Raw genomic sequence first — 129,240 nt, 5'->3', positions numbered from 1 at the left:
TTTGGAACTTTTTTTTTCTGTTTCTTTAGAAAATAGCGATTTTGTAGTGGTTTGTCCACCAATATATAGAGTATTATGAAGTTTTACTAAATTAATTTACAAAAAATTAAAATGATGCCCACATACAATGAAAGAGAGTTTAATATACAATAATATAAATGTATAATGTGTTTAGAAATTTTTAAAAAAACACTAAATATCATTGGCTTCAGTATATAGAGCATTTACCTAAAAAACTCAAAAATTTGTAGGGGTTAGTTAACACATAGATTTTGAGAAAAATTCAAAATTATGAAAATTTTGTTTTCATGCAAAGTTGCAACTTTCAATAACATATGATGAAGGTCAAAGATGTTTGAAATTTTTGTTTTCTCCGTTTTTCTAGAAAATAGCGTTTTTGTAGTAGTTTGTCCACCAATATATGGAGTATTATGAAGTTTTACTAAATTAATTAACAAAAAATTAAAACGATGCTCATATACAATGAAAGAGAATTTAATATACATTAATACAAATGTAGAATGTGTTTAGAAATTTTAAAACAACACTAAAGATCACAGGCTTCAGTATATAAAATATTTACCAAAAAACTCAATATTTTCGTTGGGGGTTGGTTAATACATAGATTTTGAGAAGAATTCAAAAATCTGAAAATTATGTTTTAATGCATAATTGCATCATTCACTAACATATGATGAAGGTCAAAGAGGTTTGGAACCTTCGTTGTCTCCGTTTTTCTACAGAATAGCGATTTTATAGTGGTTAGTCCACTAATTTAGGGAGTATTATGAAGATTTATTAAATAAATTAACAAAAAATTAAAATGATGCCTATGTACCATAAAGTAGAGTTTAATATACATTAATACAAATGTAGAATGTGTTTAGAAATTTTATAACAACACTAAAGATCATAAGGTTCATTATATAGAATATTTACCAAAAAAACTCAATATTTCGTAGGGACGTGGGGGTTAACACATAGATTTTGAGAAAAAATTCAAAACATGAAAATACTGTTTTAATGCATATTTGCATCCTTCACTAAAATATGATGAAGGTCAAAGAGGTTTGGAACCTTTGTTGTCTCCGTTTTTCTAGAGAATAGCGATTTTATAGTGGTTAGTCCACCAATTTAGGGAGTATTATGAAGTTTTACTAAATAAATTAAAAAAAATTAAAACGATGCTCATATACAGTGAAAGAGAGTTTAACATACATTAATACAAATATAGAATGTGTTTAGAAATTTTAAAATAACAATAAAGATCATAAGCTTCAGTATATAGAGCAATTAATGAAAAACTCAATATTTTCGTAGGGGTTAGTTAGCACATAGATTTTGAGAAAAATTCAAAATTATGAAAATTCTATTTTAATGCAAAGTTGCATCATTCACTAACATATGATGAAGATCAAAGAGGTTTGGAACTTTTTTTTTTCCGTTTCTCTAGAAAATAGCGATTTTGTAGTGGTTTGTCCACCAATATATGGAGTATTATGAAGTTTTACTAAATTAATTTACAAAAAATTAAAACGATGCCCATATACAATGAAAGAGAGTTTAATATACATTAATACAAATGTATAATGTGTTTAGAAATTTAAAAAAACACTAAATATTATAGGCTTCAGTATATATAGAGCATTTACCGAAAAAACTCAAAAATTCGTAGGGGATAGTTAACACATAGATTTTGAGAAAAATTCAAATTTATGAAAATTTTGTTTTCATGCAAAGTTGCATCCTTCAGTACCATATGATGAAGGTTAAAGAGGTTTGAAATTTTTGTTTTCTCCGTTTTTCTAGAAAATAGCGTTTTTGTAGTGGTTTGTCCACCAATATATGGAGTATTATGAAGTTTTACTAAATTAATTAACAAAAAATTAAAACGATGCTCATATACAATGAAAGAGAGTTTAATATACATTAATACAAATGTAGAATGTGTTTAGAAATTTTAAAACAACACTAAAGATCATAAGCTTCGGTATATAAAATATTTACCAAAAAACTCAATATTTTCGTTGGGGTTGGTTAACACATAGATTTTGAGAAAAAATCAAAAATCTGAAAATTATGTTTTAATGCATAATTGCATCATTCACTAACAAATGAAGGCCAAAGAGGTTTGGAAGGTTTGGAACCTTCATTGTCTCTGTTTTTCTAGAGAATAGCAATTTTATAGTGGTTAATCCACTAATTTAGGGAGTATTATGATGTTTTACTAAATAAATTAACAAAAAATTAAAACGATGCCCATGTACCATAAAATAGAGTTTAATATACATTAATACAAATTTAGAATGTGTTTAGAAATTTTATAACAACACTAAAGATCATAGGCTTCAGTATATAGAACATTTACCAAAAAAAACTCAATATTGCGTAGGGAGGGGGGGGGGACACATAGATTTTGAGAAAAATTCAAAAACATGAAAATACTGTTTTAATGTATATTTTCATCTTTCACTAAAATATGATGAAGGTCAAAGAGGTTTGAAATTTTTGTTGTCTCCGTTTTTCTAGAGAATAGCGATTTTATAGTTGTTAGTCCACCAATTTAGAGAGTATTATGAAGTTTTACTAAATAAATTAAAAAAAATTAAAACGATGCTCATATACAGTGAAAGAGAGTTTAACATACATTAATACAAATGTAGAATGTGTTTAGAAATTTTAAAATAACACTAAAGATCATAAGCTTCAGTATATAGAGCATTTAATGAAAAATTCAATATTTTCGTAGGGGTTAGTTAACACATAGATTTTGAGAAAAATTCAAAATTATGAAAATTCTATTTTAATGCAAAGTTGCATCATTCACTAACATATGATGAATGTCAAAGATGTTTGGAACTTTTTTTTTTTCCGTTTCTCTAGAAAATAGCGATTTTGTAGTGGTTTGTCCACCAATATATGGAGTATTATGAAGTTTTACTAAATTAATTTACAAAAAATTAAAACGATGCCCATATACAATGAAAGAGAGTTTAATATACATTAATACAAAAGGAGAAGGTTTTTATAAATTTTAAAACAACACTAAAAATCATAGGCTTCAATATGTAGAGCATTTACCGAAAAATTCAATATTTTTCGTAGGGATTAGTTAACACATAGATTTTGAGAAAAATTCAAAATTATGAAAATTCTGTTTTAATGCATAGTTGCATCATTCACTAACATATGATGAAGGTCAAAGAGGTTTGGAATTTTTGTTTTCTCCGTTTCTCTATAAAATAGCGATTTTGTAGTGGTTTGTCCACCAATATATGGAGTAGTATTATGAAGTTTTACTAAATTAATTAACAAAAAATTAAAATGATGTCCATATAAAATGAAAGAGAGTTTTTTATACATTAATACAAAGGGAGAAGGTGTTTAGAAATTTTAAAACAACACTAAAGATCATAGGCTTCAGTATATAGAGCATTTAATGAAAAACTCAATATTTTCGTAGGGAGTTAACACATAGATTTTGAGAAAAATTCAAAATTATGAAAATTATGAAAATTATGAAAATTCTGTTTTAATGCATAATTGCATCATTCACTAACATTTGATGAAGTTCAAAGAAGTTTAGAACTTTTGTTTGCTTTGTTTCTCTAGAAAATAGGGATTTGTAGTGGTTTGTCCACCAATATATGGAGTATTATGAAGTTTTACAAAATTAATTTACAAATAAAACGATGCCCATATAGAATGAAAGAGAGTTTAATATACATTAATACAAATTTAGAATGTGTTTAGAAATTTTTAGACAACACTAAAGATCATAAGCTTCAGTATATAGAGCATTTACTGAAAAATTCAATATGTTCGTAAAGGTTAACACATAGATTTTGAGAAAAATTAAAAAATATGAAAATTATGTTTTAATGCATAGTTGCATCATTCACTAACATATGATGAAGGTCAAAGAGATTTGGAACCTTTGTTGCCTCCGTTTTTCTAGAGAATAACGATTTTATAGTGGTTAGTTCACCAATTTAGAGAGTATTATGAAGTTTTGCTAAATTAATTGATAAAAAGATTAAAACGATGTCCATGTACTATGAAAGATAGTTTAATATACATTAATATAAATGTAGAATTTGTTCAGAATTTTTAAAACAATACTAAAGATCATATGCTTCAGTATATAGAACATTTACCAAAAAATCAGTATTTTCATTAGGGGGTTAACACATAGATTTTGAGAATATTTCAAAAATTTGAAAATTCTGTTTTAATGCATAATTGCATCCTTTACTAACGTATTATGAAGGTCAAAGAGGTTAGGAACCTTTGTTTTTTTCCTTTTTCTAGAAAATATCGATTTTATAGTGGTTAGTCCACCAATTTAGGGAGTGTTACGAAGTTTTACTAAATTAATTGACAAAAAATTAAAACTATGTCCATGTACCATGAAAGCGAGTTTAATATACATTAATACAAATGTAGAATGTGTTTAAAATTTTAAAACAACACTAAAGATCATAAGCTTCAGTATATAGAGCATTTACCGAAAAATTCAATATTTTCGTAGCGGTTAATACATAGATTTTGAGAAAAATTCAAAAACATGAAAATTTTGTTTTATTGCATAGTTGCATCCTTCACTAACATATGATGAAGGTCAAAGATGTTTGAAATCTTTGTTGTCTCCGTTTCTCTAGAAAATAGCGATTTTATAGTGGTTAGTCCACCAATTTAGTGAGTATTATTAAGTTTTACTAAATTAATTGACAAAAAATTAAAACAATGTCCATGTATCATGAAAGAGAGTTTAAGGAGTTAGTATATACACATCACATACTAAACAAACTCTCAGTATTTATCAGAAGTCAAAACTCTTCATTTCAAATGATAGCAGGATAATACTTGTGAAACCATATGCAATCCATATTCTGTATTGATCACTAAACATATGGTAAGATACCTCTTTCTTGTTTCCAATTTCCAAAGATGGCTGATTAAAAACCCAAGAAGCTGCTCCAGAATTCACATTTACATTGCTTGTAAGAAAATGGATCCATTTGTCTTCTTTTGCGGATCGTTCTCAAGGTTTTATAGATAAGAAATGTTGAAAACCAAACCTGACCCCTAGCCGTTAGATTTCTGTAACCACACAACAATTAAAGCTTGTTCTATAATGCAAGAACTATGTTTATTAAACTGAAGCATGTACCTTATTTGTTAAATCATTTTCTGGCTCTCTTGTTTCAGCAACATAAGACTCCCATTCACTACTACCCCAATGGTCATCATTTCCATCTTCTCGTTGACCAGTATCAAATTTGGACAAGTTCCAGTTATTTATAAATTCCACATGTGAATCTAAAACTGTTGTACTCTGAACCACAATAGATCAATTTATAGCACTTTTGTTCCTCATGTTCAGGTATCAATAACATAATTAGAACTTCTTATTCACCATAGCGAACGTAAAGTTAGATCCACGTTCGTATAAGTAGGATGTGTGTCGTGTTGCTTATAATGAGAATAAATTACATTATTTGTAATCTTCAAGTAACTTTTGATTCTTTAAACATGTTTATAGAGTGAGGGATTTTTCCCAAACATAAAATAAACATTTGGTATTTTACAGTGTATATAACTATTAAAGTATAGTCTTAGATTTAAATTGTGTCATTTGCAACTTATGTGTTTGCTTTTACATGTGAATAAAGTTCAGAGAAGTTAACACTATTGAAATATTTAATTCTTTAAGATTTCTAAAAATATTTTACAAAACTGAATGAAAACACCCGAACACAAACAAATTAAACTTCAATATTTGGTGTGTACATGCACAATTGATAAATGAATTTTACTCCAGACACTTATGATTGTTGATTGATTTAGAAAAAGGTAAGTAACCATAAATCCGAATGTAATGAGAAGTGCAGAATAAGCCATCAGTTTCCCTTGGAAAATGATGAAAGAAGCATGTATATAAAGGGTAAAAAATGATAAGTTACCTAGAAGAGAAGTCATGTACATAATGTCAATGACGCAATGAACTACAGTGTCTGCATTTAATGCCCCGCTGTCGATTCTTCCTGTAAGCACATGATAAGTAGGTGCTCTGGCGTAATCATCTGCTAATACAAAGTTTCTCTAATATATCAGCAGTTTAGTAGTTAGACGAAACCTCAAAAATAAAAATAAAAATTTCTAAAGAGGGAGGTTATAAATAAGGCATAAACTAATGTATGGACAAAACTACAATGTATCAATTTAATTGTTAGAACGTATCAAGTATCATACTCAGCTCTTTCATCCACCATCCTCGGTTCATTGTGATATATACAGACTCAACTTTAGTTAATAATAGGAAAATTGCATTGTACATCTATATCAAAAACAAGTCCATTTGAGAGACATAGAAGCAACAAAGTTAAACATAATTCACACTCCAGTAGTCGGAATGAAAGGAAACAACTGAAATATACTCACAAGTCACAAGCATGCATACTCACACAGGGTTCTATATCCATAAGCCTTTGTTCTGGCTGATGTATCCTTGAGATTAGCGTGGATTCAACAACCTTTTAGAAAGCCACCATATTGAAAAGTCAACACCAAGATGATCGAAAGTATAATCTAATAACGATAGGGTCATGAGATTATATTTCACTACAGTTATATATGTTTCTTCTTCTCACAAACGCAGAAAAGAACATCAATATTCTCGCAAAAAATTGAAGATGCATCAAGAAAAGACTCACTTCGTGATATTTTTGTTGTCGATCCTCAACCTGCTTTTTCTGATAAAAATAATTTGAGGATTGGGGAAAAACTAACCTTGTATTCTAATTTGAGGATAATATTTACGAGACCAAGAGCCTAAAATAGACGTTGCTAGTTACTTCCTAGAGTGAATTTAGAACCTTATAACGACTCACCATCCCGCAAAAGCTCAAGGAAAGGCATTATCTTTGTTGTTTCGTTTTTTTTTCAGGATATCTAAGATTCTTTGTTGTGACTTGCCATAGCTTTAGCTTCTTCAGCTGAGTTTTCGAATTTGGTGGGATTTATGTTTGAACTAAACGATTTATATAAGAGGAGAATTAACCATCAAAGGAGTAAAGACCTCACTGAATGGTTGTGTTAACATCAATTACTCATGAGAACCGAAAACGTGAAGACGAAGTGGAACAGTCGGAGTTAGCATGCTCGAGGTTTGTTGTTACGTTTTTAATATCTTGCATATTTACTTAGTATTTATTTATTTTTATTTGTATATTTACTTATTTTATTATTTTATATTAAATGGTAATGTTATGATAGATGTTAAATGTAATATTTTTATTTCTTATATTGTATATTTACTTATTATATATTTTTCTTATATTGTATATAGACTTTTTTTATATTGTAATGCCACGTCTCATCTTTTATAAGAAAAAAGTTTTTTTCGCTGATGTAAACGCTCTACAACGGAGACGCTCTTCACTGGGGTATGGGACCGTACTTATGGTAGCCTCCTTGAGTATCATCGGCGAAGAACTATTCCTATCTTGATTCGTTTTTTTAAGCAAAGAAGGGGAAGTATATACAAACCCGTCCAAGGAATCAAAGAGAGCTCTTACAGCAACTGAAGCAAAAGCATAGATATATAATGGATCTCTTAAAGGTGTAAATGATGTGTTGTGTCTTTTGTTTCCTTTGCCGGCGGCTTGTGTATTGTGTCCTTATGTCTGGTCTTCTGAAGGTTCAAGATATGTTCAGTAAGTAGTGTCGGTTAGTTGTTTCACTTTTGAAATCGATGAAGTGTCTCACAAGCTTTTTCTTGCCAAATATGACATGTTGGCATAAAAACATTCATTGCATTATTAATTGATTATCAAAACAAGCTTTTTATATGTTGGGAGAACAAGTTGAAACTCTTGAAAACTAACAACAAAAATGAGATTCAAGAAACATCATGTCTCTATGTTACATAAATGAAATGATACTCCGTTCTGTTTTAATATAATCCATGTTTTAGAATATTTTTTTTTAAATACTTATTTCATATTTTCAATACATATTATAATGATACATTGTAAGTTTCAAAAACATTAATTTTGTTTACTGAATTTTGATTGGTTAAAAATTATGGAAAATAACTAATCACAAAAAATAATATATTTACTAACATATTTTCTTAATATGTGTGAAAACTCTAAAACATATATTATTTTGAAACGGATAGATTATTATCTACTCCATCCCAAAAAGATTTTTTATGTTTTGAAAAAATTTGCACATATTAAACACAGTTATAAATGCATTATTTTGTGTTTAACTATATTTCCTATAATATTTATCTAATCAGTCCAGTAAACATGATTATTTTTTTTCAAAATTTACAATTTAACGTTATCTAATAAAAATGTATTGAAAATATAAAACTAGTCTTAAAAACAAATAATTTTCTTTTTAAAAATAAATTATTTTGAAACCGAAAAAGTAATTAAGTTAATACAAATTTCTGCAACAACAGAGAATATATCCAAGTTGAAAACATGGAAACAGAAGAATGACCTTAGTAAGCAGTTAGTAACCTCTTTTACTAACCCTAAAACCATAAACATGGCATGTTCTGAAACTGATCAAAAGAAATAAATATCCATCATAAAAGAAAAAGAACTTGTCCAGAGAAAGAAAGAAGAAAGAGAAATGTAATAAAGAAAGAGAAAACAACAACACAACGGGAGAAAGAAAAGACTACTGAGCCATGGTGGCTGCTGCAGAAGCAGAAGCTCCAGACTCATGGGCAGACTTGTACTCCAGCATCTCAGTCCTGTACCTCTCCACATCCTTAACTCCTTTGTCTTGGTAAACCTATAAGAAGTTGATAATCAAACTGTAAGCAAAATGTGGATTTGACTTGATGATGAGTACTAAGTCAGTTTTACCTGTTTCTCAGACTCGGAGAGATCACCCCACATGCGTCCAATCATCTTGGTGATGATCCTTTCTTTGCCATGGTACTCAGGTTTGAGCCTAGCGTACTGCTCAGCGAAGAAGAAGTTGTAGCCACTCCTGTGGCATTTGGGCTTCTGGGAATCAACAACAGTAGTCAATCTTGCTTTCTTCTTAGCTCGGCGCTGCGATGCTGGTGGCATGCCTGAAGGTGGAGTTCCCATGGCTTGTTGGGGCCTTTTAACATGATGGTAAAGCACTCCTTTTAGTAATTGAGAACCAAATTTCATCGTCACCAGGTATCCACTTTCGAACTTCCCATCAAGCACTCCGTCTCCCACAGCCCCAATTTGCGGTTCATCAGTGCCTGCAAGTTCCATAAGGTGGAAATTCAATTAGTCACGAAGTGATACAAAGCCACAGAGTTAGAGAAACCATTTTTAAATACCTTCCTCGAGGTTTGGGGAGAGGCTCTCCATTACTTCCTCTAAAAATCATAAGAGTTAGTGTCTCAGCATGTTACAAAGTAAAACGAAAGAAACAAAAAAAAAAAACAACAACATGAGGGTGTTGGAATAAAGACCTGCTGATTTCATGGAAGAAGCTGATTGCTCGAGGTAATACACTTGCTCCATCTGAAAAAGGAACTTGAAGTAGTACCTCCTCAGCACAAACGACGCACTTGTGATTGTGTTCGGAAACTTGAACACACCAATCACTTCCCTCCATCTCTTATCCTTAATCACCTTTTAATAACAAAAACAAAAAAAAAAATTACAGATTTTCAATACTCAAATGGAACAAATAACATAACAAATGACAGTTCTGATTAATGACAGTACCTTTGCAATCCCACCACGAGAGGTAACCTCCACGAAAAGGCGGTGCAGGTCCAGAGTGCTCCCTCCCACCGTAGGAACCCTTCTCAGAAACACACAACAATGTTTCAATCCAAATAAGACGGAACAACACATAAAGCCCTAAACTTGTTTATCAGATCTTAACCACAACATTTCAGATTAGTAAAACACCAAATCCAATTTGATTTCAGTTTCCTTATCAACAAGATAGTTTCCAAACCACACATATAATCAGATAAACAACAAGATAAAAACCCAATTGAACAGTGACATAAAACGCAAAATCCTGCATATATTAAGGAATCAATCATCATAAAGGATGTGTCTTTAAACTGCACCAATACAGATTCCATTTAACCCTAATTAGATTATCCACTAAGCACAAAAAAAACGTAACGGTTCTACTTCAATCTCACCACACAACATATCAACAACCCTAACCAATCTCAAACCCCAATACGAACAAAAAAAAACTTGCATGCCCACAAACACCGAACACAAGATCAAACCCATTCAATTACATCGGCAGGAGAAATCAACAATACCCACAAACCAAAGTTTAGATTTTTCTTTCTTTTACAATCTCAAACACAAGAAAACAATCTCACAAACCTTCAAAAACCAAATACGAGGAAAGGAAAATGAACAAAAGAAAAACTCACTTGAGTTCGTTCCCGAGCAATCCGAGGAGAGCTCTGAGATGCTCCAGGAAGATGTCGGAGTTGCGGACAAGATCCTCGTACTTGACCCCAGAGGAGTCGCCAGTGTTGTTGTGGTTGTCCGGAACCACCTGAACTAGTTGCGAGCAGGGTGAAACTGTCGACATCTTTTCTTTTTTGCTGTCTTGGTGAATGGTAAAGAGTTTGTGAGGACCGTATTATCTTTTAAATACAGATTTTGTTATCTTTAAAATTAATCACTTTCTTAACAGTTAAGAAGAAAACATAGAGTCTGAATGGCAAGATGCGGAAATAACAGCGGTGCGTTTTTTAATAGTAACAAAAACATATAAATACATAAATATATAAAAAATTTTTTGCAACTATCAATTATAGCGAGGTTTGGAAACATTCAAAGCCTTAATAATATTAAAAAAAATAAGTATAATTAATTAATTAGATAAGTAATGATGATGTTTTAAGAATTGTTTTAGTCTTAACAAGACCAAGTCATAGTCTTACAAAAAGACAAGAATTAAGATTATTTTCCTTTTTTTTGTTAAATACATATCTATATACATTGACTAGATTAATGAGATAACGTTGACCAAGAGAAAAAATAATTAGAAAATTAATATTCGCAAAAGCCTATTGCTGGGTTAGTGGGCTTATCTAATCACGCGGCCCACTAAAATAATATAATTATTTAAAAAACATGTTTTGAGAAAATATTTATTATCTATGTTATTTGAAAAGAAACTAGAGGTAAAAACTCATAATTTATAAATGAAAGGATGAGAGCATATATATTGATATGAAGATTTAATAATTCTTTATATGAAAAACCAATATTATGAGTGAAATGAAGTTTTCATCAAATTGAAAAAGAGACACATATTCCTTTTATAATAATAATTACTTCATGAATTCAAAAACTACACACAATTAAGTAATTTTTAAATTATATATGTACTTTAAATCATCATATTTCATTCATTTATAAATTATTATTCATCTGTGTATCGTATTTTAAAATAAATACCAAAAGTTAGATTGAAAACATCTAACTGGCAATATTAAAGTTATTATATTAGACATTTTTACCGTGTATTTGTATATAAAATTTTAATCCAACAATCATAAAATTACTTAATTATACATACATGTTATTTAGAATATATAATAAGACAACTTGATAATAATTTAAATTGTTTTCCTTAAAACAGTTTATGTCCACGCCAGTTCAACTAGTTATTACAACAATAATTGTTTTTTCTTAACTCAATAAAATTGAAACCAGTATAAACCCTTAGAACTATATTTAAATTATTTCTTATAAAAAAAACACTCGACCTACTATTTCAAATCTATCTCCTCAACCATTCAAATATTAGTGATATGTAAAATAGGTAAAGATTTTATTATATGCATAATATTTTCTTTATTAGTTAACTCACACAAAAGAACTCAAAGGTTTCATTTAGAAGAAAAAAAGAAATCAAGTTTTCTCAACAAAAAAAAAATCAAGGGCTTTCATATCTTGCGTTAGAAAAAAAGAAGAGTATACATCTTTATATATTTGATGTTAGATTGTTAGTAATTTGCTTTGTTTAGCTAATATAAAAAAGGGAAATCTAGAGCAAAAAAATGGTAACTATGTCCATTTAGACTAATTTATACTACTTTATATCCTATTAGACTAATTTTTTCCAAAATGGCAGTAATGCCCTTAAAATTGTAATTTTTTTAAAAAGATATATATTGAGTTCGACAAGGGGGATCGATCGATCCCACTTTACAAGTTATAGTGGATCGATCGATCCCGATCATTATTCAGAACAAAAAAAACGCGAAATATATACTGATCGACCTGGTCCATTTCACTCGATCGGCGAAGGTCGATTTACACAGATCGACCGATCTGTAAGAATAGATCAATCGATCCCGTGCCGAGGAAAGAATCCCAAATCGATTTTTTTGGTTTTGTATGATTATATCCGGATTGATTTCCACTTGATTTGAACCGACCAAGCATGATTTCAACTCTTTAAACTCGATTTCTCTGGGATGAAACCCATAATTTCCCATTCACGAATAAAGGGAGACAAAATCAAATTCTCACCCAAGTTCATTAACCCTAACTCACTCAATTTCACTCTGATTTGGACGATTATTTGGCCTAACCCATACGATTTCGTGAGCTTTTTACGAATCTATCACTCTTTAGTTCGTTCTGCAAAGGTATGAAATTCTATCTCCACTTCTTTTTAGAGTTTGAAAATAGAAAGGTAAAAGGTAAAAATTTTGAGTTAGTTAGGATATTTAGGCTTCAATCATGTGTTAAGGTGATGATTAGAGAAGATTTTGTACACAATCATGGCTTAAATCATATTTTTGGGATAGATTTAGGAATTTTAGGTTTTTAAAAAAAAAAAAAATTAAAACACCATAAAATTGAAATTAATACAGTGAGAATGCTAATTCTTTGACATTGGTTATTGATAAAGTATTAAGAGACATTATTTAACTGAGCTATGATATTTGTTATTAATAGATATATGTTGTATTGTTTTCAATTTTCAGGTATGGAGTTGGAGTTGCCTAATCGTTTATACGGTGAGAGATTGGAACCTCAGGTTAAGAAAATTAATAACAGCTGCCGACTAAAACTTCTCGAGTTGCTGAAAGAAAAAATGGAGCCAGAATTAGATGAAGTTATGAAAGATCCCATTTTTTCACAGATTATGGTTATCCAGAAGAATGATCTGAAGTTTTCGGCGAGGTTGGTACACTCTTTCTTGTGTAAGGAGTTGATGACAAGCAAGAGACATGAGAAGTGGTTCACTTTCGCTAGGAGACCTCTGCGTTTTGGATTGCAAGAGTATCATGCTGTCACTGGTCTGAAAGTGAAGCGAGAGAATAACAGTGGGTTAGTGACATGGAAAGATGATGATGGTTTTTGGAGCAAGTAGATAAAAACAAATGGAAAAATAAATTTGCAGATCATTAAAAAGAAGCATTTGGAAGAGAGCAATACCTGGACTTGGGTTGATAGGGTGAGACTGATATATCTTTGTGTTATTATGGGTGTGGTGATGGGGAAGGATGAGAAGGTGAATATCCCGCATCTGTACATGAAGTTGGCAATGGATTTGGAGAAGCTTCGGAATTACCCATGGGGTCTGTATTCGTTTGATTTCCTTCTGAAGCAAATTGATAAAACAAGGCATAAATTAGAGCAAAAAGAGGGGTATCTGATGGAAGGATTCTTGTTTGGTTTCCAAATTTGGATAATGGAAGCTGTTCCTGCTTTAGGAGAGATTTGTGGCACAAAAGTCAGTAAAAATTTTACAGGTCCACTGTGTGGTAATTGGAGAGGATGTGCAAAATGTTCTTATGAAGATATCATTGGCGTTGAGAACTTATTCCCAGAAAATGTATGCATATATTTTTCAAATTAAAATATTTATTGTCTTGTTCACTTTACTAATGATTTGATTGTTTGTAGGGGATTTTGCATTCATTCATGGAATCCCACATAGATGGAGTGGTCCTTTTGGCAACTGATTTTGTACAGAAGGATGAGAAGAAAGATGAAAGAGTAGATCGCATTTTGGATATGATCAATAGTAAACATGATTGGAACAATCATGTTTGGAGAGTAAAAGAAGCTACGAACTCTGAATTTGAGGAATCTGGCGAAGAGAAAGGAGAGGATCAAATAGCTGATACTGAGAGAGGTGAAAATAGTCATGTTGCAGGGAATGTTGATGGCACAGCTGATGTTTCGGGAAGAAACAAGAGAAAGCATGCAGACCGAGGAGCAGAGTCAAGGAAGAAGAATGTTTTGTGCCACCTAGCTGCTTCATCAAAAGGGAATATTGACACAGATATGAAAAATTTCTTGGAGGATCTGGTATAAGCTTATTTTACTACTTTTGGGGAGAAATTCTGTCAGCAGTTCTCGGACAGGTTGGGTAAGATTGAGACTGAGGTTACACAACTCAGGACAGCTTCGGAGAAAACTGAGCAATTTGAGACAGTTGTAACCGACAGATTGGGGAAAATTGAGGCTGAGGTTACACAGCTCAGGACAACTTTAGTGGTGACTGAATTGGTGGGAAAGAGTGATCAAGCAAGCGGTCCTAGCATGACCAAAATCAACAGTGGTCCTAGCACCAGCAAAAAAGGTACTGCTCCATCAAAGAAAAAGGTAACTACTAAGAGAAAGAGTTAAAAGTTGTTGAAAGCTTGGAACTAGGCGATGGAATGTAGGTCTTTGAAGCTAGGTTGTTGGAACTTGGAATGAGGCGGTAATATGTATTTGAAACTTGTCGTTTATTTAATGACTATATTTAATGTAATATGTATTTGGAAGTTTGTATGTTTATTATGGATTTCGAACTTGTCGTTTATGTCTATTCTCTATTTTGAATTTGAAATTTGTATGTGTAATTTGTAATTGTACGTGTTTATCAACAGGCTGTAAAAAACCAAGAGTTAAAGACTGCTGATTCGTGTGTCAATTTACCTCGTGCAAAAGTTACTCAATCATCAGCTAGTGATCTTCGTATGGGTACACAAGAGTTTTTGGAAAGTTGCATGAAGAACCTTCCATTAGACACATTTGTGAAAGGTTTGAATCCTTCTCAAGCTAAAGTCGAAGATTCATTGGATTGGTTGGAACTTCCAAAATCATTAAAGAAGCCAACAGATACATTGGAACTTCTAAAATCATTGAAGAAGCCAGCGGTCTGATTAGATGACCGAGATATAGAGCTAGACGGCGAAGATTTCCCTGATCGCTGCTTGGTGTTTGTGCATCCTACAGATTTTAAGAAGATGCAGGACTGGCAAGATACACGAACATATGTTATTCCTTTGTATATATCATTCCGTTGATTTTCTTAATAATTGACATCTCTACCATTGTATTTTGTTTACAAAGCTATACAGATTGGTCCATCTATGTTAGACGGTGATCTAGCCGGACGTATTATGTCTGCCAGCAGTTGGCTTAAAAACTACGTAAGCATTCAACCGGTTATTTCTATAAAATGTTACCTATTATATAAATGTATACATTACAGATTTGTCTTTGTTTTTGTAGGAAATTGATGCTATAATGTATGTTTTTCGGGAAAGAACAACATTGAAACTATGGAACGTAGACCGTGTTGCTTTCATGACATGCGTCTTCAGCGACCTCATTGCTAAGGATTACCAGAATTTCTGTAAGGGTATTAAGAAATACACTATGGATCCATTATTACTGCAATACGGTAAAGGTGAACTGCCTTCCCATGGAAGAACACGGATGTTGTGGAATGTCGATGTGGATCGGATGTACGTTCCTGTCTGGGTCAATTGCAACCATTGGATTGCTTTATGCATCAGTTTTGTGACTAGGAATATCCAGGTGTTTGATTGCGGGGGTAAAAAAAAATCAAGGAAGTGGAAGCTTTCGCGCAGCTTATTCCTCGGATTGTCAAGGCCGTGCAGTCATTGACAATACATAAGCATCTCCACATCACTCCGTACAATGTTTCCTATGTACCTATGAGTGGTCTTAACCGACTTCAATGTCATTGTGGTGTGTACACTATAAAACACATCGAATGCCACGTGCTTGGGTTGGACATATCTATGGTGAGTGATGAGAACATCTGGGGAGCTCGGATAAAGATTATGTGGGATCTATGGGAAGCAGCTAATGATCTAGAGCTGATTGAGAGAATGTCAAAGTATGAACCTATTAAGTGTAGTACGCCTGCCGAGTATGTTGAGATTGATGATTTATGATTTATTGTTCGTTATGCTTTTTTAAACTTATTTTGTAATGATTTTAGGAGTTTCTGTTATAATGGTATTTTTTCTATATACAGTACTTGAGTTTACAAAATGAAAGATAACATTATTAATTGAGAAACCATAAAGTTCACTAAACTCAAAAAACAATTGCAAATCCGGTCAGCCTAAATAGATCGATCGATCGACACAAGCTGCTCGATCCGGAAAGCTTGATCTATATAGATCGATCGTTCTGTGTAGGACCAGTTCGATCCAAGCAGTCGATCCTGAGCATTATGCAGAACAAACAAAAAATGCGCAGCATATTTTGATCGACCTGTTCCAGTACGCTCGTTCGGCAAAGCTCGATCGCCTCCAGATCGATCGATCTATCTTTCGGATCGATCGATCCCGCACCCAGATAAGTTTCTCAAATCGATTTTATGGTTTTCATCGGTTAAATCCGGTTTAATACCCACTTAATTTGAACCGGAATAACACGATTTTATGAGTAAAATCGTGAGACTTAGATCAAACCCTCACTTTTATCTCCTTCCCCAATTTTTCTTGAGAGAATGGGATCAAACCCACCTTCATAAACCCTTTCTCTCTCGATTTTACTCCGATTTGGACGATTCTTGAGCCTAACCCAGACGATTTCGTGAGCTAATTCCGAATCTACCACTCTTTTGGTCGATCTGTAAAGGTATGAAACTCTATCTCCACTTTTATAGTTCAAAATTTTAATAGCAAAAAGTGAAATTCTAGTGTTTTTAAGTCGTTTTGGCTTTAATCGTGTGTTAGGGTGATGATTAGTGACGATTTTCCATATAGCTCTTGTCTTAATTCGTAGTTTTAAGTTTGATTTAAGAAATTAGGGTTACTTCTTAAAAAAAAAATATCGAAAATTTGGAATTAAATCTGTAATGTTAGTTGTTGAGTTGCATAGGTGTTGAATCATTGTCCATGTCAATTTACTCAGTTTTACCTTTGAGAACTCATTTGTTAAGGGTTGTGTGCAGAAAATGGTGAAAAAAGGAGGACCGAAAAAGACCAAGGAAACAGCACCGGCGGCAACACAGACACGTGACACAACAGCTGCTTCGACCTCAGCGCAGCCCGAAAGTGATGAGCCTCGGGAAGCAGCCCCTTGGCCTCGTGACCCATTGACTCCATTCTCTAAACTCCCTACAATTCATAACCGACATATCTCAAGTAAGAAGGAGCTGAGACAACTTGCATCCTACACACACCGCGATTACTATGCTGGTTGGAGTGATTACCACTGCATTCTCTACAATGGTTTGCAGCGGATGAGATTGAAACCAACAAAGTTCATCTGCGATTACACTACAAAGGAGTTGGGAATTGTGCGGGATGTCAAAAAGATGTGGAAAAACATGGGACTTGGGACTCTTGGCTACAATCCACAACCCCTATATCCAGACTTGGTTATACAGTTTCTCTCTTTAGTTGAGTTGCACTACAAGTCCGAGGTAAACAAAGTTGCTAGCAAAGGTAAACTTACATTCCTATGTAGAGGACTGCTTTATGAGATGTCTATACACGAGCTGTGTATACTATTCGGATTTCAGACCCGACATGAGGCATGCTCTTTGCCCAAGTTTCCATGTGCTTACTTGTTGTGGAGCAAGATTGCAGACAGTTCTTATGTATCTCGGGAAGCTAAACTTGCAATGCTCAGAAACCCGGTCTTGCGAGTGGTAGCAAAATATCTGGGTCATCTTCTACTAGGAAAATCAGAAGCAGGATCACTTACTGAAGATGAAGCGCAGCTTATTCACTACGGGCTGCCATTAGCTCTCAGGCCGACGTATGACGTTGCAGATGAACCTCCAGCAGAGCTTTCTTTAAACATGGGAGCATTGTTTGCTCAGATGTTGTTTGAAAGGAAGTTTAGGGGTCTTCGTCCTCTTGACAGGAAGCCTTTGGATAAGTCTATTGGCAGTCTACTTACTCGGATCTTCATGCACCATGATATTGATCTTTCAGATACTCCTTGTGTGGATACGATTGACAGATTTGATGCCCAGTTCTTCCTAAACACCAAGATCCTTCATTCTGGTAAAATATACCGTTTTACCAAGCCTGATGGGACAATCCTTCATTGCAAGCTTCCACAACCCACTATCACATCTCTGACGTCTGTGGAGAACATGGAGTTCATGCCTCCTGCTGAAGTTCTTTACACGCCTCCTCCACCAGCTTCAAAATGTCATCGTGGTTCTTCTTCTTCTGGTCCTGCGCAGACACAATGTGAGGATGACACCATCCCGGATATCTCAGTCAATCATACTCCAAACCCTTATATGGAGTATTTTTTACCACCATATACTGGTCAGTTTGATTCTGGAGCACCACCATTAGATGGTACACAGCAGCAGCAGTTCGCATGGACTGCCGATACATTAGTCAAGCTCTCGACGATGATGCAGACTGTGTGGGGTGCACTTGCAAAGATTAGATGTCCACCTACTCCTTCCTGCTGCCGCGCTCCAAAGACTTCAGAGGCAGCTGGTATGACTAGAGACGACGCAGGAAATGAACCATCTGATGAAGCAACCGATGAAGAGCGAGGTTCACTCCATAGGAGCAGACGAGCACCAGGACAGAGTAGGAGCTGCAGTCCTGACGACCACCAATGATCAGTATCAGTTATATCTTTCCATTGTATTCCACCGGTTTTTTTTATTTTCTGCGCATTTCGAATTCGAATCTGGATTGTTTGCATGTTTTATTAGTCCAGTTTGGATTATAACTTTTATAAATTATATAACCTATAGTAAGTTATCATTCTATTAAGTATAGTTATGTAGGAGAAGATAAATGGAGGTTTTTATCATATTCTCTCTATTTTGCTGAGTTAAATTCGGTTCAAATAAGATGTATCAGAGTATGGGATCGATCGTTCCAAACTGTCAATCGATCGATCCAAATTTCCGATCGATCGATCCATATTTTCGATCGATCGGTCCGTACGAGATCGAGCTTTGCCGATCGAGAGAACTGTACCAGGTCGATCAAAAGATTGTCCGTGTTTTTGTTTGTTTTGCATATTGATCAGGATCGACCGATGGATCGACCGTTCAATATACAGATCGATCGATCCATACGTAGTGGACATCACAGTTTGTTTAAGGGATTGATTGACTCAGATCTTCTAACCAAGTTAATACGGCATGAAAATTAAACAAAGTTGTCCCAAACTGAAACAAAGTTACTAAAATTCAAGAAAATATAATCAGAAAAACTGAAACAAAGTTGTCACAAACAGAAACAAAGTTACTAGAAATCAAGCAAATGAAGTTTGGAAAAGTTTCACTAAATTGTGAAGAACACAGCAAACAAATCCACTATATTGGCATCTTGCAAGTTGCTCTATTATGACCACCAAGACCACATCTACTGCACTTACGAGACTGACCCCCCTGTGATCCTTGTGATGATCGGATTTTGTCTTCAACAGTTTCATATCTGCGTTTTCTATTTCTTCCAAGAGATCTTCTTGTCTCAGGCGGTAGCATTTCAGAATTTTCCACAACTTGTGGGACAGACCAACCATCTTCAGGAACTGAAATGGGATTTATGCTTTCTTGATAAGCTTCTCTCCAAGCTCCCGTGGTATACAAAAAATCAGTCAATGTATATGGTTCTCTACCAACAAAGAAACCAGCTTTTATTGCGTGTCTACAAGGGATTTTCAAGAGGTCGTACTTCCCACAAGAACAAGTCCGTTTGTCCAAATCAACAAAGCAGTCAATTGTATCGCCTTTAACAAGCAGCTGGCTATCGGTTACAGGGTAAACTCTGAAAGTTTCCCCCTTTCCAATTCTCCTATCAATCTTTTCCTCCACATTTATGGTCAAACGGTGGGTGTGCTTTGAAATCGATTGCTTACGCTTAAAAAACTAGCGTGTCAGCATTTCTCTAATACTGTCCAACAAAGGAATTACGGGAAACTCTCTCGGCGAACGCAACGCAGAATTTATCGACTCTGCAGGATTGTTTGTCCTAATGTCATACCTGTATCCATGAAATTGACATCTAGCCCACTTTTTGACATCTGCTTTCATAAGATAATTTCCAATTGCTGGACTGATATTGCAAACATGAGCAAACGTCTTCTTGAAATCAACCACTCTATAAGCCTTTGAAGCCTTAGAAATCAACCCAGCTAATCCTTTCCCCTTGAAATACGATATCACATTATTCAACAAATGATGAATACAAATACCATGTCTCGCTAGCGGATACACTTTCTCCAGTGCCTTCGCTATTGACACTTGTCTATCCGAAATAAAAGCCAAACCATTATCATCAGCAACAGCAACTTTTAATTGTCTCATAAACCATTCCCAAGACTGTTCATTCTCAGAGTCTACTATCCAAAATGCAATAGGATATAAATTTGAATTTCCATCTATAGCAGTTGCAACCAGTAGCACCCCTTTGAATTTACTCTTCAAGAATGTTCCATCGACAACAATGACACGCCTCATGACTGTGTTAAAGCCTCTGATCGATTGACCAAACGCTATAAACAGATATCGAAATCTACCATCGACGTCAGTCTTGTAAGAGGAATGTGTACCCGGATTGGCCTCTCGCAGCATGTGCAAGTATTTTGGTATTTTCCCATAACTTTCCTCTGGAATACCTCTAACAGCGTTGACTGCATATTCACGGGAATCCCATGCTAAAGAATCAGAGATCTCACATCCATAATCATTACGCATAATCTGAACAATATCTTTCGCTTTAGGCCCTTCCTTGATACCTTCATATTTATGCATTAGCAGACTGCCTATCGTTTTCGCTGAAGCTGTCTTTCCGGCACTGGTTTTGTTTGAAGGTGCGCAGGAATGTACACCGACATACTTCTTAATAATAAAATATGTGGAGCCCTTCAAACACTCAGCTCGAGCACCCCAAAAGCACACCTTATCAGCGCATCTAATACACCAAACTGATTTATTGGAGTTGGTAACTGTGTAGTGAAAGTTATGCTTCATTGCACATAACTCAAACCTCGCTTTCAAAACTGTTTTGTCGAGGAAAAGATCTCCCGTCTTAACCAATTCCACCACCTGACTCTTTGCCAATTTTTCTCTGTTTTCTTTTTTAGAATTGATCTTGTCAGCATCATAATCATCTCCTTCAACCTCGTCTTGCTTCATCTTTCCTTTCTTCTTCTCGTTATGCTTGTCAGCATCATAATCATCTCCATCAACTTCACTTTGCTTCATCTTCCCTTTCCTCTTCTCGTTATGCTTAGCCCCCTTAACAATATTTGAAGCGGTCCCAATGTCACAAGGATTTCGCTCGTTCTCTTCACTAGTACTTGCATTAGTTGTCATCTTATTAAGATCAATGTCGATCTTATTTGGATTTTCTTGCTTTGCTTTATAGCTGACACACAATTGAGTTGATTGATGCTTCTTACAAAACCCTAGAAAATTTTGAACTTGCCTTGAGTTTCCAATGATCACTGGTGGACATTTTGATGAATTGATCAATCCAATAGGAAGGTAACTCAACTCCAAATCAGCATCTGTTTCTTCAAAACCAAAATCCTCTATAACGTTTTTCTTTAACTCTTACAGAGAAGACTTCAATTCCAAAGCAAGTAACCTTCCTCCTTTCTTTTTATCAACATTAAAACTCCAACCTGAAGATACAACCAATTCCAAAACACCACATGAAGCATAGACATGAATCATGGTAGAAATAATGTGAAAATTTTGTGAACAATCAATGGAATATAGAAGACGGCGAAGAAGGTTGCCAAGGTTTTTTTGTCGCTTTTTTGTTCCTTTTTCGTTTTTTTTTTTTTTAAATCGATTTTTTTAAAAAAATATAAAAGTGAATATTCTCAAATATTTTGTTTCCATATTTTTAGGAACTGATTTCTTATCCGTAGAATACAACTAATATGTAGAAATCAGTTTCTATAGTTTTTTAGAATTATAGTAATGTTTTGAATTTGATTTCTACATGTTTTAGATTTATAGTAAATCTGTAGAAATCAGTTTCTACATGTTTTAGAATTAGATTAATGTGTAGATTTTGATTTCTAAGAATTTTAGAATGGTAGGTTAAGCGCGGAATGTGTATTCTACATATTTGTAGAATACTCCTATTTACATAGATCACGTATTCTAAACATTGTAGATTCAATGAAAAAAGTAGATTTCGTTTTTTACTTCGTAGAATGTCATTTCTACTTTTTTAGAACATAATCTGAAATTTATAATTTTAACTTTTTTATAACTGAAAAATATACCATAAAGTTCATATAGGTATTTTAACGAATGTTACTATTTTTCCAAATTTTTTTTGTTTCTAAAACTATTTATTAAAATTATTTTCATAAATTTTAAAGGGCATTATAGGAAAATATGACACAAAATATAGATTAGTATAAAGTGACATAGTTACTATTTTTTTGCTATAAAAAACAGTTTTCCCTATAAAAATGTACTTGATTTAGCTGAAAAAAAAAACATAAAAGGAAGAAATTATGGGAATAAAGAATATCCGAAGAAGTCTCAGACTTTTACGCATATTCAATATTTGGATGTGGCATTCAAAATATACTGTTATGAACTAGTGAACATGATGATGTTACCGATAGAGTAACCGGCTATCAACAGGCCTCACGTTATGAATATTAGCGATGTAAAATGTTCGGGAACGGAAAAAAAAAGGCGATGTAAAATGTTCTTTGCTATATTCCCCAATATGATTCATCCTCATCGGCCTCTCATCTTTCTCTCCGTTGTTTAAACATTTGCAACAGAAAACTGCACCATTCGAAAACACAAAATCACTACTTCGCAAATCAGAATCAATGCTAGAACAAGGCTTTTCCTTCTCTATTTTCACTCGTTCTTCTCTTGTATTCTTGATTGTATCCTTCCAGATCTTCCCCTGGCTACCTCAAACAATCTTCGCTGCTGCATTCGTTGCAGCTATGGAGTTACCGCTATGCTCTTCACTCTTCTCAAAGATCGAGACTAAACCCGTTTGATACACCTGGAAGAAGATGATGATGAGGGACCATGTTCAAAGATCCAACAGAGCCTTCACTACTCTGCCTTGCTTCAACTGAAGACAAGTCTACATGCTTACAAGGAGAGTGAACCCACGCTTCAGCAATTTACTACCATCATCAACGCTGCGACAAGCGGCAGCGGCTCTAAATTATCTCAACGGTTAGGGCGAGCACATCACAGTCAAGACAAAGTCGGAGTTACTTATTCAACGCCGCGGCAAATAAAACCGGTAAAGTGAACGCTGAGAAAATCAGCGACTGCGGCAACTCCGATTTCCTGCCTCCGATTATCAAGCTTGGGACTAGCTGCGTCTTTAAAACTATGAATTTTCTTCTTTCGTAAAGTAATTGTTGGTTGCTGCTACTGGCGGCGTCTTTAAAACGAACAGAGCTAACGGGTGCATCCTCGTACTTCTCTAGAGAAGGATCAAAAGAGATGGTCCAGTGTCTGAATGAACTAGTAAAGAACTACTATGAATAAAGGGTTAGTCTATTTTACATATCACTAATATTTGAATAGTTGAGGGGATGGACTTGAAAGAATACATCGAGTTTTTTTATAGGAAATCATTTAAATCTGATTTGAAGGGTTGAAACTAGTTTCAATTTGATTGAGTTTCAAATAAAAAAAAAACAACTACTAATTCAAATCGGATCCATTTTAATAATCTAAATTTTCCTTTTGGTTCAAATTAAGTTTTGATGTTTTTGCATTTTATGTATAACTATAAGCTATACACAATAACTTTCATTTAACATTGTTAAATATATCATTTTATGTATAACTATAAACTATGTTCATTACATAAGGAACATAAGCCAACTTTCACACTCTTATTAGTTATATTTATTATTGCCTCATTCACATTGCATCCAACATGTAAAGATTCAAAAGAATGTTTTTTCAATGAGTTATTCTTGGGTTCACCCCCTAGGGTGAACCTCTAGGTTCACCAACCAATAGGATTTCATTATTTCAAATTCGATATCTTTTAAAAAAGGAAACAAAATATTATCAAGTTATATTATATTTTTAAAATAAAAAAGTAAAAAAAAAATAGTAGTTACAAAAAAAAAAAAAAATTCCTAAAATATTGTTAGCGTTGTCAGCAAAACACTAAACCCTAAATCCTAATCCCTAAACCCTAAATCTGAAACCCTAAACCCTTGGGTAAACCCTAAACCCTTGGGTAAACCCTAAACCATTGGATAAATCATAAACTCTAAATCAAAAACACTAAACACTAAAATCCTAAACCCTTGAGTGTTTTAGTGTTTAGTGTTTTTTATTTAGAGTTTATGATTTATCCAAGGGTTTAGAGTTTAACCAAGGGTTTAGGGTTTCGGATTTAGGGTTTAGGGTTTAGGGATTAGGATTTAAGGTTTAGTTTTTTCTTGACGACGTTAAACTTTTTTTTTTTGTAATTACTACTATTTTTATTTTTTATTTTTTTATCTTTTTACTTTGAAAATATAATATAACTTGACAATATTTTGTTTCCTTTTATAAAAGATATCAAATTTGAAATAACATAATCATATTGGTTGGTGAACCTCTAGGTTCACCTAGGGGGTGAACCCAAGAATAAGTCTTTTTCAATGGTGTGGTGGTGTAACTGGTGTTGGCGGTGTTTCGTGTCCCCTTCCACTCACATCGGGTCCAGTTGCATAACTTCCATAGATTTTACTAGCCGGTGTATAACCATTTTAACCATTTTCTTTTATAGAAACTTCTTTAATTTTCATTGTTGTTGTGAGCGGATTAGCTTTTTCGATGCTATGTGAATTCAAATTTCTTGCATGGATGCAAGGTTCAAAACACATAAAACAAACCATAAAAAATATGACAAATGTTGTCGGGATCAAATGAGACATTTTAAGGATATTGTGAAGTAACAAAGGTTGAAAATGTCTTTGTTACAAATGATCAGGGAAATGTCTTTAGTGTTGGTGTTGATATTTATATATATATATTGGTGTTGATATTTAGTTAATTTTTTAATAAAGTTGTATTCTTAGATAACAAATTTGTTTCCTCAAATATAAGGTGACAATTAACCTTTTTAGTATATAATTAAATATTATTTTTAAAGTGATTAATCATGTGTCATATATACCAGGGGTGGGCATATCGGTTTAGTTTCGGGTTCGGTTCGGTTTGGTTTGGTTTGGTTAATTTGGGTTTTATAAAACTCAACCCAATTAAAACCAAAGTAACTTTAGTCTGGGTTCGGTTTGGGTTTAGTTTGGTTCGGTTTAGTTTAGATTTAGTTTGGTTTTCTTTAAAATCTATGAAACAAAAAAAATTTAAAGCTCGATGAAAAAACTCTTAACCACGTCAAAGGAAGAAATACATAATAAGCAAAGAGCAGACTATTTGTAATCTAATTAGCGTAACAAAAACTTGTAAGCATTCCAAAACCTATTAACTAAAAGACTATTTGCATCTACCTTTTTGTTTTTATTGATCCTATAATAACTTTGTCATATAATTTAGAGAATGAAAATTGGAAAAGATGAACGAAACGAGATGGCTACGATTTAGATGCTTATAGTTTTTAGGTTTTGTTTTCAGTACAATCTTTAGGTATTAGGATTATTTGAATCATATTTGGATTTTTTTTTAAATATATGGAAGTTAACAAAAAATGGAAAACGAAACTTTAACTAAAATTTACAATATGTTAACACATATATATATATATATATATATATATATATATATATATATATTTATAGATAAAAATATATTGGATTATTGGTTTGGTTCGGTTTGGTTCGGTTTGAACCCAAACCAAACCAAACCATTCGGGTTGAGTAAAACATGAACCAATTGGGTCATGTAAAGAGTACGATTTGGTTTGGATCGGTTTAACTTCGGTTGGTTTGGTTTGGATCGCTTCAGTTTAGGTTTTTTGCCCACCCCTAATATATCTACAACCATTATCACAAAAAGACATGACTTAAGAAAAAATGGCATATCTTTAAAAAAGATGATATGTCATATTGTTTTATGAATTTTCTCTTTATATTTAAAATATTTCCTACAAAATTTCAAGACACATATGATCTCCATAATTAATTTAAACTAACTAGTAAACTAACATTTAGGAATATTAATTATTTTAATAAAATATCAGTTAATTATTTTATTCCTCATGTCAGAAATAGGATTTCTTTTATTTCCCTAATTAAATAAAACTGATATTATAGCATATTAATTAATTTATTTATTTATAGTTAAATAGCTTTAAGTAATTAGTTTTAGTTAATTATTTTCTGAATGTGGTTTTAATGCTTTAATTATTTAAAACTAATAAAAATAATATTTTAAAAATATTAATTTATTTAATTAATTCCAATTATTTTAGTTAGTTTTAGTTAATCATTTTAGGAGTATGATTTCGTTTATTTCTTCAAATAATTAAAATAATTAATTAAAGAGATCATGTGTGTAGTTGAAATTTTAAGAATTAGTTTAAACAGAAAGATGAAAATTCGTAAATCAATATGACTTATCATCTTTTGTTAAAAACATGTCATATTTTTCTTAAACCATGTTAAATTTGTTTTGTGATAATGATTGTAAACATGTCACATAGGTAATCAATTTTGTAAAAAATATTTGTAAATATTTAAATTATTCAATATATACAAGAGCACATATATAGATAATCAAATCAATTATTTCAATTATTTTGCTATAATATCACTCGTAACGCTCCGATCATCCACGGTTAATGGACCTTTCAAAGGTTTGAAAAGTCTTGTTTACTGATCCTAAAATTAGTATATTTTTCTATGCTTTAGCCTTTTTCCACCACTACAATTCAATGCATTTAACTTTAGAATTCTTTCTGAACGTTGGACCGAAAAAGTAAATGTACTTTGATATAAATAGTCAAATTATTTTTTTTTAAATTTTTTCATATACCACAGACAGAGACTGCACGTAACATTTACCATACCAACTAAGAATACTACTCATCAACTAATGGCATATTTTCTTGTTAGAGAAACAAAAGAAACCCTCAACCTTTGTTACTTCGTAACGTTTTTGAAAATGTCTCATTTGCTTTTAACACTACTTGTCATATTTTTCGTTGGTTATGTGTTTTGAAATTCGCTGGAGAATAAATCATTGAGAAAAAATGTTTCCAAGAGTGGGATTCGTTATACACCGGTTAGTACAAATGTATGGAAGTCATGCAAACACATCCGATGAGAATGGAAAAGGACACCAACGAATCGTGTTGGTTAGTATAAACTATGGACGCTTTGCAAGAGGAGCCGAAGGAAGTGGAAGAGGGTTCGGTTCACCGTCGGTTAGTACAATTTATGGAAATTGTGTAATTGAATCCGATGAGAATGAAAGAAAGCTGACTCACTCTAGCTTTATCACACTAAAAAGGCATTTTTGAATCCGGTGGTACGCCTTCTTCTCCGGTGTTGCCACTGTGATAGAACCAAAATAAGGATCACTTTTTCGGTAAGATTGATATGAACTCAGATCCGAGGAGATTGAGAACTGATGGATCGAGGGGTGACACTAAGGGTTGCGGAATAGCCCAAAGATACTACCAGAGATTCGAAGGTTGTCGGATGTGACGCACCGGTCCAACACAACAAAGTGGTTCGCTTGGAGATGACCTCACCAAGAGAAGTATGAATGTTCTAAGCAAAGAACAATGAGAGAAGACTCAAAATAAGCAAAGGGAAAATCGATGTAGATTTTATTAAGGGGATCATCACATACTTATAAGGTTTGTGAGTCAAAGAAACATAAAGACATTTGTGGGAAAAGACAACATAGAAAATAGAAATGAATGAAAACAAGACATAGAAACTAGAAATGAAGACTTTGACTAAAGACTGATCAAGGTGCGGATTCTTGTGTTGACTGGTCCAGATTCATAAAGATGTCCAGGTTCATTCTGTGGTGATCAGGTCGTTCGCGGTAAGGAGCAGGACGGACGTAAGGCTGCCCGCATGGTTGATCGTCGATGATCCATGAACGGATGAAGAGATAGCTCGACCCAAATCTTCAGAGAGCTTAAGTATCCTTCCTTTGGAGTAGTTGGACGCATCAATCATCATGAAATCATCAAAGTGGTTGGAAAGGTCGTGATCAGCCTGATCCGGGCGTGCGGTACGTCCCAAACGGGCCAGGAAAGACAGGCTAAGTCTGGAATCTGATTATTCTTGATGATCATGGGTTCTGGCTTGACTGTTGGCTCTAGAATGGCGAATGGGTCGGGGAAGAACGCCTGTGGTTTGGCTGATTCGGTCATCAGGTCGTGGATCCATCCTTAGATCACGTCCGGGTGCGCGGGTCGATCCGGTACACGGCTCTGTCCGTTGATCTGGTACGGCTGAATGGCTGAACCTCAGTTGGACTGATCTGATCGTCCTGAGTCTGCTCCATGTCCTGGTCCAGGTCCTGGGTTCTATCATTCCCTCCCTCTTCAAAAGGATTTGACCACAAATCCGGATCATCTGCGCAAAAAAGAGATAAATCAGAAACATTAAAACTTAAAGAGATATCATACTTACCCTGAAGATCAAGCTGGTAAGCATTGTCATGGAGTTTCCTGAGAATCTGGAATGGACCATCGACCCGGGGCATGAGTTTGGACTTCCTTTGTTCCGGGAATCGTTCCTTCCTCAAGTGGACCCAAACAAGATCACCTTCCTGGAAGATCACTTCTTTTCTTTTCTTGTCTGCAAGTCGTTTGTAGCCCTCGGTCTTGGCTTCAATGTTGGCCCGGACCTGTTCATGTAACTTCTTGATCGTGTCCACTTTCCTCTTGCCATCTGTACTAACTCGTTCACTCAAAGGCAAAGGTAAAAGATCAAGTGGAGTCAAGGGATTAAATCCATAAACAACCTCAAAAGGAGAAAACTTAGTAGCTGAATGCAAAGCATGGTTATAAGAAAATTCAACATGAGGCAAACATTCTTCCCAAGTCCTAAGATTCTTTTTAACCAAAGATCTAAGCAAAGCAGACAAAGTTTGGTTAACTACTTCAGTTTGTCCATCAGTTTGTGGATGACAAGTTGTAGAGAACATCAATCTAGTACTTAGCTTAGACCACAAGGTCTTCCAAAAATAGCTAAGGAACTTAGCATCACGATTAGAGACAATGGTCTTAGGCATTCCATGCAATCTAACAACTTCCTTAAAGAATAAATCTGCAACTTGCACAGCATCATCAGTTTTGTGACAAGGAATGAAATGAGCTATTTTCGAGAACCTATCAACAACCACAAAGATAGAATCTCGTCCAGCTTTAGACCTAGGCAAACCAAGCACAAAATCCATAGAAATGTCTACCCAAGGATGAGAGGGAATGGGTAGGGCTGAGTACAAACCGTGGTGTGATGCTTTAGGCTTAGACTTCTTACACACCACACATCGGCTACAGATCCTCACAACATCTTTCATCAGACTCGGCCAGTAGAAATGGTCATGAACCGCCTTGTAAGTCTTCTTGACACCAAAGTGTCCCATAAGCCCACCTCCATGAGCTTCCCTGAGAAACAACTCCCTCAAAGAACATTGGGGCACACACAAACGGTTATCAAAGAATAAGAAACCAGAATTTTGAAAGTATTTGCCATAAGCAACCTTTGAGCATTTTCGAAAAATCTCTTTAAAATCCTGATCAGAAGTATAAAGATCCTTGATAAATTCAAAGCCAAGCAATTTAGTTTCAAGGGCTGAGAGAATAGTATACCTTCGAGACAATGCATCGGCCACAACATTCTCCTTGCCTTGTTTGTACTTGATCACATAAGAGAATGTCTCAATGAACTCCATCCAACGAGCATGCCTCTTGTTGAGCTTCTTCTGACCCTTAAGGTGTCTTAGAGACTGATGATCAGTGTGGATGATGAACTCCTTAGGCCAAAGATAGTGCTGCCACGTTTGAAGGACCCTCAGCAAAGCATAGAGTTCTTGGTCGTATGTGGGGTAGTTGAGCATGGCTCCTCCAAGCTTCTCACTAAAATAAGCCACTGGTTTTCCATCCTGCATCAACACAGCACCAATACCAACACTAGAAGCATCACATTCGATTTCAAAAGCTTTAGAAAAATCTGGAAGTACAAGTAAAGGGGCGTGAGTCAACTTCCCTTTAAGGATTTTGAATGCTTCTTCCTGAGCTGGTCCCCATTTGAACCCCACGTTCCTCTTGATTACTTCAGTAAGAGGAGCAGCCAAGGTACTGAAGTTTTGAACAAATCGCCTATAGAAACCGACAAGGCCATGGAAGCTTCTTACTTCACCAATGGTGGTCGGAATTGGCCTGTCCCGGATTGCTTGGACCTTCTGCTCGTCCACTCTCAAGCCATCTGCACCTACAACAAAACCTAGAAAGACCACATGATCTGTGCCAAAAGAACACTTTTCAAGGTTAGCAAACAAATGTTCCTTTCTAAGGACTTCAAGAACAGATTTCAAGTGCTGTTTGTGCTCATCAAGGCTTTTACTGTAAATAAGAATGTCATCAAAGTAAACCACAACAAAATGACCAATAAAAAACCTCAAGACATGATTCATTAGGCGCATGAAAGTACTAGGTGCATTAGTGAGACCAGAGGGCATGACAAGCCACTCATACAACCTAGTTTTGTTTTAAAAGCCGTTTTCCATTCATCACCTTCTTTCATCCTAATCTGATGATAGCCACTTCTCAAATCTATCTTAGAAAAGTACTTAAAACCATGGAGTTCATCAAGCATATCATCAAGACGAGGGATAGGATGTCGATACTTTACCGTGATGTTGTTTATGGCCCGGCAGTCCACACACATCCTCCAGGAGCCATCCTTCTTTGGTACAAGTAGAACAGGCACGGCACAGGGAATGAGACTCTCTCTGATGTATCCCTTCTCAAGCAAGTCGTTGATCTGTTTCTCCAGCTCCTTGGTCTCGACCGGATTGGTGCGGTACACTGGTCGGTTCGGTAGAGAGGCGCCTGGGACGAGATCGATCTGATGCTCAATGCCTCTCACCGGTGGCAATCCTTTGGGATTTTCTTCTGGAAACACATCAGAATAATCCTGCAAGATACCTAAAAACTCACTCGGAATATCCAGTGCAAGGTCAGAATAAGATGAGGCCAATGTGGGAACCGAAATTCGCACTGTCGATTTCCGTTTAAATAAGGAAACTAGGAAAACCCTAATTTCCCAGAGGACCCAGATATCTGTTAATTACCAAACGTCAATCAATCAGAACACGAGAATAACAACGATAAAAATAAGGAATCGAAAAAAGAGAGCAAAGAAGATCTTATTTCCGAATTTGCGTATGAGCGTTTACAACAAGGTATAAGCCTGGGCTCGAGAGCTGTCGGCGAGATTCATAGTTCTAGCACCCCTAAGACGGCTAAACCTAATTGAGTCGCAGCTCGAAATAACAAAAACGGAAAATTGCCTAAATTGCTCTAGGTGCTAAGTTTTCTCTGAAAAAAAGTTTCTCTCATGCTCCTCGCCTAGGACTCTTTATATACTAGCTCCAAGGTCGGTTTACGCTTTTACTCTTCTGCCCTTAAGCCGTCATAGCATAAAAATGGAGATATTCCGTTTTTCCCGATCTTCACAATTATCTTCAAAACTTTCGTATTTATCCGCGGAAACTTGACATTTATCTTTCCTTGTGGACCAAGTGTAAACCGTGCTGTGGTTTACGGGCCTTTGGTTTAAGAAATCGTAGGATGGGCCTCGAGTCGTGTCTTAGGTCCCTATGGGCCGTCTTCCGACTCGACACGTTTATTACGATTTCTTTCGATAAAGAACGAACTTTCCGCTGTTTTTAATCCGCAAAGTTTGATTGATGATTTAGAATAGCGGAAAACATAGATTGAGCTCGCTACGGTCTTCGGGAGATAACATTTGAAGGTTTTGACGAGAATGCATGGACTGGTGTCGTATTGATATTTGGAAGAGCCCGGTCGCTTCACAACGACCGAACTTTGGCTCGAGACCGAGCGGGACGAGCACTCGGCTGCTACGTAGTGACCGGACAGCGTGTATGTGCGGTAGTTACGTAATGACCGAGTTTGGTGTTGTCCATTCTGAGCTTTCAAGGATACTTCTTCGTAAAAACTTCGTATTGGTTATTCTTTACGAAAATCGTATTTTTCTTTTACTATTTTCTCGGAAATACGATTTCCGAGGATTTTTGGGTGTTAATTTGGTTGTGACCGTTTTTGACCCCAACAGCCAAGAAAGACTCTTTATAAATCAGTAAGAGAAATGGCTTTTGAGAGCAAAGAGACTTCCTTACCTGACTTTCTTTGACAAAGAAGTTGGAGTTTCTAGTACTGGTCTCAGGTTTATCAGCTCTAGAGTCTTGGTCTCGGTTCTTCTTAAGTTGGACCTGGTCTTGATGGACTTCCGAAGGCGACAAAGGTACCAAGGTGATCTTCTTTCCCTTATGATCAAATGAGTGCCGGTTTGTGAAACCATCATGCACTGCCTTCTTGTCAAATTGCCAAGGCCGGCCCAAGAGAACATGGCAAGCATCCATGGGAAGCACATTGCACACAACCTCATCCTCATATCGGCCAATGGAGAGTGAAACCGTGACTTGCTCCTTCACATACTGTTCTCCGGCCTCATTGAGCCACTCCAACCTGAAAGGACGAGAAAGAGGCCGAGTAACAAGCCCAAGTTTCTTTACAAGGGTGTCATTAGCCACATTAGTCCAACAATTAAAGAACAAACTTTATCAGAAATGAGACATCTAGAGTGAAAGAGATTCTCCCTTTGTTATTTGTCATTGGATTTGGTTGGACACTCAAGGCACGCCTAGTAACCATTAGTGAACCATGGCTCGGCTCATCAAGAGCATCCTCATCATAGATCGGATCAGAACTCTCCACAAAGGTCGAGCAAAACTCATCGATCACTCCATCGACCTCCTCATCAAAGATGGGATCAGTGGTGTCATCCAAGACCTTCCTAGTAACAAGAAGGGGACCATGAACCGGGAAGTCAAGTGCTTTTTCCTCATCATCATCATCATACACTGGTCCGAGATCCTCCTTGTCTTCTTCAGATTCGACTTCTCCATTCTCCAAGAGCACCATCACCTTGTGGTTTGGACATCGGTTGGCATAGTGGCCAAGGCCATGACACCTAAAGCATTGGATGTCTCTGGTTCGTTTGGTAGCCTCTTCTCTATCAACACGAGCAGGGACATTAGTCTTAAAAGCTGGATTTGTTGTGGAAGAAGACTTACCTTTGTCTTGATAGTTTGGCTTGGAAGCAAAGGTCGGTTTAGAAGCAAATGTCGGTTTAGTGAGACCCTTTCTCTTGACTTGTTGCTCGATCAGTACGGCCTTGTGTAGCATCTGCTCCATGCCTCCATGTTGTCATAGTCTTCCAGCTCCATGCGGTCTTGTATGTCCCGGTTGAGCCCGGTAAGAAATCTGGCCATGGTGGCGTCTAAGGGCTCTTCTACATCAGCTTTGATCATCAAGGTCTCCATCTCCTGGTGATAGTCCTCAACTGACTTAGAACTTTGAAGCAAACGCCTGAGTTTATGGTGTAGATCTCGGTGGTAATGGTCGGGAACAAAGCGTCTCCGCATCAGCATGGAAAGCTCATCCCATGTATCAACTGGCGCCTCACCTGCTCTCCTCCTGCTAGTCACAACTCGATCATACCAGTTAATAGCATAGCCAGTAAACTCAGTAGCAGCAAGTCTAACATTTTTAATATCAGAAAAATTTTGACAATCAAACACAAGTTCAATTTTTCTTTCCCATTCAAGAAAAGCATCCAGATCATTTTTGCCATCAAAACTTAGAATTTTCAATTTCAAACCACCCAAGCCGTCATTGGTTCTTTCATTTCTACCAAAAGGATTGACATCACCTTGGTTTTGATGCCTAGGAACTCTCCTTGGACGGTTGATGGATCGATCATCATCATAAGACTCTTCTCGGATTTCTAGGTCGGACCGGCTGTTCCTCCTTGGATGGCCACGTCTGGTTCTGGTTCGTGACTGAGTTGGACGGCCCTGAAGTTCGTCAAGCCTCTGATGGATTGCCTCCAAACCTGTATTCAACAAGTTAGACATAGAATCATTGAGAGCACGCATTTGCAAGTTAGATAATCCGGCATGTGAATTTCCGGGTCGGTTTCTTTCTTCTTCACTATCCATGGTTACCTGAAAACTTAATCAAGGTAAAGTTAGATTAAAAACCTCACGCACTCAGGTGTTTATCCTCACCCACACACGTGTTTCACTCAAAAAAATTTTTTGTTAGTAATCACACAAGAGAGTTCCTCCCAAAGTTCTAAGAGAGCAAACTAGATCACCCAATGAGCAAATCCAAGTGAACCACAAAAGATCAAGAGAGAAAGATAAGAGATTTAGAGGGGAACCCGCCTTAACCACCTCAAAAGCCGGATTTCTCTTCGGCCAGCAGGCTTTCTCTTCCACTACCACACCACAAACAAATTAAACTTTGGAATATCTTTTTTTTTTTTTATACTTTTCTTTTTTTTCTTTTTTTATATAGATCTTTCTTCTTTTTTTTATGGGGGTAATGAGGGGCCCGGGTTCAAGATAGATAGATAAGAAATTTAGATGAAGAAAATGAAGATGAGATGAAATGGATTGAAAAAGAGTTACCGAGAGAGTGGCTCTGATACCACTTGATAGAACCAAAATAAGGATCACTCTTTCGGTAAGGTTGATATGACCTCAGATCCGAGGGGATTGAGAACTGATGGATCGAGGGGTGACACTAAGGGTTGCGGAATAGCCCAAAGATACTACCAGAGATTCGAAGGTTGCCGGATATGACGCACCGGTCCAACACAACGAAGTGGTTCGCTTGGAGATGACCTCACCAAGAAAAGTATGAATGTTCTAAGCAAAGAACAATGAGAGAAGACTCAAAATAAGCAAAGGAAAAATCGATGTAGATTTTATTAAGGGGATCATCACATACTTATAAGGTTTGTGAGTCAAAGAAACATAAAGACATTTGTGGGAAAAGACAACATAGAAAATAGAAATGAATGAAAACAAGACATAGAAACTAGAAATGAAGACTTTGACTAAAGACTGATCAAGGTGTGGATTCTTGTGTTGACTGGTCCAGATTCATAAAGATGTCCAGGTTCATTCTGTGGTGATCAGGTCGTTCGCGGTAAGGAGGAGGACGGACGTAAGGCTGCCCGCATGGTTGATCGTCGATGATCCATGAACGGATGAAGAGATAGCTCGACCCAAATCTTCAGAGAGCTTAAGTATCCTTCCTTTGGAGTAGTTGGAAGCATCGATCATCATGAAATCATCAAAGTGGTTGGAAAGGTCGTGATCAGCCTGATCCGGGCGTGCGGTACGTCCCAAACGGGCCAGGAAAGACAGGCTAAGTCCGGAATCTGATTCTTCTCAATGATCATGGGTTCTGGCTTGACTGTTGGCTCTAGAATGGCGAATGGGTCGGGGATGAACGCCTGTGGTTTGGCTGATTCGGTCAACAGGTCGTGGATCCATCCTTAGATCACGTCCGGGTGCGCGCGGGTCGATCCGGTACACGGCTCTGTCCGTTGATCTGGTACGGCTGAATGGCTGAACCTCGGTTGGACTGATCTGATCGTCCTGGTCACCATGCTGAGTCTGCTCCATGTCCTGGTCCAGGTCCTGGGTTCTATCACACTGCCACTTAGCTCGGTGAATCACTTTTTCTCTGGGTGATTCTCTGGCTTTTGGCTCCAGCGATGTTGGCGTCGGTTCCCCTTCCAGTGACGTCATTTGGGTTCTCTCCGGGTTTTCTCGGTTGTTGTCTGAACTTTGCTTCTTTGAGATTTTAAAGGGATAATGATAATGTTATATTTCCTATATTGTAGGATTGATGTTAATCACGTATTTCCAATTCCTAGGTAGCGTATGACATTCTCTTTGTATATAAATCCTTTGTGGGATAATGAATAAACCACACATTCTATTCATATTTTATGGTATCAGAGCTAAGATCTCTAAGACCTCATTTTTTAAACCTAATTTTTCTACCATTCATCTTCTTCTACCCATACTACCTTAACCATCCATACGATGGCTGATACATATTCTACTTCATCACCATCTAATATTACTACTCCTACGACACAAGCTAACGTCATGGACGCATCTCCTTACTACCTTGCTCCGTCTGATAATCCTGGAGCATTGATAACATCGGTTCTGATCACTCATGAAAACTACAGCGAATGGTCTACGGAACTCTGGAATTCACTACAAGCAAAGAGAAAGACAGGGTTCATAGACGGGACGATTGTTAAACCAAAAACAGAACCTGATATATCTAGATGGCTTGCATCAAACTCCATGATTGTTGGATGGATTCGTACATCGATTGACTCGAAAGTACGATCAACGGTTACTCATGTCCCTGAGGCGAAAAAGCTTTGAGAGACTTTACGCTTCAGCTTCTCCGTCAAGAATGGTACTCGCTTGCATCAACTACAAGATGAGATTACGCACTGTAAGCAAGACGGTAAATCAGTTCTTGAGTATTATGGGCGCCTCACAAAGCTGTGGGAAGAGTTGCAAAACATGAAAACAGCTCGCTCCTGCACATGTGATGCCGCCGAAGATATCGAAAAAGAAAGAGATGATGCAAAGGTTCATAAATTTCTTTTCGGTATCGATGACTCGCGCTTTGCTTCGATCCGATCGCGCATTACAGATGAGGAACCATTACCGGACCTCAATATTGTTTACTCTAGAGTTGTCCGTGAGGAGCAAAACATGGTATCTTCACGCTCCAAGGAACAACGAACAGATGCACTCGGGTTCTCAGTCAAAACAGAACCTCTCAAAGAAACTACTACGGTTGAAGTTATGCCTCCACGCTCTCGGGATCCGGCACGTACGTGCACTCACTGTGGAAGGACAGAACATGATATCACAGAATGTTTCCTTGTCCATGGATATCCAGAATGGTTTCTGGAGCAGCAACGACAACACAACCCATCGTCAGGGTATCGAGGAGGACGTGGGGGCCGCTCTAGCAACAATCGCGGCCGCGCACGAGGCCGAGCCAATGCTACTCAAAGCTCGCAAACAATCAACTCCGACCAGATAGCTTCGCTGATCTCACTTCTCCAAAATCAACAAAGCAACCTCTCATCAGAACGTTTGTTGGGTAAAACTACACTTACTGATGTTATTATTGACACATGAGCGTCACATCATATGACGGGCGATATTGCATTACTACATGACGTCTATGACATTGCTTCTTCATCAGTAACCTTCCCTGATGGGTGTGATTCTCATGCAACAAAATGAGGGTCATTGCGTATCAGCAAGGATTACGTTCTCCATGAAGTTCTATTTGTTCCAGACTTCAATTGCACGCTTATCTCAGTTTCAAAATTATTGAAACAAACTGGATGCATTGCAATCTTTACTGATACACTTTGTGTTTTACAGGACCGTTTTTCGAGGACTCTGATTGGAGAAGGTGAAGAACGTGAGGGGGTCTACTACTTTACGGGTGTTAAAGTCGCGAGAGCTTATGGGGTTTCAAAGTCGAAGAAGTCTACTTCTACTCTATGACATTGAAGACTTGGACACCCATCCTATAAAGCTTTATCTACTCTACCTATTTTTAAAGATTTTAAGATAGATTTTTCAGATTCTAGTCAATGCGATATTTATTTTAGAGCGAAACAGACACGCAAGGTGTTTCCAGACAGTCTTAATAAAGCTATTATGCCTTTTGGTTTGATTCATTGTGACGTTTGGGAACCTTATCGCACACCAGCTTCTTGTGGGGCAGTGTATTTTTTTACTATTGTTGATGATTACTCAAGAGCGGTTTGGACATATCTAATGCTTGAAAAGTCCGAAGTTGCTTTTCTCCTACGAAATTTTGTGCAATGGCTGATAGACAGTTTGGGAAGAAGGTCCAAACGATTCGGACAGACAATGGCACTGAGTTTATGACTCTGGCGCCTTACTTCCATGACAATGGTATACTTCACCAGACCTCATGCACTTATACGCCCCAACAAAACGGCAGAGTCGAACGAAAACACCGCCATATTTTTAATGTGGCTCGTGCCTGCTTATTCCAGTCTAGATTTCCTGTTGAATTCTGGGGGGAAAGCATACTTGCCGCGACACATATGATCAATCGAACTTCGACGCAAGTTCTTGATGGAAAAACTCCATATGAAGTTCTTCATGGAACTCCTCCCATATACGATCAACTACGCGTGTTTGGTTGCATGTGTTATGCACACACTCGACCAAGAGACAGAGACAAGTTCAGTCCCCGAAGCCGCAAATGTCTCTTTGTGGGTTACCCCTTCGGCAAGAAAGCATGGCGCCTATATGATCTCGTGTCTAATGAATTTTTCACAAGCCAGGATGTGGCTTTCTTGGAGGACCAGTTTCCGGGGATTGAGAATTCAATCTATGTTAAACCACCGGTAATACAGACTGATCTTCCAGCTGATGATTGGCTTCTTACGCCGGAACCACCAACGATCCAACCTGCCAGCACTACTGAATCTAGTGAGAAAATAAATATTGTGCCCCCGTCTGTAATATTACCAGCGGATACTCCTAGTGGAACACCTGACAGTGTGGAACAAGTTGCCCATGCGTCTCCTTCTACACCATCGCCTACAGGTTCAGTGTCTCCTACATCATCGCCATCTCAGTCACGTGACCAAACTGAAACAATACCATCGCCTGGACTTCTGGAAGTCCTTCGTAGAGGACAACGAAAAAAGAAACCGTCTGTTCTTCTGAAGAACTATCTCATTAACTCAGCTACTACTTTGACACCCCCTCACGGTTCTCATACTACACATGCGCACGATTAGAGTTCTCCAACTACGGGTCCGGGTAAGACACTCTATCTCATCTCTGATTATTCTTCTACAACTGCTTTTACTGCGAAACATCAGGCATTCTTGGCAAAAAATCACAACATACTATGTCCCCAAAACTTACAAAGAAGCAGTCAAAGACCCAAGGTTTAATGGCGCAATGAAATCTGAGATCGCTGCTTTGGAGGATAATTATACATGGGATGTAACTCACTTACCACAAGGAAAAAGAGCTATAAGTTGTCGATGGCTTTACTCGAATAAATACCGAGCTGATGGTACACTCGAGAGACCTAAAGCACGTCTAGTGGCCTGTGGAAATCGACAAAAGAAGGTCTCGATTACAAAGATACTATTGCACCGGTGGCTAAGATGAACACTGTTCGGTTTATTCTAAAAGTGGCAGCAGCCAAGGGATGGGAAGTTCATCAGATGGACATACATAATGCATTTTTGCATGGGGATCTTGAGGAAGAAATATATATGCAATTGCCTCCTGGTTTTCAAACAGATGACGCGACAAAGGTTTGCAGACTTCGAAAATCCTTGTATGGCCTCAAACAATCTCCTCGCTGTTGGTTTGCAAAGCTCATCAAGGCTCTTCTCTCGTTTGGGTTCAAGCAGAGCTATGAAGATTACTCTCTCTTCTCGTTTGTGAAAGACAATATATGTCTTCACATCTTGGTATATGTAGATAACTTTATAATCGTTGGGAACGATGTCTCTACAATCTAGCGCTTCAAGAACTACCTCAACACCTGTTTTAAGATGAAAGACTTAGGTAAACTAAAATATTTCCTTGGTTTAGAGATTGCAAGGGGACCGGACGGTATCTTCGTATCTCAAAGGAAATATGCGCTAGATATAATCGCTGAATGCGGTCTGTTGGGAGCTAAGCCGGCCCCAGTGCCTACATAACTTAATCATAAGCTGGCTCTTGTTAAGGGCCGCCCTCTCCTGGATCCTAGCAAGTACTAGCGGCTTATGGGTCGACTCATTTATCTAACCTTTACTCGCCCTGAACTAAGCTACATTGTCCACATACTGTCCCAATTTATGCAGAAACCACAAGAGGATCATTGGATAGCAGCTTTGCGCGTGGTCCGCTATTTAAAAGGATGTCCGGATCAGGGAATTATGCTCACGTCCAACAGTGATCTGAGGTTGACGGCGTACTATGATTCTGATTGGTCAGCTTGCCCGATTACCAGGCATTCCTTAAGTGCTTATGTGGTTATGCTTGGTGATTCAGTTGTCTCATGGAAGACCAAGAAGCAACGTACGGTTTCCAGGTCTTCAGCGGAGGCCGAATATAGATCAATGGCGGACACAACTTGTGAATTAAAATGGCTCAAACGCCTCCTCCTCTAGCTTGGGTTCTCTCATTCTCAACCAATACGCATGTTTTGTGATAGTCAAGCTGCGATACATATAGCTAAGAACCCGGTGTTTCATGAATGTACGAAACATGTGGAGAATGATTGTCATACGATACGAGATGCAGTTCAAGCTAAACTTCTCACCACTGAACATATCACTACGAAAACCCAGCCTGCAGATTTGCTTACTAAGGCGTTACCTACCCCGGCATTTCAGTTCTTATTGTCCAGGTTGGGAATTCGCGATATGTCATTACCAACTTGCCGGGGGCGGGGAGTTTACACCAAACAAAAAATTCCAATGTGTACTCCATTTAATGATGTGATTTTGAGTTTACTGACGTTGAGATTACGATGGTCCGCACTCATATGAATGGCATCCAATGATTCTATCTGACAACAAATAGATAGTGTATGACTCTCTAATCAGACTGACTAATCGACATTAAGTACTGTCAGGAAGCCAAATGGCGATCAATCATGCGACCGACGGCTCTAACCTTTTTCATGCATTTTCTACTTATATAGCCTGTTACTTCAGCTTTTTCACTAAATTTAAGTAACTCACAGAAAGAATGGTGTTTTATACAAAAAGTAGATAATTGCGGATCTAATTTCAAACCATTTGAATGCTATTTATAGGCGAATCTAAAAGAAATACTCGGATGATTCAACTCATGTATGTTTAGCTACAGTTATATTTTCTATATTGTAGGATTGATGTTAATCACATATTTCCAAGGGGTAAAGGGATAATGATAATATTATATTTTCTATATTGTAGGATTGATGTTAATCACATATTTCTAATTTCTAGTTAGCCCATGACATTCTCTTTGTATATAAACCCTTTGTGGGATAATGAATAAACCACACGTTCTATTCATATTTTAGATTTATATGTTTCTTTTAGTTTCTGGTTTTGATGGGTTTGAACGACTGAACCTTCATAATTGAAGCGGAGTTCGTTTGACTTTAGTCATGTGGTTATTCCATTGGCTCTCAGTCCAGGATCTTCTCGATTTTGTTCTTTGTCAATCGAAGTTTCAGTGTTAATGGCCAAAGCGGTGTGGCGGTGGTTCTTTATCTTCCAGATCTTATCACCACGCAGCTCTTTGAACAGCTTCTTCTTTTCTATTTGGTTCCGGTGGACTTCGTTTAGAACATCGACGAACGTGCATGCCGGTGAAGTTCGGTGGCTGGTTATCGTTTGAGCATGTGTCTCTCTTCGCCAAAAGTTAACGCGTGGAGGTTCTTTGACCTAGAACTGTGAATTTGAATCATTATCTATCTGTGGGTTCTTCTTCAGCCCCGTTTGACATTGAAAAAAAAAATTGATTCGCAGGTCCAGTGTTTTTTTATGTAGAGTCGTGCAAGTCAACCAAAATTCAATGTGCCAATCTGCAAAGATAAAATTTTTTTAAAAAAATTAGAAATATTTTTAATAAAAATTTAGAAATATTTATTTAATTTTAATTATAAATCGATTTTTATTATTATTTTAATAAAAATAGTTAAAATAATAATTTTTAATATGATTAATATTATCCACGGGTCTAGCAGATCACTTCGAGGTTTAAGTGGAAGCACGTGTGAATTTTGTATTTTCTTTTTGTGGATGAAGCGGATCAAATTTTTTGAATCAAAAAGTCACACAACCTGCCAATCTGCGGGGGCGGATATTACCAGCAACCAGTGTTTTTAAAATCGGACCGACCCGATGGTTGGACCGGGTTCGACCATGAACCGGTTATATAGCCGGATTGGTCTAGTAATTGGTTCGACCATGAACCGGCCATATAGCCGAATTATATTTCAAAGTTATTAAACCAATAAAAATCACTAAAACTATCGAAAATCTATAAACCATCTATATAAACAAGAAACTAATTTATATTTATAATATTTTATGTTCAAAATTGATTTATATTTTAACTATGCATCATGTTTACTAATATTACTTTTATATTTACATACTAAAAAAATATTAAATCATATTATTGAACCAGGTTTGACCCGGTCGAACCATATTGAACCGTGACCCAAAATATTTCCGGTTCAGCTTCCGGTCCGATTTTAAAAACACTGCCAGCAACCCAGCACTACTTCGACCTAGTCACCATCTTCCTTTGAGTTTAATTTTGGCTGGGCCTATCTTCTTGCCTCGTTGTTTTTGTAAAGTTTGCCTCTTTGGGCTTTGCTTGTATATTGGGCTTTTTTTATAATAGAAACATGTTATAAAGAAAGAGAAAGATGGACGGAGAGATCCAAGCGGGAGAGTGCCTGCTACGTCAACATTGTCAATAATGTCACTTTCTCTTATTTTATTCATTTTTATTCATCGTAGTGACTCATTAATGTTCAATTTGTTTATATCTTTTGGATGATGCGTGTGTTTATATATTTATCCTCATTTTCCTATAAATTCAACCGTAGATGTACAGCGAGGATCAAGATTTCAACCTAAAATCTACCCAAAAATCGACTTTGCTCAGAAGTTGATTCCTCGACGAAAACAACCGTACTTTCCAGAAGAAAAATCATGTAATCAGCGTATACAAGTTATATACTTATTAAAGATTACATTTAATATCATATTATCATGTATATGATATATCAAAACACAATTAGTTATTTTGTTTTTATAATAAAACACTTGTTTAAAGAATACAATAATTAATGTTCTGCTTTAATAAATTACACTAGATCCTGACCCGCGCACCAGGTATGAATTTTCAGGTTTTGATTACTTATTTAACAAAATGATGTATTTGTAATATTTGATGTATTATATTCATTAAGTAAATAATTTTTTTTGACGTCTTAAACCATTTATTTATAAAGAATATTCGATATCATATAATCAAATTGAACATATACACGTAAGTAGAAAATTGTATACGATATATAAAAACAATGGTTATAAATGTAAAATATGAAGAAATATTATATTATGACATAGTATTGCATAAAAGATTGTAAATTAGTTATTAATCTTTAAAGAAAATACAATGATTTTTAACCTTATATGAAAAATTTAACATATAAAAACGGCCGATGAATTGGTCATAAAATTTTAAATAATTTTAGATGTTTTATTAATAATAAATTATTTATAATCTTTATTTTGAATCAAAATAATTATTAAATGTTCATAACACTGATATGTTAAAAGACCTTATTAGAAAATCTCATTTTATAACCATTTTTTTGGGGAGTATAACAACAAAAATTTGTCTTTATCTCTTTATTTTGTTTAAGTTCTGTCGGGAAAATATAAAAGAATCTCTTTATCTTCTTTGATGTTCAATCTGAGGCTTGTTATGTGAAAATCATTAAAATCTGTTCAAGACAATTTTCTGCGGTCAAAATAGCTAAGATTATCATACGAGTTCTTTTATATTATGCGGTCATAATAGCTATTGGAAGGTTAATATCTTTAGCCCTAACTCAAGTTTTCTATTTTCATGGTGTTTGATTTTTTCTGTTTTAGCTCCGCGCGGGTACTTTCATCAAGTCTTAAAGTCTATGTATAAACTGTAATTACAGATCGAATAAACTGATCTTTTTAGGGTTTTATATTGGCTATAACATTTCTTCTTCTACAAGAAAATCAATAGAGAAGTAATAGATCAATTGATTGGAATCAAATCTATTTTTTTAATTAAAATAATTATGGTTATATTTTCTATATTTAATAGGTACATTAAAAATATGACATGAAAGATATTTTGTTTTGATTAATATAAGATATTTGATTTTAAGTTTGTATTTATTGTGATGTCCTCGTACGTTTTTGGTTGATTTTGGTTAAATAACATTAAGTTGCAAACTTGTACTTAACATTTAAGTAATCACTTTTTGAAAGTTGATTTAATGACATTAAATTTAAATTTTATTAAATAAAATTTATTAATATAACTAGAAAAGACAAGCATTAAATAGATAGTTTAATTTAATTTTTAGTTACATGAATGTGTAAATAAGTTAGAAAATTTAAAGTTATTTTCTAATGTATACTTTTCTTTTAATAATACAGATATGTTCGCGTGTGATCAAATTTCTTATTGATTGGGTCTGATTTTCTTTCCTTCGTCGTTTGGTTCACGTAATCACAAGAGAACTCAGGTTCCATAGCGTTGATTGTTGAATCAATGCGCTGAAATTTCAAGCACCTACTTAGCATAAACGGACTAGGGCCCCATTTGTGAATAAATTATAAAGCAATTTCAATATCATATGTGGATTTTGTCTTTTCAGTATGCTAGACACCGACGACTGAGAGACCTTGTGACTTATATTTTCTTGGATTTATCTTTAGATATTTTTTGGTTTTATCTTTCCTGTGTATAATCACGAAATTGATGGGTTTTTTGAATATTTTATTTATAGAATAGCAACTATAATAAGTAATATGTACATTATACTGTTTCCCTAAAGTAGTTGAAGGATTCATAGATGTATTCCATTAATTATTACTCAATTCAAAACTACGTACATATATGCAGACAAAATTTCGTGCATCTGTATAATTTTATATACAGCTAAACAACACGAGTACTACTAAATTTAAAATTTAGACGAAAATGAACAAGAATAAATTTACGTGAAAAGGGGATGGTTGGACTAGAAATCAGGCAGATTTGAATGCGATGATTCCGCTATTTTATGAAAAGCTTACTATTAGGAAAAGTTATCATATTCATTATCAATGCATGAAAACGACGTGTAAGATTTTCAAATCGTATCAGCTATTCGTCTTTTCTTTCAGACCTCGACCTTTTTATATTTATATATATCTACCAAAATTTTCTCTAGTTTAATTTATTTTTTGTATTCTTTAAAATACAAAATCATTATTCTAGAAAACTACCATCTTCAAAGGGGAGCACATAGGGTGTGCTTGGGCTTAATATATTTGGATTTAATTCAAAAGTGGGCTAAGAGCAGTTTGGGAGGACTTGTCAAAGAGCTGTGCTTAAGGGAAGTCCTTGTCGACGTGGCAAGTGTGTATCTCCTTAAAATAAATTTTTTTGGAATCAATTTTAAAATAAGTTTTTTTGTTACATTATTTAATTAATTTTATTTGGTTAAACACACCCTTAACTAAGTGATCTCTTTTTGAGAATGTCCCATGTTTCTAGCCTAAATACAATATTATACTACTATTTTCATTCTAAGCACACACCTAACTGCTCCCACCCGCCCCTGCCAGTGTATGTATTCTTGTTATTTATTGGTTTTTAACAAGTGCTATCGACGTCTATTGGTCCTAAATTAACAACCAACTATTAGAGAGATAAATGTTAAATAAAAAAAATCTAATAAGCGGGCACAAGGAAATCTTTGGAAGTCACAACTCACAGGATGTGCGCTCGTGCGGCCGGATAAACTGACAAAATGCAACCCTGTGGCCCCGCCCAAGAGCCCACTTCTTTTTAGTAAACCCCCTCGCTTTTTATACTTCTTATTATTAACCCATTGATTAAACAATCTATCTTCTCGGGCCATCATCGACTCACCATATTTTATACTACATTTTTTTTTTTTTTTGATAATCCAGGTATCCGGACCTCTCACTTAGTCCGACTATCCCACCGCATCCAACCGAAACTGGCGAAGAAGGTCCTGGAGGCCAAACGGAAACCATGTCAAATCCGCTGTGGCCGAGGTTCGAACTCGTGATGACGGACACCTCAGCCGAGGTTCCTTTACCACCAGACCACGAGGTCCGGTTTTATACTACATTTTTTTTGGAAAAATCTACCAAATCTACAAAAGACTTCCTATACACCAACGAATTAAAATATTCAAATACTCATTTTCTATTTTTATGTATAAACTATGGAAGACGTGAAAGGAGGATTTCTAGAGCAATTTTTTTCCTCGTAATTTATTCTTAGTCACTGTTGTGAATGAAGAGGGGAACTTGTGTATATTATTAGGTCGACCAACTGGTGTTTATATACATATGGTAATGACGGTCTAAGTACTGGATCGACATGAGATCGTACTTATCCTTAACTAGATAATGACTAGCAATAAGTAAGATAAACACCAACTATAATGTAGATAAACACAAGAGTAGAGGCGCCAGTATGATCCTGCGGATGGGCTTGGTCCGTCTTGCTAAACAGGCTGATAAATGGATCGATCACTAAATGATTTATAATAGTCACGGATTTTTAGATGTTATTTTTTTCTTTTCTTTTGTGGACTGTTATTTTTGTCTTTTAGAGTTATAAATATTAACATATGTAATTATAAATAATCAATCAAATACCGACTAAATTCAATTAACAATATAGCGTACGAGTTTCGCAACCTTTTCATATTCATCTTTGTTGCTCTTATTTTCTCATCACTACGTTTAGCTATACTAATTAACTAACATATATGTGTGTTTAGGTAGAAGTTAGATAGGAACGGCATGACCTAGATAAGTTTGACTGGGTTTATGATCTAAATTTAAGTTCATTAAATGCACGTGCACGACTGCAATTGTATAAACACATTAGCGACATCCCATTTTTATTTTTATTTTAGTCCTTAAATTAGAGGACATTAATACATTAATCTTTCAGCTTAAATAAAGGATTTACACGCACGAATAGTAGGTACGTAATTATTAAAACCCGAATTTGTTGAGGTATTAAAATTTGAAGGGATAATTTTAAGTAACAACAGGTCCGGTCATTGATTATTCTAACTTAATCTCGTTCCTACCAGAAAGAAGTTCCTGTCACGTGTGTTTGCAATCATAATTGCTCAACATTTTATGAAACAACGATGATAATCGTTGGAATCACTCACTTAAGATTTCATGCATTTATTCAATATATTAAATTTATCGAGAGTCAGAGAGATATAAAGCAAAACTGGGTTAAAAAAATTCCTACGTGGTAGATTTTAAATTCGTCGTTTATTTGCAAACCAATCACCTTCAAGTAGTTTTCAAGAAAGAAATTTTTTTGAAAGTTGTGTTAAATGTTACGGATAAATCCATAAATCGCAATATAAAATCCACAAATACAGACTATATTAATTGGGTCACAGACAAGAACTATATTTGTTTTCATTTCACGAAGCTAGTGCTTCGTGCGCGTAGTAGTGTTAGAAAGTTACATACACGCGAAGAAAAATACGAGAACGGTGGTGGGGAATTAGTTTGCAAATACGAGAACGGTGGTGGGAATTATTGTTTCTTTTTTTTGTTTAACAACTAGAATTATTGTTTCTAACAATATTAATACGTGCGTATGTTTGTCTCTGGAAACCGGAAGGCCGTCGTGAGGAGTAATTCATCTATGATCTAACCTGAAGATGATTAGGTTTTATTTGGTACGTCAAACATGAAACGAGTCGAATCTAAAGGGTGAGATGAATAGAAAGGCTTGAAAAGAGATGTATACGCGTTGTAACTTATGCATAAACAAGTAGAGAAGATTTAAGACTCATAAAACATCATCATTAGGCAACATAATTTATATAAGTTTAAAACACTAAAAATCATATAGTAACTTGAAAATAAATAAAAAAAATTATATTCTAGACGGCTATATACATGATTGGATTGGATCTAACAAATTAATAGTGAAAGTTTGGTGGTAAGAAATTTGTTTTTATTATTCATTAAAATTTTATTTTTGCTGAAACTAGTTTATCATCTGCTTGGCCATGCAATAACATGTTACACAAATTTCAATGAGTTTGGGGATATCATTGACATTAACAAAATTAAGAACGACTAAAACTAAAAGCAACAAATCTAGTCACCACAATACATAGTTTTTTTGTTAGATTTTATAAATATTCTTCCTAACCTGTAAAATCTGTTTCTCTAAAATCAAATTACGAAACATCGATCTGGTGTTGGGTTTGATAATCTATTGTAAGATATTTTCAAGATTAGGTTGGATAAATAATTAATAAGAATTAGTCTTTAATATAGTGATATGATTATGAATCCTCTTTTCATGTAGTTTTGTCTTCTCTACCTTTTCTCCCCATTTTTCCTCTCTTTTGCAGTTTTCCAGCAAAGAGGAGGAAAAAGTGACAACACTTAAATCTCCTCTTCATCTTCCTCTTAGATGCGACGAAGAAACAAGAAAATCTCGTAAGCTTCTCACTTTGTCAAACAAATTAAAAAGCACTCTCCTTTATCTTTCTTGTTTTTATTTCCTGTAAAATTCGTTTTTTCTTTTATTTTCTTCTGTGTAGTGGTCGTACTAAACACGCTGCCTTTTGTAGGTAAAAGCTGTAGAATCTTAAACCAGCTTTATCTTTTTATTTTGGGTTGAATTCAACTCTCTCTCTCTCTCTTTTTTCCGGGTCCGACCATCTCTGCAACATCGTACTTGTTGGAGAGACAAAACTGTCGAAGACCATCTCCCTTGTCTTCTTCACTACAAGAACTCTCTCTCTCTGTCTCCTCTGTACTTCCACTCTCTCTTTTTCCGTATCTGTCAGCCTTTGATTCCGCTTTTTCGTTTCTTCACACATATACCATGTATGTATCTTCTTCTTCCTCGAAGTGGTTTTATTTTTCTTTACTTTTTTCGGAGAATTAATCTTAATTTCACTTTTCGATTTCAGTGTTGCAAGCTCTGTTATGGAGGATAGGGTCTTCTCGCCATGTCCAATAACAATTCCTAAGTAGATGAAAAGAAGATCCTTGAGCTTGATTCTTGTGGGAATTCAATCGAACACTCGGTGAGCTGATAACAACATGAAGCAACAATGGCTGTTCCTGTTCGTGATCCTCTGTATGCTCGTCTTGTTTCTAACGGTGGACGCTCGTCACAGACGTCTACTAACCGACGACCAGAGCGAAGCTGCTCTATTAACGGCGTTTAAGCAATCCTCCGTCAAGTCGGATCCTCACAACTTTCTGGATAACTGGAAACACGGGCCCGGTGGGCCGGGCCGTGACCCATGTTCGTGGCGAGGCGTCTCCTGCTCCAACGAAGGCCGAGTCATCGGCCTAGATCTACGAAACGCCGGGCTCACCGGAACCCTAAATCTCAGTAACCTCACGGCGTTACCGAATCTCCGGAGCCTCTACCTCTCGAATAACTCCTTTTCCGAGGAGATCCCGGAGATCGATTTCCCGGCGGCTCTGCAACACCTCGATCTATCTCAGAACAACTTCTCCGGCGACTTCTCCCGTCTCAGCTTCGGCCTCTGTAGTAACCTCACCTTCTTCAGTCTATCGCACAACAACATCTCCGGGGAGAACTTTCCGGTGACTCTCTCGAACTGTAAGCTCCTCGAGACGCTGAACCTCTCTCGGAACAGCCTCGCCGGGAAAATCCCCGGCGAATGGGGGAGTTTCCAGAGCCTGAAACAGCTCTCTCTATCGCACAACCGATTCTCCGGCGAGATTCCGCCGGAGCTTTCTGTTCTCTGTCCAACTCTAGAGGTTCTTGATCTCTCCGGTAACGGTCTCACCGGCCAGCTCCCGGAGTCTTTCGTCTCGTGTGGCGTATTGCAAAGCCTGAACCTTGGAAACAACAAGCTCTCCGGCGAGTTTTTAACCACCGTAGTGAGTAAACTCCCTAGGATCATTTCTCTTTACTTGCCTTACAACAACATTTCAGGCCTCGTTCCGCTTTCGCTAGCCAACTGTAGTGATCTGCGAGTTCTTGATCTTAGCTCAAACGAGTTCACTGGAGAAGTACCGTATGGCTTGTGCACTCCGGTTCTTGAGAAGTTACTTATCGCCAACAACTACTTATCAGGGACTGTTCCTGTAGAGCTAAGTAGCTGCAAGAGCTTGAAGACGATAGATCTCAGTTTCAATGCTCTCGGGGGGCCGATTCCAAAGGAGATATGGACAATGCCGAAGCTATCAGATTTAGTTATGTGGGCGAACAATCTCACCGGTGAGATCCCTGACGACATTTGTGTTGACGGAGGAAACTTGGAGACTCTGATCTTGAACAACAATCTCTTAACCGGTTCTATACCGGAATCAATCTCTAAATGCACCAATATGATCTGGATCTCTCTTTCTGGCAACCGCCTTACCGGGAAGATCCCGGTAGGGATGGGAAAGCTTGAGAAGCTGGCGATTCTCCAGCTTGGGGGCAATTCTTTAACCGGTAACGTCCCTTCCGAGCTTGGGAACTGCAAGAGTCTTATCTGGCTTGATATGAACAGCAACAATCTAACCGGAAACCTCCCAGCTGAACTCGCGAGCCAAGCCGGGAAGGTGATGCCCGGAAGCGTCTCTGGTAAACAGTTTGCGTTTGTTAGGAACGAAGGCGGTACGGACTGCAGAGGCGCAGGTGGTTTGGTCGAGTTTGAAGGCATTCGACCAGAGCGGTTAGAGCATTTCCCAATGGTTCATTCTTGTCCAGAGACACGGATATACACAGGCTTGGCTATGTACACATTCGACGGAAACGGGAGCATGATCTACCTGGACCTTTCGTATAACGCGATTTCAGGTTCTATTCCTGTGAGTTACGGTAACATGGTTTACCTTCAGGTTTTGAATGTGGGACATAACCTGTTATTCGGAGCCATACCGGATAGCTTCGGTGGATTAAAAGCAATTGGTGTTCTTGATCTGTCTCACAACAACCTCCAAGGCTTCTTACCTGGATCACTCGGAGGTCTCTCTTTCCTCAGCGACTTAGACGTCTCTAACAACAATCTAACCGGACCAATCCCATTCGGAGGGCAGCTCACAACTTTCCCTCTCAAAAGATACGCAAACAACTCAGGCCTCTGCGGTCTTCCCCTCCCGCCTTGCAGCTCTGGTTCCCGCCACCGCCCCACGAGCTCCATCGCTCACCATAAGAAGCAGAGCGTCGCCACTGGGATGATCACCGGTCTTGTGTTTTCCTTCATGTGTATGTTAATGCTTACTATAGCGCTTTACAGAGTCAGGAAAGTTCAGAAGAAAGAAAAGAAGAGAGAGAAGTACATCGAGAGTCTCCCTACCTCCGGTAGCAGCAGCTGGAAGCTCTCTAGCGTCCATGAGCCGTTGAGCATCAACGTCGCGACGTTCGAGAAGCCGCTGCGGAAACTCACTTTCGCGCACCTTTTGGAAGCAACCAACGGGTTTAGTGCTGATAGTATGATCGGATCAGGCGGGTTTGGAGATGTTTACAAGGCGAAACTCGGTGACGGGGCTGTAGTAGCGATAAAGAAGCTGATCCAAGTCACGGGACAAGGGGATAGAGAGTTCACGGCTGAGATGGAGACCATTGGGAAAATCAAACATAGAAACCTTGTTCCTCTGTTAGGTTACTGCAAGATAGGGGAAGAGAGGCTTCTTGTCTATGAGTACATGAAACACGGAAGCTTAGAGACCGTTCTTCACGAGAAGACCAAGAGAGGTGGAGTCTTCCTCGATTGGACCACTAGGAAGAAGATTGCAACGGGAGCTGCACGTGGGCTAGCGTTCCTGCACCACAGCTGCATCCCTCACATTATCCACAGAGACATGAAGTCGAGCAACGTTCTACTAGACCAAGATTTCACGGCACGTGTTTCGGACTTCGGTATGGCAAGGCTGGTGAGCGCTCTGGACACGCATTTGAGCGTGAGCACGCTCGCGGGAACTCCCGGTTACGTTCCGCCAGAGTATTACCAGAGTTTCAGGTGCACGACCAAAGGAGATGTGTATAGCTACGGGGTTATACTTCTGGAGCTTCTCTCGGGCAAGAAACCGATCGATCCTGAGGAGTTTGGTGAGGACAACAATCTCGTGGGATGGGCTAAGCAGCTTTATAAGGAGAATAGAGGAGATGAGATTCTTGATTCGGACCTGATAACTGAGAAATCTGGCGACGTTGAGCTGTTTCATTACTTGAAAATTGCGTCTCAGTGTCTGGACGATCGACCGTTCAAAAGACCAACTATGATTCAAGTAATGGCGATGTTCAAAGAGTTTGTTCAGGTCGATACAGAGAATGATGATAGTCTCGATGACTTCTCTCTCAAGGAAACTCCTTTGGTGGAAGAACCACGGGATAAAGAGCCTTAGAAAAAGGCTCAGACTAAGAAGGGGTTACACGGTTCTAGGCTATAGAGAAATACTTTTATTGTAAATGTTTTTTTTTGGGAGAAATAAGATCTCTTTTGCTTATTTCATCGAAGATTATGGATACATAATACATTACATAATTGTTACAAAAAAGTGAAGAACAAAAAACAAATTAGTCTTGAAAGAAAGAAAAATTACTTAAGGTACATACATTTCAATTCCATGTATATACGAGTAAACCATATAATTTTAGGAATTAATTTTCAGATCAACAGAAGAATCAAAACTCTTTAGTTGTATCTAAAAGTTAACTTAGGCACCAGCGTAAGGGTTAACAGGTTTAGGTGTGTTTTTGACGAGACCACATTGGAGGCTTGTCTCAGGCATGTTGTATTCATCTCTAAGTGATTTCTCTGGAGACAAGACACTAGCGTAAAGCTGCTGTCCTAAGTAACGTCTCTCTGTGTTCTCTGAACGAACGTTCCACATTCCGCAGTTATCAAACGTGAGCAAGATTGCTGCCCAACACTTTGGGTAGACTTGAACTGTGTGTCTGCTCACTGCATCCAAGAGGTTGTAGTTCTTCCTCTTCTCTGGGGTCCAAGTCCCCGGCTCAACACTTTAAAAGATAGTAAAAGTCAAAATTAGGTTTAAATGAAGAGTTACTTGTGCTGCAAGAAACAAAGTGTGTGTTTGTTTTACTTACGCAACGGAGAAGAAAGAATAACCGTCCAAGTGCCAAGACTGAACACTCTTCTCGTGGTTCTCAAACACCACCTCGATGAAGTTGCGGTGAGTGATGTTAAGAACGTTTGGCTCGATCTTGATGTTCTTGATCTGTTCCGGGGTTGGGTCATCGGTGATGGTATCATACTTAAACACCTTGTCGGAAATACCAAAGTACTCGGCAAGCTTCAAAGGAGTTTCAGGGTCTGTGTGGGAGACTCCATTCAATGCGAACCTAAGCTTACCATCGACCTTGCCCTGAGTGTTCACGAGCTTGATTGTGCGTGTGATGTTGATCTTTCCATAATGGTAAGATCCCTGAGGGTTAGGCCTAGCTGCACTAGCGGTCAAGTTCCACCTGAAGGATCGGAACTGGTTCAACGACCAGGCCCATCCGACCGGACCAGCCGGGAGCTGTGAAGAGGCCGGTCCTTTGCCTCCTTCGTAGCGGAGAAGTCCGGTCGTCGTAATAACCGTCTTCAAGAACCTAGAGGATGCTACCATGTAGTAATCTTTAGGTTCTTGATTCGCGGTAACTATGGTGCCAAAGCACTGGCCAACGTGAACGTCAAGAGAGTCGTAATCGTTTTGAAGAACGTGCGATCCTTCCATTTCAACGAGCTTCATCTTGTGATTCTGAATCCTAAAGTTGATAGATGTCTTGAGACCCACGTTACAGATCCTAACCCTGTAAGTCTTTCCAGGCTTCAAGGTGAAGAGCGGTGCGTCTGATCCATCACCTTTTCCGGACTTTCCGTTGATGACAATACCGTCTGGACGACCAATAGTACGACCACCGTCAAGGAACTTCTTCAACTGGGTGTGGCTCTTAGTGTACCAGTCACCTATGAGGACGGTGTAGTCATCTTCGGGATCAGCGTAAGGGACCGGGATGAGGAGACGGCTGTTCACTCGGAGTCCACCATATCCACCAGCGGCACGGTGCATCCCTGTGGTGGGATAGTAGAAGTAGCTTCCTATCTGATCTTTAGGTTGGAAATGGTAAGTGTAGTTGGTGCCGGGCATGATCGGACACATAGTCCCTGGAGTCCCATCTTGCCAACAGTTCTTCCTGTGCTGGATTCCATTCCTAAAATGCAAAAATATATTATAAAAGTACACTTATTAATAATGTAAATGATCAAAGTCTTTGCTCCGGTTCTTGGTATAGCCGGATGAAACAATTCTAAATTATCGAAATTTTTTAATTAACCTAAAAATATTTATGTTTTCTAAATTTTAGATTCGACCCTGGCTAAAGTGTTTTTTTTTTTTCTAGAGAAAATATATGTTTGTAGATGAATGAATGGTTATTAGTATTACCAAGTGAGGAGGAAGGGTTCATCCAGGTTGTTGAAGACGTTGATGATGACATTGTTGTTGGAGGTTGAGTTGATGTTGGGACCAGGGAATTGGCCGTTGATTAGAATGACTTGTTGTGGAACGCCTAGAGGAGAAGCGGTTCCATAGGTCACGTTCCATACGTGGTGGAAGTAAGGGTCTTCGGCATGGACCACCACCGTTGCGGCTGCAGCCAGGTAGAGGCACGCGGCCAATAGTTTAACCCCTCGCATATGTGTTTTTGTGGGGTATTAATGTTTTATTTTTATTTGGTTATGTTTTGGGGTTTGAATTTCGAGTTGTGAAAATGCTTGAGGACGTTTTTATAGGGTTTTTTTAAGACTGCTTTTTCTGATTTTCTTTGGCATCTCCTCTCATTTCGCTATTCATTTCCATATTTGGGAATATTGAAGTTTAACCTCTCCCTATTATTAGCGTTTTTAGTTTCTCTTAACATTTTTCTTCCTTTTCTAATTTTTGGCTTTGGTTTCCATGTCTTTGAGAATTTGGCTATTTTGGATTTTAAAAGAATACTCTGAGAGAGAAAAATCTATTAGTCATGTGAATAAGTTATAGACATAAACTTGAATGTATTTCATGAAATTCACATGCAAAATGATAAATTTACAGAATTATTATTATTATTATTATTATTATCATCATCATCATCATCATCATCATTAGTTTTTTTGGTTAAACACTCATCACAAACAATATTCAAGAAAATAGTATAAACGGCCGTTTAGGCGGCGCTTAAGTTAGGTTTTATAAGACCGTAGCAATTACCTTCTAAATCATAGACAATTACAGTACTGTAATCATAAATAATATATAGTTTATTATTAATAAATTATAATAATTAATATATTATAATATATAATCTTGTGAAAATAAAATAATATAAATTTTATATTAATAAATAATGATATTTAATATAAAATATTATATATATTTAGTATATTGTATTAATTTTTAAATGTCTAAGCCGCCTATCTAATAATCTAGGAGTCCGCTTAGTCGTTCTACGCCATCTCGAGTCATCCCTTGCTCAGCGCCTAAGTTTTCTTTTGAACACTGATTATGACCATTTTTTCTCACAATGGGTAAAGGCTTCAAAGCCTGGAAGTGACTCATTGTGACCATATAATCTAGTAAACTATTATTATGTCATGCCATAGAATTCCTTAAACTTAGAGTATGTTACATTGTTATAAGAGACACTTGTTATAAACATTAAGAGTCAGTGAATTTTTTTCTACACTAACTTAAAGACTAAAACTAACTCTCGCTGATCTGAATCTTCATCCCCATACAGTATGTTGTATTTACTTTTAGTCGCCAGTCACCATCGTTTGGGTTTCACGATTTTGTCTCGTATGTATGTGACGGTCCATCTTCTCTCTTCTCTTGTCGGCTAAAAGAAGTCCAGACTTGGATAATATATCATTCTCAAGATCTCTCCCGTCTATATTTTTGTGGTGTCAGCTCTCTTGTTTGTGTTGTTTCTGGTTTTCAATTGGTCGGAGTGGTTTCCATTCTCCAAGGACCGGGGCAGGGTGTCGGCTTCCTGATCCGCTTGTTGTTGAGTGGAAACCTTTGCGGTTGTCTCCTTCAATTGTTTGTTAGACTCATCTCTTTTTGCAGGTCTTCCGGCAATGTTGTACTAAAAGTCTTTTGAAGTCCTATCGCCGCCATTAGTAACAACTTCTCATTTAGCATTTTCTTTAGTTCTTTAGAGCTTAGGAGGATCTAACTCTGTGCCATTGAGACTTTTTAACTTTTTGGGATTCTTTCGTACCAGGTTTGCTTTAGCATTGTTGTGATTCAAGTTTCTTGTATCAGTCTCCACATTACAAGTTAATGAAATTCACGTACTTATAAAAAAAAGAGAATAATTCTCAAGAGAGGGTATATAACCTAACATAAACTAGCATATATAGTACTTAGCGAAAATTTTGCATATATGAGCTGGATGCATATTGTCTACCAACATATCATATCTTACACAATATCCTATACACCAAAAGAACATTACAAGTTAATGAAATTCACATACTTATAAAAAAAGAGAATAATTCTCAAGAGAGGGTATATAACCTAACATAAACTAGCATATACAGTACTTAGCGAAAATTTTGCATATATGAGCTGGATGCATATTGTCTACCAACATATCATATCTTACACAATATCCTATAAACCAAAAGACAACAAAATTTGAAATATATCAACAATGAAAATGCGAGTTCTTAATGTTAAATTATACAAAGTGTAGCAACTTCACGTAGTTTTCAAAAGACCACAATATTTTATCCTGTGTGTAATAAACCGTAGCTGAAACATGTTATATACACAAAATCACTTGATGACACTTTGTGAGTTGTTAATTTGACACCGTTTGAGAATATTTCCATTATTAGAATATGATATGATCCGAGCTGTGTGTTCGTTCAAAACGTTGAAACCCTAAGAACCAAAGAGAGGAATTCAAAAATAGAACTTACACATGGAAGGTAAAAAAAATTAGAGATGAAGCGTGAGATTAGGCGACGAATCCGTGCAAACCAAGGTATCCACACCAGCATAAATAGTTAATCACGACATCACCAAAAGACTCGTCAAAAGTCAAGAGAACATAGTTTCTTCTTGCTTTTGAGAAGAAATAAATCTTCTATAGGAAAGGGTTAGTTTATTAATTAAAAATAAATATAAAAGTAGAAAAGAGATGATGCAGGGTGGTAAGCTTTTGACGGTGTTTGTGTGCCTCGTCTCGACGGTGGCGCTGGTGAATGCCGGTGATCCTTACTTCTACTACACGTGGAATGTGACCTACGGAACCGTTGCGCCTCTCGGAATCCCTCAACAGGTGATTCTCATCAACGGACAGTTCCCTGGTCCTAACCTAAACTCCACCTCCAACAACAATGTTGTCATCAATGTCTTCAACAACCTTGACGAGCCTTTCCTCTTGACATGGTTCGTAACCATCCCTTCTTGTTTCTTCTTATACCTTATTTGATTTTTCTCTTTAGATTTATCAAACGTCAAAGGCGTTTTCACATAAGAATGCTGTCTTTAAAAGAAAATCATATTTTCTGAACTTTTTTTCATTCAAATAAATTTATCTTGGTTTCATGTTAAAAAGGTCTTGATTATTATGTTATTTTTGTTTCGTTTTTAGGATTAACAAATTTGATAACCAAATTGAAAAAAAAAAAATTATTGTTCAATATAATTGGTTTGAGAAAAAATATGGTTTAGTTTCAGTTCGATTTTTTTTTGAAAAAAAAATGTTATATTATTTTACATAGGTACACATACGTATAATGTGTGTACAAAATTTCATGTTTGAGTTTATTTTATTGAACTTATTTAACTAGCTAATTAAACAAAATAAATTGAAAAAATAAACGTTGTGGTTCAGTTTTGATTTAAGATATGCTTTGTATTAGGTTTGGTTATATGACCACAACTATTTATTTATGATTAGTTTTTATTATAACTTTGGATATTTATGTTCGGTGACATGGCAGGAGTGGTCTCCAGCACAGAAAGAACTCATGGCAAGATGGTGTGACTGGGACCTCATGCCCAATCCCTGCAGGCACCAACTACACTTACCATTTCCAGCCAAAGGACCAGATCGGTAGCTACTTCTACTACCCATCAACCGCTCTCCACCGTTTCTCCGGTGGTTTCGGTGGCCTCCGTGTCAACAGCCGTCTCCTCATCCCCGTCCCTTACGCTGACCCCGAAGATGACTACACCGTCCTCATCAACGACTGGTACACCAAGAGCCACACCGCTCTCAAGACCTTCCTCGACAGTGGTCGCACCCTTGGATCCCCCGACGGTGTTCTCATCAACGGAAAATCCGGTAAAGTCGGAGGACCAAACGTGCCACTCTTCACCATGAAGCCAGGAAAGACTTACAAGTACAGGATCTGCAACGTTGGATTCAAATCCACACTTAACTTCAGGATCCAAGGACACAAGATGAAGCTTGTTGAGATGGAAGGCTCTCACGTTCTCCAGAACGACTACGACTCACTTGACGTCCACGTCGGACAGTGCTTCGCTGTTCTTGTGACAGCTGACCAAACTGCCAAGAACTACTACATGGTTGCATCCACTAGGTTCCTCAAGAAGGAAGTGAGCACCGTTGGAGTGATGAGCTACGAAGGAAGCAATGTTCAGGCATCAAGTGAGCTTCCCAAGGCTCCAGTGGGCTGGGCTTGGTCTCTTAACCAGTTCAGATCCTTCAGGTGGAACTTAACCGCCAGCGCGGCTAGACCTAACCCACAAGGATCTTACCATTACGGAAAGATCAACATCACACGTACCATCAAGCTCGCCAACACCAAGAACTTGGTGAACGGTAAGGTCAGGTTTGGACTCAACGGTGTATCACACGTTGACACCGAGACTCCCTTGAAGCTTGCTGAGTACTTCGAGATGTCCGAGAAGGTCTTCAAATACAACGTCATCAAGGACGAGCCAGCAGCCAAGATCACAACACTAACGGTCGAGCCTAATGTTTTGAACATCACTTTCCGTACCTTTGTCGAAATCGTCTTCGAGAACCATGAGAAGAGCATGCAATCCTTCCATTTGGATGGCTACTCATTCTTCTCAGTCGCGTAAGCACACATGACTTTTAATTAAACATTTTTAGATTAATTTTAATTAATTTTTTTTATCAATTTGAAAAATATTAAATCAAATATAATGTTTCATTCGGATGTGCCCAGAACCAGCTGTGGTTCACTCCTGGCATTAAGATTCATAACAAATTCTTAAACGTTGTTTTCAACAGTTCTGAGCCAGGAACATGGACACCAGAGAAGAGAAACAACTACAACTTGCTCGATGCAGTCAGCAGACACACCGTGCAAGTGTTCCCCAAGTCCTGGTCCGCGATCCTCTTGACATTCGACAACGCCGGTATGTGGAACATCAGATCAGAGAACTGGGAGAGAAGATACTTGGGACAGCAAATGTACGTCAGTGTTCTTTCCCCTGAGAAATCACTAAGAGACGAATACAACATCCCACTCAACACCAACCTCTGCGGTATCGTCAAGGGCTTGCCATTACCTACACCCTACACTATTTAAACTCATCACCTTCACTAAGTGTTTTTTTTTTGTATTTCTAATTGATATGTAAAATTGTACTTTCCACTAGTGAGTGTACTACGTGACTAAAATAACCCTTTCCTAATTTCACTAAACATTACTACTATATTACAAATCCAATCGTTGTTCAAATCACTAATAGTAAACAATATTAGCTCAGTTAATATAATCCCCATTCTAACACAAGAGACTGCTGTTTAGTTGCATAGTCTTAAAATTTTTAGTTTAGGCACAAAGATAATATGCTAAAAGTTGTTATTATTACTCTTCATTTGCTCGTTATTCGTCTGTATTAATTTTTCGAGTCTCATTGATCAAAACGATGAGTAAATCTGAAAGGAAATATTAATTTATGTCCATGTTTAGAATTTCGGAATCAAGCCCAACAGATTTCACAGCTTGATTTGGTTGGAAAACAGAGTAATCAAAGTTTTTAATTTTACTTACACCTATCAAACACGAACCGGATAACTCAGAAAGGCCAAACCTTAGATCGAGTACAAAACCCTAGATCACCTGAAAAGGTTTAATTCTATCGCAAGCAAGCTTGACACAGTAACTCTCATCGTCACTGGAGAGCAGAACCGGTGCGTCAACGTCAGACCAAGTAGACTGAGAAATTTTGCATGTTTTTCAAACTTGTTTTTTCTTTTCTATAACTAAATTTTAATACTATGCCCCGCCGGTTATCGGAACGACGAGAGCCGGGACGGGCCTGCATTCTACTTTAAGATAATTAATTGAAACCCCCCCACCCCCCCCCCCTCCAAAAAAAAAGTTGTAAAATTGTTTATATCCCTAATTCTAGGCTAAGGTTTTCAAAAAATATTTTACTATTAATATTAAAAATATGGAGGTATTTCAAAATTTGAGATACTATTTCAATAATTTTCAAATGAAAATTATTAAGAGAATATTGGAGGTGATTTGTTGAGCTGTAGGAAATGACTTTACTTTTAATTTTCATCTACAGCTTTAAATACTACCCAATCATGTTTTATCTTGGTTTTTAAAGGTACAACCAAAAAACTAAAGCTACAGCAAAAACACACAAAAAATGGTTGTAAAAATCTTATTTTCTAAAGCCCCATCTTTTTAGCTGTAGGAAATTTTAAAACTACATCTCTTAAATCTAAATCAAAAAATTATACAGAATAAATTCTAAAGCAAATTTTCTACAGTTACAATCCAACCAATCACTGCCACTGTATCCAAACATTTTTATACTAGTATATTTATTTAATTTTTTTTTGTTCAGAAATTAGATATCAGTAATGAGGGTCCAACAAAAAAAGATTTATATATATATAACAGATATGTTTTCTAAAACAAAAACATCAAAATATCAGTTTTTTTACATATCTACCCCTCCATCTATAAAAATGCAAGATATACCGACCAAAATAAACGTTCATATATAGTAGTGGATTTAATAGATTCTAAAATAAATTTTCTTGGCATCTACTATATACAGTAGAATCTCTATAAATTAATACTCGATAAATTAATAATTTCTATAAATTAATAAATTTCGTCGGTCACAACTTGGATCGGTGTAAAATATGACACAAATCGATAAAATAATAAGATAATAATATTTTTAAAATTCTTATATAAATATATAGTCCCATTAAAATCAAAAATTAATAATCTATCTATATACATATCTTATATAAGCACAAACTAAACATTATATTGTTAGTTTTATATTCACAATGAAATACCTCTGTTTTTTTAACATTTCAATAGATTTTAATAATATTTAGTAAAATTATATTGAAAACCACATAATAATTTTATGAAACATAAAAATATACACCAAATAAGATAATAAAACAATATGAAAGTCAAATTTCTAAAATTTAAATAATGTATATACGGTAAAATCAAATATTTTCTTATTTTATAAATAAAAATAGAAAAAAATTCTAAAAAAAAAAATTTGTAAATTAATATCTCCATAAATTAATAAAATTTCAAAGTCTCAACATTATTAATTTATAGAGGTTTTACTGTATCATGATACATTTACTAAATCGATTAATAATTATAATGCTCTAGTGTGGGTAAAATTTGTTAATTCCTGCATATGACACATGTTTAACTAAGCATAGTTTCAAGAGAAATTTGTCATAACATAATAGCCTGGGAAATACGTGTCGAACAGATAAATACGCAGGCATATCTGTAAAGTGTATAATAATATCCTTTAACCATCCTTCATCTATTTCACAAGAATGCAAAACCGTGGTCGCCGCCAATGAGTCAGAAATAATAGAACTGAGCTGTTCACCTTCGGTTTTGGTTAGAAATATATGGTTCTTCCACGTATAACAAAGATCACTTTAGACTTCACCATATGGGTTTTGTTCTGGACCTGGTATAAATCTATAATATACAAGAACGAACCATTTACTACCCTCTTCTACAATATTTTAATTTTGTAATAATTCACAACTATATATATTTCAAGGAGAAAATAGCTGTGAACCGTACTTACCTCTCGTTATTCGGCTTAATATGTTCCTCAGCTAGCTTGCGTTCTTGTGATCTTACCACACTCATCTATGCGCGACACAAAGAAACGTATAGCCAAGGACGACTTGCCGATCATGATTTTTTTTCTTTAAAATACGAAATAAAATACTTATCAGATATTTTAAATCGGCAAGTCATCCTTGGCTGCACACTACTTTGGTCACATACGCCTTCCTCTATATACACACACACATGTATATATGAAAACCACATAAGCTAAAAACATGTATATGTATATTTCTGATACTATTCTTCTCGATTGTAACTATATATAGAGATGGAAGAGGCGGTATGTATATTGTGTTTTGTTTGGGTCGATTATGAATACTAGAAGACTCACCCGCTCTCGATTTATATAGAAGATGGTGAAGAGAGATGAGAGCTAATAAAATAACTAAATTGAAAAGAGAGAAGATTTGAGATCTATCATTCTTTTCATTTATGCCCCCGAGAAGGTAGATATGCAAAACCCTAAAAATTAAAACGAAATAAATAAAACTTGAATAAGATAGAATGGAGAAATAAAGAGATTCGATAAAAACAATAGTTAAAGAGATAAGGCTCCTCCATGCTGCTCCATCCTCATGATAATAATTTTCTTAAGCTGCAAAAGCATTACAGCTTTAACAGATGCCGCTAAGAGATATGGGTCCACATAGTCATATCAATATATATGTATACATAATGATACTACATACATACACATACACACAACAAAAATTATATTGCCAGTGTAGTAGCAATATTTTTGTTCCTTTTGGATAAAATGGCTTTGTTCTTTTGAAGTGTTTAATTTCCTTTCGGTTGACAAGATTAAGGAGGTCCCATTCCATTTTGTAATTTTTAAAATCTTGATATTTTTAAAATATTTTGATACTTTGAATATTTATTAAACTATCATAGAATCTATAATACTCTTTTTTCGTTTTGAAATACATGTTTAATAGAATTTTTGATGTTTTAATATGTAAGATGTTTTCATATTTTAAATAGTTTTAAATTTTATTAAAAGAATAATGTAACCAATAATATTTTATAGCATATTTTGTAATTGATTAAATAAGTTTAATTTATATTTTAATGATACTTTTTAGCTAAACATTAATTTTCTTAATATTGTACATTAGTCTAAAACATCATATTTGGAATAGAGGGAGTATATTTTAGAGTAAAAAGTTGTGGTTGTCTAGGTAAATAAACTATCTTTGAACAAATACAATTATACATGGTTTGAGGAAGAAAGACCCACTTGCACAAAATCGACCTGGATTTAGTAAGTTGATGGGAGCCAAAGTTTCTAATTTTAGTACTTACTAAGAAAATAACTCACGAGAAAAATGTATAAGAAAGACAAATTCTCGTAAACAATTCTTAAAAGAAGCAAGGAATCTTAACATTTACGTGAACCCCTAATTATCCCGACAGGTACTCGAAAGGGCACGAATAAATAAGCAAGATATGTATCTATGTGTGTGCATTTACATAGACAGACACAAATCAGAACGTGGAATCTCAAAGTTATCGAAAAGATGAAAAGGCCTTCTAGAGTAGATCACCTGCGTGGCCATACATTTTTTTTTAACATTTTCATTGTTTTCAGAGTATTGTTTAATTATTATGATTTCAACATGTCATATATTAATTTGTTAACCCCCAAAATATAGTTGATGAATAGAAAAAGAAGAATATGAATGAAAAATGAAAAGGCACTAGCTGAATTACGCACGAAATATAGAATAAATAAGAGATGAAACAGATTTGTTTTTTTTTTGTTTTGTAACTTAATGAAACAGATTATTGCCAAGTTCTATCATTTTTGTTGTTATTGCAGGTAATAAATATTTTTTGGGGTGCATATACAAGAAAATGGATATGTTCGCTCAGAAAAGAAAAAACAAGAAAATGGATACTTGTTAGGAAAAAAGGAAGAAGAAAATGGGTGACAATGTGATGTCAGTTGGTGGAGTGGCAGAGCAGTGGGATTTTCACAGCTCTTTAGGCTCAAACCCCTATGATTCATGTTCTTCCCTCTTCCCTCTATATTATTTTTATGCTATAAAACTAATTTTTGTCGAAAATATTTTTAGAGAAATATCCTACTATAGCACTAAAATTTTTTTATCACAAATATAGATTTTAAGGATTAAAATGACCAAAATATTTCATTAAAAAGGTAAATATAAATTTGTACCCCTAGGGTTAACTAATCCAAACTTTAGGGTTTAGACTTAAGGAGTGGAGATTTGAGATTGAAGTTTAAAATTTTATAAAATAAATATTAAAATTTAAAAATTTAAAAATAAAAATTTTAAAAATAGTTTAAAAAATTATTTTCGAATTACAAAAAGAAAATTTGAAAAAATAAATAAAAAAAATATCAAAAAAAAGTTTTTTTATAAAAAAGTCCGAATTTGAACACATATAATCTAAAACTATAAAAAAAAATTTTATTTTTTTATTTTTTTTTATTATTTTTTTTATATATATCTAGGTATTAGTGTCATTTTACCTATTAAATGAAACATTTTGGTCATTTTTCTCTTTGTGGTCTATTTTTATATATATATTTTTTAAACAACAAAAAGAGTTTTTCTTCCATGCATTTCTGGGACTTTTATTTAGCTTTCAAAATTGAAATATGTGGTGGTAAAAGAAAGAAGCCGTCAAAAGGTGGGTATAGATTATAGATGCAGGATGCTAATATAACTTTTTACATTGATTTTAATGGAGAAGAATAATGTCAAAAAGATTAATGGAATTCTCATTTTCATTTTTATTCGCTATATATGCTCTTCTTTATGGAGAGATTGGGTCAACCAGAGAATCTTAAAGATCGATCTTACGACTTTGTCAAATAGATCCGTGTGATGAAAAAAAGAAAATCCATGCAGGGATCATAAGCCATAAGGACCCAAGCATATATTACATTTGAAAAATACGAAATCATAGACCGTAAGAAAATATTCACGTGAAACAAGTCATCACAGAGAAATAGTAGTAAATAACGCATTTTAGATGTTTTTTTTTAACGTGTGATTAATTATGTTATTACAACGATGAAAAATACTAAATAGACGATCTTACAGCCGACAATTCTACCATCATATGAGAATGCACGTCTAAGATCCATGTTCGATGATACGCCATGCACCATGTTGAAGACCTCTTGTAACATTTTTTTTTCATAATCTGCATAATTTGTGTTTTTTGGGTTCGGTGTAAAAACATTAATGAATCCTTAGTCAAACCACTGTACTAAGGGAGCTTTAACTTTAGATGTTTTTTTAATACTGAAATTTGATGATTCAGCTTTGCAGAGCTACATAGGTGGGATACATGATGAGATACTTAACCGGGTTTTTCATACCACATTAACAAATCTATCCATTTCTTTAAATTTTAGAAACTCTTTGTTCAAAAATGTCTCTTTACATTTATTAATAATTCAAAAAATATAACAAAATAAACTATTATTTTATTAGTGATTCACGAAATCTATGAGATACTTAACCGGGTTTTTCATACCACATTAACAAATCTATCCATTTCTTTAAATTTTAGAAAGTCTTTGTTCAAAAATGTCTCTATACATTTATTAATAATTCAGAAAATATAACAAAATAAACTATTATTTTATTAGTGATTCACGAAATCTATGCAAATATTTTTCAATCATTACTTCTCATGTTTTCGTAACCCAAAACAGTTTTACAAGTGCTACTAAACATGTCCTATCACTCTGACTCTACTACGGACGTCAGTGTCCTGAGTTATTCCACGGAATCTATTACCATATCCCCAAATTGATATGTGAGTACGACACGACCGATATGTGAGAACTCCATTCTAAAATCAAAAGTTACTTAGTTTTCAATAAAGTTAAAAATAACATAAAAATATCAAAACATCATCTATTTTGAAATAACAAAAAATCTTCTAAAACATCATCTATTATGAAACGGAAACGGAAGGAGTAAAGTAATAGTATAAATTAAGGACAAAAGAAATATAACAAACTTTATAAAAGAATGTGTTCTTCCAGTGTATCTCTGGTTCTTTTAGTCGTTCTCCATTATTAATTTATAACGACTCACAAACAAGATGAATAAATGTTACAAGGGGATTTTAATCGCATATCCATTTTTGTTTTTAGATGTAACAATCGACATTGAGATACCTTTTTCACCATACGCACTATGCAGAAGAAAAGACCCGTCACAAGCAAAAGCAAAGCAAAAGAGTGGGGATGACTCTTTAAGGTGGTCAACTGCTCAAGAATCTTGAGGAGTCTCGAATCTAGTTGGTGTGTCAATACCCGCCATACAACAAAGTCCACTGATGAGGATGAGAAGAAAAACGATTCCCTGCAAAAAGAAAATCACAACGAGGAAGAGGCATATTAGAGGATTTTCTATTAATGAAAGCAGATAGAATCATATTAGCTTTATCCTAATCAAAGTCTGTCAGATGAGTTGCAGCCAGTTTTGTGATGTTCACAAATGAAAACAGAAGCGTAACAGAGAGTAACTTCTCACCACTAGTATGCCCTCCAAAAGTGATGACTTGAATTTGCAAAGTTCATCACAGGTTGTGGAAACTCCAGCGGTGCTGTTACCTGTAGCACTTTCAGCTAGAAACCTTTGGAGAGTTTTGTAAGATGTGTACCAGTAAGGATCCGAAACATAAAGAGCTGTGTATTTACTGCCAGATTGTTCTACAGAACTAACAAGTTCGGAGATGCTTTCACCTGCATAATAGGTCAAAGAATTGCTTAATTTCTTTGTTTTCAAATAATAACATTCCATTGAAGTAAAATGATATTTCCACTTACGCTCGGAATGTGACTGGCCAGATTCACTAATTGATTCAGAACCCTCAGAACAGAGCACAACCAAGTCAGTCTCTCCTTCTTTCCTTGTTTCTCTTCTAGCAAGCAAATGATCCTGTCAATTATTTCACTAGTTATATTAGGAGTTGAATAAGAGGGATGAAACCGAAAACATAAAGAGCAATTCACATTATTACTTTGAAAGACTGCAAGTCTGAGAGTTTCTGAATTGTCCCATCTTCAACAAGGCAAGAGTCAGAGAACACAATATTGCTGACTCCTACATTGTGAGGGCAAGCTTCTTTAAGCCCTGAAAGCAACAAACTCTCCATCCTTTCTTCCTCTGGCGCAGCAATATATGGGAATGCCAATGAGAAGTTGGAAGCAGTAAACAGATTCTGTTGAAACCAAGATTTACATGTTAAAGTATTGTGTAGGTTAAAAGCAAAAACAACTTTATCAGAGATGTGTGTTATGAAGGCAATATGCTTGGAAGAAAGCAAAACTTGCTGCACTTACATTCAATGTGTTAACAAGGGCAGGGTCCGAATTCTTTTTCGAAGAAACATCAGAAGACCGTAGCTGCAGCAGGAAGAGAATGTGAATAGTAAAAGAAGATGCAGAAGAGAGACGCTTCATTTCTTGCAATGTTAAAGACATAAGGTTTCTTCACAATATCACAATAACAAACCAAACGTTCCTAACGATACGTTTAAGGTAAGATTAAAACAAAAAATCCTCCCTCATTCAATAACACAACTTGAAATGATAGCTCTTTCATATATCATAGATAAAAAGAAAGTATTCTTTACCTCTCTGCCGATGAACACAAGTGCAACGTCAACAGCTTGCTCAACTTTCTTCTCCGAGCACTAGAAGAAGAACCAAGTGATATACAGTAAGATAGAGAACTGATATCATAGGAACACACGCATAATAAGAACATACCAGAAAGTTTGACCATCCTCCTTGTGTGAAAACAGAGCCTACAAGATCCTTCGCAGACATCACCTGATAATTCACAGCCTCATCCATTTCACCATTAGCACGCCTGATTTCGAGAATCAAAATCAACCAATCAAACCAGTTCCAACACACATCAGATCAAAACCAGTTCCCAAGCCTCAGAGGCTTTTATCAAATTGAATCCGAAGCAGAGATTTTAGAATATGTCAACGCCATAGTTTACACAATGATATAATGATATATAGATAGAGAGAGAGAGAGAGGCTTAACTGGAGATGTGGAGACCAGAGGAAAGCAGGAACGGTATTAGCAGAAGCCAATCCGAATTCAATCACAGAGAGAGCTATCAAACACGCCAGCACACCAATTTGAATCTTCATCATCTTCGTCGTCGAACAATCTCACCGGAGATAGAAATCGAGATCACGCTCCAAGAAATCGATGGATCGATAGATTTCAATAGGACAGACAGACAGACTCATCATCATATCTCCGATAGCTAACGACGTCGTTTTCTCGTCGAAAAAAACAAATCAATAAACCGGTTTTGGTTTAGTTAAGATAACCGGTCAGGTGTTTTAGGCCGAAGTGGGCTTTTATATTTTCTTCACGGCCCAAGTTCGAAGACACGGCTTCTCCTACTCCTTGTGTAGCTGTCACTGAAACAAGAAACAGAAAACTCGTTAAAAACTCACCACCAGCGAAGAGAATATAATTCCTTTCCTCTTCTCCAACGCGATCCCGCCAAAGAATAATCCTCAACCGTCATTGCTCCGTTCGACTGATTATTGGAATTCAACATCGGAATCGTCGAGCCACTGTCGTATTTTTTCGTTTCTCGATGAAGAGACGACATCGGAGTAACTAGTAACGAGGAGATTTCAAGATGCTTTGTGGCTCGCTGCGAAATCGAGTACGTAATTGGCTTCGCGACTATGTTAGGCTCCAATCCGTCGTCGTGATCCTTATCTACGCTCAGGTAATCATCGTTTCGTTCCTTTTGATTATCGCTTTTCCTCTATCTGTTTGGGCCCTAGGGTTTTGAGTTTGTAGAATATCGTTTTGATTTAGAAATGCAAGAAACTCAGCTAAATATCAGTTTGGTTTCAGATAGGATGCGCGATGGTTGGTTCACTAGGGGCGTTGTACAATGGAGTCCTGCTGATCAATTTGGCGATTGCGTTGTTTGCGCTTGTGGCGATCGAGAGCAATAGCCAGAGTCTTGGCCGCACCTATGCCGTTCTTCTTTTCTGCGCCATTCTTCTTGATATCTCATGGCTCATTCTCTTCTCCAGTGAGATTTGGTATTGCACACTATCTTTGAAACAGACTTGCTCGTGATCATGAACTAAGTATGGTGTTAAATAGCTTTCTTGGCTTGATATCAACTGTTCTATTGATGGGATCATTATCTTTTGATCAAGATTGATCATTTGTTTTTTGTGGCTATGTCCTGTTAAAAAGTTCTGTAGAGCCACCATTCATTTATATTGACAGAAGATTTGTTGATCTGTGCAGGAACATTTCATCTGAGATGTATAAAGCCCTTTACATCTTCTCCGTGAAACTCACAATGGCTATGGAAATCGCTGGGTTCGTTGTGAGGCTGTCTTCCTCTCTGTTATGGTTTCAGATTTATAGGCTGGGAGCTTCCATTGTAGACACTTCTCTTCCCCGTCGATCGGATTCAGATTCACAAAATAGCTTCGTCGATCCTCCTTGTTTAGGTAGCCAACGTTCACGTGATCCTGATCTACGAACTAGCCTGTTAGAGCCTTCTACTACAGCTGAGCATCGTTCACGTTCTGATGATTTTTTGGAAGACTCTATCAATGGACCACGTTCTCATGAAATCTTGGAAGACTCTATCGACGGACCAGCCTACCAGTTTCCTCCATTTGATGGTGGCCAAAACAATCTCTCTTCACCCAAGGCAACACATGTATGTTCTAGCTCTTCTTCTCAAAACTTGTTTATGCACTCTTTATAGTTTGACTTCCCACTTGTTATGAGTTATACAGTCAGGGTTCCCTGATGCTCGTTTACCCTGCGAACATCATCGTTAATGGATCTGAAATCCTTTTGTAAAGAGATTTCTGACCCTGTATTAACAAACTTGAAGCTGTAGTGGATGCAGTGTAGAGTCAGAGATGAACTAACTAGAGAGCGCCTAGGTATTTTAGCTATTTGGCACTCTTAGTTAGATGCAATATGTTTGCCACAAACAAACAAGACCACCCTTTGCCTTGATAGTACATAATATTGTGATGTTTCTCTTGTCTTAGCACTCTAAAAAATTACATGTCATAGCAAGGTCTTCAGCCTATAGTGTATCCTTTTGTAGGTGATGAAACATCATTCAGCTGAAAACATTTTCGGAGGATCCCAATTATCAGCTGCAGAAGCCTCTCGACATAAGTCTCCACTATCCAAATCCTTGGAGTCCCTTGATTCTAGTCTCCATCGATTCAAACGTTAAATGACCGCTACCGGTATGTTACCATGCCTTGTCTCTGATAGATTTTTTTTGCAGACACCACATTTTATATTAGCCACATAGAAAGCAAGCTTTGGTGCCTTTACTAGTGAATCTGTTGCATGTGTTAGTAAATTTATACTCCTACTTGCAAGCATTGCTCTAGGTAGCTTCTCTCGTTTGCCTGGCGGGCGAGTTTCCAACTCCTTGTGTCACTTTTGCAGGCTTGCACCAGCAACACAACTTTTGACTGGAGCAAACTCATTCAACGATCTAAGGGGACATTATAATTGTTTACAATTTGAGGAATCCAGATAGGAGATTTAGATATTGGGTGACAAAGTAAGAACTGTCTTTTACTTGCCTTTTCATCATTCATTTTTACTGTATAGAAATTGGGGTCGACATATTTGGACTCGGAATGTACATGAGCATTCTTTTCTGTACATATGGAAACCTACATTGTTTTGAGGGTGCATTGGAGGAGGATTAGTAATAAAGATCTCTCTTTTTCATCCATTCATTTGGTATTCGTATAATTTTTAAAGTTAATGCAGTTGAAAAGTTAAGACCTAAAACCATATTTATTCCAGATACTGAAGTGAGAGCATGAACATGATTGTATATGGTATGACACTTTTATAAAATCCGTACGAGAAAACAGTGAAGAAACTACGTACATATGCCATAAGGAATTGCAGCAAACCAAACCAAACCAAAAGAAAACTAAATCAGATTAACGTGGAGTTACACATCAAACCAAAAGCGAACGGTATAACCCCTACCTAGGCGTGGGTCGTAAAGCTGAACCACTAGCTCAGGTAGAATTAGGGGTGTTCAATCCGGATATCGGTTCGGTTTTTTCGGTTTTTCGGTATTTCGGTTAGTAAAATATAACTACCATTCTAAATCCATATTTGCTTCGGTTCGGTTTATATACCGTCGGTTTTTGGTTTATTCGGTTTTATACCAAAAAACATAATTCTTTATTTTGGGATCATATTATATGAATTTTAGAGTCTTGTTGTCAACACATTCATTTATTAAAAAATATTATAAGTTTAAATAAAAGAACAAAAATAAAAAATGTTTCTATCATCTAATAAAATAATCAAATCTATAATTAAAATCAAAGCTCAAAATTTTTATAATAAAAATAAAAAATAAAAAATAAAACAGAAGCACGAAGCACAAAAAATAAGTTATTATATTTTTTCATATTTAGCGTTCATCAAAGTCATGTTTCTTCTATTAAACACGAAACTCTATTCGTTTATAGATAAAAAAAATTGTGAAGAATTTCCACTAATTGTTATCATCAAATTTATAATCGTTATTTCAATTTAGCCAATGCTAAATTAAAGCAAAAAGATCAAAAGAAGACTAAGAAAATAAGAAGCATGTTTGCGATGAATTGTTATTTAATTATAGTTCAAGTGTTTTACAAATCAGGACTATTTTATTACTGTAAAAAATATGGTAATAGTTATTAGCAAAAAAAATTAACTTATGATTTTCATACGTTGTTATAAAATATATACATATTTACATGTTTCTATTTTTTGATCGGTTTTATTCGGTATATTCGGTTTTATCGGTTATATACTGAACCATATTCAAATCCTACGGTTTTTTAAAAATCATATCCATTCGGTTTGTATGGTATATACCAAATCCAAACCATATTATCTATTTCGGTTCGGTTAGGTACGGTACGGTTCAGTTTTGCCATATTGAACAGTCCTAGATTGAATAACTATGTTAGCTAATTGGGCCTAGTAAATAGATGAGATGACATCGTGCGCACATTAGTTCTTTGACCTAAATTCCGAAACTTATCCACGTCTGACTAAATAATATTCGATTATTTTAGATTAAAAAGTAAATTATGAAAAGGGGTTAATAGTCTGCGTGGATCTTCAGCCGTTTCAGACACATACCCAGAAATTTCGAGGTGAAAAATTGTTTGTTCTTCTGAGTTCCCATCGGGTTTATCCTCTAGTCTGTCTCCCTTTGAATATTCATACGACAACGCTTGATTTTGGTTTTGAATAGGTAAGTTAATAAACCCTATTCCGATCCTATTATCAAGATTCTATTAACTATTCTGGGTTTCTTCCATTGAATTGATTCGATTGACTTTGGCTGATGATTAGAAAAATTTAGGCTGGTTTAGTCAAGTCTCTGATTCTAGGGTATTATCGTTTCTGCATGTTATGTGATTCTCCTTCGGTTAAATCTGAGTGTGTTTCTTTTGACTATGAATGAATCAGATAGATTAGAAACCAAGGATTGGCTATGGAGGATGCAAACGCGATTAGGTATTGGTGTCACATGTGCTCTCGATCCGTGAATCCAGTCATCGAAGGCGAGGTAATCAACTGCAACTTCTGCCAGAGCGGATTCGTCGAAGAAATGGACGAAACTCCAGATCAGGCCACCGGCGATCATCCTCATCAGGCTGTTGCTGAGTCTCTCTGGGCTCCCATCTTGCTCGGGGTGATGAACGATCATGATCAGAATCAGAGAGCCTCAGAATCTAATGTCGAAAACGAAGATGGCAACAATGATGACGATGACGATGATGATGGTCAGATTAACGATGGAGAGTTCGATTTGGAACGGCACCTGGAAGAGGTCATGAGGAGAAGGAGGAGACACTCGGCCGCGATACTCGACCTTCTCCAAGGGATCCGAGCCGGGTTATCGGTTGAATCCGAAAACAACGATGATAATAATCAAGATAACGAGCTTGTCGTCTTGATCAACTCCTTTAACCAGAGGATAAGGATTCAAGACTCCGTCGATGCGAGTTCCGTTCCTTCTGGATCTTTGGGTGATTATTTCATCGGACCTGGGTTCGAGATGTTGCTTCAGCGGTTAGCTGAGAATGACCCTAACAACAGGTACGGGACTCCTCCCGCGACGAAGGAAGCTGTTGAGTCGTTGGAGACGGTTATGGTGGAGGAAGGTTTGGTGCAGTGTACTGTGTGTTTGGATGATTTTGAGATTGGGGTTGAGGCGAAAGAGATGCCGTGTAAGCATAAGTTTCACAGCGAGTGTTTGTTGCCGTGGCTTGAGCTTCACAGCTCGTGTCCTGTGTGTAGATATTTGCTTCCTACTGGGGATGATGATGGTGAAACGAAGACTGATGCGGAGACGTCGAGTAATGTTTCTATGGAGAACAATGGAACGTCGGTAGACTCGAGTTCGAACAATCCATCGGTTAATGATTAAAGGATCAGAATGTGAGGGGTCAGTTTGGTGAAGGGTTTGTGATTAGTTTACTGATACGTGGTAATGTTGAATGCTACTTTGGCTGCAGTACATAGTTTTCTCAAGTTTTGTTGAAAGTTGGATTTCTTTTGGATTTTCAAGTCTTTTTTTTTCTGATTGTTTCGAGTTTTGATTCGATCAGTTCGTTACTATAATAATCAGCATTAAAAAGTATAAAATAAGTTAAACTTGTGCATTTAGTTGATTTATTTGAGCAGAAGACTTGATCTTGTCTTATATGTATGCACTAACGATTGTTTCAAAGCTCTTCACGCGGTAATTTGGAAATCTTATAGTTCTTTTTAACCACCGAGTAAAATTATTAGAAAAAAAATGTGGTATGAACTGAACGAGTGTATATAAACTCAAAAGCTTTAGAACTGAATTGAGTGTATACAAACGACTTTGGTCAACTGTTTGATATGATGCAACGACACGCGTATGTGTAAGACGACCCATTAATAAACATATACGGCCCCTTATTCAATAAATGGGATTGGAATGATCGATTATGTTATTTTGGGGCTAAAGTATAGTTTATTAAAACTTAAGGGCATGTTTTCAACATTTTTTTTTCTCCTGTCACATTCGCCTTCGCCGTCGCCTCCTTGTTCGTGGAGATCTATCGTCCGAGATTTTTCTCTACTGCTCTTATAAAGTTGATAAAAATCGAAGCTTTCGAAGACTAGCAAAACCGGCGTTTCAAGAAAATCTCGAATCTCCAGTGAGTAACTCTCTTCTTACTCTGGATGTATCAAATCTCCGATCTTACTAGAACTTCGAGAGGAGACTACTTTTATAGGACGAACCCATCAGTAATCTCAGATTGTATACATGTTTCTAACGATTTTACTTATAGAATCTGTTTATTTTGTGACATATTGAACACACATTCTCAAAGTTATAAGCTTTTCTAACTACTGTATGGTTTCTTGTAGGCTGTCATGTCCGAGAAGCCACCAGAAATCGCTGACATCATGCGTGTAAGCTCGCATCGTGAAGTGTACGAACCATGCGATGATTCATTCGCTCTAGTCGACGCACTACTCGCTGACCAAACCAACCTTATAAACCACAACCCCAACCTTTGTATGGAGATTGGATGCGGAAGCGGATACGTCATCACGTCCCTCATCCTCCTCCTCAAATCAAAACTCCCCACCGTTCATTACCTAGCCACCGACACAAACCCAATCGCTGCACGCGTAACAAACCAAACTCTCGAAGCACACGGAGTCAAAGCTGAGATTGTCTGCACGGACATAGCTTCTTGTCTAGAAGAGAGACTCGCCGGCTCCGTCGACGTGATGGTGGTGAACCCACCTTACGTTCCTACGCCTGAGTACGAAGTTGGAATGGAAGGTATTGCATCTTCTTGGGCTGGAGGGGAGAATGGGAGGAGCGTTATCGACAGGATGTTGCCTGTGGTTGATCGTTTGCTTTCGGAGAAAGGGTGGTTCTACCTGGTGACGTTGACTTCGAATTACCCGGCGGAGATATGTTTGATGATGAGGAAGAGAGGCTTCGCGTGGAGGATCTTGGTTCAGAGGTCGACGGAAGAGGAGAATCTCGTTATCCTCAAGTTCTGGAGAGACGGAGATGAGGAGAGCTTGGAGAAGGAGACGTCAACGGCTTCGTTGGTGTCGGAGTTTTCGAGATCTTTGACATCGTTTATGGAGAAACAATGGCGGTGAGAACTTGATGATCTCAGGAGCATTTTTACAAGAACTTGTAATGTTGTTGCAAACACTACTTCTAGTGTTCAATTTTTTTTTTTTGAAACCCGGTTATGTGTTGGTCTATTTTCGAAAACCGAATTAAACCAAAAATCACCGTGTCTGTGCATGCCTATTTTCGAGTGCTGACGTGGCTGAATGTAAGTGGACGTTCACGTAAATAAACGCGCGAGAGCCGTCATGTTAGACTTCTTCCGTAAATTTACGGAAGCACCCTCATTATTACAAGACGACCAGGGGTGGATTAGACAAGTATATAAATGTCGATAAGCTAAGCCAATTCCAAAACGCAAGCGATAGCCTCTCCTCACAGATCTAAAAAGACCTCCTCCTCGTTCATACATAAGAGAGAAACGAAAGAGAGCCAAATCACTCTCCCCCTTTATATAAACACCCATTTTACAAAATCTTTTTTCCCTCTCCAATCCTTCAGATCTGTATATAAAAGCCTCACCTCTTCGTTTTATTTCGCCAAATCTCCACGAAACCCTAGATTTCGTGTCGGAATCTCTAAAAGGTCTGACCATTTCTCCTTCATTTCCCTGGGTTTAATTGGTCGGAAATGATTGTGTTTGTAATCTCTCTGTGATGAATCAGATGATTTTCATTAGGATAGAGAAAATGTGTCGTTGCTTTGAAGATGAATCTAAATCCGGTTTATACCGGTTCTGGAATAAGACAAATCTGATTATAGGATCCATGTACTGTACTTTTTTTCTGGTTTGATTGGACCGTGTATAGTGAGTATGTTATCTTGTCCGAGACTTGCTTTAGTTTGATGTATGGATTTGGTTTTTGTGTAAATTAGAGAGAGGCAAATGACAGATCAAGGATTGGAAGGGAGTAATCCAGTGGACCTTGCCGAGCATCCTTCGGGGATTGTGCCTACTCTTCAGTGAGTCTCTTATGATTTAATGTTTCTCTATTCCTGTGGATAGGATTATCTCATCGTGGGATGTTTTGTTTGCAGGAACATTGTGTCGACGGTGAACTTGGACTGCAAGCTTGATCTTAAAGCCATCGCTTTGCAAGCTCGTAATGCTGAATACAATCCCAAGGTCTTTTCCATTCTTAGTGACAATTCTATTTTAATAATCGATTAAAAATTGGAATTGATTTGTCAGCTTGAATAAGTGTTGGTGTACTGATTAATTAGGTTTCGAATTAAGATATTATCTGTTCTTTTCAAAACTAGCTGGGTATATAGCTAAGGTTTTCTGTTTAAATAGATTTATTGTGTTTCATGCTTTCAGCGTTTTGCTGCTGTGATCATGCGGATTAGAGAACCAAAGACCACAGCACTAATTTTTGCCTCTGGTAAAATGGTTAGTCATATCTTGATGGCTAATTTCTTTCCTACGTCTTATACATCCCAAATTTCATTTAGATTTCTCTTCTGAATTTTGGTGTCTAATCTCCCAATTTAGGTTTGTACTGGAGCCAAGAGTGAATACTTTTCAAAGATGGCTGCAAGAAAGGTAGCTTTCGTTCTCCTAACCTATTTGCACTACATCATGCTATGCTAATAGGGGATGTTTGATTGTTTAGTATGCTCGGATTGTCCAAAAGCTTGGGTTTCCTGCAAAATTCAAGGTACCTATCCTACTACCAACATCTCATCCCAATCTTACATGATTGGCTTAGTTGTACCAGATATATTGATGGTTACATTGTCCTTTAGGATTTCAAGATTCAGAATATAGTAGGTTCTTGCGATGTCAAGTTCCCTATCAGACTTGAAGGTCTTGCATACTCTCACGCCGCTTTCTCAAGTGTAAGGGATCTCAACACTTTTTGCAACCTTCATTCTACATGTTTTGAACTTAATAATTGAGCTGATTGTTTGTGTTGCCTTTCTCATATTGATGTGCCACCAGTACGAGCCTGAGTTGTTTCCAGGGCTGATCTACAGGATGAAAGTGCCTAAGATTGTGCTACTAATTTTTGTGTCTGGCAAGATAGTCATCACTGGAGCCAAGGTAAAAAATCTCACTCTCTCTTTAGGTTTTTGTGATTAATCTCCTGCATGCTATGTCTCTCGCTAGCTCTTCTGATAAAAATCCTGAGCTCTACTCACTATCAGATGAGAGAGGAGACTTACAAAGCCTTTGAGAATATATACCCGGTCCTCACAGAGTTCAGGAAGATCCAGCAATAGTATGTAACCCACACCTTTCTCAGTAATGGTTGATGTTTCCAAAATCTACGTGCGTGAATCTAATTGTCATGTTTAACTTTAACAGAGTGGCGAGATTGTGCTTTGCAAAGCTAAGTTGTGTGGTGTTTTAGCACCTTGGAGCTGCTTAACCTGCTGAGAATTTTGTCCTTGAAGAAAGGCTCTCGAAGTTCTTTTGTATTACTGTTTAAGATTCTAATGGAACATTGTAAATACTCAAATGGAGACAATTTTTCTGCTCCAAGATCAAGTCTATTCTCACACGTTAAAAAGTACAACAACATAGTTTCGTTTTTATCATCCAAGATTGTAAGCAAAGTTGGGGACTTCCAAGATCAAAGATGGAATATAAAAAGTGATGATGACAGAATATAGCCCTGGTCTAAAAATCGGCTAAGTGCGCTACGTATCACTTTTCCGTTCCAATTTATGCCAAATCGGTTAAAAAAATCGGATATCCGATTTTTTCAGTCTATACCACCTAAATGACCGCCTAGCCGCCTAGGCGGCCGCCTAATCTATTTTTTTTATTATTTTTTCTTTTAATAATATTCTTATTTATCTATTTGATCAAAATTTTTATAAATATCATTTATATTCATAATTTTGATGAAAATTACACTATATTAAGTTTATATATTCTATTTGAGTGTTTTATACAATTTTAAACATGAAAATGTATTAATGTTATACACAATTAAAAATTAATATGTTTTATAATATAGTAAACAGTCTAAAAATTTCGCCCCGCATAATTTCCTATTAATTTCCGATTTTTTCTTTAGGCGCTAGGCCCAATCCGACCGTCCGACTAGCGCCTAGCGCGTTTCCAAACAGGGGAATATAGAATCCATCATAGATATAGAAAAGGTCTTAGACAGTGAGAACGGCAGTGAACCTTGCCATGTTATTGGCTGGTTGATAGTGACTTGTTATTACTTATTACCCTCAAGAAGCAACGTTCAACAATAGTTGCAGTGATCTCGGCCCCAAAACTCAGGCAGCCAACACCTAAGGGCTAAGGGAGGTGTCGTGTCTTGGTCAGCTATTCCCAGAGATTTTGTTCCTTAGTGATTGTGGATCTAGGCATTGGGGGTGGTTTGATTTTGTCTCTTTTCTTCCGGCAACTGATAGAACTATTTGCAGAGGATGGCCTCTGGTCGTCATCCATAATATACGAGTTGTAATAATCTTATTGATCTACCCTAAATATCCCATCCCATTGTGATTATCTGGTGCATTGTTGTTGTTGTTGTTTCACTATGTGTGTTATGATTCGATTCTCTTTGAATAAGTGAAATGTAACTTCTTTTGTTTGATGGATTGTGTATTGATTGGTGTCACAATGTGTTTTAAAAAAAAATAAATGTCTTTACCCAAATCGATGATTAATATTGTAATTTTAACTCATGCAAATATAAAGAAAATAGCATAAATAAATAAAAGTCGACATGCGCTCATTACATTTATTGACTTATATGAGCACAAATTTGATGAGAAGTAGTTAAATTAAGGTTCTCGCCATCAAAGATGATGACGATTCTAACAACTAGATTCTGTGTGAGGTCAATGAAATGAGGTACAAATACAATTTGTAGGCTAAAATTTAGACTTTTTTTCATCAAGAAGTTAATCTTTAAGGTAGATCGATGAGACATGCCATATTTTGATTAATAAATCAATGACCAAAGCAAGTTAAATAAATGACTGCTAAAGAAGGATCAAAATGTCAAATTTCTCATCAGTCGAGACGGACAAAAACCCTTGGTCTTGTGTTTTTTGTGTGAGAAAATATTTTTTTATTGGTGGTTTTTAGAACAAACATTTTGGGGACTAAAAACTATCTTAAAACATGATTATCGGTGGTGGGAGGAGGGTTCTTACGCATGGGTTCCATTTCCACCACTTTTTTGCAAAAACCGTGCTTCAATATCGCCAAATAAGAAACGTTTCACAGGGGTTTGTTGTACTGTTTGCGGGTCCCACAGACACGTGGTGACCCGCGATTGATTCATTTTTTATTTTTTTTTTTAAATTAGAAAAAAAAAAAAATTAAGAGCCCCGAAAACGTTTTTACCGTAGAAACACTTTCACATCAACCAAAACCTAGGACTCAAAGACGAGTCAAGTCCAGTTCACAATGGCAGTGGTGTATACAGTATACAGTATACAGAATCGGATCTAGACATAGGCAAGTGAAACATTAACTTTTGCGCTCAAAATTTTTGGATATTTTAATATGCATAAGTCCTTAAAGTATATAAAAGAAATTTATTAATATTTTTAAAAAATTGTTTCTAGTCCCCAAAAGCCGTTCCCATATGTGTAGTGTGCTTTTGCATAACATTTCTCTCACGCTTTTCGTAGTTTTTTCTAAAACTATTGATGACATGTTTTTGTGAAAATATTAGATTTATTCTAGTGATATTCTTTTACATGTTTCTAATATACATTTTCACTCTTTAAATAAAAATTATAAAAGTTTTTTAAGAGCAGAAAAAATCCATTTTTGAACATATTTAACCAGCTTTTTACTTAATCCATTAAATTTATAAAAGAAAAAGATTCCAACACAACTAACGTTATAACGTATATGTGAGAAGTGATGCACTTCATTAGAACAAAAAGTCAAAATCTACTCCTTTTCCACGTTCTTGTATATCTTTTTTTTGTAACTGAAAAAAAGATATACAAAACGTGGAAAACGTATATCTTCTTTTCACAGAAACTAGAACAACAAACAAAACAAGGAGAGAAATAAAACAACAAAAGAAATGTAAACACAAGAAATTAAGGGTGAGAAACAAGACACTGAGATGATGGGGTCACAGACCGACAATGGCATTATACATGCATCGTTCGTTGTACATTTGTAATAATTTAACAACGCATCCGTATTGATCTGTTTCTCTATATATATAGGACCACGATTAAGTGTTCTTCAACGTCGTTAAGCTATCAGCGAAAAAAAAAACGATGATGAAATGCAAGTTGGGTTTCTTAATTGGTGTAATGTTCCTCTTGTCCATTGCACTAATTGACCCCAACGTTGGCCAACGTAACTTACTCATCTCGCACTCTAGTAAGTTTCCATCACTCCTCTCAGTTTATTCTATGGTTATCTTGAGATTGTGTATGTGTGTGTGTATGTGATAGCAGAAGTCAGATCTATTTGTGGATGTACATGTCACGTGTATATGTGGGGAGTATGGTGTATTTAGTAAAGCTGATATTTGACTTTGATCGATAAAGTGATGATATAACTAAACTGGTAACATGTAGCTCTGTTGTTGTATATATGTATGATACTATGATGAGTATGATCCAATCGTTGATAGATCATATTTTTCTGAGCAACATATTCCTTCATTAAACTGAAAAGAGACTAAGATGAGTTGGCTAGATGCATGTCATTAGTAATTGATTCATCGTTGATAGATCATATATTCTTTTAAATTTTCAATAAATTCATTATTATTTTTCGAACTTTAATAAATTCATTTTTTGAACAATAGAGAAACCCTAACTTAAGAAATGCATGTCATTAGTAATTGATTCATGGTTTATCAAACTAAAAAACAGGAAACGGGGTTGGAAATATACATATCAACAAAGGAATGAAGATCGGCTCTAACGGCAGTACTTCTATACGTGATAAAGGTCCTCATCTCTAATAACGAGTTGTGATGATCTTATCGATCTTGATAAGTTGTTATTTCATCGTGTGTGATGTGATACTTTTTAAATAAAATGAAATGGACTCTCTTGTTTGATACTTAACTGCCTATTAAAATTGTGTACTTAGAGGTACTAGCTACAATGTTTTTCTAAAATTGTGTACTTAGAGGTACTAGCTACAATGTTTTTCTTTACTCTAAATTATTATTAACATTGTAATTCCCAACCCATTCAAATATAGGGAAAATGAACAAAATAAAACTTACTATATGCATTGACTTATAAGTATCACCAGCTTGGTGAGAACGATTCTTTCGATTAATCTCTTCCCAGCAGGCTATAACACTAACTATTTATAAAGTATTATTTGTTATTTATACTTGGGAAGAACAATTACATTCTCGCTAGGGATGTTAACTACAGGGGTAGGGCCCAACCCTCTTTTGTTTATTATAAACTCAGCTCTATTTTAACCCAGCCTTATTTTAACCCTATTATAATCAAGAGTTAGGGCTGTTACCAGGGTTAGCTCATTAAATTGAAAAAAATATTTCATTTATTTTTGTTTTTAAATTTTAAAGATTAAACTAGAAAAATTAAGATATGATATGATTCTTTCTTCTAATTTGTTGAGCATCAAAATCAAAAGTTTTCCTCACAAAATCGTAAAATCGAGTTTTTGCTCCACAACTAAGAATAAAGTTTTTCCGTCAAAAAACAAAAATTGTGTTTTTTCCGCCAAAACCTAATTTGAGTTTTTCCACCAAAACCACAAAATCAAGTTTTTCCGCAAAAACCGCAAAATCGAGTTTTCCTGCAAAAACAGGTAAATCGAGTTTTCCCGCCGAAACTGTAAAATCGAGTTTTCCCGCCGAAGCCAAAACCGTAAAAACGAGTTTTCCCGCCAAAACTACAAAATCGTGTTTTCCCGCCGAAACAGTAAAAACAAGTTTTCCGCCGAAACCGGCAAATCGGGTTTTCCCACCGAAACCACAAAATCGAGTTTTTCCGCCGAAACCGAAAAATCGAGTTTTTTCCGCCAAAACTAAAACCGCAATATCGAGTTTTTCCTCCAAAACCGGCAAATCGAGTTTTCCCGCCAAAACCGTGAAATTGAGTTTTACGGGTTTTCCAGAAAAACTTAATTTTACGTTTTCACGGGAAAATTCGATTTTGAGGTTTTGGCGGAAAATTTTGTTGTTTAGTTTGGCGAGAAAACTCGACTTTAAGTTTTTTTTGGTGAAAAACATTATTAAATATTGTATAATAGTTGTGTGAATCAAAATAAAAGGGTTAGAATTTAAACCCTGGTCCTATTAGGGTCAATCCTGTTTAAAAAATGAGGGTTAGGGTTATAAATGGGTTTGCAGGGTTAGGGCTAACCGTTGAGCCATATTAACATCCCTAATTCTCGCTGGTTATTTAAACAATTACTGTGTGAGAGAACCAATAGAGTATTTAAAGAGAAAGGGGCAAAAAAAAAGGATTATCAAGTTTATTCTAATAGCTTCGGTTATTCATGCAGCGCATCATCCAATTCGGACATCATTCCATTTTCCAATGTAACCCAGAAAAGACGCCATTTACACAGATAGAAAAGCATTTCAAGAAACAACCCAAAGGATCAATATCTAACTACAGGTTAACTTCTTTTTTTGTCACAAAGGACTACAGGTTAACTTAAAATTGATGCTATGGCAGAAACAAACAATGTACTGGTATAATATACGTCGGCCCGTCAGATCAAACTAGTTTTTTTAATCAGACATGTCATACCGAGAGATCACTAATTAAATTAAGTTTCTTGAATCTTGTCATTAACTTGTTTGCAACCCGAGAGATCTACATCATTAATCTTCTTAGGGTAGACATCTTATACTGAAACTAGTTATGGTTCACAAGTAACTTTGGACAGTGAAAGAAGCAAGAAACTACGAAGACAGAACCTCAGATGCTAACAGATATCAAATAGAGTCATGTCTGAACCCAAACAAGAAACAGGAGAATAGAAAAAGGGGGAAAATAAACAAAAATCTGCCTATCAATCCAACAGAAATGGAAACAACTCCCACCCTGCTATTATATCTTCTTTCTCTTACTTTTCCCACAATTTAGTAGGTCCTATAAGCATTTTACAAGGCAGGAGGAACAACAGAACATGAAAAAAGAAAAGAAAAAACTGTAAAGACAAGGTAAAAAGAGAACACGAAAAGATTGAAGAAACAATAAAACTGGGACATTTAACTTCTAAGGGCATAGAAACAGAATCTCGGTCTCAGGTACTAAGGCTCTTCCTTCCATGCTTCAAAGCTCACGGCACTTCTCCAGAGAAACTGTAAACGGGACTGTTCATATCTTCTTCTCTCTTGTTGCGTTTAATGCACAAGCCGTGAGCTACATCGCCTAATCTAGCAACCATTTGCCACCACACCGACTGGTTTTGCAACAGACCCATTCTCATCAGCCTTGGCATCACTGGTAGCTGGAGGAGATTCCTTATTAGCCGAATCAGCAGTTGCGGAGTCCTTTTTCTCATCTGTTGTAGTCTTCTCCTCACTTACCTGTTAAATAAAGTTCATTTAGATGTTAGATGAACACTCGAGTTGTACACTATGACTACGAAAGAGTTCTAGAACTGTTATCATGTATGTTCTTACATGTTTCTGGGTTTGCTGTTGCTTAGCCTTCTTCTCCAAGATAGTCTTTTGCCTAACCTCATAGAAGGAAAAGTCATCCAAAATGCAAGTCTTGCTTGTATGCTCCTTGAAAATTTTCACTATCTTCAAACCTTGCTCCAACTTGACCTGTAACATGATCCCACAAAAGAAACTTCAACACACGAAAACAAAATAGAGGACAAAACTTAAAAGAGATGTAAAAGCTTCAAAGATCTGTTACCTCTTGTGTGTCTCTACTGTTGGTGACGGGCTTGTTCTCATTGTTCTCAAGGGTAATGTGCTTCAGCAAGCTGTTTGGAACGTCCTTCACAATATGCCACTTAAGAGGGAAAGAGCCCGTCCACTTGTCTTGCTGCCAGTACTCCACATTTGTGTTGAAATCAACTGGCCCTGTCATTTCAGCAAGCCCAACAAATTGTCCACTTGCATTGACCTGGAAGAGAAAAACAAGAGATGAATATTAATTAGCTCCATATCTTCAAACAAAGTAGAAAAGAACTGCATGATTGATTCCAGGATTATAGAACATACCGAGAAAAAGAGAAAGATAGGACAGCCGCCAGGTTTCTGCTGAGCTTCCTGGTACGCTGCAGCAAGTTTCTTGTTTCCGTTTGGTGTGCTGGCCCAAACATTATATTTGATGCTCTTGTGCACATCATCTTCACTGTAGGACTTGATGACGAAGAACATAGCATTCTCATAATCCACTGGGAAATCTTCTTTGTTGTACTGTTCCCTGTCAGGAACAATGCAAGTGTTCTCTGTCTCCACAGCCTCAACTACATTTGACTCGCCAGTCTGCTCCTTCACCTCTAAGCTATCTTCTGAATTTTCCTTCTGGTTCTTTGCGCCCTTCGCTCTAGGTCCCCTGTTAAGTTCATTCAACCCATCTGCGTTGTTCTCATTTCCATAGAAGGAATTGTTACCCCTTCCCCAGTTTCTGTATCTGTTGTCTGTTGTGCTCACCCATCCTCTTCCATTTGTTCTTGAATCATACCCAGAAGAACCATAAACCGTACCAGATCTCCCTGAGCTTCCATAGCTACCATATACCTTGTTCTGATACACCCTGTTGTAGTATCCCTGACCTGTACCGTAGCCTGTCATTGAGGCAGGCTGGTGCAAAAGAAAACATTAATTAAGACCATATTTTACGCCAATAAAACAAACCATGGTGTTCGTCAATAGAATATATAGAAAAATGTCATACCGTGTAATGGGAATTTGAGCGGTAATTTTGATTCCTCGATGATGGTACAGTGGTCGACTTAGAATAGGAGGATGCAACTCCACTACCAGATCTCTGCACATCTGAATACTTAGAGCCGTCGTAACATGGCACAGGAGCATAAAACCCATCATAACCATATCCACCAGCAAAACCTCCTCCCGGAGCACCAGTTCCATACAAATTGCTTGCGGTGTTATGTGTAGTCTGGTTATTTGGTTTCCCTGTAACTGTTCCGTTGCTTCCTTTACCAGCAGCAGATGCAACATTCTTGGTTTCCGCTGTCTTCACACCACCAGCTTTGTTTGCAGAGAGATCTCCCTGGGTAGGGGTAGCAAAAGCTCCAGTGGGGAAAAAGGCAGGATACTGGTACTGCTGCTGAGCAGCATACAACTGCCCATCTCCGCCAACCTGTGGACCAGGGCTTGTCGCTGGCGAGTAAGGATAAGCTGCATACCCATAACTCTGAGGATACACAATAGAGCCATTCTCTCCATAAATTCCCTGGAAAGAGCCATTCAAAGCTGTTAAGCAGAGCAGATGCGAAGAAGATGAAAAGACACAATGGACCTAGTAAGCACACACTTACAGAGCTCATGTCAACACCTTCAGGATTCTGGTAACCAGTGTATTCGCTCCAGTCTCCATTTCCATATCCTGAAAGTTAATAAAAAGATAAAACTTGTTAAACATGGGTAAAAAAACTTGTGAAAAGTAATGTTACTAGATCGTAGGAGTTGAGAACAAAGGTACCTCCATAATAAAAGTGCGGGTACGCATTGGGAACATAGCAAACAGAAGGGTCAACGGCATCAGTGGGAAGCAATGGAGTCAAAGAACGGTCATAGGTAGGAACTTGACCATGTGAATCCACACCTCCATACTGGTAAACAGCAGTCTGCACAAAGAACAAGGCTTGTTAAAAAGAAAAAGAAAAATGAAACTGTAAAGGTGGAGAATAATAATAATAAAACCAAACAATAAAGCTTCTTCACACCTTCTTGTTAGGCTCAGGGATCTCGGAAGCTTTGGTTTGTGAGTCCAAAGTGAGGTTCTGCAACATATCAGCAGATTCTAGAAACATCAAGGCGAGTCAAGGAAACAAAGACACCTTTCATATGAATCAACCATTAGAACAGTGTAAAAGGAAGCATCTTTTCGAAAATCAATCAATTCGTTTAATTAACCAGCCACATAAGATAATCGATTCACATCAATCAAACTCCCACAGTGATGCTAACAAAACCCCAAATCTAAATCTACTTAAATCGAAAATCGAATCACATCAATTTAAACAGAGAACGAAGCTAGAATCGAAGATCCAATAACGATAAACAAGAGAAAACAACAGATCGAGAGAAACGTAGAGAAAGGATACGATCAGCAACGGTAGCCATGATAATCAGATTCGAGAAACAAAAGGTTTGATTGATAGATCCTTCTCGGATAAGGGGGGGATGCGGCCAAAAGAGAAGATAGAAACCCTAAACAGAATCAGGGGATCGAATCTAGGGTTTAAGAGATTAGAAGGAGGAGAAGTTGGCCGCAGCCGCCAAGAGGCAAAGGAGAGAAGGGAAGGGTTTTTCTTCGGGGAAGAGGCAAGAAAAAAGGGTTTTGTTTCTTTGCCTTCCACTGATTCAAATAGATCCCATCCCCACGCACGATTATCTTCTTTTCTTTTTTTTTATTTCTTCCACTTTAAGATATTACCTCTTTTGTTTATAAAGACCCCTTGGACTTGACGTTTTTTTTGGTAATTACCACCAAGTTTCACACTTTGGTAATCTTTTAAATCGATACAAATCTTTAATATGTTCAAATCTATAATATATTTGCCTTAAAACTGCTTGAAATACATTGAATATAGAGTAATAATTGGGTAAAAGTCAAAAGTCATATTCTTTCATTAATCTTCCATTTAATTATCAAAACTACTATATCAAAACTATACTAAAAGCAAGATATAAAACTTTCTGAGGGGGTCCATGTCGGCAAAAAAATTAACCAATTAGATGCCTCTATTTTGCCACGTTACATTCTCTTTATCGACATGGGCCAAATGTTTTGGCCTTCTAAAATTTGGTTGTGGCCCATTTGAGAATCATGTTACACTTTCCGACAAAACCCACGCTTTCCTTTTTCTGTCAATAGTCTCTTACGATTCCTCTCCGTAACCATTGTTCCATTCTCTCCAAATCTCCGTTACGTTGCAGTAACTATCCACTCTAAAATCATTGATTCTGCTTTTTACACCTTCTTACAAGATGTATCCTTTCACCTCCTTTTGTTTTCCTCCTGTATGATCTATTTCTCGATTCTTATTATATACCGTAATCTACGATTTCTTCAGTCGGAGATCAAGCTATGTCCATGAGATCTGCTAAGTCCTTCGGAAAGTCTTATGTCGCTGTGTATTTCACCAACATCTCCGCGGGTACAGTGGAATCAGAACTAGGCTTCCGGTTAATCCGTTTCTGGGAGACGATAAGCACAACTAAAGGTGGTTTGCTTATTGGCTTGGAGCTTCTCCTTACAGGCAAGCAGGTATCAGATTCTTTACTTCTTCTTCTATTGATCCAAATCGATCTAGGTCACCACTTCTTGATTTCTTGATTATTTCTTAATCTTCTTCGCAGAAATGGCTACGCACAACTCGAAATATACCGCATCACTATTTTTCTCCCATTCTTAGTGGTTTGTAAATTTGTTGTTTCATCGCTCCAATGTCACAAAGAAACTATTCGAATTTACATTTCTTGCCACTACTCACAGGTTTCGCAGCTGCGGTTTGGACATAGCTGCAACAGTTATCTTCCTTTTTTTAAAAAAAAAAACAGCTGTGATCAAGTCAATTTTTCCAGGCATCCAGATGATTATTAACAAAAAAAATTGTTTGAGCTGGAATCTGAAGTTCGTGTCCTGGAAAGCCTATGGCAGCTGAAACTGGGGTAAGATTCTGTATTCTTTTATCTTTAACTTGGATGGGAGGTATTATTTTGTTGTTCAAAGAGTTGAATCCAAACAGCCTTTAGGAGAAGAAGCAAAAATTTACCTGAGAAAAGTTATACAAGAGCTTTCTGTGTAGGTTTTTTTCTTAAATACGTAGGTGAAACTCTGAACACCCTGCTCCTGCAAAAAGCCGCATTTGAATCTGTAAGTTGTGTACACCTTGCTCCTCTTTAGTCTTTGCATGTTTAAGAAATTCAAACTGGCTTGAATTTGACTGTTTACGAGTCTCTTTAACCGCTGTAGTTAGTGTGAAGGTTTGTTGCTGAGTTTATTGCATAGATCCATTTTCATGTGTGAATTGTTTCAACAAACCATCATTAAGACGCTGTCTTGGCTACCCGCATACAGATTGAGAATTCACTTACAAACTCAAACGAACAGCAATGCTCTCTATTCAGAGATCATGTTGAGAGATCCCAGAGCTTTTTACACAGATTTCTATCATGGCCGCTGGAACTGGAAGCACTGCTCTTTTCACTGTGATTTGTAGCTTTTCTTCAAGGCGTGTACCCTTTTGCGCAAACAAGTTCTTCAAGACTGTACTTGGTTTCAGTTTGGCCATACTGCTTTGGGCTGTGGATAGACTCGGGAGGTGATTACTTAGCGCATACTTCTTCCATGGGAAGACATTCTGATGTTTGATTGTGTTCTTGCGAAGCTCCTGCTGGTAACCCCATCTTAGTTTTTCTTATAGAACCCCCATAACTATCAGCAAATCTGCAACCATTTCTGATATTTCTGTTGACATGCAGGTTGTGGCTTCTAAGTTGGCAACAAGAACAAGAGTAATCTCTGAGGAAGCAAAAGCCACGACCAAGTACTTTATATTCTTATAGGAAACATCTTTGCTCCTATGTAAACTAAATATGTTTCTCCAATGATGAAGAATATATAAATTGGTTTTTGTTTGTGTGATCAGGAACAAACAAAATTTTTGAATATAAAGCATGTTACGGAAGACTTATTCTTTTTAGTTTGAACTGCACGTGATGGTCAAAAGAAAAAATTACATGATTTGCAACGTAGAATGAACAACTGATTTTGATTTATTTATTTTATCTAAGTAGAGAAAGAGGAGAAATAGAAAGTAATATTAGTGAAGGAGATAAGGATTAGTGTTAATGTTGAAAATATCTATGCCAGTACCGAAATAATGTTTGTGTTTTTGCGTAGTATTCACGTTTTTAATTAAATTAGAAATTGCATATTATAACAAACTAACATCAATTAACAGTTCAATAAGAAAATAATGCAAATTAAATACTTTTGTTTATCTCACAAAGAGAATATTGTGGCGTTAGATCATTTTAAAAACCAGGGAAATATACAAAAAAATAAAAATTTAACAAAATAAATATTTGTTACAGTAATATATTAAAGCAATTCAAATTTAAATTGAATTGAAAAGTAATTTAAATTGTTAAATTGTAGACAAAAGGTTCACACTAAAGAAAGCATAAACACAAATATTTTTAGTTGTTTTTTATGAGCAACACATATATTCCATACCAAAAGTCATTCATACCAAAAACATGTCATCATTAAATTATTACACAATGTTTGATTTTTTCCTGAATAATTTCCTAAGCAAAGGAATTAAAAATTCTTTGTCAACATTAACAAAAGTGGGAACAGAAAGTATATATACACGGATGCAAAATAACATTACCGTTAGACTGTTTTACTGCGTTATTACTGTGCAGGTTTTGGTTGGATTATTGATGATCCGATCACACCATCCCAACATTCAGCGACCGAGACATTTGTCTCATCGCCCCTAATGGCGGAAGCTTTGGCTCTTCGACAAGCCACAATCTTCGCCCTCAACCATGGAATCGGATCCGCCGTGATACACTCAGACTCTCAATCTTTAATCAAGATGATCAGGAGCAACTCTTTTGTTTTGGAGATCTACGGAATTCTCCATGATATCTTCTCGCTCTCTAATGCTTTCAGTTTCATTGAATTTATGTTTATCCCTAGAGCTGCCAATGATAGGGCAGACTCTGTAGCCAAACAGGCATTGTATGCTCTGAACCAATTTTAGTTTAATCAATTTGCGGTTTGCACAAAAAAAAAAAAAAGGAGACCAGTGGCTCATACATATCTAACACCTACATATACATATATTTTTTCCAAAAAATAATAATAATAACACCTACATATACATATTATGTTATTTAATGTTTTGTACATATTTAAATAAAAAGTTTTACTAACTAATTATTAGAGTCTTGTAAGTATTTTAAGATATATGAAGATTAATATATAATAATTTAAACCAGTTATACAATACTTTAGACATGATACGTGATTTTCATTCAAAAAGCATATGTCTGCTTTGTTTATATAGATGAGTGTGATGTATTTTAGGGGTAGTGGATTTTGGTTTGGGGTGTGGGTCTTAATCTCTGCTTTAAATTATTTAGGCAAAATATTCTTATAGCTTTTTTTTTTAGCAATGAACAGCAAATCTAAATAGTTCTAAAAAGTACATATGCTTGATTAATCAAAAACAACATAATTCCAATATGATATCAAATGTTAAAGTATTTGAATGAAAACTTTAACAAAGACATCTACTAATAATAACCAATAAATACTAAGTTGTAATATCAATTTATAAATCCATCTCGGTACAATAATTTACTATTTTATCATAATAACATAAATAAAATGCATTAAGAAGATTATCACTTTAAAAACTTAATTTATGTCGGAGAAAGATTGGTAGAAATGGTAAACAATTATTAAAGGAAAAACATCAAAAATATTTTTTTTTAAAATATGCCAAAAATCTCAAATTACAAAGACGTCATTTTAATCATTAAATTTTTAGTCAAACATGATTTTTTGGTTTAGGTTTAAAAAGTGAATATTAAAATGCCATACCTAAATTTAAAATTGTATATGTTTTAACAAAATAATTTATCAAATATAAATTACATATGATTTTGGTAATATGTAATATTGTATATCAATGATTTGAAGGCTATAAATGAAAAGTACAAAAATCAATTTAAAATCCTATATTTGTGTTTAGCCTTTTTTATGATTACATATCTTATATTGGGTAGTGTTTTAGGCAGACAAATTCAAAGTAAATTCATATGTAACTTTAAATATGTACGTATGTAATTTAAAACTATTTTGTAAATGATTTTATTTATAAAGAATCGTGTTCTCTGTAAATGTTTTGTGACAATTGTTAGTTTTATGTTTATGTCTGAATTTTTATACTTTCTTATATTAAGTTATATATAAACTTACTTTCAATTATTTTGAATTTTTGACAGCATTATGTGTTGTAAATATAATTGATTACTTTTTGAGAAATTCCTTGAAATAACTAAGTTGAATACTATTTTTTTTTAAATACACTTAATCAAAATATTATAACATTTGGGTTTAGGGTGTAGTGGTTATTGTTTAAGGTTTAGTATTTAGGAGGTAGGTTCAGCTATTGGCTTCGCGTTATCATCGGAGTAGAGTCATGCAAGGCCATGCTGGAGCTAATCTGGTGAGCTATTAGGTTTTATCACTGTCCATTTTAAAATTCTCTTAGTGTCCTGTTTTAGAATTTCTTTGTGTATAACTTCTGTATGTAAACGATTTTACAGGGACAAGAGCAATAGATGAAATGTATGTTGATAGCAGCCACAGCCGCAGACTATTTATCAAAACTTCAATAGTATGCGTTAGTTTTAACAAGGCCTTCTCTATAACCGGATTCTTATCAATGGAAACAATGATAGCTCTTTCAATAGGTAAGGGAGTGTTCAAGTTCGTGGAATGTGAAGTTTTTTTACAATAGTAATTGGTTTTGCTGTTTGTGTTAGATTTTTGATGTAGTTATGTGTGGCTTGAGTTGTTTTCTGTGTGTTTGAGTTTGCGTTTGGCAGTATGTTTGTGTTCTATTTATTTTATGTGTGTTTAAATAGCTTTGATAATGTTGCGTCTTAGATTCTGCTTTTGGATGGTGACAAGATACAAAACAGAAATAGTTGGCAGGCTCAACCTGCTGATCAAGCCAGAGGACTGGCTTATCCAGTTTGAGGTAAGAGAAAGCAGAGAGAGGTACATCGCCTTAAACATTGTATCATTGTATGCTTTTGGGTAGCAAATAGTTTCTGGAGATTTTACTCTTTGAAGCTGAAAGACAGCGCTCTTGAAGCCAAAGAACCTTATCAGTTGAGTCAGTAAAAACAGAACGTAAATACAGAGGAATAAGATATAGAAGGCTAAACCAATCGTCCTTAGGGATGTTCAAGATATTCTTAAAAGAATTTTGAGAAAAATCTCTTTATCATTGATATTATAGGCTGATCAGCAACTTTTCTGTCCTCCTGTAAATTACAAGTATAGTTAACACTTACGGATTGTGGTCCTTGGCGACATTTTGGTTGTTCATAATTGTGATCATGAGGCATAGACTAATGTTCACACATCAATTAAGAAATCAGCTCAATTATGGAAATATGAGTAAATACAGTGATAAAGAGTTACCTTTACATATTGTAGGAAGAAATTGTATTGGCTTTCCCACTGCCATAAAAGTTGCCATGTGTTTTGACATATCTGTGTGACCATCTCTATACAAGGTTAAACGAATGTTACAGTAATGATACATTTAATTACAGATAGTGGTGTGAGTTCTTAATGGCATTGAAGACTAATGAAAGCCAAAGTAGTAAACCAATGTTGAAAGCCAAAGTAGTAAACCAATGTTGAAAGCCAAAACAATGTCGGCACGAAAAAGGAAATAAACCACACATCACAATACAAGAAAACAAATATCCCTTTTTGGGCAAGAGAGGAAGTTCGCCTTAATTTTGTGGCATGCTACTTGGCTAGAGAATAGTCTTTCTTTTGTTATTTGTAGCTTAATGATCATATATTCATCTCTCGAAGGCAAAGAACCTTTATTAGTAAGTAGGCAACAAACAAAGTGTAAACATAGAATCTTTTTTTTTTTTTTTGTCAGCAAACATAGAATCTTTAGATCTTCTAATATGACAGATCGAAAAATATTTAAGTTAAAAAAAAATTAAGCTACTCATACTCGAGTAGTTTTGTTGTGTCACTCAAAACCCTTATTAAAATATAAGTTATTAGTGTGTTTTTTAATTGTAACGAACACTTTCTATTTCCCATTCATATTTTAACTTACTAATCTCTTCTTACAAAGTGATTCACATATTAAAACAACGTTGTGATCCATTAGAAAAGAGAGAGAAATGTATAAAGAGTGACTATGTGTTGTTTAAAAAAAAAAGAGTGACTACGTATTGAATTGTTTTATTGAAACTATGAGGTGTGTGTGCGTACGTTTGGATTAGTAGTGATTAATAACATATTTTCATGAGAATCCCAATACGCCAGATAAATAGATAAATGAGAATTTGAATTATAACTACAGTTTTGTTAACATTTTATTCATTTTCACCTTCATTGTTCCATATATATTTTTGATATTAAAAGAACAACAATTTTAGTTTAATTTTCAATCATTTAAAATTCAATGGACAGTTTGTATTTGTATTTTATATATTAAAGAACAACAATTTTAGTTTAATATTTTTATAAATTCATAATGTATATGTATTTTATATATTAAATGTAAATATATTTGTCTGAAACCCGGGCGTAGCCCCGGGAAAATCTCTAGTGCATTACTAAAGTAAGAAAATTAAACAAGATATAATAATTATGATAGAAAATTCAAAACAGATATACTATATATAGATCTGAGTAATTGAGTCAAGATTTCTAATATATCTTTTTAATTAACTAAATATAATTGTATCTCGTGATTACTTTTCTAAATATTAGAAGTTTTAAAATTTTATTGTTCTTAGTTTGTTAATAAACATATTTATATAGTATAGTGTCATACTGATAAATGCATATTCATTATTTGTTTACATTCTTTTATGCTATCTTTTAAACTAATTAGTTTTAGGTGTTATTTATATATAATATTAGAAATGTTGACTAACATATAGACATACCTCTACATACCTCTTTATATTTTTATTTTATCTATATCATAAATATTCTTCTCTAAATATCTTTATTTTCTATAACTCGTTAACTCATTTGAGATCATTTTAATTTCATAAAATCTATAACTTTATTTGTGAACCATATTAAAAATCTAAGAGAATTCATCATGTAATTTGCTTAAATGACCTTTTTGTATATTACACTCATATTATGTTTGTTTTAGTATACCATATTTGATTATTTTTTATGAAAGTTGTAATGTAACTGACTAAAAGAATTTGTGTCAAAACATAAGTAACTAATAGATTAAAAATTTTGTTTTTAATATCAAAATAAATTCGTTATTTTTTATTGATAAAAAATAATTTGAAACTCACATATAAACTTTTTTTTAAGAATAGTATGTGTTTTACACAAGAGGCTTACTCCTCCCTGTCACTTTTTTTTTGGTAAATTCGTGGAAAATCAAAGAATGAGGTGACTCGATATAAAGAATAAGCCATAAGTAGTAAACAATGACACGAAATATTTTAGATATTTTCATAAAAATATAAGTCATGCAATTGCACTATATTTTAGTAAATTTTAATTTTATTACTAATATTAAACTAAATTATTAATATAAACTTACGTGCAGTGCGAAGTAAAAATTTAGTATTATGTGTTTAAAATAGATTCTCAAAACAAGATGTATCTACAAATTGTAAAAACAAAAGGGGAATTCAATATCTGGTGTAAGCTAAGATTGACATTGACAATATGAAAAATTAGTTACTTTAATGAATAGAAGATAGTTGTTTTGATGACTAAACATATAATACACCTAAGTTAACAAAAATCAATTGATATATTTACTTAATTAAGAAATTAACAATGTGACTTTCTAACAAATTAAATTCCCCAAACAGGTAAAACTACTTCTACTATAAGAATCATCTTGACCAATCCATATTCTCACAAAATCTCTCGTTTCACACTACAATAAACAGACAAAAAAATGATACAATTCAAATTTTGTGTTGTGATAGTACTTACATTATGGCAGTTCAAGCGTCAAAGAAAATTTTCCGTGCTTTCATTATTGTAAATTTACTTAGAATTCTTTTTTCAGCACAAGTATCTGATTCTATCAAGATGAAGGCATGTATGAAAAATTGTATCATAAATCAATGCATGAGAGGATCAGAAAAAGCGACTCCAGCCAAATGTTACACACCTTGCAAGATAATGTGTGATCCATAGAAGGCTGGAAAGGACATTGCTGATCCAAACATTTATCATAATCCCGTAGTGAGATTCTGCATAGATTTTGGCTAGATATTCAGTAGTTGCAACAAAGCTTGAAAACAATTTTTTTTTTCACTGCATAAGTTTTCTATCTTTATTTTATATTTTTGGTCAGTTAATATTTATTCTATCTCCTTTTCTGTACAAAAAAATATTACAGTATAACTTAACAAAGATATCCCAAATCCATGTGTGCTTATAGTTTTTGACCTAGTTCTTACATTTTTCAAAGTGTATCATATCCCTTTTATATACAGTAATAAGTATTTTTGATAATTTTTTTGCTTTTATATAAATGATAATATTACGATATATTTTTAATGTAATATTTTTATTTTTTATATACTAAATTTACTTATTTTTTTATACTTTATATTTACTTATTCTAATATAACAATAAATGTTTAATATAATATTTATATTTCTTATATTGTGTAATTGTATATTTACTAATTCTAATTTTCTTGCTTTTATACCGAATGATAATATTATGATAGATTTTTAATGTAATATTTTTGTTTCTTAGATTGTATATTTACTTATTATTTATTTTTTCTTATTGTATATTTATATATTATTGTTTAATGTAATATTTCTATTTTTTATATTGTATATTTACTTATTATTATTTTTCATATTGTATATTTACTTATTATTTTATTTTATTTTTAATAACAATGCTACATATTATCTATCGGAAGAAGTATTTTTCGCAGATATGGATGTTTTATGAAGTTCAAGGTCTCTTTTATTAGTATAGACTAGATTCTTTCTCCGCGCTACGCGCAGATAATATATTTAAATTTGCTATATTTATCATTTTATTTCTATGTGAATTTTTGTACATTAAATTATATATAACTAATTTTTAAATTTGATTTTTTATATATTTTTAGTTTGAAGTAAGTATTTCTATTATATGTGACACAATTAACTAATAAAATACGAAGAATCAAGTCCGAAATTTTAGAGTTATGTAAAAAAAATATAATTATGTATAGAACATAAATTATCTTAGTTTAAAAGATCGGAATCTCATCTCGAATAAATTCACGAAAAAAGTACTCTAATAACCTACTTAAAATATAAAACCCCATTTTCAAAAACAAAAGCGTACTTAATAATATTTTTTTACGCGTAATAGTTGAAAACTGACAATTGAATATCGATCTAGAATATTATTTTAATATATCTAATGGTGAAATATTAATTGTAATAAACAAATTTTAAATTTTGTAATATTACATAAATTAGGATTCTTTAAAATCTAAAATCTATTTTATTAACATAATATATTTTTATTCATTTATTATTTTGACGTTACAAAATATTGCTTTAGTTTTATTTGTATATTAATTTTTTAATAATTTAGTTTTTTAAAGTAATTTTAAAATTATGAAGAATATAATATATTTAAAATTATTAATTTAAATATATCCAAATATGATGTCTCATTTTTATGTGTGTTTGTGTTGAGCATATCTAATTTGTACTTTGTATATTTAATAACACCTTGTTGCGTGCCGTTCTACGGTTTTAATAAATGTGTTGTCATTTCATTTTTATTACTACTAACATGATTTTTTAGTGATCAGTGATAATGTATTTTTAACGTTATGTGTTATATTTTATCGTATATTTTCTAACTCTTCATGCTGGCACTTTTTTAGAATCATTTTAATTAGATAATAGGTTTAAAGATGTAAATAAAACTGTGTATGTTGTAAATTTAGAATTTTTAGTGTAACTGATCACTATCAATTATGGAAATTATATTATGATTTTATTTTACTAAATCTTTCTTTCTGTGTATATTTTTTGTTTTATTTTGTATTTTTACAATTTTATTGTCTTATTCTTTAATTGCAGAGAATTTCTATTTCCAATTTTTGTTTCATATACTTTAAAAGTCTTCAGTTGATTTTTATTTATTTTTTTTCTCCAATTACAATGTACAGTTCGACCGTTTCTTTTTTTGGGATTAAACTACTAATATCATCAGATAAAAAACCTTAAACTCCAAGAATGGAGCGAGTATTTGTGCTAGAGAAAACTGATTTAGCCACTAATATAGTGAGATATTATAATATTAGAAGGTGTGAAAACTCTTCTCTGTTGCCCTACGCTAGATATAATTAAGTTGTTGTCAATTGATTCTATATTTGTGTTAACTGGAAATACATCTTTATGTCTTCCTTACATCATCCTTAATTGGTTTACGGTTCGACCATTTCTAATATACTGAGAATAACATAATATTAGATGTTGATTATCAATTTCCAATTAAGAATGCACAGAACGAGAGAAATTCAAGGTGAAACAACTTTACAATTTTGTCTTCATATCTATATAGAGTTAGTTTATGGATTACTCTATCTGTATCAAAATATAATCAATTTTAATTAAAATCTTTCATATTTAAAAGTTATTACTTTAGAAAACTGTCATTTAATATATAAATTTAATCATTTACACAATAATTTACATAATTTATTTGGCCACACAATATCCAATAAATATAAAGTTACATTGAAATATAAAAACAATTTTTATAGTGAAAAAATACTTGTAAACCATTATATTATAAAACAAAGAGAATATTCAAATTATATTAAAACATTAGAATAGTAAGAATCAGAAAAGCTGAAATCTCAACGTCGAACATTTACGTCGGCCATACCTTAGACCATCTCCAATGTATTCCTCTATTTTTTCTCTAAAATAGAGGAATTTCATAATAGAGAAAAATTTGTCTCCAATGTATTTTTCTATTTTCTCTCATAAAAAAGAATATTCTTGATATATTCTTTTCTAAGTTTACAAATAATATTTTTTATTTGTGAAAGTTGAAAACCAGCCCAATTTATTTTAGTATTTTATAAAATTATGATATTATTTACACTAAATATTTTTTTACAAACTATTATGTAAATAAAAAAATATAATTATATTTATATAAATAATATATTTCACTAAAAAAATATTTTCAGTTATAATTGTTTAAGTAAAAAGTTAAATAATCATTTTGTGAAAACAAATAGAGCAGGTGACATGGTAAAAATATAATTTTTCATTGGTCGATTATTTTCGCCTACGTGGACATTCTATCTGAGGCTTATATCATCCAGTTTTAACTAAAATCTGTAATATTTAAAAGTTATTACTTTAGAAAACTGTCATTTAATGTACAAATTTAATCAATTACACAGTAATTTACATAATTTAATTGGCCACACAATCTATATTATAATAGTTGAGTTTTTTCTCACTCCTTAGCGCGCCACGTCAGCGTTTTGTGGACTCCATTTTTAAAAAGTGTGAAAAAGTGTCAAGGCCATGGTTCGAACACGGGTTATTGAGATATAAACACCAACATTTATACCACTAAGCTAAATGATACTTTGTACATTGATGGCCGAAACCTAATATATATTTCTGAAGGTCGGAAGCCATTGGTTCTTCGGCTTCCTCAGAGGGACGGACCTACAAGTGTATTATGAGTTTCATTTTTAAATGAGATTCACGTTAAATGAAAAAATCTCAAGTTTGCAACAATTATAGTTTTCCCATATTGTAAACTGTTGTCGTTTAACATGAGTTTGAGTTCTTTTCATCATTGTCTCAAACAAGTTTGAGTTACAGAGTTGTGCCGTGTGTCCGGTTGTAATCTATTTTTTCACCGGTGAACTCTTCATGTCCCCATCTTAAATCGCTTGATCATAAATGTTCCTGATTTGTAGCCCCTCTGTAAACCCTATATATATATGATTCTCATCTTTGATGAACTCAATCTGCATCTCCACAAAACTCATTGATTCCTCTTAGCTTTAACCATCTTCTAGAAAATGTTTCTCTATGCCTCTCCAGTTCCTCAAACCAGCGTCCCAACGTCTGTCACTCAACCTTTGAGTCTCTCTGTCTTGGTCGTAGTAGTCAGAGCATAGCCTCTGGCTTCCTCCCTGAATTTCAAGAAAGACAGGAAGTTTGTGGGAATCACGGTTCTCTTCCTTAATGAAAATGTAAGTTAATTTTCGATCTATCACACTTATTTAACATAATTGTTTTAATTGATCTCCTGATTCTTTGTTGAATAATATTATTTGTAGATTTTGTGATTCATGGGTTTACTCCCGTCGGACGTGCTAATCATTACATGTCATCTTTGAAAGCAGGTTCCATTGTGAAAGTCGATCGTTTTGAGGTTGCTAGGTGCTCAAGCATGTACAAGATAACTGATCATCCATTCCTCATTTGTTTCATCTCACTAACCATTATTGATGAAGTCATCACGGGTGCTCCTGAGACCAATCTCCAGTCAATTAGATTGTTCGACAATCTCCAAGTGATTGCGAGCACAAACCTAGAACTCTCAGGTATATTATCATATTGCATTTGGGTTTATATTATGTTTCGATATCATAAGTGATATTTAATCTCGCAGATGTGGTTGGGAAAATCTGTTATGTCCAGGGCTCTGACTTCACCAAAGAAACAACTCGAGTCGTTATCCATCTCCTTATTGATCCGTAAGAAACAATCAACACATAATTATGTTTATATTATTGTCTATATTGTGCTAACATCAATAATCAAAAATATTTCATACCCAAGATTTGTGGTCGTCTATTTATCTCTCTTACTTATCAATCTAATTTTACACAAATCTTTATTTTAAAACTTAAAAGAAACCACAATAACTCAAACAATCAAATCACCAAAAACTAGAATCCCAAAAAAAAGACGAATCATTAATGATCACCTCTCTTTTTGTCTAATCTTCTTACAAATAAAATTCAAAACAAATATATACCAAACCAATCAACTCAACTAAAACTCAACGACACATACATTGAGCCAGCTAAACAAATACAAACTACACGACCAGTTATTTAACAATTTACAAACTTACTTTCGCAGATGCTTACGAAGAAGACTAAGATGACAACCAAGATCAGTGAAATTACCTAAACAAAAAGGCAGAGTAAGTTACAAAATCTAATAAATACAACTAACAATGATTTTTGTTTGCATATTACCCATCAAATAAAAGAGAAACAAACACAACCACACCAGGAGATACAAGAGACAATCCCAACAGACACAAAGGCGGCAACAACATCTCCACCTGCTCACTCCTCTTGTCTTATGAAAATAGCTTACATGTTCAATGTCAACATGCCAATGATATTGTCTTCTTATGAGAAATACATATATTCGTTTAAAACCTATTAAGGTCCAAATACTAATTGTCCTCATTTTATAGTTATTTCTACAAGTCTTCATATATTTGTTTTAAAGGTCCGGTAAAAGCAACAAGTTTAAAAATAAAAAAAACATATAACCAACATAATAAGAATAAAAAAAATTTACTTAATACACACAACTTACACAACTAAACTGGAGAAAAAATATCCACAAACAAAAGGTACTCTCAACAACCTTAATATAATTTATGTAATCTCAACAGTACAAGTAACAAATTAAAAAAACAAACAAACAATAAATCTCAATGACACAACAAACAACACCACAAACTATATCAATTACGATTAGTCCTTCATGAGTGGAGAACAATGCATACACAGTTCATCATCACAACTCTAACCATATAATAAAAAACTTGAAAAACAATGGTCAACTCAAAACGCAAAATTCACAGTTACAATAACCCTAACAAATGAGATGAAACAAGAACTCGGTCTACAACCCCGCGCTTGCGCGAAGGCAATGTAACTAGTATCCCTCTATTTTTTTTTCTCTAAAATAGAGAAATTTCATAATAGAGATGAATTTGTCTTCGATGTATTTTTCTATTTTTTTCTCCTGATAAAGAATATTTTTGATATATTCTTTTCTAAATTTACAAATAATATTTTTTTTATTTGTAAAAGTTGAAAATCAGCCCAATTTATTTTAGTATTTTATAAAATTATGATATTATTTACACTAAATATTTCTTTACAAACTATTATGTAAAAAAAAATTTAAATATATTTATATAAATAATATATTTCACTAATAAAATATTTTCGGTTATAATTGTTTAAGTAAAAAGTTAAATGATCATTTTGTAAAAACAAATAGAGGTGGTGACATGGCAAAAATATAATTTCTCATTGGTCAATTATTTTCGTCTACGTAGACACTCTATTTAAATCTTATATTCTCCTTTTATTACTTGTTTGACTAACTTCTCAATCAAACAACAATCCATCCAACTGTTCACGATTTGCTACAAACCAATAATACATATCCACCCGTCATTGATCATTATTGCGCCATTATATCAAGAAATAAATGACCGGAAGCAACAGTCACGATTTGCTACAAGACATGCAACCGTCAAAGATTTGCTCGAAATTTCAAGGGACAAGTGATCATTTCCCTTTGTTTTTTTCGTAAAAAACAAAAATAAGACCAATCATTGCGCGCCTTTATAAGAACGAGAAGTCATAGTAGTAAGTGCCATCTTCGTTTCGTCAAAGAAAAATTAGTAAACTCTCTCAACCACCGCTTCTCCGTCACTGTGAGTGTCGTCCTTCTTTCATCTGTTGAGCTCAATTAATGTCTGCATGTTTTCAAATTATGTTTTGATTTGTCTATCGTTCACCAGTGATTTTGTCTAATTAGTGTTGGATTTTCAGTGAGAGTATGGATGCTTTTGAGAGAAAGTATGGATCACATGGTGTTAATGTTACTTCGGAGGTGTGACGTTTTATATATTCATTTCATTTATAGTGTCTTTCCTAAGCTTAGGGGTTTCTTCTGGTTAGGAGGAGGATTTTGAGGAGCCAGTTGAGAACATTGGTTGGAAGCATGATAGGCAAGCAGCTTCAAAGACCAGTGACTTAGCTGGTCATGGTGTTGGTCTTGCACAAGGTTTTATCGATGAGTGTGCCAAGGTAATTCTTCTTCCAGCTTCATCTCAAATGAACAGTTTAATAATTAATCTTATTAATTTCTTTTTTCAGGTGGTGGCTGCTGGTGCAAACCCTGCACTGATCTCTATAGGCATTGAGAAGACAGAAAAGGCTTTGGTTAATGAGCTAAATATAATGTCTAAGGGCAGTAACGCTGGCCGCAACGACCCTGAAGCTGGAAGTATGATTGCTGAAGCAATGAGCAAAGTTGGCAAGAACGGTGTGGTGGTCATTGACGAGGGAAAAACCGCTGAGAATAAGGTTTACGTAGTGGAAGGAATGCAATTTGAACCTGGTTACATGTCCCCATACTTCATAACGGACCATGAGACTGAGAGAATGTGTGTGGAGTACGATCACTTCAAGGTTAGATCTGAACTTACCGAAGATATTGTGATGAGCCTAGCTAACAAAGGTTTTCTACTTCTGCAGCCGCTTCTTGTTGACCATAAGATTACCAATGCAAAGGATCTTGATGGTGTTCTGGAGGATGCAATTAAAGGTAGAGACCCGATCATCATAATCGCAGAAGACTTTGAACAAGAAGCGTTAGAGACTCTTGTTGTTAACAAGGTTAGAGAACTATGGAACGTCGCAGCAGTCAAGGCTCCTGGTGGTTCTAGAGAGCTAAAGAGCAAATACTTTGACGATATTGCCATTCTAACTGGAGGTATAACAATCATTAATGTGACCTATCCTGTTTAGGAATCATCATTACACTGTTTTTTTTTTAAATCTATTTGTGAGTGCAGCAACTGTGATAAGAGAGGAAGATGGTCTTTCTCTGGACAAAGCTGGGAAAGAGGTTTTGGGTAATTCTTATAAAGTTGTCCTCACCAAGGAGATGACAACCATTGTGGGTGATGGAACCACACATGAAGCAGTGAACAAGCGTGTTGCAGAGATTAAGAATCTTATTGAGGTATCTATGTTGAGTCAAACCACAGAAGTAGTCTGCTTTATGTTGTGCTGATAAGTAAGTACATGGTTGTGCAGCAAGCGGAGCAAGGCTATGAGAAGGAGACATTGAACGAGAGACTTGCTAAGCTTTCTGGTGGAGTTGCTGTAATTCAGGTAAATAGTATTGATACACAACATAAGAATGTGTTTAGTGATCCTAACTATCTTGTTTAAAGGTTGGAGGACAAACTGAGACAGAGCGCAGAGAAAAGAAGCTAAAATTTGAAGCAGCCCTCAACGGTACAAAGGTGAGTTTTCTTAAACCAGAGGAGTTTGTTATTCTGACGACTCTCATAAACTGTTTTAATCTTATGATCTCATTTGGTTTCAGGGAGCGATTGAGGAAGGTACTGTTGTTGGTGGTGGTTGCACTTTCCTTGGCCTTGCGGACAAGGTTGATCCCATCAAGGATACTCTTGAAAACGAGGAAGAGAAGGTAAGCCATACCTTTGTGAGTTTTGAGAGATATGTATATCTCTTGACTGCATTTTTCCAACTGTTCCCTTTGACTATAGATTGGAGCAGACATCGTGAAAAAAGCACTGAGTAATGCTGGTGAGGGTGGAAGCGTTGTGAGCGAGGAGGTAACTACATAACAAAGAAAAACTCTTACTCATAACAAGAACTTTGTCAACACGAGTGAATTTCTGCATTTTTTTTTGCAGGTTGTGAGAGGTTCCTTGGAACATGCGTTCTCTACTGCAAAGTGGTTCTTGATGCCTGATGTCAAGGGGCCGGAAGCTCGCAAGCCAGTGGACATCTCTGGTTAGTCCAGTCCAGATACTGATCTTATTGATTGATTGATGGAAGCTTGGACAATAACAACAAAAACTCATGTTTCTCCATCACTGAATCTCTTTTGACCTTTGTCTTTGTTTCAGGGTGGGTAGTGAGATAGATCAGCCTGGTTCGCTCTTGGACATGAGAGAGATGATCATTCCAAAATAAGCAAGGATTACTCTATAGCTTGCAAACAAATTATGTAATAATGTAATTGCTTTTTAAACCAGAGAATAATGTGTTTATCATATGTGTGGAATCATTTGTAATAATGTAATGGGTTATAAACCAGAGAATAATGTGTTTATCATGTGTGTGGGAATCATTTTTAATAAATTGGGTAAAAGTCAAAAGTCACATTCTTTCATTAATCTTCCATGTAACTTATCAAAATACTATATGTAATTTAATGTTTGTTGAAAGTTTCATATGTGCAATCTCATTAATATTATTTGAAAAGTCAGTTTCGTATATGTCGCGCTCACATTAATTATAACAACTGTTAATTATAGCCGTACCCTTAATGAATCAAATACATCTAATTAGTACTATTAAAAAAAAATATTTTATTAGGTTTCCTTTTTCTTTTTACATTTCAATTTTAAATTATTTGTCCTTCTTTATATTTAATTGAACATTTATAAAATATAAATGAAAATAGATCTTATATATAATGTGATTCATAGAAAGTAAAGTTCACAAAATAATCTTGATTTTAATGTAAAGAAATAATTTTCCTTTTAAAAGATAAACTTAAACAACATAATATATATTTTACAAGTAATAATTATTTTATTTAAATCAATCGATTTCTCAAATTATTACAAAAAATATAATTGAAATAACATAAACTAAGATGCCTTTAATGAATAAAAAACTCTCTTTTCTTGAAGTTTCCTTTTTTAAATTTCCAATTAACATGTATAATTAAGAAAACAATTATAAAAATCAAAACAAAAATATTATCTATATATAATGTGATTTCATCAAAAAGAAAATTTAGGAAAATATCTTGATATTAAAGTAACAAAACTATCTTTAATTTTATCATTTATGGGTTATGTTTTTTATGCAGCTTCATACCGATCATTACTTTATTTTTCCTAATTTTATTTCTGAAAATTAACATATACCAACTTATTAAAAAATCAAAAATATACACATCTAAGATGAAGAACCAAACTAATACAACGAATAAAATTAATTTGATTTATCTGAATGAGATGAAAAATAGTTGGGATTTAACTCGAAAGAATATATGTAACACAAGTACACAACATATCCACAAATGAGTAATTAGACCAATCCAATTCTTCTATCTAAATTTTAAAATTTAACTAAGAAGAAAATACTATTATTTATAGTAATACTCAATATATTAATAAATAAAAATGCAATTCTCAAAATTATAGATATATTAACAAACTATTTCAACTAAGTTCCTTTGTATAGCTTATAGTAATACTCAATTGTATATGCATGAGGTTTCAAAAGACTATTGTTGTTAACCGGAGCTTCTAGCTTTAGTGGTAAAGGGCTTACAGTTGTGAGTACCGCCACCTGGGTTCGAATTCCGGCCACTGGGGAATTAACATTTCGGCATCGCCAGGGACAGAGTACCGACACGTGGCAACACGTGACTAGTCTGGATCACTTCTGTGGGGCCAGGATACCTCTGTATAATTCAAAAAAAAAAAGACTATCAATGTTATATTTATTTATGTAACTTTGAATTGATCAACGCTTTAATTTATTTTTGCTATTTGATTCTCGAAACAACATATATTAAATTATGCATAAGCTTACTCAATATAAATACAGTCTAAGAAAATACTCAAACTAAATACAAAAAAAAAAAATCAAAATTTTAATCTACAGAACAAAAATACTCTGGTTGACTTGAAAATATTATATTATCCAATATATCTAAATAATAACCAAGCATACAAAATATTATTAAAATAAATCATACATTTTAATTACAATATAATTTAACAAATTATTTAAAACTAAAATATTAATAAATTATTATAATATATATTTATATCCGTGCATGAGCACAGATAAAATCAGCTAGTCAAAACCTTACTGTAAATGGTTTTTTTTTTTTTTTGGCAACAAACATTTACAGACTCATGTTGACTCTGTAAACCAAATTGGTAACTCTGCATCCATGTGAACGACGAATGACGGTTGTTTCCTAACACTGCGTGCTAAGCTATCCGCCTGTAGGTTCTTCGTCTGAGGTACATGAACGATGTCTGAGTTGAGGAAACTTCTTTTTAAAAGCTTAATGTATTCCAGGTAACTTCCAAATGCTGGCCATTCTTCTGGTTCCGAAACCATCTTCACCAATTGAGAACAATCCGTTGCAAATATAACCTGAAACTGTCTTAAATTCTTCATACATTTCATTGCCCAAATTAATGCTTCCACCTCTGAATGTAGAGGTGAAAGACATGCCTTTACATTCCTTGCCCATAGTAAACCATCAAAACCCTGTAAAGTGCTATACCAACCATGCCCTGAAAATAAGTCTTTGTCTTTCCAATAACCATCTATGAAGCACCATCGTCCTGAAGTCGGTATTGTGGGTCTGTTCTGTGCCTGATGCTCCCTCGTTTGATCATTTACTACATGTGCCTCAGCCCAAAGTGTTGATTCCAATTCTCCTATTTTCAATGTGTCCCTTGGATCAATATCCAGATTACTAAACACTTTGTTATTCTGACCTTTCCATATATACCATAATATCCATGCAAATTGGTGGTCATCCATGCAAATTGGTGGTCATCCATCCTTGGATTGACTCTCCAAAATAGATGATCCATGTTGGCGAAAAAGGAACTAATAGGAAAAATATTAGGGTTCGATGGTATCTTAGATAAAGCCCATACTTGACGTGCTGGAGGACATTCAAAAAACACATGGTTTATTGATTCCTCCGGGTCTCCATATCGAGCACAACATATATCCCCTTGTATTCCCCTTGTTTGTAGATTTTTCATTACCGCTATACATCCTGAAAGGATTTGCCATAAGAAATGTAGTATCCTTGGGGGGCACCGCACTTTTCAGCAGAAAGCTTTTAGTATATCCACTGTATAACCATTAAATTCTGGTGGTTTTTCTCTATCAGGATAGACCCGGTCCACTTGATAACCTGATTGAACCGAGTATTTCCCATTGTTAGTGAAATGTCATTCATTCCTATCTTCCATCTGATTTCTACTTAAAGGTATACTTTATATAATGTTTACGTCATGAGGATCCACCAAAGCCCTGACTGCCTGTAAATTCCATGTTCGGGATTCCGAGTTAATGAGAGAATCCACTGTGAGGTTCGGGTAAATGTTTTGAAGGTTTTTGTTTGCTGGCCTCGGCTGTAAATGTTCTTTTCTAGAGAAATAAACCATTTTACTCAAGTCGATGTTAATGGGCCTATTTCAAGGCTATCGATAATGGGCCTCTTTTATCACGTATTCATCTTCACGCCTCATGTGACAAGGCCGGAAAAAAACGTGGCCCGAATATACATCTTGGATCCGATTAACCCAGTCGACGTTGTCTAAAACTCGAGTCGAGAGTGTACTTCTAAGAGCATGTTTATTGCAGGTCTCTTAGGTTGGGGTTCTTAGCGTAATATAAGATACGGTCTCTTAGCGTTTAACTAAAAAATCTAAGAGACGTTTCTTAAATAAGAGATATAAGAGATCTCTCTTAGCTTTTTTAGTTAAAAACTAAGAAACCGTATCTTATATTACGCTAATAACCCCAATCTAAGAGACCTGCAATAAACATGCTCTAATTAATGTTTGAATTAAACAACAATCCATCCAACTGTCATGATTTTCTATAAACCAATAACATATCAACCAGTCATTGATCACTGTTACGCCATTATATCAAGAAATAAATGACCGGAAGCAACGGTCACGATTTGATATAAGACAATAAGAGCACCATTAACGGAGTCTTTAATTAAGGTCTCTTAGGTTAATTGTCATTAAAAAGAAAATGAGAAAAAGAAAAAGAGGAAGACACGGCTCTCTTAATTCATGCCCGCAAGAAACATCCCTTATTGACAGGTGTCGAAACAAGACTAGGTGGAGAGAAGGTGGTGTTCGACCTTCTCGGCTTCTCTCTGTCTTGAATCCTCTCCTCCACGAAACCTCTCTCTCTCTCTCTCGATTCCTCGCCTCGGTGGTTCCTCCCTTCTCCGATCTATCTCTCGTCGGTGTTATATCTGTCGTCGGTGGCTCTCGTCGGTGGCTCTCGTCGACGATCTATCTCTCCTCGGTGTTTGATCTCTCTCGATTCCTCTCGTCGAGGAACCGCGTTGTCCTTCTCTCTCTCGATTCCTCTCGTCGGTGACCTCTCTCTCGTCGGCGATCTATCTCTCTGTCGCTCTCCTCGACGGCGACGGACCTCTCTATCTGTGGCTCTCCTAAAATCAAAAGGTGAACCGGTTGTTGTGTTGTTTATGCATGTCTTTGATTATGATTCTTCGTGGTTTGATCGAAAGTTTTATTTGTTTGTTCTGTTGATCATGTCTCTCGGTGGCTCTCATGGACGGCGACGGAGCACTCTCTCGGTGGCTCTCCTGGAATCGTAAGGTAAAACTTATGTTTTCATGTTCTTGAAGGTTTTTCAAATTTTATTTGTTTGTTGTGTTCGATCTTGTGTCATGAATGATTCTGTATGTTGTCTGTTTAGATGGATCGATCAAATTAGATTTGTTTACCGCATCCATTGTTTCAATTTTGATTGTTTGTTGTGTTAGTTTATGTCTATTGCCTCTCTGCTATGTCTATGTGTTTGTGGCGTCAGATGGTTAGATCAAATCCAATTTGATATGTTCAGTCTTTGTGTCTTTAGATGGATGTATCAAGAGAGTCGAGCAAGGGTCATCGGACAAAGGAGTACGCAGCAATACAGGTTAGTGTTACTCTTTGATCCGCTATGTGATATGAAATGGTTGCTTTAGTTTTACATTTTCGTCTGAATTGAAATGGTGTAGCTTCTGGTCTGAAATGAAATGGTTGCTTTTGTGTTTGATTCTCGACTGAAATGAAATGGTTTAGGATAATCAATGGTTGCTTAGTTTTGAATTTAATTTACGGTAATTAATGGTTGCTTGAAATTTAGATTTTGGTTGTCTGTTGGTAATTAATAGAAGTGATGTTCTGGTTGATCTTTTGAAATTGAAAAAAGCAGTGTTTGTTGTTTGTTGTTAGATATATGTCAACTCAGAACATGGGAAGTCCTCTTTCCAGCTTTGTTTTAAATGGTTGAGTTTATGACTTTAGAAAGATGATTAAGTTCTAGAGTCGTGTTAGTTGGGTGTGTTGAATGCACTAGGTCTTTTCTCCCTCTTTCATCTCCATAAATTTTAATCTCTATGCTCCTCTTCCAGCTCTGAAAGTTTAATGCGCTTTCACTTTCCTCCTCCTCTTTCTCCTATGTCTCATATGTCTCCTCTTTCTCCTCTCTCTTTCACTGCGGAAATGGATTTCAATTCATTTCAGGACTCTTCAAACTTTGTTGAACTACTTCATAGTCAACAAAAAGCTGTCTTTGGTAACGTAGGAGATACCGTTTAACTATCATCATTGGAAGTTCCTTTCTTAGGCACGGAAGGTCCACAAAATGGTGACGAGCCGCCTACAGAGCGTAAGGAACGAAGGACCTGGACCCCCATAGATGATATAGTGCTTATCAGCTCGTGGTTAAACACGAGCAAAGGCCCCGTTGTTGGGAATGAGCAAAGGTCAATGGCTTTCTGGAAGCAAATTGCAACATACTTCTCGGCTAGTCCTAAGCTAGCTGGCTGTGAAAAAAGAGAGGCGTCCCACTGCAAGCAACGTTGGCACAAGCTAAATGATTTAGTTTGCAAGTTTTGTGGGGCGTATGAAGCAGCTACAAGAGAGAAAAGCAGTGGTATGAACGAGAATGATGTGCTAAAATTAGCCCATGAAATCTTCTTCTCCAACCATAAAAAGAGGTTAAACCTTGAACATGCTTGGCATGAGCTTCGCAATGACCAGAAGTGGTGTGAACTCTCTACAGCTAAAACTGAAAGCGGCTCCAAAAGGAGAAAGTGTGGTGATGGTTCACATTCAGCGAACTCTCATGTAAATGAAAACGATGCTGCTGTAGATGATGACGGGACGAATCGTCCCCCAGGTGTTAAAGCAGCTAAGGGCCGTGGGAAGATGCCGCTGGCTGAGGGGAAAGACCTGTCAGCATTCCAGACCATGTGGAGCATCAAGAAGGAGGATTTAGCAATAAAGGAAAGGCTCTCCAAGATGAAGCTACTTGAGAGTCTTGTTGCAAAACAAGTACCCCTAACTGATTATGAAGAATCTCTGAAGAAGAAGCTCATAAATGAGTTGATGTCTAGTTAGTTTAATTGTAACTCTTGGTCATGTTCTACTTCTGTTTAATTTTCATGTTAAGTTGTTTGTTGTTTGTTGTATTAGGCGTTCTAGTTGTGTTTCATGTTCTAGTTATGTTTCATTTTCATGTTAAGTTTAATTGTAACTCTCAGTCATGTTCTAGTTATGTTTCATCTTCATGTTGGTTTCTCTGGTTATGTATAATGTTCTCTTGTCTTAATAAAAACGTGCTTGTTCTCTTGTCTTGTTCTTAAGAATGTGCTTGTTCTCATGTTCTGTCTAAGATATGTGTTTGTTCTCATGTTCTGTCATTGTTCTGCTCAGTGTTTTGCAGGTCAAGAAGATTGAAAAAGTATCGAGACCGGTACATGTTCTCATGTCTTGGTGCGATGTAAAGACCGGTACGTGTTCTGATTCTAGATCCTTTGTCACATATATTTTATAATGTTTCTTATGATTGTCACATGTTTATGTCTTGTAGTGGGAGCATTGACAGATTCTTATGTCACGGACATAAAGACGTTGGTGTCTTGTGTGTCACATGTTTATGTATTATTGTGTACTTGCACTTTGTATGTCACGGGCTTGCAAATAACACTTGTAACAAACACCAAAAGCTTGTGTACATACGACTTGTATGACTTATGTCACAAACTTGTATGTGTTTGTTTTATAGACTTGTATGTATTTGTTATATGTTTCTGTCTATATATATTCTCTCTCGACTTGTAACCACACCAAACTCACCTTCTCTCTCGACTTGTAACACAAGTTTTAATCACAACAGTAAAGCCATCATCCCTCTTTAATCACAAGTTTTATAAAGCCATCTTCTCTCTATTTTCTTTCTTTAAACACAAGTAAAACAAACAACCCATCTTCTCTCTATTTTATAATCACAAGTCCTTTCTTCCTTAGACTTATAGTCACCAAATTCATCATATATGGATTCTTCTTCTCAAAACACTTTAGAAGAATCATTTGATGAGCTTTTTGATCAACATTTTGATCAAGCTTTTGATATCGCTTTTGATCAAGCTTTTGAGAATTTTACCATTCATGGTGATAAAGAAGAACGAAGGAGAAAAAGAAAAAATGAGCTTATATCGAAAGAAATCGTGAAAAAGGCAATGTACGTTTATGGAATGATTATTTCAGTGAAACTCCGACGTATCCTGAAAATTTTTTCCGACGACGTTTTAGAATGAACAAGACATTGTTCATGCACATTGTTGATCGACTCTCCAACGAAGTTCACTTCTTTCGCCAAAGGAAAGATGGTCTTGGAAGGCTTGGTCTCTCAGCACTCCAAAACTGTACAGCATCCATTCATGTCTTGGCATATGGTAGTGCGGCTGATACGGTCGACGAATACCTCCGGCTCGGTGAAACTACAACTCGGTCATGTTTGGAGAATTTTGTGGAAGGAATAATTTATTTGTTCGGCGATGAGTACCTAAGAAGACCAACACCGGCAGATCTTCAACGTCTACTTGATATTGGAGAGCATCGTGGATTTCCCGGGATGATAGGAAGCATCGATTGCATGCATTGGGAGTGGAAGAATTGTTCCACCGCTTGGAAAGGGCAATATTGTCGTGATTCGGGTAAACCAACAATCGTTTTAGAGGTGGTTGCTTTATATGATCTCTGGATATGGTATGCATTTTTTGGACCTCCAGGTATCTTAAATGATATCAATGTTCTTGATCGCTCACCTGTTTTTGATGACATAATAAAAGGTCAAGCTCCGCAAGTCACTTACTCTGTCAACGGAAGATAGTATAATTTGGCTTACTATCTCACCGATGGTATTTACCTGAAATGGGCAACTTTTATCCAATCTATTCAAATACCACAAGGGTCGAAAGCTGTTTTATTTGCTCAACGGCAAGAAGCTGTCCGAAAAGATGTCGAGCGTGCTTCTGGAGTCTTGCAAGCTCGATTTGCCATTGTTAAAAATCCGGCACTTTTTGGGGATAAAGTCAAAATTAGGAAGATTATGAGAGCATGTATCATACTCCATAATATGATAGTAGAAGACAAACAAGATGAATACACTCAGTATGATGTTTCGGAGTTTCAACAAGGAGAAGACAACGGAAGTTCACATGTCGATCTCACGTATTCTACAGATATCCCTACAAATATTGTCATTATTATGGGTGTTGGAACTAGAATTCGTGATAGACAGATGCATCAACAACTGAAAGATGATTTGGTTGAACATGTATGGCGTAAATTTGGACGTGATGAAGACAACAACTGAACTCGGATGCTTCTTTCAAATTATTATCGTTTATTTTACTGATCTTTGTTTTTATGTTTTTATTTTAAAATCAATGTTTAAAATCTTATCTTTTACTATGTTTTAAGGAAAATTTTAAGTTTAATAAGAAAAAAAAATTGGTGTTTACTTAAAAAAAAAAATTTAAGAACCCTTAATTAAGAGAGATGCATTGGAGCACATAAATTTACGGGTCTCTTAATCCAGTCTCTTAATTCACTTTTACAATTTAAAAGTATTAAAAATAAAGTAAAAGACCCAATTAGAGTATGTGGGTTAATGGTGCTCTAATACATGCAATCGTTGTGCGCCTTTACAGGAACGAGAAGTCATGGTAGTAAATAATAAACTCTCTTCTCCCACCGCTTCTCCGGCACGGTGAATGTCGTCCTTCTTTCATCTGTGTTGAGCTCAATGTTTTGCCTTCATTCATGTTTTCAAACTATGTTTTGTTTTGTCTATCGTTATTCACCAGTGATTTGTTTAAGTGTTGGAAGTATGGATGCTTTTGAGAGAAAGAATAGATCACATGGTGTTAATGCTACCTCGGAGGTATGACGTTATATATTGTCTGTTTGGTATTGTATATCATTTCACTTATAGTGTCTTTCCTAAGCTTAGGGGTTTCTTCTGGTTAGGAGGAGGAGTTCAAGGAGCCAGTTGAGAACATTGGTTGGAAGCTTGATAGGCAAGCAGCTGCAAAGACCAGTGACTTAGCTGGTCCCGGTGCTTGTCTTGCACAAGGTTTTATTGATGAGTGTGCCACGGTAATTGGTACATTCTTTTTTTGAGAAATTTCCTATGATAGCATTATTTAGTTTATTTTCACAAAAATAGTTTTCAAGGTAATTAGTACATTTTTTTTTGTTTTCTCTCGCTTGATTTCTGTTGTTTAAAGTTATTGGATCTGATTATGTTTAGGGTTTCTATCTTCTACCTATGGTCGCATCCCTTTTATCTGAGAAGGATCTATCAAACCTTTTGTGTTTTTGAATCTGATTATCATGGCTACCGTTGCTGATCGTATCCTTTGTCTACGTTTCTCGATCTGTGTTTTCTCTCGCTTGATTTCTCTTGTTTAACGTTATTGTTTGGCGGCTCCTCTTTGTTTTAAAGGGTAAATATACAATTATACCTTAGGATTAACTAATCTAAACTTAGGATTTAGAGTTACTTGGTGGGATTTTGAAGCTCGGGTTTCAAATTTTAAAAATGAAAAATTTTTAAAAAGAAAAAATTTATTTTGGTCTTTTTTTTTGGAGAGAGTTACTTTCAGAGACTTATTGTGACTTTTGTTTTCCCTAATAGACACATTCTCTAGTTGGCACACATTCTTTGGCCAGCTGTAATTTTTTGGACAAAAATAACCCTCATTTTGTCTAAAGAGAAGTGTGTTGTTTTTAAAGAGTCAAACTTAAAATTCTTAAGTTTCTGTTCAGTTGCAATAAATGATAAAGAGGTTAAGTCAAAAAGTAGGTGTATGGGATAAAGTTAATTGTTTTTGGTCGTTGGATCTGTTTAAAAGCTAAAAAGATCTAACGGCGGCGAATATGTCAGTGCTACGAGAGTGTTTGGTAGATGGTGCGAGAGAAGGTAAGCAGATTTCGCTATAACTCTATAACGTTACAAACTTCGTTTTCCTTTATACAAATTTCTGTGGATACAATTTCTGTGGACACGAAAATGTTACAAAATTTTATGTGGGCAAATTCTGTGTACACAATTTGGTGGGCAAAGCCGTTACTTTGACTTGGATGGGATTGGTGTGGATGCATGCGAAGCCGTTGTGTGCGTATTGAATCAGTGGTTAGGTTTGTAGTGGACACGCAGCTGTGGACATGAGATGAAGGTAGGCATGAATATGTAATATGTTAGTTAAATACCAAAAGAGCCACACATACTCAGTTCGTGGAATTAAAGTACATGAATAGACATAAGCTGAAGGGCACATTAAGAGCAAAACAAAAGGTGTCCATTAGGTGTATCATGTGTGGCGACATGAGACTGGTTGCTAAAGTTGTTGTGGTTGGGTGAGTTGTGGTCGGGTAAGTCATGGTTAGGCGTCAGCTGTTCGACAGCTTTATGGTCAGAGGTTATGTGGACGGGCTATGTGTGGTCAGGAGTGGAGTGGTTGCGAAGTGTGTGTTCGGACGATGTGTGGACGGGGGATTGCGTGGTTGTACGACGAGCAGTGGCCAGACAAGTTGTGAAGTGGTGAGGAATCAAGGATAGGTGGCGAGTGAATGTCGGAGTTGAGGAATAAATGATAAAACTTTTCTACAGATTTAAACAGAAGAGCATAGAGTTGAGGTTTATATCGAAAACTCAGACAAAACTAAACCACCACTTCCTCCACCTCACGTCCTCCACCTATGTATCCATATCCACCACCATAGCATCCACCATCACGGCATCCACAACCACCTCCTCCTCCTCATGTCTTCTACCTCCGTATCTTCATCCGCCACCACGGCATCTACCATCGCGGCATCCACCATCGCGGCATCCACCACCACAATCAGACAAGAAACCAACTTTTCATATATGAATCTGTTAGATATATCTATGAAATTAGGAACAGAGAAACACGATTGAGAATGGATTGGAGTTTCTGGATTCATGGTGTGACTCACCAATGGTCGAGGATGAAGAGCTGGAGAGGCTAATCCGGCGGAGCAGTCTCAGATCGAGTAAAAGCTAGAGGTGGAGACAAAGTGACGGCTCCGACGCTTTCAAAGACACCACAACGGAGATCTTGTTACATAGGAGAGAAATCAGGACAAGCGGGATTTGTATAGTGATTGTGATTTTACCTCTTGATCGAGGAGAAGAAAGGGGATCGAGAAACATGGATTATGGTTCAATTTCTCAGCCTCTCATGTCGGAGAAAGGGGTTACGATTTGATTTGTTTGTGTTTTCACGATTTAGATATTTTGAAGAGATAATGTTCTTGTTTTTTTTTTTTAAATAGTTTATTTGTTTTAAAGAAATAGTTAGAAAGATAACTAAAGACACATGATCACTTAAAGATGTCATCTCATTAGTTGAAGGTTATTTTGGTAATTTCTCTCAGAGAAAGTGTTCTAAAGACACAATGTGTATGTTTGGGTAATTAATAACTCACAATGTGTCTCTCAAGGTAAATTTATTTTTTTTTAGTGCTATTTTGGTAATTCAAAAAGAGTTATTTGAGATAATTGTCATTCTTCTTTCACTTTTCTCTCAAATAAACAGTTTAATAATTCATCTTATTTCTTTTTTCAGGTGGTGGCTGCTGGTGCAAACCCTGCACTGATCTCTAAAGGCATTGACAAGACAGCAGAGGCTTTGGCTCACGAGCTAAATATAATGTCTAAGGGCAATAAAGCGCGCAACAACCCTGAAGCTGGAAGTATGATTTCTGAAGCAATGAACAAAGTTGGAAAGAGCGGTGTGGTGGTCATTGACGAGGGAAAAAGCGCTGAGAGAATAAGGTTTACGTAGTGGAAGAAATGCAGTTTGAACCTGACTTACTCATAAACTATTTTGATCGTAATGATCTCATTGGGTTTCTTCAGGGTGCGGTTGAGGAAGGTATTGTTATTGGTGGTGGTTGCACTTTCCTTGGCCTTGCCGACAAGGTTGATCACATCAAGGATACTCTTGAAAACGTGGAGGAAAAGGTAAGCAAGACCTTTGTGAGTTTCGAGAGATTTGCTTATCTCTGGACTGCATTTTTCAACTGTTCCCTTGACTATAGGTTGGAGCAGACATCGTGAAAAAAGCACTGAGTAATGCTGGTGAGGGTGGAAGCGTTGTGAGCGAGGAGGTAACTACATAACAAGAAAAAACTCTACTGTAGGAGATGGATTACACCCATCCACAAGGTCCATCGAATAACAGGTCCTAATCCAGCAAGTTGGATCGATTTGGTCGGTTCGGCGGCTAAACCTATCGGTTCGACCTTAGAGCACTTTTAGCCGGTCGAGTAAGCCGACCAAAAGTTCCCTGCTTGGAGGGAGCTTTGTCCAGACCCGTATACTCAGCCTCTCGCATCAAGGGCCAAAGAGGTACGAAATTAGGGCATCAGGGGCAGGAGTCCTATAAAAAGGGAGAGGAAAGCAACAAGAAGAGGACTTTTGGACCATTGAACAGACTGAGCGGCTAGATCTAGGGTTTTGAGGCTATCTCTTTGATCTTGTTACTCTTTGATCTTGTTGCTCTTTCACTTTCATGTCACTCTTGTAACCCTTCAGATTCAATCTAATAAAACGTCTTTAGTCATCCCATTTCCGACTTCTTTAGTCGACTGAATCTCGTTCAAACAATTGGCGCCCACCGTGGGGCTGACTAAAGTAACGTTCTAGATCTACATGGTTCAAGACGACGCCACCTTCGGCGCTCCGGACGGAGAACCGAGCCCAACGCCCGAAGCCGCGCCACCCATCGCCGCAGATTTTATGAGCTCTATCATGGCTCGACTTGCTCGTCAAGACGAAGTCCAAAAGACGACCAACGACCAGTTAGCTGCTCTGGTCGCGGCACTCACAGCTCCCAACAGTCAAACAAGCCGTCCCCAGCAGATACGCCGTCGCCTCTTTAACACCAACCCGATGGCGACCGGAGGCGACCATATCTCAGACGACTCCGAGCCTAATGAAACCCTTCTCGCCGACCGCCCCCCAGTAGGTTCTGATCTCGCAACCATATGCGAGCTCGCCGAGCTCAAACTCATCTTCCAACAAATGAGCGAGAAGATCCATCAAGTTACCAGCGCGGCCCTGCAAATCGAGAGCGTCCTCGCCGCAACATCACGCACTCCGTTTACTAGCGCTCTAACCAGTGTCCAACTCGGAAAGATAGAGAAGTTGCGCCTACCCGAGTACAAACCCGGCGGAGACCTAGTGGAACACATGACAGCTTTCAACATTGCGATGGCACGGGCTCGACTCCCCGACGAAGAAAGGGACGCAGGCTACTACCAACTGTTCGTCGAAACTCTCCACGAGCAAGCCCTAACCTGGTTTTCCCAGTTAGAAGAAAACTCCATCGGAAGCTTCCGCGACTTGTCAGCAGCTTTTCTCAAGACTTACATTATGTTCACCAAGCGCAGCGCTACTGCCTCTAGCTTGTGGAACCTCAACCAAACCAAAGACCAGAGCCTCCGCGACTACATGGAGAAGTTCAAAGCTGTAGTCTCGAGGATTGAAATTCCAGACGGTATTGCCATCGACGCCTTGCGGAACACGTTGTGGGTTCGTTCTAAATTCCGAGAGGATTTATACCAAAACCCAACTACGTCGCTCCAGGACGCTATCGCGTGATCTGACAATTTCATCCGAATGGAAGAAGATACTAACGCTATTCTCAGCAAGATGAACGCACCCAAAGCTCCAGCGGCTAAAAATGCCAACACGCGACAAGAACCGCGCCAGCATGCTCCAACCGACAAAAACGGCCGCAAAGACGGATACATGTACGTCGTCAACGAGAACAACGTGCCGGTTTCAACTCTCGTAGTCCGCGGAGAGAAATGGAACAAGTGGGTAAGGGAGCTCGATTCGTCCGACAAACCAGTCGACGCCGTTTGCTCGACCCAGACTACAACAGCAGCAGGTTCAGCGGCAGAGTGCAAGTCACTCTATGCGCACTACCTCTCCTCCTTAACGAGTGGCGACTTCAAGTTCGAACCACTAAAGGCTAAGCCGAAGAACGGCAAGAGCTGGAGCAAGAATAAAGAAAGGAGAGCCCAGCGCAAAGATACAGGCAAAAGTCGACATAGCGAAACTCAACAACAAGATGACGAGGAGGACGCCCCGAAGAGTAATGGCGAGGCAGACTCCTCGGCTGACGAAGAGCAACCAGCTAACCCCAGACGCATTGAGGTCATACTTTCCCAGCAAAACTTGTCGTCAGACGATGAGAACGATGACACACCTGTACTCGAAGATTTGAAAGATGTTCTGAAACGGAAGTTTGAATCCGAAAACAGCAACAGCTCCACGCGCAATGATCTCCGAACAACGTTGAATGCACGGAAGTCGCGGCGTATCTTGGCAGTTGACCCTGATACCAAAGAACGCCCGAACGGTGACCTTAGGGATAAACTCAACGCAAGAGCATGCGATCTCCGAATCCACCTCAATCGTTCTAAGCCCACTAACCTCCGGAGGTGTTTGGAGCAAACTAAGATGTCAAGAAACGACACTCCATCATCAAAAAATGATAGCAGCGTACCAACCGATTTACACGCCTTCTTAGACTCCAAGCAGGTCCAAACGCGACGTTAACTAAATGTCATCATAGGCGGTTCTCCTCCTTGCGGCAACTCGGTTCGCTCCGTCAAGGATTACCGTCGGCAGGTCGCGACTTCGCAAAGATGGCCGACTAGGCCGACAAATCACCCTCCGATAACCTTTTCACCGGATGACGCTGAGGGGATTCACGTACCCCACAATGATCCTCTTCTTGTAGTTCTTGGAATTGGGGAGTACGACGTCACCAAGGTCCTCATCGATACATGAAGTTCCGTCGACCTCATTTTCCGAGGAACCCTGCAGAAGACGGGAGTCGATCTCGACGGCATCAAACCATCCTCCAGAACATTAACCGACTTCAACGCGATCCGCGCATTCATCACGGATCATCTTATGAGCATCAGCGACGAAAAGGCGTTGAGATAGGGTCATATTATCTGAATCCCGAAGAGCGTCACGATGAATCAAGTCGAAATCATCCGGTGGACTGTCGGTTACCCGTGCATCTCTGATCGGACTCGGAGAATCTGCGACGCCCTTCCCTTTTTTTTCTCGCGACAATCGACTTCTTAGAGTCATGATCCTGGATCTAGGGGACGACTACAACCGCCAGACGATACCGACGAGCCTATGCAAGGAGAAACCTATCTAGAGAGAGAAAGTAAAAGTAGAGAGAATGGAGAGAAAACGGATACCTGAATCTGCAGAAAGGAATGACGAAAGCAAGGGAGAGAGACCTATTTATAGCAAAGACAAGGGCACGTTTTTCTGAGCGCAATTATTAGGTCTATGAAGGCCTAAATGGGCCTCAAGGGCCGCCTGAATCCCCAAAAACTTACTCGCGACGGTTCGGCTTCTCGCTGAAACCGGTCTTCGACCGGGTCGTCAGACCGGCATCGATTCTTGATCTCCGTTCAAACCGGTCTCCGGTTAACCAATAGAACCGGTCCCTGCCTTTTCACCAAAAACGATGTATCGCCCGAGTAAACTGCATCTCGCCGTAAAGATTGAGAGGCGAAAGCGCGCATTAACGACTCGACGTCACTCGAAGCGAGTAAAAGCACATACCGACGACTAAACGGGAAGGATTATCCCTCGTACTAGAGCCCGTTATCCGAATAAACCTGACCCACAAATTCACTGAGACCGCCATGTCGCTCACAAGTGAACTGGGGGGGACTTATTGTAGGAGATGGATTACACCCCTCCACAAGGCCCAACGAATAACAGGCCCTAATCCAGCAAGTTGGATCGATTTGGTCGGCTCGGCGGCTAAACCTATCGGCTCGACCTTATAGCATTTTTAGCCGGTCGAGTATGCCGACCAAAAGTTCCCGGCTTGGAGGGAGCTTTGTCCAGGCCCGTATACTCGGCCTCTCGCATCAAGGCCCAAATAGGTACGAAATTAAGGCATCAGGGGCAGGAGTCCTATAAAAAGGGAGAGGAAAGCAACAAGAAGAAGACTTTTGGACCATTGAACAGACTGAGCGGCTAGATCTAGGGTTTTGAGGCTATCTCTTTGATCTTGTTACTCTTTGATCTTGTTGCTCTTTCACTTTCATGTCACTCTTGTAATCCTTCAGATTCAATCTAATAAAACGTTTTTAGTCATCCCATTTCCGACTTCTTTAGTCGACTGAATCCCGTTCAAACATCTACTGATAACAAGATCTTTGTCAACATGAGTGAATTTCTGCATTTTGTTTTGCAGGTTGTGAGTGGTTCCTTGGATCATGCGGTCACTACTGCAAAGTGGTTCTTGATGCCTGATGTCAAGGGGCCGGGAGCTCCCAAACCAGTGGACACCACTGGTTAGTCCAGATACTCTTACTGATTGATTGATAGAAGCTTGGACAATAACATCAAAACTCATGTTTCTCCATCATTGAAGCTCTTTTGACCTTTGTCTTGTTTCAGGGTGGGTAGTGGAATAGATCAGCCGGGTTCGCTCTTGGACATGAGAGAGATGATCATTCCAAAATAAGCAAGGATTACTCTATAGCTTGCAAACAAATTATGTAATAATATAATGGCTTTTTAAACCAGAGAATGATGTGTTTATCATTGTGTGGAGTCATTTGTAATAAACTATGTAGTAATGTAATGGCTTTTTAAACCAGAGAATAATCATATGTGTGGAATCATTGTAATAATGTAATATCCCTCGTATATTAAAGGAGAAGCATTGTAATAAATGCATTCACACTAAAGTGGACACATGTCATGTGTACAAGCATTGTAATAAATACGTTCACACTAAAATAGACACATGTCACATGTAAAGAGTCTTTCAGCCAAACTCTACATAAATATGTTCACACAATGTACTTTACATTTTTTTAATATAAAACTCACATGCATGGTTTTTTTTATGTTATTTTTACTGTTTACGAATAGAGCTGGACAAATTATTCATAAATTTTGATTCGATTCGTTATCCGTTTTGATTCGAACCGAAAATCCGGATATCCATTACTCTACGAAGCAAATCAAATACTAAAATGCAATATCCGTAAAAAAAAAAGCAAATCACAAATATCAATATTTATATTAACGGATATCCAATTTGATCCGTTATATGCATATATATATACATATATTTAAAGAATTATATATAAGTTATATATTATAGTTTATATAAATTTTACAATATCTTTGTTTTAAAATAATTTCATTTTAAGACTTTATTTTTCATGTATTATTTTGAAAAAATGTCATTTAATATTAATTAATAGTATCTATATATATTTATCAACCATCTTTATATACTTTTACATACACATACATATGCACATTGACGTGAGCACCTTATAACTAAGTATTTACCACAACTGAAATATCTAATTTTTTTGGAAGTTAAAATATTCTTTTTCTTAATGTTTCTTTCACTTCTACCAAATTGTAGTAAAATGATTTTTTTTAATAATTTTCTTTTCTTTTTTTAACTATTATCCGTTTAGAAACTATAATATGAAACCATTGGTTCGACATCACGACTATCTAAGATTCATAACATGAAAACAAACAAATAATAGTAGTTTTTGATTATCACAGGAAAAAAAAAACATCAAACATTTTAACAGACAAACCAAATAAATATTGATTTAAAATGATAGATATATTTTAGGAGATTAAAAACCAAAAAACAACCTATAACCGAACCGATATCCAGATTAAACAGATTAATGTCTCCTTATTAAAAAATAATGAAACTAATAATTACATTCCGCGCAAGGCGCGGGTTATTACCTGGTTATAAACCAGAGAATAATGTGTTGATCATATGCTTGGAATCATTTTTAATAAATTGCCAGTGTTGTAATGACTTTTAAAACAGCGAATAATGTGCTCATGAGAACACCAAGCCATTAATAGATTAAAAAAAATATTTTATTACATATATATATATATATTTAATAATAAAAAAATTAATTTTACCATATATATCAATGAAATTTTAACAGTTTAATTTTGTATTATTTTTATTACATTACTTGATGTATATGAAATATCATTCACATAATTTAAATGTTTTTAAATATAAAAATATAATCAAAATATATTGAAGTGTTAAAAAATATAGAAATAATCCCAATGTAAATATAAAACAAATAATACAATATTTTGTTTGTAATTATATAAAATGTATATATAAAAATTATTGATTTGGGAATTTAATGGAACCATAGATTTATATAGGATTTCTTTAAAAAATGTTATCTTATAATCTTACCGATTTGTGTCATATTTTGAAACGGTCCAATTCGGTTACCGAGAAAATTAATTAATTTATCATGTTTATTAATTTATCGAATATTAATTTATAGAGTTTTTGGGTCTGATTGGTAATGGCTGTAGCTTTAAAAATTTTGCTGTAGAAAAAAATCTGTAAACTTTTTACTGTGGCTTTAGATTTTATTGTTGTAGAATTTTATTGAAAGCCCTAAAAATTGCTTTGGATATTTGGCTCTGCAGAGCACTTGTACAGCTGTAGGTTATTTCAAGAGCTGTGGTTTCAAAAAAAAATTAAAGTTTGATTGCTCTAAATTTAGTGCTTTAGAAATAAATAGAACCGTGGACAGCACCTACAACAACTACCTACAACAACTACCAATCACCTTATTCTACAAAATAAATAAGACAATATATTCAACTATAACAATGTAATAGATTCTTTAACCTTTTTCTAATAAGTAAGACAATATATTCAACTATCATAAGATGTTGTAGATTCTATAACCTTTTCTAATAGAAAGTTGATATTGTTTACAATTCAATTCTCGAAAAAGATAATGTTTATCAATATACTATTTCCATTGTACAAAGAAATTGTTAGTCATGCCTCCGAATTTTACACGGGTCACGGCTAACCGCGCTTGCGTTACAGTATAGTGAAAATAGCCGTTGGTAAAATGTTTCAACGAAGAATTAAATTACAGAACAACAATTGAAAACTTAAACGAAGAGAAACGGTCACGATTGGCTTCACCAAGTTTTTTAATTCTGAGACTATAAAACATTTTTTTGCCGGCTATAATCTGCAGGCGTATCTTTCCAATTTCACAACATATAACATTTTTTTAATCTGCACACATTCTCCAGCTAAAGAAAATTTCTCTGTTACAGATGGAGACCAAAGCTAGTTTCTTACAATGCAAGTCTTCTTCTTCTTTTTTCTCTTTGATTCTCTGTTTTGCTCTGATCTTCTCTGAGACCCTTGAAGACGACAAGAAAGCTTTTGCTTGATTTCTTGTCATATTTCAGTTCGCCTCTTCACCGCTGGAACCAAAGCTCCCCGGTTTGTCATCGCTGGACCGGAGTTACCTGCATCAATAACCGAGTTGTATCCGTTTAGATTGCCTGGTGTTGGATTCAACTGTCTGTTTCCACCATTCACCATCAGTCTCTATTGTCTCTAAAGATTCTAAGCCTTAGTTTTTTTTTTGCTTCCTCTCTGTCTGCCTCCTTGATCACATCGCCGGAGATATCCTTTACCCAACGGAAAGTGCTTCTGTTCTCAACATCTAAGCTTCCTTGGGACAACCAAGACAAAGAATCTCCATATTCTCAGGTATGTAGACATCTTCGATAACATTTTTTTTGTTTTTAGGGTTCTTGTTTTTTTTAAGCTTTCGGGTTTTGATGATATATTATTACATGTATATGGCGCAGGTTAGCGTAGATGTGATACGTGTACATATGGTGATGGTGATGGTGATGGTGATGGTGATGGTGATGGTGATGGTGTAGGTTAGCATTTTATAGACTATATATACCAATGTATACTGTACAGAGTAACTTAATGAGAATACATACATTCATAACAAACTTTTACACTACACTTCATCTCTTTCAATCGTTTCTGTTTCTATTAAAGGTTCTCTTACTTCCAAAATCAGACACATGGGTTAGCATTTTGAGACATTGTTCGTTTTTATTAACTTTGAAGTCATTGCAGGTTTGTTGTGCTCATGTCTGAAATAGAGGTTTCAGTTTACTGTTACTGGAATGGTTGCATCAAGTATGGCCCGGAAGGTGTATACTGTGAAGGACCTACTCCTAAAAAGATTATAGTTAACCCTAAGATTGCATTAAACAGATTGTTGGATGAGATGTATGAACTTACTGGAGTAGATGTTGTTCATAAGCAGAGATCCAAAATCAAAATATTCGGTAGGTATCCTTCTGTTTTTGGACCGTCGAAGTATCAGTATCTGCTTCTGCCCGTTGTGAACGACCATAGTTTGGAGACAATGCTTGAGGTTTCAAGAATGTGGAATCGTATTTGGAAGTGAAGTCTGAAGGGGTTGTTATTGGTGCTGCTGATTATTCCTCGAAACAGAATACTTATATACCTGTAAAGGTAGAGAGTGGCAACATTGGAGATGCAGTAGACTCTGACATTGGTGATGTTAGAGATGCTGACATGACATATAACATTTCTAGTACAGATGTTTGTCTTTCAAAACCTAGTTTGTGGTTCGACGATCATGACTTGCGTGTAGGATTGTGCTTCAAAGATTTTGCGTCTTGCATTTGCAGTGACCAAACAAGTGTCGTCAGATAGTTGGCGTTGGTTTCTCACTAATATCAGAGATAAAGTTACGCAGAGGAAAGGCCTTTGCCTCATCTCCAGTACCCACCCGGACATACTCTCTGTTATTAACGAGCCCGAGTCTCAGTGGGAAGAGCCCTGGGCTTATCACAGGTTCTGTCTGAAACAGTTCTCGTCCCAATTCTGCTAAAATATTCCAGGCCATTCCAAACCGAAGAATCTTGTGAAGCAAGCTGGATCGACGAGTCAGGAGTAGGAATTTGAAACCCAGAAGCTAGGAGAAAGTTAGACCAAATCCACCAAAATCAGTGGGCTCTGGTTCACGACGGTGGTAAGAGATATGGAATTATGAAAATAAATAGAAAATGTCTGTTTACAGAGTGTAGAGGCTTTGAGTTGGCTGATCAGGCAGTGACAGGTTCTGTTATCCTTCTGTTTGATGAGCTGAGAGACTGGTTTGACAATCGTTCTCATCGTAGCCGCGGCTCTCTCAATTTTAGCAATGTGTACACCAAACCTGTTGCGGACAAGCTTGAAGAGTTCAGGACAGCTACAACTACTTACATTGTAATTCCGTTAGACAACAACACGTTTAAGGTCGCAGAAGAAGCATCAGAAGATGATGATGATGAATGGATCGTCCAGTTGAACGGGGACTGTAGCTGCTGCACATGTGGGGATTTTCAAAGCCACAAGTTCCCATGCCTGCACCCTCTAGCTGTATGCAAGCAGCTGAAAATCAACCCTTTGCAGTATGTAGACAACTGTTACACTTTTGACCGGAATTACAAAACTTATGCCGCCACTTTCTCTCCTGTTCCGGAGTTATCAGCTTGGCCGGAAGCTTCTGGAGTTCCTAGATTGTTTCCACCGGTCATTCCGAAGCTACCTCCACCGTCGCCACCATCTTCATCTTCATCTAACGAATCAGGTAAGACCACTCCTAAAATTAATACTCCCTTCGATTCAGTTTAATTGTCACTGCATAGTAAAATTTTTGTTTCAAAATAAATGTTGTTTTATAATTTCAATGCAAAATTTATTGATTTTATGTTCTAATTTATTTTTATATTGTTTGAAATGTGATTAGGTGTATTGGTAACGATGTTTTTATTTAGTAAATATACAAAATTAAATGTTTTTTTTAATATTTATGTTCAAATCTAAAACGACAACTAAAATGAAACAGTGGAAATAACATGAAGAGCTGATAAGTTAGAGAGGTTTGAGCCTAACATAACCGGGCATTTTGGTGTGTTTATGTAGTAGATTCTGACTCTGGGTATGAACCATCTACAGATGATGAAAGCGCTGAAGAAGGAGGCAAGCTCATCTTCTTCGGGGAAAAGAACCATTTGTTTGATTTTAATGATGTGATAAGAGGATCTGCAGTGGTGTTGGGTAAAGGTGCTTTTGGTACAACCTTGGAGGTAACAATAGAAGACACGAGCACCAGCACCATCACCATCACCACGGTGGTAGTGAAGGTACTGACGGAGGTTGTGGTGGGAAGAAGAGAGTTTGAGCAACAATTGGAGATCATTGGCAAGATTAGACATGACAATTTAGCTGAGCTAGAGGCTTACTGCTACTCCAAAGACGAGAAACTCGCTATTTATAGCTACAACAGACAAGGAAGCCTCTTCAAGATGCTGCATGGTTAGCCACTGTTGCACTTAACTAAATCACGAGTACACAAACAAAATGTTAGTTAGTTTTGTATTTTTATTTTTTTTTTGCAGGAAAGAGAGGAATGAATGATCGAGTACGTTTAGATTGGGAGTCTAGACTGAGAATAGCAACTGGTGCAGCGAGAGGTTTGGCTAAAATACATGAAGCGAACGACGGGACGTTCAACTACGGGAACATCAAATCCTCAAACATCTTCTTAAACTCACGAAGCTACGGCTGCATTGGCGATACTGGCTTAGCAACCATCATGAAATCTCTTCCTCAAACCACTTGTCTTGCTTCAGGTTACCACGCACCTGAAGTAACAGACACTAGAAGAAGCACGCAGTGTTCAGATGTATACAGCTTTGGGGTGGTTTTACTGGAGCTTTTGACAGGGAAATCGCCGGCAGGTGAGGATATGGATTTGGTCAGCTGGATCTGGACGGTGGCGAAAAAAGAGTGTAGAGGGGAAGTATTGAACATGGAGCTTTTGAGTGAATTGGGTGGTTCCGAGGAAGAGATGGTAAGGATGATGCAAATAGGGTTGGCTTGTGTTGCAGTGGAGCCAGAAGAACGACCTCATATAGCTCAAGTTGTGAAAATGGTTGAAGATATTCGATCAACTGATGCCGCAGAGTGAAAATAACAGTAAGGAAGACCTTTGGAGTTTTGAGAGATTTTGCTTTTTCTCTTACTGCATTTTCAACTATTCTTATGAGTAGAGGTTGGAGCAGACATCGTTAAAAAGGGACCGAGTAATGCTGGTGTGGATGGAAGCGTTGTGAGCGAGAAGGTAACAACAACATAACATTCCAAAACGAGCAAGGATTACTCTACTAGCTTGCATAACAAATTATGTAATAATGTAATGGCTTTTTAAAACCAGAGAATAATGTGTTTATCATATGTGTGGAATCGTATTTAACAAATTGTCAGTGTTGTAATGACTTTTGAACCAGTGAATAATGTGTTCATTAGAACACCAAGCCATTAATTATCAAAGCAACTCTAATTGCATATGTTCTAAATTAGATTTGATAGTCAAGACAACCATATGCTTAAAATGAGAAACTGCACAGCTCCAGAATATAATTATAACAGTCAAAGCTTCTTGAATCAGAGCGAGAGAGCCATTCACTAAGTGGTCAAAGAAACAAATGTCATAGAAAACAATTCTTTTCACAATCCTAAAACCGTTACAGAATGCCACCATTCCATATCTGGAAACATCATATAACCTCAGGCTAGCAAATGTAGATTGGTTCAAGAACGCAATCGCAGATTCTACTACTATATGTACTACTAGCTCAATGTATTCCAAAGCTACAAGACCAACAGCTTCTTCACCTTCCACCATTGCCTTAACCAAACTGAATTGATCACAGAATAACGCAAACACAGCTTCTATCGCCATCATATCTGATCTCTTCTTCTTCACTGCAAATAAAACGAAGAATCAGCTAACATATAGAAAAGTTCTCAACTTTGAAGTGTGAATAGAGTAAAGATTCAATCTTTCATATCAAGAGACTAACCTAGACTCGAATTCACGGATCTCAGCAAGTTCTTTCCCCATCAAATCCACCCACTGCACCTTCTTCTTCTCCCTTCTCTCACCATCCTCTGAATCTAAAGTTTTCTTTTTTAGACTACTTTTCAGGATCTCTCCATTACTTTGACCTTCCTCTAAGGCACAATCTTCTTCCTTTCCCTCTTCTTCTCTAGCCTCATTCAACAAACCATCAACGTGATCAACAACTTCCTCTACTTGTGCATCAACAAACTGATCATCATCATCACCGTCATCAACAACCGAAGAGACTTGAGGAGGAGGAGGAGGAGGAGGAGGAGGAGGAGGAGTGTCCTCCAATTTCAGAGAACCAGATGCGTAGATGTGAGGAGAAGGCTTACAGAAGCAGATGAAAGAAGGGCACTGGATCTTACAAAGCAAAACCCTCATCAAAACATATGTTCCAATCATCAACCAGTTCAACAAGATCTCTTTTGTCTTTGGTAAAGCTACAAACTTTGTGTGCCCATTGATCTGCCCAGATTGAGAAAAGGAAACACTTTTGATTTCTGAATAAAAAAGTAGAAACAGAGCAGCAAAGAGTTAGTATATATCTCTCGTCTTGGATAGAATCCAAAGACCATAAATAACGAGTTGATCAGATGAGGGAGAGCAGACAAAAGTACAGGGACCAAACAATACTAGTAATTGAAAAAAAGAACATATTCCAGTTGATAACAATCAGCCATGGTAATAAAGCAAAAAAAAGAAAGGTATTTACTTTTATGATTTGAGAGAGG

At 36.1% G+C, this 129,240-nt stretch overlaps 15 protein-coding genes, 2 long non-coding RNA genes and 1 pseudogene across 26 annotated transcripts in view; 12 read left to right on the top strand and 6 right to left on the bottom strand.

Annotated features, from left to right (window-relative positions):
• Nucleotides 1-8,522: 8,522 nt before the first annotated feature.
• On the bottom strand, nt 8,523-10,663 carry LOC106452327 (high mobility group B protein 10). Its single transcript, XM_013894408.3, has 6 exons — nt 10,421-10,663; nt 9,741-9,819; nt 9,482-9,644; nt 9,347-9,385; nt 8,892-9,265; nt 8,523-8,817 (listed from the first exon to the last, which is right to left on the bottom strand). The coding sequence occupies exons 1-6, from the start codon at nt 10,582-10,584 to the stop codon at nt 8,701-8,703; spliced, it is 936 nt and encodes a 311-aa protein (XP_013749862.2). The 5' UTR covers nt 10,585-10,663; the 3' UTR covers nt 8,523-8,700.
• A 2,837-nt stretch (nt 10,664-13,500) lies between these two features.
• LOC125587339 lies at nt 13,501-16,219 on the top strand. The gene is made up of 7 exons (XM_048757598.1): nt 13,501-13,752; nt 13,926-14,333; nt 14,376-14,630; nt 14,900-15,169; nt 15,374-15,445; nt 15,528-15,779; nt 15,869-16,219. Exons 1-7 carry the CDS (start codon nt 13,501-13,503, stop codon nt 16,217-16,219), a joined length of 1,860 nt encoding a protein of 619 aa, XP_048613555.1.
• Nucleotides 16,220-20,136: 3,917 nt separating this feature from the next.
• Nucleotides 20,137-21,405, bottom strand: LOC111211212. The gene has a single exon (XM_022712165.2). The coding sequence runs from the start codon at nt 21,403-21,405 to the stop codon at nt 20,137-20,139; it is 1,269 nt and encodes a 422-aa protein (XP_022567886.2).
• Nucleotides 21,406-48,373: 26,968 nt separating this feature from the next.
• Nucleotides 48,374-52,634, top strand: LOC106440589 (receptor-like protein kinase BRI1-like 3). Of its 4 annotated transcripts, none has more exons than XM_013882297.3 (3): nt 48,377-48,650; nt 48,785-49,043; nt 49,130-52,634. In XM_013882297.3, the coding sequence occupies exon 3, from the start codon at nt 49,263-49,265 to the stop codon at nt 52,530-52,532; it is 3,270 nt and encodes a 1,089-aa protein (XP_013737751.1). In that variant the 5' UTR covers nt 48,377-48,650; nt 48,785-49,043; nt 49,130-49,262; the 3' UTR covers nt 52,533-52,634. The 4 variants fall into 4 exon arrangements, with proteins under 4 accessions (XP_022559155.1, XP_048612829.1, XP_013737751.1 ...); XM_013882295.3 differs by having other exon boundaries at nt 48,755-49,043; XM_022703434.2 differs by lacking the exon at nt 48,785-49,043 and having other exon boundaries at nt 48,374-48,650.
• Nucleotides 52,635-52,691: 57 nt separating this feature from the next.
• LOC106440590 (L-ascorbate oxidase homolog) lies at nt 52,692-54,912 on the bottom strand. The gene is made up of 3 exons (XM_013882298.3): nt 54,582-54,912; nt 53,239-54,348; nt 52,692-53,151 (listed from the first exon to the last, which is right to left on the bottom strand). The coding sequence occupies exons 1-3, from the start codon at nt 54,830-54,832 to the stop codon at nt 52,845-52,847; spliced, it is 1,668 nt and encodes a 555-aa protein (XP_013737752.1). The 5' UTR covers nt 54,833-54,912; the 3' UTR covers nt 52,692-52,844.
• A 2,307-nt stretch (nt 54,913-57,219) lies between these two features.
• Nucleotides 57,220-59,857, top strand: LOC106440591 (L-ascorbate oxidase homolog). Its single transcript, XM_013882299.3, has 3 exons — nt 57,220-57,575; nt 58,133-59,239; nt 59,416-59,857. The coding sequence occupies exons 1-3, from the start codon at nt 57,325-57,327 to the stop codon at nt 59,714-59,716; spliced, it is 1,659 nt and encodes a 552-aa protein (XP_013737753.1). The 5' UTR covers nt 57,220-57,324; the 3' UTR covers nt 59,717-59,857.
• A 6,385-nt stretch (nt 59,858-66,242) lies between these two features.
• BNAC05G39960D lies at nt 66,243-68,571 on the bottom strand. Its single transcript, XM_013882300.3, has 8 exons — nt 68,340-68,571; nt 68,052-68,154; nt 67,916-67,975; nt 67,623-67,685; nt 67,301-67,501; nt 67,107-67,218; nt 66,811-67,022; nt 66,243-66,639 (listed from the first exon to the last, which is right to left on the bottom strand). The coding sequence occupies exons 1-8, from the start codon at nt 68,450-68,452 to the stop codon at nt 66,547-66,549; spliced, it is 957 nt and encodes a 318-aa protein (XP_013737754.1). The 5' UTR covers nt 68,453-68,571; the 3' UTR covers nt 66,243-66,546.
• A 164-nt stretch (nt 68,572-68,735) lies between these two features.
• Nucleotides 68,736-71,064, top strand: LOC106440593. Of its 2 annotated transcripts, XM_048756927.1 has the most exons (6): nt 68,737-69,048; nt 69,180-69,373; nt 69,588-70,011; nt 70,091-70,243; nt 70,414-70,561; nt 70,770-71,064. In XM_048756927.1, the coding sequence occupies exons 1-4, from the start codon at nt 68,956-68,958 to the stop codon at nt 70,133-70,135; spliced, it is 756 nt and encodes a 251-aa protein (XP_048612884.1). In that variant the 5' UTR covers nt 68,737-68,955; the 3' UTR covers nt 70,136-70,243; nt 70,414-70,561; nt 70,770-71,064. The 2 variants fall into 2 exon arrangements, with proteins under 2 accessions (XP_013737755.1, XP_048612884.1); XM_013882301.3 differs by lacking the exon at nt 70,091-70,243 and having other exon boundaries at nt 68,736-69,048.
• Nucleotides 71,065-72,351: 1,287 nt separating this feature from the next.
• On the top strand, nt 72,352-74,017 carry LOC106440594 (E3 ubiquitin-protein ligase SIRP1-like). Of its 2 annotated transcripts, none has more exons than XM_013882302.3 (2): nt 72,352-72,600; nt 72,819-74,017. In XM_013882302.3, the coding sequence occupies exon 2, from the start codon at nt 72,844-72,846 to the stop codon at nt 73,780-73,782; it is 939 nt and encodes a 312-aa protein (XP_013737756.1). In that variant the 5' UTR covers nt 72,352-72,600; nt 72,819-72,843; the 3' UTR covers nt 73,783-74,017. The 2 variants fall into 2 exon arrangements, with proteins under 2 accessions (XP_013737756.1, XP_013737757.1); XM_013882303.3 differs by having other exon boundaries at nt 72,358-72,499.
• A 320-nt stretch (nt 74,018-74,337) lies between these two features.
• Nucleotides 74,338-76,453, top strand: LOC106444542 (methyltransferase N6AMT1-like). Of its 3 annotated transcripts, none has more exons than XM_048756901.1 (3): nt 74,338-74,545; nt 74,760-76,074; nt 76,366-76,453. In XM_048756901.1, exon 2 carries the CDS (start codon nt 74,766-74,768, stop codon nt 75,513-75,515), a length of 750 nt encoding a protein of 249 aa, XP_048612858.1. In that variant the 5' UTR covers nt 74,338-74,545; nt 74,760-74,765; the 3' UTR covers nt 75,516-76,074; nt 76,366-76,453. The 3 variants fall into 3 exon arrangements, with proteins under 3 accessions (XP_048612858.1, XP_048612857.1, XP_048612860.1); XM_048756900.1 differs by having other exon boundaries at nt 74,354-74,636; XM_048756903.1 differs by having other exon boundaries at nt 74,358-74,649.
• LOC106440595 (TATA-box-binding protein 1) lies at nt 75,925-78,033 on the top strand. Its single transcript, XM_013882305.3, has 10 exons — nt 75,925-76,074; nt 76,366-76,452; nt 76,528-76,615; nt 76,811-76,882; nt 76,985-77,035; nt 77,106-77,150; nt 77,239-77,331; nt 77,435-77,536; nt 77,641-77,714; nt 77,801-78,033. Coding segments are annotated over exons 2-10 (603 nt in total). The 5' UTR covers nt 75,925-76,074; nt 76,366-76,375; the 3' UTR covers nt 77,802-78,033.
• A 354-nt stretch (nt 78,034-78,387) lies between these two features.
• LOC125587829 lies at nt 78,388-81,573 on the top strand. The gene is made up of 2 exons (XR_007324218.1): nt 78,388-80,815; nt 81,316-81,573. It is a non-coding gene; the product is annotated as an uncharacterized LOC125587829 (long non-coding RNA).
• A 1,879-nt stretch (nt 81,574-83,452) lies between these two features.
• LOC106440596 (YTH domain-containing protein ECT2) lies at nt 83,453-86,974 on the bottom strand. The gene is made up of 9 exons (XM_013882306.3): nt 86,696-86,974; nt 86,315-86,391; nt 86,071-86,215; nt 85,907-85,974; nt 85,300-85,821; nt 84,621-85,205; nt 84,310-84,522; nt 84,069-84,215; nt 83,453-83,972 (listed from the first exon to the last, which is right to left on the bottom strand). The coding sequence occupies exons 1-9, from the start codon at nt 86,712-86,714 to the stop codon at nt 83,820-83,822; spliced, it is 1,929 nt and encodes a 642-aa protein (XP_013737760.1). The 5' UTR covers nt 86,715-86,974; the 3' UTR covers nt 83,453-83,819.
• Nucleotides 86,975-87,294: 320 nt separating this feature from the next.
• On the top strand, nt 87,295-89,284 carry LOC111198073. Of its 2 annotated transcripts, XR_002658467.2 has the most exons (6): nt 87,295-87,583; nt 87,668-87,861; nt 87,954-88,011; nt 88,090-88,470; nt 88,675-88,993; nt 89,079-89,284. It is a non-coding gene; the product is annotated as an uncharacterized LOC111198073 (long non-coding RNA). The 2 variants fall into 2 exon arrangements; XR_001287730.3 differs by having other exon boundaries at nt 87,302-87,861.
• Nucleotides 89,285-101,975: 12,691 nt separating this feature from the next.
• LOC106444543 (chaperonin 60 subunit beta 2, chloroplastic) lies at nt 101,976-104,721 on the top strand. Of its 2 annotated transcripts, none has more exons than XM_013886001.3 (12): nt 101,976-102,145; nt 102,264-102,324; nt 102,393-102,521; nt 102,591-102,905; nt 102,972-103,209; nt 103,292-103,461; nt 103,536-103,613; nt 103,676-103,747; nt 103,831-103,935; nt 104,015-104,083; nt 104,165-104,264; nt 104,381-104,721. In XM_013886001.3, the coding sequence occupies exons 2-12, from the start codon at nt 102,271-102,273 to the stop codon at nt 104,395-104,397; spliced, it is 1,347 nt and encodes a 448-aa protein (XP_013741455.1). In that variant the 5' UTR covers nt 101,976-102,145; nt 102,264-102,270; the 3' UTR covers nt 104,398-104,721. The 2 variants fall into 2 exon arrangements, with proteins under 2 accessions (XP_013741455.1, XP_022558686.1); XM_022702965.2 differs by having other exon boundaries at nt 102,084-102,145; nt 102,250-102,324.
• A 19,951-nt stretch (nt 104,722-124,672) lies between these two features.
• On the top strand, nt 124,673-126,231 carry LOC106442677 (annotated as a pseudogene).
• Nucleotides 125,711-127,808, top strand: LOC125586934 (putative inactive receptor-like protein kinase At1g64210). Its single transcript, XM_048756846.1, has one exon. The coding sequence runs from the start codon at nt 127,010-127,012 to the stop codon at nt 127,568-127,570; it is 561 nt and encodes a 186-aa protein (XP_048612803.1). The 5' UTR covers nt 125,711-127,009; the 3' UTR covers nt 127,571-127,808.
• A 211-nt stretch (nt 127,809-128,019) lies between these two features.
• The window catches only part of LOC106444545 (proline-, glutamic acid- and leucine-rich protein 1), a 1,330-nt gene continuing 109 nt past the window's right edge, over nt 128,020-129,240 (bottom strand). The window contains exons 1-3 of the mRNA XM_013886003.3: nt 129,222-129,240; nt 128,466-129,009; nt 128,020-128,367 (exon numbers count right to left, since the gene is read on the bottom strand). The exon at nt 129,222-129,240 is cut by the window's right edge and continues 109 nt beyond it. Of these exons, the coding sequence (XP_013741457.2) occupies nt 128,310-128,367; nt 128,466-129,009; nt 129,222-129,240 (621 nt within the window). The 3' untranslated portion in view covers nt 128,020-128,309. The remainder of the gene's footprint in view (nt 128,368-128,465; nt 129,010-129,221) is intronic.

This window comes from Brassica napus, chromosome C5 (genome assembly GCF_020379485.1).
Source record: "Brassica napus cultivar Da-Ae chromosome C5, Da-Ae, whole genome shotgun sequence".
In the NCBI taxonomy this organism is placed as follows: domain Eukaryota; kingdom Viridiplantae; phylum Streptophyta; class Magnoliopsida; order Brassicales; family Brassicaceae; genus Brassica; species Brassica napus.
The sequence above is the reverse complement of the archived record's forward strand: the minus strand, read 5'-3'. Positions and strand labels throughout refer to the sequence as shown.

Excerpts from the sequence above, each read along its gene's own strand:
- LOC106440596 (XM_013882306.3), bottom strand. Across the intron at positions 86,216-86,314 it reads TCCCTGAGCCTAACAAGAAG|ACTGCTGTTTACCAGTATGG; the intron begins GTGTGAAGAAGC and ends TTCTTTGTGCAG. Across the intron at positions 85,822-85,906 it reads AAGGTGTTGACATGAGCTCT|GGAATTTATGGAGAGAATGG; the intron begins GTAAGTGTGTGC and ends GGCTCTTTCCAG.
- LOC106440595 (XM_013882305.3), top strand. The coding sequence starts at position 76,376 with ATGACAGATCAAGGATTGGAAGGGAGTAATCCAGTGGACCTTGCCGAG. Across the intron at positions 76,453-76,527 it reads GGGATTGTGCCTACTCTTCA|GAACATTGTGTCGACGGTGA; the intron begins GTGAGTCTCTTA and ends TTTTGTTTGCAG. Across the intron at positions 77,332-77,434 it reads CTCACGCCGCTTTCTCAAGT|TACGAGCCTGAGTTGTTTCC; the intron begins GTAAGGGATCTC and ends ATGTGCCACCAG.
- LOC106440590 (XM_013882298.3), bottom strand. The coding sequence starts at position 54,832 with ATGCGAGGGGTTAAACTATTGGCCGCGTGCCTCTACCTGGCTGCAGCC. Across the intron at positions 54,349-54,581 it reads GAACCCTTCCTCCTCACTTG|GAATGGAATCCAGCACAGGA; the intron begins GTAATACTAATA and ends TTTGCATTTTAG. Across the intron at positions 53,152-53,238 it reads TATTCTTTCTTCTCCGTTGC|TGTTGAGCCGGGGACTTGGA; the intron begins GTAAGTAAAACA and ends TATCTTTTAAAG.
- LOC106444542 (XM_048756900.1), top strand. The coding sequence starts at position 74,571 with ATGTATCAAATCTCCGATCTTACTAGAACTTCGAGAGGAGACTACTTT. Across the intron at positions 74,637-74,759 it reads TTTATAGGACGAACCCATCA|GCTGTCATGTCCGAGAAGCC; the intron begins GTAATCTCAGAT and ends GGTTTCTTGTAG.
- LOC106440591 (XM_013882299.3), top strand. The coding sequence starts at position 57,325 with ATGATGCAGGGTGGTAAGCTTTTGACGGTGTTTGTGTGCCTCGTCTCG. Across the intron at positions 57,576-58,132 it reads GAGCCTTTCCTCTTGACATG|GAGTGGTCTCCAGCACAGAA; the intron begins GTTCGTAACCAT and ends GTGACATGGCAG. Across the intron at positions 59,240-59,415 it reads TACTCATTCTTCTCAGTCGC|TTCTGAGCCAGGAACATGGA; the intron begins GTAAGCACACAT and ends TGTTTTCAACAG.
- LOC106440594 (XM_013882302.3), top strand. The coding sequence starts at position 72,844 with ATGGAGGATGCAAACGCGATTAGGTATTGGTGTCACATGTGCTCTCGA.
- LOC111211212 (XM_022712165.2), bottom strand. The coding sequence starts at position 21,405 with ATGAAGCAAGACGAGGTTGAAGGAGATGATTATGATGCTGACAAGATC.
- LOC125587339 (XM_048757598.1), top strand. The coding sequence starts at position 13,501 with ATGGGTGTGGTGATGGGGAAGGATGAGAAGGTGAATATCCCGCATCTG. Across the intron at positions 13,753-13,925 it reads GAGAGATTTGTGGCACAAAA|GGGATTTTGCATTCATTCAT; the intron begins GTCAGTAAAAAT and ends GATTGTTTGTAG. Across the intron at positions 14,334-14,375 it reads AAAATTTCTTGGAGGATCTG|CAGTTCTCGGACAGGTTGGG; the intron begins GTATAAGCTTAT and ends AAATTCTGTCAG.
- LOC106440589 (XM_022703434.2), top strand. The coding sequence starts at position 49,263 with ATGAAGCAACAATGGCTGTTCCTGTTCGTGATCCTCTGTATGCTCGTC.
- LOC106444543 (XM_013886001.3), top strand. The coding sequence starts at position 102,271 with ATGGATGCTTTTGAGAGAAAGTATGGATCACATGGTGTTAATGTTACT. Across the intron at positions 103,614-103,675 it reads GTGGAGTTGCTGTAATTCAG|GTTGGAGGACAAACTGAGAC; the intron begins GTAAATAGTATT and ends TCTTGTTTAAAG. Across the intron at positions 104,084-104,164 it reads GAAGCGTTGTGAGCGAGGAG|GTTGTGAGAGGTTCCTTGGA; the intron begins GTAACTACATAA and ends TTTTTTTTGCAG.
- LOC125586934 (XM_048756846.1), top strand. The coding sequence starts at position 127,010 with ATGAATGATCGAGTACGTTTAGATTGGGAGTCTAGACTGAGAATAGCA.
- LOC106452327 (XM_013894408.3), bottom strand. The coding sequence starts at position 10,584 with ATGTCGACAGTTTCACCCTGCTCGCAACTAGTTCAGGTGGTTCCGGAC. Across the intron at positions 9,820-10,420 it reads TTGCTCGGGAACGAACTCAA|GGTTCCTACGGTGGGAGGGA; the intron begins GTGAGTTTTTCT and ends GTTTCTGAGAAG. Across the intron at positions 9,645-9,740 it reads CTCGTGGTGGGATTGCAAAG|GTGATTAAGGATAAGAGATG; the intron begins GTACTGTCATTA and ends TGTTATTAAAAG.
- LOC106440593 (XM_013882301.3), top strand. The coding sequence starts at position 68,956 with ATGCTTTGTGGCTCGCTGCGAAATCGAGTACGTAATTGGCTTCGCGAC. Across the intron at positions 69,374-69,587 it reads CTCTTCTCCAGTGAGATTTG|GAACATTTCATCTGAGATGT; the intron begins GTATTGCACACT and ends TGATCTGTGCAG. Across the intron at positions 70,012-70,413 it reads CTTCACCCAAGGCAACACAT|GTGATGAAACATCATTCAGC; the intron begins GTATGTTCTAGC and ends ATCCTTTTGTAG.
- BNAC05G39960D (XM_013882300.3), bottom strand. The coding sequence starts at position 68,452 with ATGATGAAGATTCAAATTGGTGTGCTGGCGTGTTTGATAGCTCTCTCT. Across the intron at positions 67,686-67,915 it reads TTGTGTTCATCGGCAGAGAG|CTACGGTCTTCTGATGTTTC; the intron begins GTAAAGAATACT and ends TTCCTGCTGCAG. Across the intron at positions 67,219-67,300 it reads CAGACTTGCAGTCTTTCAAA|GATCATTTGCTTGCTAGAAG; the intron begins GTAATAATGTGA and ends AATAATTGACAG.